The 124,922-nt window shown below is 38.7% G+C and overlaps 1 protein-coding gene across 2 annotated transcripts; it reads left to right on the forward strand.

The window, feature by feature from the left end:
* Positions 1-8,867: 8,867 nt before the first annotated feature.
* Positions 8,868-114,960, forward strand: CLUB (TRAPP II complex TRAPPC10/CLUB). Of its 2 annotated transcripts, none has more exons than XM_010280000.3 (21): positions 8,868-9,179; positions 12,729-12,958; positions 26,072-26,253; positions 26,573-26,756; positions 27,154-27,244; positions 41,515-41,678; positions 52,598-52,687; positions 52,796-52,957; positions 53,307-53,368; positions 53,559-53,649; positions 83,259-83,422; positions 83,541-83,751; positions 101,976-102,521; positions 102,619-102,831; positions 103,064-103,454; positions 103,554-103,644; positions 103,737-103,821; positions 111,441-111,630; positions 113,351-113,649; positions 114,081-114,171; positions 114,487-114,960. In XM_010280000.3, the coding sequence occupies exons 1-21, from the start codon at positions 9,116-9,118 to the stop codon at positions 114,660-114,662; spliced, it is 3,777 nt and encodes a 1,258-aa protein (XP_010278302.1). In that variant the 5' UTR covers positions 8,868-9,115; the 3' UTR covers positions 114,663-114,960. The 2 variants fall into 2 exon arrangements, with proteins under 2 accessions (XP_010278302.1, XP_010278301.1); XM_010279999.3 differs by having other exon boundaries at positions 8,982-9,179; positions 12,699-12,958.
* Positions 114,961-124,922: the final 9,962 nt, after the last annotated feature.

Raw genomic sequence — 124,922 nt, forward strand, 5'->3', positions numbered from 1 at the left:
TCCTTGTAGTTGGAAAAGCCGGTGTTCAAAACCGAGATATCACATATATATCCCATAACAGCATCCCATATTACCGATGTGGGACAAATGAATCTTAACATTCCACCACGCTCCGTAGTCCCAATGCCCACACGGGATGGCTTTGCACTAGTCCACCTAGTAAGGATGGCAATTTTCCCTGTCCCCGATGGGCACTCGGGCTCCCTGACCCTACGGGATCGGGGATGGGGCTACCCCTGAATCCCCGATTAGGGACGGGGACGGGAAATGCAATCCACGCCCCGACCCATCCCCAATTATTATATATATAATTATATATTATATATTATATATAATATATAATATTATAATAATTATTATTCATTTTTTAAAAGATTAAAACTTAAAAAACACTTAAGTAGTAAAAGGCTTGCCAGTTCGTCTTCGACAAAACCCTAGGTTTCTCTTCCTTCGTCAGTTTGTCTTCGTCGTCGATTCGTTGACCACCGACTGCCGTCGCTGACTATCGCCACTCGCCCATCGCCGTCGGACATCGAACAGAGGACAGAGAGACTCAAGTCTTGTCAGAGGACAGAGAAGAGATACTCAAAGAAGAGTTTCAGTTCTTTAATCTTCCTTTAACCTTCGCCATCGTCGTTGTCACCTCGCCCTTTAGATTCTCTCTCATCGCCGACCTCAGCTCTCGCAACGGTCCTCTCTTTCTCTCTCTCTCTAACTCTCATTCTCAGTCTCTCAGAGACTCAAACTTAGTCTCCAGTTCGTCGGGGATTCAGGTCTCCGATAGGGATGAATTCCCCGTCAGAGTCGGGGATGGAGGAGGGATTCCTTTTCCTACCAGGGATTGGGGACGGGGATGGGGGTGATTTGGGGGTCGGGGTCGGGGATGGGGGATGTAGTCCCCGCCCAAACCCGCTCCGTTGCCATTCCTACCACCTAGTCCCGGCCGATTATTGTAATACTGACGTCACCACCTGCATCACACGATTGCAACTGGGAGGCATAGTGTAGGCTTTGATACCATTTGTTACAAACCCAAATAGGGACGTAAAATAAATTCCGTCTACTTCGAGGGTGACGAACACCTCAAAGAGATAACTCTCAATTAACAAAGATAATTCTCATAATGTTCAATTAAGAGGGAAATTACAACTTAAATAGACTTGGATAATGACCGACTCCTAAAAACTTGGCTCCTAAAATTAAGTAACAACTTGACCCACTTACCCCAATCTCAATTTGACCACTCTTCACACAACTTCCCAACGTGACCCCACAATCCTAAACTCAACTTATGACTTTTAACAGACCCCAAGTAAATATTTATCCACAAAAAATTCAACAATCGTCCCTTATCCACCCCAATGACTCCCCTAACTTCTTTAATTAGTTTGGCCCATGGGCCCATTAATGGGACTATGACATAATGTTAAGAAAACAAAACTGACTTAAAACATGACCGTAGATTCCATTTGGCATATATTATAATGTGTGTATATAAGTACGCAAAAAGCTCCATATTGCAACATTAGCATAATGGCTTGGAAGGTTGTGGAACCAACCATAATGCTTCGTACCAGTCATAAATTAAAATCCAATGACTGATCCTAATTGAAACAGTGTTGCATAAATTCAGTTAAAGAGCCTAATAGCAGGGGGGTTTGCTCTCAACTTTCCAATGCAGGATGTTGAAACCAATCCTAGAGGATGCCAAAAGCAAACCAACACGAGGGTTTTGCTCTTAACTTGCAAGTGCAGGATGTTGAAAGCAAACAACTTGGATCTTCATGTAGAACAAGCACTAAGTTTTGGTATTTTTACAAAATACTAGAAAATACTTAGAAAGTACAAACTTGATTTGGGCAAATGTAAGCCTGCTAAAGACACAGGATTAAACACTGAATTAAACCCAAAGATGAAAAGTGCTTGAAACTAATAAATCCAAACTTATTAAACCAAAACCCTAACTTCTCAAAATTAATTAAGCACAAATAATTATCAAATAAACTCAATTTTAAACTAAAGCATTATGTGAAACCAAAACTCCTATTGAGTTTTCATAAGTTAAAAGAGTGAAAGAGATAATAGAACTTTGCAATTGTCAAAAGATGATATTGAGTACAATTTTGGCCTAAATTGCTGTTGAAACTTCTTGAAATGAAAGACAACAGACTAAATATGATAGAAAATGAAGAGCAAAAACTAAAAACCTACATTATTTATGTTCACATATTTTTTCAATCAAATCACCTAGAGGTGTAAATCGGGCCATGCTGGGCTGACACGACACAACCCGCATGCAGCCTATGCAAAGTGCAAGCCGTGCTGTGTCGGCTCGTGCTTCCCCCCCCCCCCACCACCAGGATATTTAGGGGGGTCGGCCTAGCACGACCCATAGCCCGTGCCCGCACGGGCCCATGCTACAAGCCGAGCCTTGGGCCAGGTTGGGCCAAGTCATGTTTTTAATTTTTTGAAAAAAATAATGAAATTTTAACATAAATTAAAAAATATATAAAATGAAAAAGATCTTAAAATTTTATTTTATATGAATTTTGATGTATACAATTGTTTATATATGCAATAATAAAATGAAATTATATAATAAAATTGAAAATAAAATTATATATTAATATATTATATAATTATTACATATAATACAATATATATATATGGGTCATGCTAAGCCAGGCCGTGGGCCGGGCCATGCTGGCACATAGGCTACAAGCGGCATGGCCTGCTCAACCAAGCTGGGCCGACTCAAGATTGTGCCAGACCATGCTGGACCGCAAGGGGCATGGCCCGATTTACACCTCTACAATCACCCCTAATTGTTGGGTTTTAAGAAAATAAATTAATAAACACAGTTGTAGTTAAGGAGTAAAGCGTATAAATGGTATAATAAATAGTGAGGGTAATTTTAGAAATAAAAATCAAGAGTTTCCAAGACAAAAACTAATGGACATTTAAACAACGATAAATCAAATAGAAATAATAGTGAGGGGTAATTTTGAAATTTAAAATTAGGGAGTTTTGATGGGACGATTACCATTCCCATTTTTATTAATGGTCAATAGACTAGCAAAGGGGCCCTTACGTGGCAGGGGCAAAACATTATGGTAACTGGCTTGTCAAACATAAATTATTATATAGGAAAAATTTTGTGAAAGATAAATTTTTTAATTAAAAGTTTATTGAAAAAAGGATATATATAAAATAAATAAAAATTTATGGATAATAATATATTTAATTTAATAAAATAAATAATCACGCCCATCAAGCAATAGAGTGAAAGAGGGAGAGATGGCTTTTCTCATTGTATTTTTGTTTAATATAGTGGAAAAATTGTAAATAGTTAAATAATAACTAGTTTAATTTAATAAATAAATAAATTTAGTAAAATAAAATGAGATAAATAGTAATATTGGGTCGCATATTGTATACAATAATTATATAATATATTAATATATATAATTTTATTATATTATTTCATTTTATTATTGCATATATAAACAATTGTACACATCAAAATTCATATAAAATAAAATTTTAAGATCTTTTTTATTTTTTTTGTCAATTTATTTTAATTTATGTTAAAATTTTCATTACTTTTTTCAATTTTTTTAAAAAACATGTCTTAACCCGGTCTGTGGCCTGGCTTGGCCTAAGACTTGGCCCACGGCACGGAACGGGCCCGCGTAGGCTCAGGCTGTACATTATATATAATAATTATATAATATATAATTTTATTTTCAATTTTATTATATTATTTCATTTTACTATTGCATATATAAACAATTGTGTACATCAAAATTCATATAAAATAAAATTTTAAGTTTTTAAAGTTTTATCTATTTTTAAATTTTGTTAATTATTTGCATTATTTTTTCCAAAACTTTTAAAAAACATGGATTAGCCCAGTTCATGGCCTGGCTAAGACTTAGCCCGCGGACCAGCCTGGCCCACAGCATGACATAGGCTTGTGTGGACTCGGGCCGAGAGCTGTATCGGTCCGATCTCCTAAAGTATCCTTGGGGAGGGAAGAACAACCCGCATGACACAACCCAACATGGCCTAGTTGTAAATAAAATGAGAGATAAAGATAATTTAAATATATATATATATATATGAAAAAGGTAGAAGTTTAGTGGTATCATTGTAAATAGTTAGTTGTGGCACCATTGTAAATAATTATATGTTTAGTATCAAATATGAAAAAGGAAAAGTAGAAAAGACAAGTTATGATTGTTTTTTGTTTTAAATGCGTTTTTATAGTTTAGACCACCCTAGAAATCTGAGCCCCACCGTATAGGTGGGATGAATCCTGACCATGAATCAATGCCAAATCCATTGCCAAGATACAATTTATAGGTGGGCTACTAGTAGACTAGGAAGGGGCTATGATTTTAGATTTATGAGGTGGACAACAGTCTACTTATCCCTTAATTAAATTTGTAATGGTAATGGTTAAAAGCTTGATGGTAAGTGGTAAGTGGCTTTTAGGTTATATATATAAATTACTAGTCGAGGGGCCCATATGATGTAGGGGCAAAACATGATGGTAAGTGGCTTGTCAAACCTAAATTATTATATAGGAAAAAAATTGAGAAAGATAATTTTTTAATTAAAAGTTTGTTGGAAAATATCTATTTAAAATAAATAAAAATTTTTGGATAATAATATATTTAATTTAATAAAATAAAATAATAAATAAATAAATTATCATAGCCATCCGGGAATAGAGTGAAAGAGGGAAAGATGTTTTTTGTTTTATATAGTAGAATAATTGTAAATAGTTAAATAATAATTAATTTAACTTAATAAATAAATAAATGAGATAAATAAAACTAAGTGATAAAGTAGACATATATAAATATATACACGATTCTATGTCTTACTTTGCTAGCAATAATAATTTGTTAGATTATTAAATTATTAGATAATTACATAATTTAGTAAAATAAGCAAATAAATAAATAAAACCTCATGTATTATCAACACCAGATTAGTAAAGGCTATCTCAAATTATTTAATTAATTAATTTAGCGTTGTTACTGGGTTGGGCTAAATTACTCGGCTACCAAGCCCATGAACAGGCTTAGCCCGGTTCGTGGCCCGACCTAACCAAAGGCTTCGCCTGTGGACCAGCCTGACCCATGGCACGACACGGACCCGTGCGGACTCAAGCTAAAACAAAATTTTAAGATCTTCTTTAATTTTTTTGTCTATTTTTTAATTCATGTTAAATTTTTCATTATTTTTTTCTTCAAAAATTTTAAAAAACATGGCTTAGCCCAGTTCGTGGCCCGACCTAGCCTAAGACTTGGCTTGTGGCATGACACAGGCCCGTGCGGGATCAGGCCGTATATTATATACAATAATTATATAATTTTATTTTCAATTTTATTATATTATTTCATTTTATTATTGCATATTAAACAATTGTACACATCAAAATTCATATAAAATAAAACTTTATGATCTTTTTTAATTTTTTATCTATTTCATTTTATTATTGCATATTAAACAATTGTATACACCAAATTCATATAAAATAAAAATTTAAGATCTTTTTTAATTTTTTGGCTATTTATTCTAATATATGTTAAAATTGTCATTAATTTTTTTAAATTTTTTAAAAAAGTGGCTTGTCCCGGTTAGTGGCCTGGCCTGGCCTGGCCTAAGACTTGGCCTGCAGCACAACACAGGCCTGCACGGGCCCGAGCCGTATATTATATACAATAATTTTACAATATTTAATTTTTCAATTTTATTATATTATTTCATTTTATTATTACATATATAAACAATTGTACACATCAAAAATCATATAAAATAAATTTTTAAGATATTTTTAAATATTTTATCTATTTTTTTTAATTTATGTTAACTTTTCATTATCTTTTTCAAAATTTTTTAAAAGCATGGATTAGCCCGGTTCATGTCACCAATGTAAATAATTACATGTTTAGTATCAAATATGAAAGAGGAAAAGTATAAAGGACAAGTTATGTTTGTTTTTTTTATTTATTCAATGGCATCATTATAATTAATTAAATTTATAATGGTAATGATTAAAGGCATGAAAAAGGAAAGATTATAAGATTATAAGATTTCATTTAGGCCCTATTCGCTTTTTGGTAAGTTACTTATCTAGGTAAATGCACTTATATGGGTAAGTGTTTCCCAAAAAAGGCTTGCCTGGGTAAGCACATTTACCCATGTTCTTTTATTTCCCATGTAAATAAGGCAATGACCATTTTAGCCATCAAAATCCATTATTAAAAGGGGTATTTTTGTCTCATTCAAGTGTTGACAATTTCCCCCCCAAGTGGAAAAGTTATTTACCCACCTAGGAGATGGGTATCACTTACCCGTAAGTAATACTCAGGAAAATAAACTTTCCCTGGTCCCCACATAAATATGAAAAAAGAATATGATTTTCTTGGTCAATGGGATTCCCCCTCTCTCTCTCATGATTTTCTTGGTCAAATGTAAGCAATGGTCATACAACCATTTGGAAAATGCAAGCAATCGACCAAAATCCTATTTGATTTTAACTAAAACCAACAATTGTAAATGACTAAAATGCTTGATATAGAGTTCAAACTACTGTTGACCCTCCTTTAACCTTTATTTCTTTTCACTTTTGAAACAAAAAAAAAAAATCTTGGAACCCTAACCTCTTCTTTTATTCTCTCATCATTGGCATTTTGATGTTCCTCCTTGTCATTGACATATTAATATGTTTCTACCATCTTGACTTGCACGATACATACGAGTCCGGATCTCCTGCACATCGATCCTGTAGATCTTCTTGTACATCAAATGAGAGGGTGCCATATCAGCACTGCAATATGGGCAAAACTTGCATGCGAAAGTGACAATAATGGATGTTTCAAAATGCCCTTTCATCATATTTTTAATATATTAAATTTTAAATCAAATAAAAATAGGAGATAAAGGTTTAAAGGCTTTCTTCTTGAGAATATTTAACACCATTGGCAGGGACAGACCAGCTAAATCACACTGGAAATATTACTGTAAAGCTTTGACTTTCGACTGAGGATCTCTCCACTTTTTTTATTATGCTCCCTTTATTCATGTTTAGGATGTGGAAATTATGAAAGGGGATGAATAATTTAGGTTTTGTAATATATCTGAATTAGCTAAAAAAATTGGGAGTTTCAGTGAGTATAAATATATTATTGTTGAACACTTTTCCATTGTTGATTATTGTTCAAGGTCTGAAAATTGTTTATGATTTCAAAAGTTAAATATGGGAAGAAAAATGGTTGGGATCATGGTAATGGGAACTTGAGGTGCGGATTTATCTCTACAAAAAATCTTCAAAGGGTATAATTTCGAACTTCAATGGTAGACCCAAATCTACTAGAAAAACCCATGTCCATGACGTAAAGCCAAGATCCAAATTCCTCAAGGAAGACTTGTCTTACAATAACAATGACTCGTTGCAGAAGGACGAGAAGTCTCCATGGGATTAGTAACCCTTGAAAGCTTTGTCACACATTCAGAATTGTAGATTCAGTTTCTCTCTAGTGCATTCAATCGAAGGGTTGCTACTAAATTTCAACAACATCAGTGTATGTGTTCACTAGAAGATAAGGGAGGTTGGGTTGCAGACACACATAGCTAGGGTTTTCGAAGGGACCATTTATTTTGAAGATACATTGACACACAAGGTTTTGTCTATGGTAGCCATAACGGGCCTCACCATTTGAACAAGTATTAAGCACAACATTTTTTGCTTCATGCTTTCGTTGGTGGTACACAGTGCTTAGGCATGAAGATTTCCACTGGTTTGTTTTAGATATGTTCAGTTCCTTGCAGGAAGTTTTGAATGAAAGAAGAAGAAGAAACCCTTATTTCCTATTCTTTATTGGTGTATGTTTCATCTCAAGCATTCCGTTCTAGATCAATGGTAAGCAATGTTCAGGCATGCAGTTTTCTATTGGTTTGTCTCATGCCCATTCATTGAGAAAAGCTTTCAACAAAAGAGGAAGAGAGAATTTTAGGCTATGTTTGGTTTGAAGGAAAATGTAGGGAAAGAAAGGGAAACCTTTACAAACCTTGTATTAGTTTCCCTGTCTTTCCCTTCCTTTCCCTACCTTTTCCTTCAAAACAAATATAACCTTAATGTAAATTTTAACAAGGAAAAAATAGAATGGGAGGACGTTTGGAACTGTTAATTCCGATCGCATATACAAGATTTGTTTATGCTACGGTACTAGCGTGGCACTCTCTGGAAGATGTACAGGGATCAAAGAAATTAATAAGAAAAATACGGTAAAATACAGCCCATGAAAGAAATTGACAAGGAAAACAACAAACCAGTGAGTTACGATGAAGATGTATTGAGCTGTGAGGGTTAGGGAAAACTTGAGGGTTATGCAAGATTTAAAAAAAACAAGAGCCAAAATGACCATAATCCTCCACTTGCTGATCACACCACACATTGCTGGTCATATATGTACAAGAGTTCGGATTTGCAAAACACAACAGGCCACATTCATCCAGACACATATATCGAACATTGGTTGTGCTGTGTTAACCGATATTTTTAACATGTGGCTAGATGAGTGTGGCCAGCAATGTATTGTGGTCAGTATATTTAAGTTATTTCCCAATGTGCAAGAAGGTGAACGTGGGCAGCAATGTGTTGTAGTCAGCAGATTTAACCAGCCATAAGCTTTGGATGATATGGCACTCCCTTAAAGGGCAAACTTTACAGGTGGTCTGTTAGAAAACGAAGTTCAATATAGGCAGTTCCTATTTGCCACGTCACCAATAATTTAGCCACGTCAGAAAGCAGTGACTTACCCGCGGGTGACCCAGTACCTTCTTGATCCTGTAACTCCAATTGCAAAGCCAAAGGCCCAAACGTAGCTGCCGTACAGTAAGATCGAGGAAGGAAAATTACGGCGGGGCCGAAGCACACTTTTCAACAAAGCACTCTCTTCCTCTCTGTCTGGCTCTGCTGGGCTTCTTCACAGAAAAGAAAACTCCATAGGGCATGGGCTTTTGTTTTTGCTCGTTCTGAGTAGCTATCTTTGCTCGAATTCTCGGATCTCTTCTCGCACATGGTTTTCAGGGACAGATCATGGCGAACTACTTAGTTCAGTTTCAGACGATCAAGAATGCGTGCGATCACTTGATTATTGCAGGTAAGACCTATTTCTTTCTCATTTATGAATATAATTCCTAAATTCCAATTATGGTTTCGAATTCGGTTTTTGTAGAATCTGCCGAGCTACATTTCCCCCCCTCCTAATTATTATCTCGGATCTTAATTTTCGAGATTGTTATCCTACAAATGGCATCAACTGCAGTTTGGTCCGACCTGGTAAATCCATGCTTTTAAATACACGTTTGGTAAAAAATCGTGTTTATGGCAATTACACTTCATTTACTACGATGTCAACTGTTCAGATTTGGGTTGGCATTGAAGAAGAAAATGCTGCCCTTTTTAACTAGTCATTGGCGTCGGATTGATTAAACTGGGTATAGGTTTTAGCCCCCTCCCTACAATTTGTAGCCCCTCTTTGGAAATGACGTGGATTAGATTTATTACTTAAGTTACTATCACCATGTTCTATCCGATTTTCAGTCGATTTCATCGGGTGTATGAAATTAGTGTCTGAAATCGTTCGTACAAACAAAACTCTCACTATGCCTTTTTGAGATGAGGTGAAATAGTAAGCAGAGTCGTCCTTGAATAAAAAGATAGGGTATAAGTTTTGTAAAGAAATGCATGAGAATGTTAATAATGAAGAGGGCACTAAGGTCTAAATGCTTATTACAATCTCTTTGATCCAGACGCAAAATATCCAAAGTAAGTTATCGTCTGTGTTATTGTGTTTATAAGAAAAAAGTAAAAAAAGGAAAGAAAAGAAGAAAGATCTCAGACCTGGTTATTTTTGCAATAAGGGACTATTGGTTTGAGAGTCAAGACACAAGATCTATATGTATCAGAAGTTTCATACTGCATCAACTTGTTATTTGTAACATGTAAAGGTACAAATTATATTCTGCTGCTACAAATTGCTAGGACTAATATCTTTTTTATACTTGGGGTTTTCACTGTATACAAGCATCAACTGTGCAACATCCAAATGGAAAGAAAACCTCTTGGCAACAAGAATGGGGGGAGGGGGTTGCTAATGCCCCAAACTCAGTCTTAAGGGAATTAACAATTAGATTTGGAATAGGACTCACTCAAGAATGATGGAGGAACTGAAAGATAGCTGACATTGGACTGGTGATGGACAATTTTGATACATAGCGAAGTAAGAATGTAAGATTGGGAAGACAATTTTGATAGTTTGATATTCAATTCTTTCTTTTCTGAAAATGGTAAAGTATATTTGTATTAAGATTCAAGTTTTGGTGCAACGGTTTGGTTGCTCCATTGCGACCTGGGTGACCAGGGTTCAAATCTTGGAAACAGCCTTTCTGTATGTGCAGGGGTAAGGCTGCATACATCTGTTCCCCAGACCCCGCATTGGCGGGAGCCTTGTGCAGTAGGCTGCCCTTTTTGTATTAGGATTCAAAAAAGTATAGAAGACCATGCACACTGAGGGGCTGTACAATGGGAATGTACAGAAGTTTGTTTTCATGACTGTGCAAAAAGATTCCCATAAGACACAAGAGTTATGAGGCACATCCCTGAAACTGTGATGCATGCTTAACCACGAGTGAATAGAACCCAATAGTTTCCTCTTGGGATTATCCATGCTACAGTAAGACCTGTTCATGGGCTGGGCTTCAGGTTCAGTCCATGAACATTTTACACTGCTACGGGCTCAGGCTTTGGGCTGGGCCTATTCAAAATTTGACAAAAGCTAAGCAAGGGCCCAGCCTATGAACAGGTCTAGCTGCAGCTACTGGTTTCAAAGATGTGAGAGTTACTCTCTCTCTTCCTATCTTCCTATCAGCCACAGAATTGCTAGGGTAATCTCCATACAGTCCAGCCTCTAGAATCTCAGGGAAGCAGAATTAAATCCCAACAAATCCAGAACCACTCCCCAGAATTCAGATGATACACAACAGTGAATGAAAGGTGATTGTGTGGCTCAGCTGCTTCATGGCATAAGACACAGGTCTTGTTGGCCACACTCACTCCCCTCAAAATCAGTTTTTCAATTAAGGGGCACATCTGATGGATAGCTGTTGGGGCCATGAAAGCAATTTTTGAAGGGGCTAGAGGCTGCAAAGTGATAGAGCTTGGGAAAGGACCTGAAGGAGGAGACATCAACCTGTTAAAGAATGATTTCACAGAGAGAACTGTATAGAAGTGCTCTGGGCCCATATTCTTTTGTCTTCATGGGCCGGCTTGGGCTCAATGGCTTGGATTTTTTTTGCATGAAAACCAAGAAAGGTCCAATTTCCCAATCGTTGAGAGATCTTCTTAGATCTAGTGTCCACACAGTATTATTGCCATGCATCTCATAACAATCCTTAACAGAAATCTTCTTGTCCAGAACAATTAAAAATAGGTATGGGAAAGACAGTTTCAATGGTCTGTCATCATACCAAGGATCTGACCAAAAGCTAACCCTTGAGCCATTCCCAATTTGATATTTAATTCCTTGGAGGAATTGCTGCTGGTGCTTTAATATACCCTTCCAAAGAGAACAACGGTAAGGAGCTGATGTAAAGTGGAACTAATCTGTACAGTTATTTTTTAGTTAATTATTTATTTATACTATGAATAAGCTTCCTAGTGGTAACAGCAGATGGTTATGTTATGCTATAAGATATTCCAGTGTTAGATCTATCAAATAAACACATTCCAGTGTTAGAAATATTAACATGACAAATGATTATCAAATACCAATAAAGAATTAACATGACAACAGACCAACAATAATTTTGTATAATTCACTGAAAAAAATTAATTGAAATTGTAATAGAGGATATTAATAGAGAAACAAGTCCAGTATTAACTCAACTCAACTCAACAAAGTCTTGTCCCAACCATATGGTGTTGACTAGATGAATCATGTTCCTCTATTCCACTCTCTTGAGTGCCATATTCATTGTGAAACTTGCAAATCATTTTCACTACTTCAATCCCATTCCCATTTTGGTCTGCCCCTAGCTCTTCTAGAGTCTTAAACTTGCAACAGGTCACTTCTTCTTACTAATGTTGTAGGGTCTTCTGTGCATGTGACCAAACCATCTTAGTCTAGCTTCCCTCATTTTGTCACTTATCAGAACTACTCTGAGATTCCTACAAATGCACTCGTTTATGATTCTATCTTTTCTACTTTTTTCCATCATCCATATTAACTGAAAAATTGACCAAAATATAGAAAACCCTTTAGTTTTTTCTGGCGTTGATCTCTGTCATTGTGGCAAATTATATAACTATATATTTATAGCCATCCATACAAGTTATATAGTGCAACTTGGATGGGCCTGGATTGAATTAGCATTTGCTAATTTTTGAAGGGCCTGAGGCCTTAGCCCTATATGGTGGAAGTTCTTAAAATGGGTGCCTGATTTGCACTCCTAACAAGTTATCTTTACAGTTCCCTACTGGGGGAAGTAAATATGGAAAATTTTAGAAATGATTTCAAATTCCAGTCCAGTGCTAGTGCCTTTAATTAAAATATTGAATTCTCTCATTTTAGTTTTCTGGTCTTTGCCTGTGGTTGTTGACCTTCCACCATATATTTCAGCTCATGTTCTATTTTATTCAATGCTTCCAGTTGAGGATGTAAGTGATTTATGGCCTATTGTGAAAGGTGGATTTGAGGCACGCTTGCCATTTAAAAGAGCTAGCTTAAATAACAAGACTCGTAATCCTGTGTATGTGGAAAAATTGCCTGCTGAATTCATATTAACAACAGATTCAAGACTTCGTAGCCGTTATCCACAGGAACAGTCAGTATTTTGGTTCCGAGAACCATATGCCACTGTGGTTCTTGTTACTTGTGAGGTATACTGTGAACTTGCTTAGCCTATTTACTGCTTTTTTGTTGTAGTTATTGTTGTGACTACCCAAGGTTGAGATACCTGAGATCTTGAACACTGTATAGTTTTGCTTTACCATTTTACCCATTTTTAGTTGTTGAAGATTTTCATGATATATTTATGTCAGAACTTTATTATTAATCTGCTTCTGTCATTACTTCAATTGTTTTTGTCTTATATGTGGGGTTTCACCCTATTATTATGTGATACTCAATATTGAAGTTTGGATGAATTGAAGTATTTGATGTTACAACATCCTTTATGTTTTTTAGTCATTCTTTCTTTGAAGTTAAATGATCTTTCTAGATGCCTAGGACTAGTTTTGACTTGATAGGAATTATTTTTCATTGAAAGATAAACAAGTTGGTGATTGGTAATTATCATCTCAATGTGGATATTTGTTTTTTTTTTGAAAAATGTAAAGCACGTTTATTAAAATAAACAGACGGAAGGCTAATGATACAGCAAACCACCCAGGCCAACCCCAAGCCAAATAGGCAGAGCCCCCAGACAGAAACAACTCTATCAAAACATAAGTACACAAGGCAAGGAGGCTGCAGAGTGGCCTGATAAGAGAATTCCCTAGATACAGAGGCTGAGGACCAACCCTGCCAACAGATGATTGATAAGTCCATCCACAGTCTTGGCTTTGGTAACCATATAATTGTATTAGTTATGAAGAAAAGAGAACTTATCATTTACCCCAAACCGGATATAGAGAAGAGTATAGAACAGTGCAAAAGCTGACAGTAGCAGTATTTTTTGTAGTACAGAGAAGAAAACTATTGCATTACATTGACACATGGCCCAGGTACACTCCAAAAAAGATTGCCCCTATTTACATCATTACTTGCAAGTGCATCTAATATTGTATTGGCCGATTGAGGTATCAGTAGCTGATCAAAACTGCAATAAATCTGTGTATTTAATCAAAGAAATCAAGAGAAACTGATTTACAACAATAAGAAGGAAGAAGAGAGATTGTATTTTATTAGATCTAAACATAATTAATGAGAAAATTACAAGGATGCCCCTAATAGGATGGCTGCAAGAGTAAACACATAAATAAAGGGCTTTAGGCCCATTAATATAAAATAAAAGAAAGCAAAGACAAGAACTAAAGGTCGACCCAACAGCTCAACAATATCCATTTGAAAAAGTAGTTCAAATTAGATGCCAAAAGATTTAGCTTCCCTAATCACTTATTGCAGTATCCAAGGACTCTCCATTTTGTTTTCTATCCAGATTAGGACCACTTTGCAGTCTTCTTCCACAAGCAGAAGGAGAGGTGAACACAGACACAGCAACATGTTCACACCAATATGCCTTTCAAAAAACAAGGAAAACAGATCAGGTCGTGACCCGCTCTGATATCTTGTCAGAGTTAGGTCAAGAAGAAGAAGAGGAGTTGATCAGGTGTGTCAAAACTGGCCCCCACACCCAGAAAGTTGGTCTTTATATTAAAAGATAAAAGGATTATTCTGTCCTTAAGATACAAACAGTGTACAACCAATATACAAGTAGTGTACAGTAAAGTACAGCAAATATACAAGGGAAAATGAAAAAAACTAACCAGCCCTAATTTGCTGAACATTGAAGCTGCACGGCCAGTGAAGAAGATTTTCCTTTTTCTTTCTCTCTAGTGGCTGTATTCCTTGAAGTTTCTTGCTTCTTGCATCACCCAGGCTTGCTACATCAACTGATCTTTGCTGTGCTTGGTTTGGATCTGTTCTAAGAAGGTTTCAATCCTTATCTTGGAGTGGAAACATGCTGCTGCTCTCTTGTTAGTCATTTTCCAGGACTGTTATAGGAGTTCATTTTGGAGTGGATTAAATCAGGGTCCAAGAAGATTTTGATTATTAGCTACTCCTTTAGTCCACCAGGTCTCAAATTAGTCTTTTTGACCAAGTTTGGCATTTCCTATTCTCTCCTTTTTTTTGGTTTCCTTATGCTTAAGTAGCTTTGTTCTTTTTCCTATTGTTACTTGATCAATATTGTTAACAGTTGATCAGTATTCTTAACTGTCAAGAGAGAAACTAATTATTCTATTGTTGCTGCTTGGTTTCCTTTTTAATGGTTGCGGGAAGAGCTGATATTCTTTCTATGAAGTTCAATGGATCTAACTATGCCTTGTGGAAGTTTCATTTCCAATTTCATGTTAAAGCCAAGGGACTTTGGGGCTATTTGGATGGCTCAACTATTAATAGTGTAAAAATTACCTCTTGGATCCTAGGTTTGGTTGAAGTTGACATTGCCATTCTGATGTGTGGATACAGGACTACTTATGAGATACCAATACCTGGAAAAAGTATATAAACAGTCCAATATCTCTTGGCAATATCAAATAAAAGTAGATATATGTTCTAGAGAGGAAGATTCAAGAGTATTATGCTGGATTCATTAATTTATGGACTAAATATGAACTAGTGCACATGGGAGAGGATCCTTCTACTTGTTGTGTCAAGTTCATGAAAACACATTTTGATAGAAGAAACTTTATGCATTTTCTAATGCATTTTAGGCCTGAATATGAAGTTGTTAGGTCTAATATTCTGACTAGGGAAACACTACCAGACTTGGATACTATTCTTGGGGAGCTTCTAAGAGAAGAAACTAGATTGACTACTCAGATTGCATTGGATGGAAAGAGGGACTCTCTAATTTGGATACTGTTTTTTCACCACCAAACCGAAAGGAAAGAAGTACAGTGTTATGAATGCAAAGGACTTGGACATATGGCTCCTATTGTAAGAAACAAGGACATATGGCTCCTATTGGAAGGCTAGATATTATTGGATGTGATGATCCATTTTTTGTCTACTAAATCTTCTCCATTTCTCTTACCCAAGACTTTGTACCCCAACTTACAACCAATTTGATCTCTGTTGGACAACTTGTTGAAGATGGTAAAATTGTTTTTTTTTTCTTCTAATGGTTGTTTGATACAGGATCAACGAATTGGGGAGGTCAAGGGGAAGGGGGCATAGACCGGGACAGTTGTTTCTCTGGAATTCAAGAAGAAGGCTCCCTCTACATCTTCTTCCATTTTACTTTCTACTACACCTTGTTTTGAAACTTCTAATTGTAATAATGCTTGGAATTTATGGCATAGACGTTTTGGACATCCTTATTCAAAGAAGTTGATTTTTTTTTGTTTACTTCTAGTAGCTTGCCATTTTTGGTTACTTTGCTTAAAGATGCCAACAAAGATTGCATTATTTGTTCCTTGTGAAAAGCCATGTCTTACCATTTCCCTCTTCATGTGAGCATGCTTCTTTGCCTTTTCAATTTATACACAGTGATGTTTGGTTGTCTCCAGTTGTTTTTGAGTTGGGTTACAAGCATTTTGTGACAAATGGATGATTGTACTCGCTTCACCTGGATTTACTTTCTTCATAAGAAATCCCAAGTTTTTTTCTTCTTTTAAAATTTTTGGGCCCAGGTCACTGCTCGGTTCAAAACTACTATTTGCATCCTATGTGTTGATTCAAGGGGAGAGTACTTTGGTGAATACTTCCAAGACTATTTGAAACAAAAAGGCTTCCAATCTCAAAAATCTTGTCTTGGCAATCCATAACAAAAAGGAGTCGCAGAAAGAAAGAATAGACACATTTTGAGTGTTGCGAGGACTCTTGCAAGATTCACATCTTCCTACATGGTTTTGGGTGGAAGTGGCCAACATTGCCGTGTATCTTATAAATCTTCTTCTCTCATCAGTTTTGAGTAATTCTTCTCCTTTGCAGTCTCTTTTTAACCATCCCTCAGACTTCTCTATGCTTCGTGTGTTTGGTTGCATTTGTTTTGTTCATCTTCTTCCATAAGAAAGCACCAAGCTCACAACCCAAGCTGCTTTGTGTGCCTTTATGGGTTATAGTCCATATCATAAGGGATTTCTTTTCTATGATCCTAAGGCCCATTGCATGTGCATTTCTTGTAATATCATTTTTCTTGAAAATATTTCCTATTTTGAACATATTGTTAAGTTGCCTGCTTCGCCTATTTCTTTGTTGCATAGCTTTGACTCTACAAATTCTATGAATGCATCTCCATCATTTTTAAAGCCTCTTCTAACATTTTTCCCGAAGTGGTCAGCTGTTCTAGCCCCTATACCTCTTCCTTCTTCATCACCAGACATTGGTCATCCCACTTCCAGTGACGTTGTAAGTCCCTTTGTTTCCCATCTGATTCCAATTTATCTCCTGCTCCTACTTTGTGTCATTCATCTAGAGTTTTCTAGACCCCCTGATTGCTATGCTTTTCCTTTAGACCATAGCTCATTGTTTATTGTGTTGTTGTCTACAAATATCCCTAAATCATACTAGCAAGCTGCTGTCCTTCCTCATTGGAGATGCCGTGGACACGAAACTTCAAGCCCTTTTTGAGAACGACACCTAGGAGCTTGTTTCTCCTCCAAATGTCTCTATCATCGGTAGCAGATGGGTGTACTCTATGAAGTTAAAATCAAATGGGAGTCTTGCCTGATATAAGGCTTACCTTGAAGAGTATGGATAAATTATGAAGAGACTTTTGTATTAGTAGCAAAGATGACAACAACCCGATTACTTTTGGCAATCTCTTCAATTCAGCAGTGGGTGCTTCATCAAATGGATGTGAAGAATGCCTTTCCACATGGGGAATTAAAGGAAGTTGTGTACATGAAACCTCCTCTTGGGTATTGTGATAACTCTCATTTTGTTTGTTGTCTCAAGAAATCCCTATATGCTTAAACAAACTCCAAGAGCCTGATTTGATAGATTCCGTTTTGTCATTATTGATGTTGGCTTTATACAAAGTTCTTCATATTACTTTCTTTTTACCTTGCATTGTTCTCACTGAGTGATTATACTCCTCTTGTATGTTGATGATATTATCATCCTGGAGGATGATTAGAAAGGAATCGTGCATTTGAAGCAATTGTTAAGTGAATCCTTCAAGATGAAGGGCTTGGGTCATTTAACCTATTTCTTGGGATTGGAGGCGACTTGTAACTCTCATGGTTACTTTGTTAACCAACATAAGTATGCAATAGATCTTATATTGATGGCTCATTTGACTGATTCAAAATTGGTTGGTACTCCCTTGGATCTTAATTTGAAGTTGAGTAAAGATGGTGGTCCTCTTCTTGAAGATCTCAGTTTCTATTGTCAACTTGTGTGTAGCCTTATTTACCTTACAGTGACTCCCATCGTTACCTCTTATGCAGTGCACGTTATGAGCCAATACATTTCATCCCCATCATCTCTCCATCTCTTTGCCTATGTTGATTTTGATTAGGATGGCTGTCCTGACACCAAGCGGTCCACCATTGCTTGGTGTATCTTCTTGGGTGACTCTTTTATTTCATGGAAATGTAAGAAACAATCTACCATCTCTAAATCTTCAACTGAAGCCAAGTATAGAGCCATGCCCTCAATTTGTAGTGAGATTGTGTGGCTCTAGGCCCTCATCCATGACCTTCATTTTGACTTGCTGCCTCCAGTTCCTTTCTTTGTTGACAATCTTTTTTTTTGATCAATAATTCTTTGTTGACAATCTTAAGGCTATCAAGATTGCATTCAACCTTGTTTTTTTTTTTTTTGATCAATAACAGAAATCTTTATTAATGAATAATACTTGTGAAAATTAATTACAGAAAATGGGGAGGTAAACTATCTTAACTCCCCAACATCAAAATGACAACAAAATACTATCAAGATTGCATTCAACCCTGTTTTCTATGACCAGACGGAGCATATTGAAGTGGATTTTCACTTTATTGGAGATTTCCTCCTTGCAGGCTGCATTTTCCTTTCTCACGTCTCTTCTAGGCTTCAACTAGCAGATCTGCTTACTAAGGCTATGGCACGAGCCCACCACACTTTTCTTATGGACAAATTGGTGCTTATTCCTCGGCATCAGTTTGAGGGGGAGTGTATAGAGACCTTGATAGTAGAGATAAAGGGGAGGGTTACATTTTCCCTTGTATATTTGTTCTACTTTACTGCATACTACTTGTATATTGACTGTATGCTTTTGTATCTTAAGGACAAAATAGTCCTTTTATCTTTTAATATGAAGACCAACTTTCTAGGTGTGGGGGTCAATTTTAACTTACCCAATCAACTCCTTTCTCTTCATCTAGGGTTAGATGGACGAGGGTGATGGTCGTAGAAGTTTTTTTTTTTCATGCTATTGCTAATGGTAGGAGGAGGAACTCTGTTTCAATGTTGGCAATAGAGGGTAGGTCAATTATACAACAGGAGGATATTGCAAAAGCTTTTTGTGGATCACTTTAAATCAATTTACAAAAGGCCTTTGAATGGTATGTAGAGGGTTTAGATTGGCCTGTTGTGGAAATGATTCATTGTCATATGCTGAAGAAGTGGTTTGCAATGGAGGGGATTAAGGCTGTGGTGTTTTCCATGGATAGATTTAAGGCACCAAGTCTTGATGGTTTCACTATGGCATTGGGGCATTCTATCAAAATTGTTGGGATGTTATAAAATATGATGTCTTTAGGATCTTCAAGAAATTCCAAAACTGTGGGAGCACTAGTCCAGGAATTGATGACTTTCATCGCTTTGATCCATGGGAAAGCTTGATGCTAGTCACCCAAGAAATTTTAGGCTAATTAGTTTGGTTACTAGCATGTATAAAATCTTGAGAATATGTGTTTATGTAAGGGCATTTATTGTTGGACAGTTTTGTATGCCCTTAGCTTCAATCTGATTTGATGTACTTTTGATATTTAGTGTAAATAAATAAAGTGCATGTTTGATTCATGTTGTTTGGTATAATTCTGTGTAAGACCCTAAAACTGGACACTTATTGAGACACGTGTTAGTTTTAAATGTTCACAGCCATTGGATAAGTCTGGGGAGATTTAGCCTGCCAAGGCTGATACTGGTGTGCCGCCAAGTGTTGGGATGGCCTGTCTCGGCCACCAGGGTAAGACCCAAGGCACATGCAGTATGGGATTACTCGAATCCTTGAACCGGACCAGATTTCCAGTATTGCCCTGGACCTTGGAGACAGATGGGCAAAACTGGAAAGTTACACCTGACCCCTAGACTCGATTATGACACTTCACTAGGTGTCGGACGGGGCTGTCTTTGATATGCCAATCAGTGAGATCTTTAGCGGGGGTCAAAACCTGGGTATGTTGGGGCAGTCTGAGAATTCATCTGAGTGGGTGATCATAGTGATAGGATCAGCCCCTTTGTTGGACAAAGGTAATGGTCGAGAATGCACTCTCTCTGATGGAAACCAAACTACCGGCAGTTGATTTCAATCGTTGGAATTTTGTTTTGCAAAATTATATATATATATATATATATTTGTACGGTTTCGAAATGTTTGCAAATGGTTTTAATTCCCGGGATCCATGTGAGTAGAGAGTGCAACACTGTTCCTTGCAGCCGAGGGAGAGGTCCTCTCTTGTTGGGCAGTGCTTGATCATTAAGGGCTGAGAGGTTAAGTGTAAGGCCATTTAGGATAATACCTGATGGGCTAATCTTGCACTTGCCCACAGTCCCTGGGTTTTTATAAGATGGCTTGGCACAGGGACCACTTAATTTAAGTGTTGGGCCCATAGGGTCCATATGATGGTCTCAAGGGGTTCACTGGGCTTCTCAGTGAATTCGGCTAGGCCTTGTAATAAAGGTTGGGCCGAACCCATGTGGCTGGTGTGTAGATCAATGCTTGGGTCCCACGCCATACAAAGAAGCCCAACTGGGCAGCAGATTGGAAACTAGTTAAGCACTGAACACTTAATGGGCCAAAAGCCCATTTCGAACTGGGCCGATATGATCACCCATTCATGGGGCGGATCTGAGATTAAAGTTAGCAAAAGGATTGGGCCTTTAACCTTATCCACTCTGGGAGACCAAATTCAAATCAGATTTGAATCTGGTAACCTTTTGATAAGATCAGGAGTGAGCTAACTTAATCTGCAGATAGGATTAAGATCATCCCCTATCCAAATACTGATTTGGATTGGGATAATTCCTCCTTAGGAGGTTTCTTAATCAAGAAGAAAAGAGGAGAAACCCTAAGAGATCAAGATAAGATTTCGAACCTAGGGTTTTGTGCAAGAAAAAAAAATCCTGCAAATTGAGATTGGATCTCATACACACTCCAGAGAGAAGAGAAGCAATTTCAGCCATCTTCATCTTAGGAGTTCTCCTCCAGCCGCCGCCATTCTTTCTTACAAGATTCGATCTTTGAAGAAGAAAGAAATCAAGAAATTGGTTCTTGACATCAGTTTTGCAGAAAAGACTGAAAAGATTTGGTGCTTAGATTTTCCAGAGGATTCTTGCGAAGGATTCAGTTTGTAGGATGCACTCTGCTGGTTTCGTTCCACATATTGCTGTGTCATCTTCAGCAGGAGCGGATCTTGGTGTTCTCTTTGGGCGTGAACACCAACTTTGGGAGATATTGCTTCTCTGGATCAGGTATAATTCCTCCCTTGTCTTTTGGTTCAGATCTGGTTCGGTTATGGTTCAAGTAGGATCATTGAATATTGTATTTTAAATTTAGGGAATACGATTCCCAGTTGGAAGAAGGTAGGAAAATTTTTGAAATTCGCCCATCCATTCCGCAATCTTTATGGCGTCCATACGATGGATCCTACCATTCTTTCATTTATGTCTATTCATCTTATTTGTATTGGGTTGCCTAACTATGGGCATTCTTGTGTTTTTACACATTACATAAATACAAGTTTGTGGTGTGAACAATAACTCACACCATTCATTCAGAATCTCCTTCTCTTCTCCTTCCTCCTCCTTTCTCTCCCTCATTCTATTTCTTCATTTTACAAGTTGGTATCCAAGAAACACAAGGTCTTGAGAAGGTTCTTGTTGTTGATCTTTGTTTTAGGGGGGCAGGTCTATTGGTGTCAAAGCATCGCTGATTGATGTCAGTAGTTCGTACATGTGGTGGTGGTTGTGCTTGGGTTTGATGTAGGTTGGTGCGCCCTGTTTTTAGGAGTATTTTGGTATACAGCTCATCGCTACTGGAAGATGTTGTGATATTTTCTTGGATTTTTTAGACAAAAATTAGTAGAGAATACAAATTTGATGTTGATGGCTTCTTTGCTCATCTGAAGTTGTTTCTCTCTATGAGATCTAGTGTATTTGGGTCGTCTTACATTTTTAGAGTGACGAGAAGTGACTCCATAATTTTCTGAACCCTTGATAATATTTGGGAGATTTTCTTTTCTCTTTATTTATTTTTTATTCTTTTATTTTTTTTGTTGACAACCTATGTTTTTGGCCTTCTCTACTTCTAATCTGAGCATAAACCTAGTTGTTTTGGGTTTGCTGTGTGCTAGTTAGTATTTGGAGTGCTTTTGGGTTGTCGAGCAAGTATCCTTAAGCTATGGACTTGCCCAAGGATGTGTAGATTCCTTCTAGTGTTTTTCGTGGAAGTGTTGATGTCTCTAGTGGAATGATAACCACTGTAAGACTTGATGGGACTTTCAGGTGATCTCAATTTTCTAAGCTTATCATTGGAGGAAGAGGCAAGCCGGGATTCCACACATAGCTTGTAACTACTTGTTACTTGGCTAGTGTGCTCTATGCATTATCCAAGTGGCTAGTGTGACGACCTGAAGTTTGCTAAGTGGGAGTAAGACAATTGTGATGTCTTGACTATTGTGCTCCATGCAGCCGCATATAGCCTGTAACTACATGTTTCTCTCCATTGCCAAAGACATTTGGGATATGGTTGTCACCTATTCCCAGGCAAAGAATACAACTAGAGTTTATCAGCTCTGAAGGTAGGCTTGCAATGTGCGTAAGGGGGAGATGACTGTGGCTATGTACTTCTCTTATTTGCAGTCACTTTTGTGAAGAAATTGATCATTTGGAGGGCCCTAGAATGGAAGGATCCTGAAGATGGTAGGCAATATTGGAAATATGGTGGAAAGAGTGCTCAAATGGAAAATTCTTTGTTAAATCATGTTATCTAGATCTCAGCATAAAAAGTTAAGATTCAGACCAGTTAGGTGTGTAGGGAAATCTGGTAGCCCCAAGGATTGAAGCTTTTGCGTGGCTGGTGGTAATGGGCAACCTCTTGACTGTGGATCACTTGAAATCAAGAGGTTTTAGTATGGCTAATAGGTGCTGTTTATGCAACGTGCAGGAGGAGAATGTCAGTCATTTGTTTTCCTGTTGCAAGATTGCTGGTTTCTTGTGGAGATTGTTCACTGCTATGTTTGGGGTCTCTGATTTTCATCCAAATTCAGCTGCAGAAGTTTTCTCTTCATTGCCAAAGTTGAGAGGTAGCAAGAAGGTGAAGGTGATTTAAAGTTACATTCCATTTGCAATATATTGGAATATTTGGAAGGGGAGGAATAGAAGAATTTTTGAAGATAAAACTTGTAGCTTGGACAGGATCGTAACTGCTGTCAGCAAATCTATAGCTGATTGGGTTATGGTGCTTCCAGAATTCAGACAAATTGGCAAGGAGAACCTGGGGAAAAAGTTAGGGGAAGTTTTGGGTTTTCAAATTTGTAATTTGGAAAACTTATTTTGATTCTTGGCAATTTCCTTTATTGTTGTAAGTGGGTGATGCCTTGTCACCTAATAGTTTGTATTCTTCTTTTATTTTAATGAAATTTTATTTTACCTATCAAAAAATATTGGAAATATGTTGAGAAGAATAGGGATTTTGATTTCCTGGCTAGGTTAAATGCAAAGTTTGATTTCACTAGGCAATATATAATTAGTGTTGACATTGTGTCCCTTGCAGCTACATACTCCTTGGTTTAGGGAGAGGAGAGTAGAAGAGAAGCTATGGTGTAGACCGTTGTTGTTGAGCCATGGGTTTTCATGTCATCTAAACCTAGGTAGAGTGCAAACAAACATGCTGCGAATGAAAAGACCGATGATCTGGTTTGTGAATATTGTGAAGCCTAAACACACCAAGGACAAGTGTTGGAAGCTGAATCTACATTTAAAACCTGAGAGATTTAAAATAGGGAAGAAGGGTAGTGCTCACTTGGCTACTTTTGGTGGTGATAGTTGATCCCTTGGTAACTTCTCCACACAATTATCCAATGTCATGGACAAACTTAGTAGCCTTTTGATTCATTTGATGTGATGGATAAACTTAGGAGCCTTTTGATTCATTTGGAGAAGAGTGGGTCATCTATTTCTACTTGTTCAATTAATCCTTCTAGTGCCTATGCTAAAATAGGTATGACACTTGTTTGTCATCCTTCTTCTCTTAGATCCTGGTTATTGATTCTGGAGCTAGTGCACACATGATTGGTATGCCTCCTACTTTACCCCATATAAGTTAACTTCAAGGAAAGGTAAGATTACTGTTGCTGATGGATATTCGACTTCAATCTCAAGTCTAGCTTAGCCATAATATTCCCCTAAGCTTTCTACCTCATGTACCTCCATTGCACAAATACCTTTGTTTGTAAGCTCCCTTACAAAATCCCATAATTGTTCTATAACTTTCCTTCCCTCATTGTATTTTTAGGACCTGAGCACGGGGAGGATGATTAGAAGTGGAAATGAAGTTGATGGAGTTTACCTTTTTGGTCATGCTTTTGAGCAAGGTTATTGTGCCAGATTGAGTATTGTCAAAATGAAAAATTGAGTCTTTTGAAATCACGGTATTGCTGTCTTGGACATGTGTCCTCTAGTTCCATAAAACTTTTGTTCCTAGTTTGTGCCAATTTATATTTGGTCTGAGTCTTCCATATGAAGTCTGTCATCTGTTAGAGCAGTATAGAACCACATGTTTTGCTAATAATATAAGAAGTAATGTTTTTTGGAAAAAGGTAACTATTATATTCAAAAGGGCAACTCATTTAATACATATTGATGTTTAGCGCCCATATTTTATTCCTTGCATGGGTGGATACAAGTATTTTATTCTTTTCATCGATGACTACTCTTGATACACTTGGTCACATCTGATGAAAAGTAGGGATAAAGTCCTTTCCATTATTTAGCACTTCTTTGGCATGGTGGAAACACATTTTGAGAAGAAGATCAAAATAATAAGATCAGACAATGCTAAGGAGTACTTTGAAAAGCATTTATGAACTTTTCTCAAGGAGAAAGGAATGATTCATTAAAGCTCTTGTACTGCACAACAGAATGGAGTTGCAAAAAGGAAAAATAAACATGTGGTTGAAATTGCTAAAGGCTTGCTCTTCCAAATGCGTGTTCCAACTTGTTTCTAGGGAGATGTAGTTGAAACAGTTGTGACAATTGGGAAATACTTTTGTATATAAATAATGTATGCAGTTATTGGAAGGTAAAAACATCATCATCATCATCAAAGCCTTATGCTTCATACTGTACATTGTAATCCGTGGTGTTGATCATGGGATGTCAAGCAATGGCATATATAGTAATTATTTTTAGTTTTATTATGGGTAGTTAGTTGAGCAATATGATGGTTATGTGAAAGGGAAAGCATGTGTAGTTGTGTGTAATGTGGGTGAGTATTGAGTGGTAGTGGGATTTGAATCCCAATACATTGCTCCTGAGTCTATTGTATCTATTTAAATGATGATTATGAATGAGATGGGGGGGGGGGTCTGAAGTTTTTGAGAATTTAATTCCACTAGGAATCTTGGAGGCAGGGCTCCCTCAAAGAAACACAAGTTTTGCCTTCTCCTTTTTTAACAAATTACTTTTTGTATCCAATTTCTACAAGAGGAATGATGAGACAAAAATTATCTGTTGGGTACTTGGAATACATGCCTATTTCTTGACTTGTCTCTATGGGTTCTATATCGTAGTTTTCAGAAAATGTGACTTGTTCCTCACATACCTTAGCACTTTAGCAGGACAACCTTTTTTTACTAAAAGGTGAAACATACTGTATATAATGATATCAGCATGCAAAAAGTTGCACACATACAAAAAGAGGAAAAAAAGGATAAACCTTAAACTAAAGTCAGATGCTAATGAACTTAAATAATTTCAATGTCCTTCTAATTTGTTTCCTTTCTGTGAGAAATAATAGTTCAAAATTTTGTTTCTTAGTGATCCTTTTTGTTCCTATTTCTGTTCTATTTCCAACTGATATTTGTGTCTTTCCATGGCATCTTTTTGTTCCTGGCCAGGATCTTGATGAATTCAAGAATATTCTAAAACCACGCTTGAAATTAATTGTTCAAAATGATGAGAAGGAATGGTTTATCGTTTTTGTCTCAAAAGCTTCCCCTAACAATGACCAGGCCACCAAGATGGCTAAAAAGATATATGCCAAACTGGAAGTTGATTTTAGCTCAAAGAAGAGAGAAAGGTAACTCTAACACTATTTCTATTACTGTACTCATTTTTCTTTTCTGGTTTTCTTTGATTAACAAGGATATGGTGTTGAGTTATTTTTTGAGCAATGTTGTCTTAATGTCATAATCCTTTTGTATAAGCATTTTCCACATGTCTTTTCTTAGAACAATGTATTGTTATATTGCATAAAGCTTTTACCCTTTTTTTAATTTTCGTGAAGCAGTGTTAATTTGTTATTGTGTTGGAAGTTGAAGTGCTTCTGAAGTTGTGAATTATATGCGTTTTTCTCTCTTTTTTCATCCCCCTTTCTGGTGTTCTGTACATTTACTCAGATGCTGCAAGTTAGATATACATGGACCTGAAGCAAACTTTTGGGAAGATTTGGAATCCAAGATAGTGGAGTCGATACGGAATACATTGGATAGGCGTGTTCAGTTCTATGAGGATGAGATCCGCAAGCTTAGTGAGCAGCGCTTAATGCCAGTGTGGAATTTCTGTAACTTCTTCATTTTAAAGGTTGTTTCTTAGAATTTCATTCTTACTGCCCTTATATTAAACTTGTAAAAGAGGGGGAGTGTGGCTGCAAGGACATAGATTCCAAATCAGGGGTGAGAACTGGGCCCATGATACTTGTGTGCTTTCTGTTTCCCCTGTGGGAAATCTGGATGGTGCATTTACAGAATTTGGTCTTAAGGGGTCCTTGTCTCTGGAAAGGAGCAAAGTTCCTATTTACATGGATTGGAAGGTGCCAACCTTCAACCCCTGCTCTCCACAAACGAAAACAGAGGACGAAAATATAAATAAAAGAGGAAAATGTCATACTACGATGACATCCATCTAATCCACATTTAGCAGTATTGTCATTTTGATATTTCCGCTGGCAGGTTTTGCTAATTTAATCTTCTGATATCAGGAAAGCTTGGCTTTCATGTTTGAGATGGCTCATCTTCATGAAGATTCATTGCGCGAGTATGATGAACTAGAGCTTTGTTATTTAGAAACAGGTTTGTAATATTTCTTAATATGTCTGTCAATGTCTTAGTGTGTGTGGGTCTCTTGTAGGGAGGTGTTTTTTGTTACTTTCCTTTTAACCTTTTGTAATTTCCTTGCATGCTTTTATAATTTTTTGGTCTCTAGGCAGTAGGCACACATGTAATCTTTTGTCATGCTTAACAACATATATTGATGGCTTGGCCTGTTTTCTTTCCTGTATTGATGGTTTAAAATGTCTGGAAATTTCCTAATATCACGACATATTTCCATTTCCATAGATATTGACACGAAATTTTACCGGAATCGACATATTTCCTAGTGTGCACTACCGGCACTGTGGACTACACGAGATAATATTATAACATAAGTTAGTGACAACATTGCAGATATGTTGAGTAGAAATTTTATTGCCTATCCAATGGACATACTTACCACTTTGAACCAGCTTGATATTCTTTTCAAACATGTAGTTAAATATTAATTTGTGTTTGTGTTATAAATTATTTGGTTGATTTATTAGAACCATTTGCAATTTCTATGAGTTCAGGTTTTGCTTGAATTCATTCTATCATGTAGTTTTGACTCTTAGGCTATGTTTGGTTTGAAGGAAAATGTAGGGAAAGGTAGGGAAACCTTTACAAACCTTGTATTGGTTTCCCTGTCTTTCCCTTCATTTCCCTACCTTTTCCTTCAAACCAACCATAGCCTTAAGGTTCATAGGAACCTGAGTCCTTTGGGTATTGGTGGAGTAATAAGAGATGGTGAAGGAGAGGTACCAGCTCGTGCCTCTCCTTGGGTAGTCTGTATTGTAATATCATATTGCTTTTTTTGAATAAAATATCACTCATTTATCAAAAAAAAAAAGAGATGGTGAAGGAAAGCTTGTGGCTTTATATTTTGGGCCTATAGGGGAGGGAGATTCTCTTAGGGTCTGTGAATGATTTGATTAACACTAGTTCAGTCCTAGGTCTGAGATAAGTAAGAAGGAAAGAAGAAGAAGAAGAGACAGAAGAAAGGGTTCGGTCTGAGTAAAGGAAAAGTCTCACTCTCTCAGCCGACCCACCTTATATTTATACTCTTTGTGTTAGATTGCAAAAGACAAATCTGTCCCTCATTAAGTATGGGGCACACAACTTAAACCCAGACAAAATAGACAACTCAACCTTAATTAAATAGACAAATGACTAAATTACCCTTGTACTGTTGATTCTAACATTCCTCCTTGAGCTGGAGAGTATATATTATATAGTCCTAGCTTGTTACATATGTAGTCCACTCTTCCCCGACTCAACCCTTTTATAAACAAATCTGCCCACTAGTTTCCTGAACTCACATGAGCTGTATTTATCACGCCATTGATCACCTTTTCTCTTACAAAGTGGTAGTCAACTTCAATATGCTTTGTTCTCTCGTGAAAGACTGGATTAGAAGAAATGTGGACTGCAGCTTGGTTTTACAGTCAGTGTTTTAAAAGGAGTGGGAGGCGTATGCTTGGAGGCACGCCTCCAGGCGAGGCGCTCCCAAAATGCCCTGAGGCGTATGCCAGAGGCGCTGATACCTCTGAGGCGTACGCCTCAGGTGCAAGAGGTGTGCTAGAGGCATACGCCTCTTGCGCCTCATGCACACCTGATATGAAAATATAGGAAAAAAAAGAAAAAAGAAAAAAGAAAAAAAGGAAAGGAAAGGAAAGGAAAAGAAATGAAAGGGAAAGAAAAGGAAAGGAAAGAGAAGAAAAAAAGAGAAAAGGAAAGAAAAGAAAAGGAAAGAAAAGAAAAGGAAAGGGAAGGGAAGAAAATATAAGGGGAAAGAAAATGGTGCCCCCTGCACCTTCGGCTGGGGGGCTCGCCCCCTAGACCCCCCGCCCCCTTTTCGACAAGACCCCCCCCTTTGAACTACTATTATGCATCTTTATTCTTCTTAATATAAAAGATTTTTATTAAAAAATAAAGAAAAAAATGAGATCCCCCTTCCTCTTCATCCTCCTACTAACTCCCTCCTCTTAAGAAGGCTTACACCTCCTTGTGTTCAGGAGGCTTACGCATCTTGCGTTCTGAATTACGCCTGATGCCTCTAGGTAGTGGAACGCCTCGCGTCACGCATCCGTGTTTTAAAACATTGATTACAGTACAACCTCAAGGGTCTATCAACTGAGAACCCCATCTCTTGCAAAAGATTTTTCAGCCACACTAGTTCACATGTAGTGTGAGCCATGGCCTTGTATTCGGCTTCAACACTGCTTCTGGCTACCATAGATTGTTTCTTGCTTTTCGAAGTTACTAGATTGCCACTAAGGAAGGTACAATACCCTATAGTGGATCTCCTGTCAAACACAAATCCAGTCCAATCTGCATCTGTGTACCCCTTTATCGCAAGAGTTCCTCCACTCTTGTATAACAGTCCACGACCTGGAGCTCCCTTCAAGTACCTAACAATTCATAGAATTGCCTCCCAATGTGGAACTTGAGGATGTTGCATAAAACAACTCACCATACTCACTATCAATGATATATCTGGCCGAGTAATAGTCAGGTAATTCAATTTACCCACCAACCTCCTGTACCTTTTAGGATAATCAAACTCTTCACCTACATCAATGCTCAACTTGACATTCGGTTCCATGGGTGTTTCAGCTGGTTTGACACCCAGCAACCCTATTTCTTCAAGTAAATCAACGACATACTTTCTTTTGCATAAGTTAATACCATGCCTTGACCTTGCAAGTTGCAACTTCTATTCCCAAGAAATATTTCAGTTTACCCAAATCTTTTGTGCGAAAGTGATCATGTAGAAAGTTCTCCAACTTGTCAATCCCATTGCTGTCACTCCCAGTTATGACAATATCATCCTCATACACCACTAACAAATTCTTCCTAGCTTCTAATTCATAATTGAACACAAAATGGTCTACTTGGCACTGTTTTATGCCAAAGTCCCTCACTACTACACTAAATCTGCCAAACCACGCACGTGGGAATTGTTTCCACCCATAAGTCACCTTCTTAAGTCTGCAAACTTTACCATCCTTGCCCTGAGCAACAAACCCTGGTGGTTGTTCCATATATATCTCCTCAACAAGATCACCATGTAAGAAGGCATTTTTGATGTCAAGTTGAAAGAGGGGCCAATCATACATAGCTGCTAAAGAAATCAATACCCAAACTGAACTAATTTTAGTCACAGGAGAAAATGTTTCCATATAATCAATACCATATAACTGAGAATAGCCTTTGTCCATTAACCTGGTTTTCAACCGTTCCACACTGCCATCTGGAAGATATTTTACTATGTATACCACTTACATCCAACAACACGCTTACCAGGAGGGAGAGGGGTAAGCTCCCACGTGTGATTGCGTGCCAATGTAGACAATTCCTCTTCCAGTGTAGGTTAATACTGAAAGGCATGAAACTTTTGGAAAATAAAGAACACCAAATTGGGTATGAATTTCAGCATTAAATTTTTGGAAAATAGAGAACAATTCACTTCTGTCTTTCATAAGATAAAGCCATGCCATCATTGGATAATCATCAACAAAAATTACAAAGTACTTGTAGCCATTATACAACACTACTTTATTTGGACCCCAAACATTTGAATGAACTAAAGAAAAGGGACTCAAAATACAACTATCAACTCTAGGACTAAAAGAGACTTTATGGTGTTTCCCAAGATGACACGACTCACAATCTAATGATGGAAGATGACTTAAAGACGGAACTAGTAACTTTAGGGCCTTGAGCGACGGATGACCTACTCTGCAGTGCCAATGGGGAGGAGTAAGAGAGGACTAAATTTTCTCATTGTTGCTGCTGAATTTTAACATTCGGAGTCAAAGGGTGATACACATTATGCTCATTATGGAGGTTTCTCATGCTTGCATAGTACTCTTCTAAACTTTGATCTCCCTGCTTCAGGTTAGAGTACTCCTGATAAAGTTGGTACACTCTAGTAATGTTATCTTGGCTCGAACAAGGTTTCTTAGCATGGTCAGATCTCCTTAGCTGTATCTAAGAACATAAAATTCACACTAATTTTAGGATCCATGCTCTTCCGCAACCAGGTCATAATCTGTGCATTCTCCTGTTCCCACTCACTAAACCTTGGTGAGTCACAAGAGGGTTTCTCCTCCCTCGCATGTTTCACCCTATTCTTGGCTCTCAAGAACACTTCCACTGATTTAGCACATAGTTCTCACCATTTAATTTGATAGAGGTCATTTGAACATTCAGGTAATCGGTGGAAATCATAACACCAGTCTTATTATCATTACCTTCTCTAGTTGATGCTATTATAACAAAATCACTACACACCAAAAAAAATCCAGCTACAATAGACAAAAGTTACCCTTCACTATTGAGCACTATACCACACATCACACAATAAACCACTGTTATGACATTGCTGCTGTCATAGGTTCAGCACCAGACAACCCTACTGTTACCACACGTACTCAGACATAAACAGAGAGAAAAACAGTCCATATGCATACCTATCAATCAACACTGCCATATGGATGAAATCCAATCCAAAAGAGAGAACAAATTACACTATCAGCTGATTAGAGAGTTTTGTTCACACCTGTCCACAACCAGCCCGCTTCGAGTCATCGATTAGAGGGTTTCTAGCAAAACCACCACAGCAACTGGAGGCATAGTTACCTCCAAGAAGGAAAAATGACCACTCCTTTTTAGTCCCTTATCGATCCTCCGATTTGTTTAGGAGTTATTTCAAAAGAAGTTCTGATATGGTGACCTAGGAAGGAAGAAGAGAAAAAAAAACTGAGTTCTAGACTGATTTTTTAGAGCTCTAATACCATGTGAATGGTTCGATTAACACTAGTTCAGCCTAGGTCTGAGATAAGTAAGAAGGAAAGAAGAAGAAGAAGAGAAAGAAGAGAGGAGAAGAAGAAAGGGTTCGGTCTGAGGAGAGGAAAAGTCTCACTCTTTTAGCCGACCCACCTTATATTTATACCCAGACAAAATAGACAACTCAACTACCCTTAAACCTAGACAAAATAGACAACTCAACCTTAATTAAATAGACAATTGACTAAACTACCCTTGTACTGTCAATTCTAACAGGGCCGAAGTTTTAGCTCTTTTCCAAAGGCTGAGATTATTGAAATTATTGGGTCTTAGCCAAGTGGAAGTGGAAGGTGATTCAAAGATGGTAATAGGATGGTTAATCAGGTTTTGTGGATATGGAATTACAGGCAGACCCTAAGGGAGACCAGAAGCCTTTCAAGAGAGATTGATGTTTCTTTTAAGTGGGTTAGGAGGTCAGCAAATAGTTTGGCTGATGGGACTGATCATTGAAGGAGATTCTAAGGTGGTAATAAATTGGTTAGGGAAGAAAGATGATAGATTGTGGACATACATTAATGAATGAAGACACTCCATGCGGTTAACTTAGGGTATGGAGGTGAGAGTGCAATGGGTAAAAAGATGTGCCAATTCATTTGCAGATGCACTTGCTAAACAAGGGGTGAGAAGGAATCAGTTACTTTGGGCTACATTGTAATGTTGTATCTTTTGGGGGAGAGTTAAGAGAGTTTACCTTCTCCCCACCTTTGTAATTGACTATTTCTTACCTTATTAATGAAAAGTTACTGTTATTGGTAAAAAAAGTTTGGTTGATGGTTATCCAGACAAGGGGTAAATAGAGTTGGATTGTTTTCGGCTGAACTATAATTCTGAAGCCTTTTGGGGTTCTAGTGCCCTATCAAAAAGGTTCAGCTATGGGGCTGAACCTCTGTAATGTTTTTATAGTTATTTTATTGAAAGTTACTGTTTCCTATCAAAAAGGTTTACAGGACAACTTCACAATGTATTATTTGTCTATAACTTTAGTTTCTTAGCTTTGTTTAAAGATTTGGAACAAAATAATAATTTAAAAAGGTGTGCCTACACTTCTTTTATCATTTAATAAAATGTCATTCTATATTTTTGCATATTTCACAAAGTTTCCACTTTCCACCATGTTTATAATTTTTACAATATTTCCTTACAATATTTTCGACATGTTTCCTATATTTGGATGACTGACATTTCCACTGACACCAACATTCGAAACTTGTGTGAGGGAGTATATTTTTCCTTTTATATGAGCTACATATATGGATTGCAGAGAAGTTCTGCCATTCTGGCACTCTCAAGGGCCTTGCACTTCATCATTAGGCTTTGAGAGATTAATTGTGGAAGGTGATTTTGGGCTTGTGATTTTGTTGGATGAGTCTTCAGATAACATGTGGGATTTGTTTAGAGATTACAGAGGTTTGGTCTCTAGTAGACTTAAATATCTCATTGGCTGGACATAGAGGCCAAGTAATGGTATGATGGACAGCCATGCTAAAGGTGGAGTTGGTAGATTGGTTCTGATTTGAGGAGTCATTTATTGATGTGTCAGGTTTTTCCTCTCTTTTCCTTCTTCCTCTGTATTTTATGGGTTTAAGGGCCCACCTTGTTGCACACAAGTCATGGCATCATTTGCATCCTTCTTTTCTGTTTTTGTAAATTTCTCTTTATCAATTAGAAGCAAAATGTCAAAACTTCTTAAGTGGAATTAACTAGCAATCTGGAATGTGTGGTAATAGTTATTGGTTGTTATTACTGTTTTTGCATTTCTTTGTTAACGTTATTCTATTTAGGGTAAAAGACATAAACATACCTTGAGTTTTCATAAATTGACTTAAATGTACCCTGAGTTTTTCAAAAAGAATCAAAGATACTTTTTTTTTTGAAAAATAAAGACTTAAAGATACCTTGTGACTCTTTTACCCTTCATTTTCTTTCAAATTTTCAAAATATACCCTGAATTTTTCAGATAGTGGATGATCGGTATATCATCCCCCTCTCTTAGTCTTGTGCACCTTACTTGTCTCTATAAAATTTTGGTTAGACAAATCCGTATGCCTACACCAAAGGGGTGAGAAATGCAGATAAACAACAATTTTGTGAGGTTTCTGCTTCAGAATTTAAATCCATTTTTCCTTTAATTTGGAGTTCCATAACTACTCCCAAAACCCAGAAAAGTAGTAAAAAGATAGAAGCGATGAAGGCAATCATGTCACGCTTGCTTCTACAGAGCCATCTCTCCCAAGACTAGTAAGTTCTTAGTTGAAAATTACACCTACAATAATTCAGATAATGCTAGAAAAGAAGAAAAGAGAGAAAGAGAAAGAAGAGAAATGAAGTTTCAGCAATAGGTTGTGGAAGTAGAAAAGAAGGGAAGAGAGAAAAGAAGAATTCGAACCTTTCTCTCTAGCCCTCTTTCATCACTTTTATTAATAATTCTAAGTCTGAGTACAATTACTTGGATGCCCTTAATGGGGTGGCTAACACTAAAGAAATAATTAAAGAAAATAAAAGAAGGCCCATAACTAAAAAATGTAACTTTTAATTTTTAAATACTACTTAAAAGAAATAAAGAACACTAAGGCCCATTCGGCCCATTCTCACTGCACTCCCCCTCAAGCTGAGCATAGATGTCAATCATGCCCAACTTGCTTACATAATGTTGAACCTTTGCCTTTGGGACTCCCTTAGTTAGAAAATCTGCTAGCTGCTCTTCTGATGCAATGAAAGGTAGGCTCTCCTGAAGCCACTCTCTCCCATATAAAGTGTCTGTCTACCTCAATGTGCTTAGTTCTATCATGCTGAACTGGGTTGTGAGCAATGCTAATAGCAGCTTGGTTATCACAATACAACATCAGTGGCTCGTCACATGAAACTCCCATCTCATTAAGGAGAGATCTAAGCCATAACAACTCAGAAACACTATGGGCCATAGCTCTATACTCTGCCTTAGCTGAAGATCTAGCAACCACTGATTGTTTTTTGCTTCTTCATGAAATGATATTTCCCGCTACCATAGCACAATATCCTAATGTGGATCTCCTGTCATCCACATTCCCTTCCCAATCAACATCTGTATATGCTTCTACCTTCATGTGTCTATGTTTAACAAATAATATACCCTTCCTAGGGGTTCCCTTAAGGTATCATAGCACCCTTTCTGAAGCAGCCATATGTGTGACTCTGGGAGCATGCATGAACTGGCTGATAACATTCACATCATATGAAATGTTTGGACGAGTCATACATAAATAAAGAAGTTTCCCCAGTAATCTCTGAAACACTCCCTTGTCAGCTAAAAGTTCTCCATCATTAGCTGAGAGTTTGTGATTCACATCAATAGGGGTAGAGGCAGGTTTAACACCAAGTTTTCTAGTCAGTAAGAAGGTCTAGCACATACTTCCGTTGAGAAATAAAGATACCTTCCTTGGACCTAACAACCTCAATGCCCATAAAATACCGCAACTCCCCTAAATCTTTAATTTCAAATTCAGAATTGAGAAACTTTTTGAGAGCACTAACTTCTTCTGTATCATTGCTAGTAACCACAATATCATCTACCTAAACTATAAGAAATGTCACCAAAGTGCCTTTTCTCTTAACAAAGAGGGTATGATCTGATTGAGTATGAGTATAACCAAGCAGAACAAGAGCAGCCCTAAACCTGTCAAACCAAGCATGTGGAGATTGTTTCAGGTCATAAAGTGATTTCTTTAATCTACACACCTTACCCTGCATTTCCTTGCCATATATACCAGGAGGAAGGGACATATATACCTTTTCAATGAGATCATCATTCGGGAATGCATTCTTAACATCAAATTGATATAGAGGCCAATCATAGCTCACTGCTAATGATAAAAGAACTCTCACCGAAGTCATCTTAGCAACTGGAGAAAAGGTCTCAATGTAATCTATCCCATATACCTGGGTATATCCCTTGGCAACAAGCCGAGCCTTATACCTCTCAATTAACCCATCTGCACAATACTTGATAGTGAAAACCCACTTGCACCCAATAGGTTCCCTCCCAACTAGCAAGTCAACAATATCCCAGGTATTGTTTTTATGAATGGCTTCTATTTCGGTACTCATAGCATCCCTTCAACCTGGTGTGGCTAAGGCTTCTGAAACAGACTTTGGGATGGATTGAGAGGAAATGGAGGCTAGAAAGGTTAGGGACAACAAGCTGTAGGAGAGGTGCTTGGAAATATAATGAGTTGTATATTTCCTCTTACCTTTTCTCAAAGCAATGGGTAGGTCAAGGTCTAGAAACGAGGGTGTTGGTGGAGGTGGTGATGGACATGTCCTCTCTTCAGTAATCGGGAGCGCTTGAGACTCAACTAGAGGTGTTGGATCAACCTGTGTTTGCCTTAGCCTTTAATGCTGGTACCACCTGTGGAGAATAGGATGAGTGGAAACAACTAGAGGACTAGCATGAGGAGGGGGAGGAGCAAAAGTGGAAGACCTCAAAGGTGAGGATCCCTCCAAGGGAATGGGGGTAACTGTGGAGGGCTCGACACAAGACTCAACTGGAGTTGGCAAAGGAAGGGATGAAGAAAACAACTCGAGAGATCTCTCCCCCTTAGAAGGATGGCTATAAAAAGGAACCGACTCTGCAAAGGTGACATCCATGGAAACAAACCAGGTGTCACTAATGGGACCAAAACAATACTCGAGAAACAAGTGCAACCAAAGACCCTTAGAGGAATAGAGAAAATCTCAACACCAGGAAAGAGGACTCTAAAAGGAGATTTTAACCCCAAGACTCGAGAAGGCATGCGGTTAATAAGGTAGGTAGCTGTTAAAACTGTATCACCGCAAAACTTCACAGGAACATGGGTACCAAAAAGAATGCTCATTGCAACTTCCACAATGTGTCTGTTTTTCCTCTTCGCTACTCCATTTTGTTGTGGAGTGTGGGCACAAGAACTCTGATGAATAACCCCAAGCGTCTCAAGATAGGAGGTAAGGTCCTTCTCAAAATATTCCTTAGCATTGTCTAACCGGAATATTTTGATGTGGGTATTTTGAGTATGTGTTCATGGAACTGTTGCACTAGTTTAGGCACTTCAGCCCGAGAGCGCATAAGGTAAATCCAAGTATGTCATGAAAAATCATCAATAAATAGGGTAAAATATTTATGCCTACCCATACATGGTAAATGGTAAGGCCCCCACACGTCAGAGTGAACAATATTAAAAGAAATAGTTGATCTTTTGTTACTTGAAGGATAAGTGCTCTTACAATGCTTTGAGAACTCACAAGACTCACAATGTAGACTTGATAGACTAATTCCTTTAAATAACTCGGGAAACAATTGACTCAATGAAGAAAAGGACAAATGACCCAAACGATTATGACATAACATAATAGGACTAGTGGACTCTAAAACAAATGCAGTTCTCTTAGGTTGTACTTGGCTCTGTTCAGGCATGTCTAACAGATAGATCCCATTTGCCTCATGGCCACTCCTAATCACCTTTTGAGATTCCATGTCCTGAAAAACACAATATGAAGGAAAAAAGGTCATGCTGCAATTCATGGATTTAATCAAATTACTAACTAAAAGCAAATTGGTATTAAGGTTAGGTGCATGATGAACAAATGGTAAGGTCAGGGCATTAGAGGTCTTAATGTCTCCCTTTCCCATGATAGGGGCTAGGGAGCCATCAACAAGGGATATCTTGTCCTGACTAGAAAGAATTTGGTAAGAGGTGAATAACTGTGAAACACTAGTTATATGGTCAGAAGCACTAGAATCAATTATCCAAGGGGTTTTATGAGTACTTAAGATAGAAGTATGATGTGCAGTGGCACGAATAACTAAGTGAGCAAATGTAGAGGAAGGAACAATCTCTGAAGGAGCTGTAGCAGTCGACTCCAAGTGATTGATGATTCGACCATACTTCTCATATTTAGCCTTGGCGGTTGCAAGCTGTTCTCCCACTAACTTCTTTCCACCCTGTCCTTGTTCACCTTGTGAAGAGGTGCCTACATTTTCATTTCCACCTTTTCTAGTTTCAACCCTTTTTCCACCATTTTCTTTCTTGAACCTGACAAGAACGAGCTTTGGATGCAGCTTCCAATATGTATCTTTAGTGTGTTTAGGCTTCTTGCAGTATTCGCAGATAACATCTTTCTTCCCAATGCTAACCTTCAGCTTCATCCCGGCATTAGCATAGTGATCAACCTATGACGCAATAGACTGAACCTGTCTTCTGCTCTCCTCATTGCTCACCATAGCATATGCCTGAGACAAAGTCACCTCATCCTTTTCTAAAACATTCTGCCTTACAATATCATAGTCCGAGTTGAGTCTGGTGGGGAACTTAAAGACCCAGTTTCTCTCCACCAACCTCCTATATGTTTCTTCATCCTTTGTGCAACCCCAAACAATAGTCTCCATCAGATCAATCTCTTGCCAAAGAGATTTCAGCATAGAGAAGTAGACTGCTAAGGGCTTCTCCCCTTGTCTAAGATTATTCACATCATGCTTCAATTTGTAGGCCTGAGCAACACTAAGCTTTTGGGAATAGGTCTCTGTGATGCTATCCCACATATCTTTTGCAGTTTCCATCCACAGGTAATCTTGACTAATGTGTGGTTGCATAGAATTCACTAACCATCCCACTACTGTGTAGTGTTTCTGCATCCACCTTTTATAGGTAGGATCATCCTCCTCTGGTTTCTTCTTGCTCCCAGTAATATAACCCCATTTTCCTTTACTACGCACATGTATCTTAATAGATTGAGACCAAGCTAAATAATTGGTCCTGTCTAGCTTCACAGTAGTCACAACCCCAAAAAGATTCTCCACTGACCCCCCCATGTCCAAACCTGGAATTTGTGGAATATTTGGTCTCTCCTCCAGTTTGCTCCATTGAGTAAACAAATGCAAACAAATATCAAATTAGGGCTTTACTAGGCTAGATTTACTGTTCTAAGCAAAGAACAACCTTTCAACCCCCCAAAATTAGGGTTTCACAGGGTCCTGAGGGATGGAGAGAAAGAGAGAAGCTTCAACTACCCCTTCCAGAGGTTACAGAATTCAATCCAACCAAAACTGCCCCTAATAGAAATCAAAAGGCTTACCTTTGATCCCCAAGCGCCTGGTTCAAACTGTCTCTACGACCTATAACAAGGTTTCTCCACTTATCTAGGGTTTTCGGGAAAAATCTCCAAGAACCTGCCCTGGACTTCAATTAAGGATGAAAAACCTCCACAAAACTCTCCAAAAACCTTCTTAACTAGGCTGCATAAGCAGCTGATTGATCAACCGATCAGTTCTCCATACACACTATATATGGGCAAAGAAAGGAGAAAAAAGTCGTAAGTGAGAAACTGCTCTGATACCAAGTTGAAAATTACACCTACAGTAATTCAGATAATGCAAGAAAAGAAGAAAAAAGAGAGAAAGAAGAAGAAAGAAGTTTCAGCAATAGGTTATGGAAGAAGAAAAGAAGAATTCAAACCTTTCTCTCTAGCCCCCATTCATCACTTTTATTAATAATTCTAAGTCTGAGTACAATCACTTGGATGCCCTTAATGGGGCGGCCAACACTAAAGAAATAATTAAAGAATACTAAGGCCCATTTGGCCCATTCTCACTACATTCTTATTTTGATTTTTTTTCATTAATTAGTTGAAGATTTGACGACATTATTTAATTACTCATTTCAAACTGCAATCTCGTTTTGTTTTTCAAATAATTTATTAAAACAATTTCTTATTAGTTTCACAAAAGTTGTACTTGGCACGGGTACGTTGTTTGGAACTTTTTTATAAAATAATGTCGTTTTGTACTCTCTTTCTAGGTAAACTCATTTGTTTCTGGAAACTTGTCTGCAAGGTAAGATTGGGTTTACCACTCAAGGTTCTGGTACTGTACCATGTAGATTGAACTTGGGATGAGGCTCCTCTTGTACATGATTAGTTTTCCATTTCAGATTAAAAGTAAAATGAATATTTACATCAAGTTGGAAACCTTCATGCTTCGAGAGAAAAGAAAATAAAGGGAAAAAAGATGGGGTGAGCAGAGAGATTGTTCTGATATAAATTCATATATATGCAGAGTTTATATTGTTTTTTTGTCACTCACTTAGTTAAAAACAATTGATACTACAAGTTAGATCAATAAAAGCATCTTCATTGCAAGGAATTGTGAGGCCACCCAGTGGAGGATAGAACCCAAACTCTTCCACAGCTTGGTGTAACAAGTCCTGGAATAGAGGATGGTTCAAGTAGGATATCATCACTAATTGCTCCTTGCTTCTATTTGTTAGGAATTGGGATTTAACCCAAAAGGGAAAAAAATAGGATTTAAAAAATTTTAAGTAGTTTACATGTGACATTTCATTGATGGAGGGTTTGTTTTGGTCCGTTGGGGTCAACATATAATATATATTTAAGTCTATTTGGAAAACTTGGGGTATGTTTAAGTCAATTTATGAAAACTCGAGGTATGTTTTAAGTCTTTTGCCCTTCTATTTATTGAGTAAAACACAAAAAACTTGGGTGGTGTTTGGAAAGTCTTTCTGTGTGGTCTTCTAGGCTTTGGCAAGAAAATTGGTCTTTCTTCTGTTTGGTAACCAAAAGCTGGTAAGACCAGAAGATGTGTGCATAGAAAAGACCTAAAAAGACCGAAAACGCTGAATTCCAGTAAGTTTCAAGTGAAGCTTTCTGGTCTTTCCATGTGATAAACATCCTCTAAATGCGTTTCTAAAAGCCTGGTAGACTGAGCCACTTGCCAAACAGTCTGTCTTTAAAGACAAGACCACCAAAAGCTCAATATATCTTTTGGCCATCTGGGCTGCTGGAAGATCTTTCTAAAAAGACTTGTCAAACAACACCTTGGTTAACAAATACTCAGGGCCCATTTGGCTTACAGCAGCAAATTTGGTCGAAGCTTTGGTAAAAAAAAGCCTTTTTTTTTGGTTTGCAGCAGCAAATTTGGGCTTTCTGGGTTTTTCACCAATCATTGCTTATAGACTGTCTGGGCGGTGCCAACCTTCCAAAGCTAAAAGCCACTATGAGAAATCCCTCCCAAATGGACACTTAATGTTGTTCTTATGTCAAACTGTATATAAAGTTATGAACTGCAGCTCAGCAATATTAGTAGTTGTAATTTTATTACGAATTACAAAATCCATCCAACTAGATTCTTCTATATGTGATTCATTGGTGAAATCCATTTGCTGTTCGGGCAATCAGACTTCAGACCTGATTTTAAGGACGTCCTTTCTTGTATCTTGTTACATTTTTGGCTTTTAATACCTTATATGCTGTTTTTTTTTGGTTTTGATGAATTATCATTATCATCCAATAGAAAAAAAGAAATACACAAGGAAAAAAAATAACCATGATTGTTCCTTGCAAGATCATGTCTATGGTTGTTATTGGCTCTTTATCTTAATCTCATAATGCAGTTAATGCGCCAACCATGAAACAAAGGGAATTTGGAGGAGTGGATCATGGAGATGATCAAGCATCACTTCTGAATCCTGGACACAAACCATTATCGCAGATTGTTCAAGATGATTCATTTAGAGAGTTTGAATTCAGGCAGTATCTGTTTTCCTGTCAGTCTAAGGTATGAAAATTAAATGCTAATTCTTGTATATTATTTGTTGAATGAATGTAAAATATGAACTGAGGTCAAAATTATTTCCTAAGAGACCAGAAAAAACCTCTGTTGTTTGTCTGAAACTCCACTGTACTGTTCCACAAGTTATCATCTCAAATTCCTTTTAAGGCTAGACAGCCTTGGTCTAAATTCGAGTTAGTTATTTTAGCTGATAGTAGATCCATGATTTGAACTTCCTGGCTGTAAATATTATTTGGTGGGTGGTTCCCCATAGGAATAGATTCTAAGACAGCAAATAAACATACGGTTGAAATGGGTTAGGTAGCCTATCAGTAGGGGTGCTTGGCACATTTATTTTTTGTAATTCTTTTTTAGCAAGCTAATAAAATTCTTGATTGTTATAATCAGAAAAGAAAATAAAGTTTTGAGAGGACATTGATTTTTAGAGAAGGATGGTGGCTGCCAAAGATGGGGAATCAACACTTGGGGGTGATTATATTGATGAATTCTGTTAGTGGCTGACACGTGTGGGCTTATGTTCTTTTATTTCTTATTTAGTTATTGGCCCCGTTTGTGCTTTTAGTTTATAACATGTTAGGTTTTTTTTGACCAATAACTGAAACTTTCATTAATTAAAGAAAGATAAGAGTAGTGCAATACACTTGGAGATAAAGCATCTTATCACCAAGATCAAGAATTAAAAATGAGCCTAAAACAATTGAAGTCTCCCAATTCCTTGATTTGCCAAAGCATCAGCCATGCTGTTTGCCGGTCCTTTGAACCAATGGCTTCACACATCCATTTCCCTAAATAGCCATCTTATCTTCTTTAATTCATTTTGGTACCATAAACCATTCTCATTATTTTGTACCCACTTAACTACCACTTGGAGTCACTTTCTAGAATCAGCTTTTGCACACCTAATTCCTTTGCTTTGACTACCTCTTCCACAACTTCCAATACTTCAGCCCTCAAAGAGTCTCTAGTGCCAATTGAACCCAAGAAGAGTGCCACCATGTGACCTAGCTCATATCCAAAGATGCCTCCTATAACATGTTAAGTTATTAATCAGGGGCACTTATATACATTCTTGTAACTTTATAGTCAGTTCTTAATAAAAGTTTTAGGGCTGGCTAGATCAAGGAAACTCTGCCACCCTTTTTCCTCCAGTTTCTCTTCTCTTTTTCTTCTCCAAACATTTACAGGAAAGCAAACATGGTATCAGAGCCAGTTTGACCAAGTGGATTAATGTTTGATTCTCACTGTCTCCATTATAATTAATTAAATTTCAGCACAAGGTATGAGTGGGCTTGTGCTTGAACATGTTTCAATCCCAATAGGCTTTTGCGTTAGGGGGCATTTTAGAGAATAAAAACCTATTCAGAGACATCATCTAAAGGCTTAAGCTTTTGGGTTGAACATCTCCTTAACATGGTATTAGAGGCAAAACTTTCAAATATGTCTACTGCTTGGATTGATCTTCTCTTTCCTTCTTTTCTCTCTCTTCATCTTCCTTGTATGTTCTTTATTGTTTGGTGTGAAGCAACAATTGATCAATATCTCTTGAAGGTCAGTCCTAGGTTTCTCCTTTGGGTGTAGGGACCAAGGGGGCCTTTTAGCTGTGATTTGTGCTCTACTAGAGATAGATTCAAGTTAGTAGACATTCATCTACTAGGGAGATCTGATTAAGATCAGATCTAGAAGAGGGACTGCATAGAGAAGTCCCAGTTTCAGCTTTGTTGCGGGGGTTAAGGTGCAACCAAAGAAGTTTAGTTGCATATAGAAATAGCTGAGATTTGTAGATGCTTTTGTATTGATTTATGTCATTTCCAACCTTGAAAAGCAAAAAGAGCTGAATTCCTTCTAGAGAAAGGAAAGAGGGTTCTTCCAACTTATGACAATGACCAACCGGACTCCCATTGGCTTGATTTAGGCAATTTTATTCCTGATGACCTTGTTGTTTCCCATTCTATTTTAGATTTTGGTCTTCCCATTGCTTCCTGTAAACCTACTCATTCTTTTACTACTCATCATCCAATTACAAATTATGTTTTCTTATTTTGCTTTGTCTCCTAGCTACTATTCCTTTATTTCTACCCTCTGTTCTATTAATGTCCCTACGAAGTATTCTGAAGTTGTGTCTGATCCAAAGTGGAGAGAGGCAATGAATGAAGAAAGGAAGGCTTCATTGAAAACCAAAACCTAAGAACTAGTGGATTAGAGGGAAAAAGTACCGTGGGATGTAAATGGGTGTTTCTAGCTGGTAGGCCACACTGTCAATCCGTCGTAGAACCTTGAAGGGCCCATAGGACTTAGGGCCCAGTTTCGGGGCAACTATACTAGGACTAGTAATAGCTGCTCGGAGAAGCTGCTGTTGCTGTTGTTGATCATGTTGTTGCTTCTGCTGCTGCAGTTGTTGCTGTTGTTGGTTGTCTGGCTGCTGTGGCTGAGGGTGTTGCTGCTGCTGTGGACCAAGAAGAGTCTGCTGCTGCTGCTGTTGTTTGCTGGACGGCTCCGTCAAGTCTGGTCGGAGGCTGTTTGTGGTTACAGCCCCTTCTGGATTCCTCTCCCTGTTAGAGAAATACGATTCCAGCAAGCGTCGCAGCTCCCGGACATCGTCTTTGACCTCACGAACCTCCTTGCTGGTTTCTACAAGCCTATGCTCCAGTTTGTGGACCCTGGATGATAGCTGCTGCAGATCTCCCATGACGACCGGCTCTGATACCAGGATGTTATGGGCCCGCGCGTAGGATCTCGTCACGGGTCGGTCCACGGGGAGAACCTCTTGCTTCCCCATAGATGGTTTGGTTTTAAGATACAAAGCAAGGCTGGTGGTAAATGGGTTTACACAAGAGGGAATTAATTATAGAGAGACATTTGCTCTAGTAGCAAAATTGAATACCATATGGGTCCTTTTTATCCTTGGATGCAAATTATTCTTTGGAGTTACATCAACTAGATGTAAAAATGTCTTATTGAATGGAGACTTGCATGAAGAAGTGTTTAAAAATTCCCCATTGGGCTATGATTTCCATCAGAAGGTGTGCAACCTGAAAAAAACCCTCTATGGGTTGAAACAGTTCCCACATGCCTGGTTTGAGAGACTTTGCAGAGCTATGAAAACTATGGGATATGCTTAGAGCAGTGCTGGTCATACCTTATTCATATGAAGGCAAGGCTAGATGCTCACAGTTCTCATAGTGTATATAGATGATATGGTGGTGACTGGGAATGATTCTAATGAGATAAAAAGGTAGAAGTTTTTAGTGTTTGAATTCGAAATCAAGGATCTTGAACCCTTAAAATATTTTCTTGGAATTGAGGCAGCAAAATTTAGTGAAGGCATACATATGTTAGAGAAAATATGCTTTAGACTTGTTGAAGGAGATGTGTCAGGGAGAAAACTAGCTGATACTCCCATAGAATAGAATCATGGATTGCATGAATAAGAAGGTGAGGATTATCATGACAATGGAGGATACTAGAGGTTAGTTGGCAAGTTAATATGCTTGTCTCTCACAAGATCAGGCATTGCTTATGTTGTCCATGTAGTAAGCCAATTTATGCATGCTCCTAAAGTTCCTCATATGAAGGCATCTGAGAGGATTCTTAGGTATTTGAAAACATGTTAAGTGAAGGGTATATCATTCAGAAAACATGATAAACTTGAGGTTGAAGCATTTACAAATGTAGATTGGGCAGACTCTTTAAGGGATAGAAAATCCACATTAGGTTATTAGGCATTTGTTGGAGAGAACCTAGCCACATGGAGGTGTAAAAAGTAAAATGTAGTTGCTATATCGAGTGTAGAAGTACAGACTTGTAGCAGAATTGTTGTGGCTCCAGATTCTATTGATTGAGTTGGGGTTGAAGATTTCTGGTCCTCTCAAACTAAATTTTGATAACAAAGCTGCTATCAAGTTTGCCAACAACCTAGCGCAACATGAAAGGACTAAGCATATTGAGGTGGACAAACACTTTGTATGGGAAAGAATTGTTTTAGGAGATCTATGCATCATTCCATACACTCCTTCAAAGTTGCAGTTGACTGACATTATCACTAAGGGGCTGACTTGTGAAGTTTCATGGACTACTTGGCAAGTTAGTCATGATAGATATCTATGCTCAGCTTGAGGAGTGTTAGTGACTCGCATGTGTGGGTGTGATGATTCGACCTGCCTGGGAATTCTGTCTTTTTGAGATCGGTTATGTAGAAAGCAGTAGAAAGGTGGAAGAAAGAGAGAGAGAGAAGGGAGAAAATCTGGTTCGAACTGGAAGTGTCAACCTGACCTTCTCCCAATCGGCCAGACAGTACTTATATTATTAAAAATAATTGAAAAGACATATGCGCCCTTATTTAAGTGAGGAGCACTAATTCCAACACAACATTACAGATCAGCACCATTAATCTAGGTATAAAGACAGAAATACCCCTACGCTAACACTCCCCCTCAAGCTGGTGAGTATATATCATATACTTCCAGCTTGTTACATATGTAGTCCACTCTTCCCCGACTCAAGCCTTTTGTAAATAAGTTAGCCCACTGGTTTCCGGTATTAACATGTGTAGTGTCTAGCTCTCCATTCAGCACCTTCTCCCTCACAAAGTGGCAGTCAACTTCAATGTGCTTGGTTCTTTCATGAAACACAGGATTAGAGGAAATATGAACCGCAACCTGATTATCACAATAGAGCTTCATTGGAGTGTTGATGTTGTACCCTACTTCGTGTAGAAGGTTCCTCAGCCACACTAATTCACAAGCGGTGTGCGCCATAGCCCTATATTCTGCTTCTGCACTACTTCTTGCCACAACCGTCTGCTTCTTACTTTTCCATGTCACCAGGTTACCTCCCAGGAAAGTGCAATAGCCTATAGTAGACCGCCGATCAGACATGAACCGGCCCAATCAGCATCAGAATACCCTTCTATTTCAAGTTTTCCGCCACTCTTGTATATCAGACCGCGACCCGGAGCCCCTTTTAAATATCTCACAATTCTCAGAACTGCATTCCAATGAGGAATCAGAGGTTTTTGCATGAATTGGCTTACCACACTAACTGCAAATGAGATGTCTGGTCTAGTAATGGTTAGGTAGTTCAGTTTATCTACAAGTCGTCGGTATCTGCCAGGGTCTTCAAACACTTCACCCATATCACTGCTCAGCCTGGTATTTGTGTCCATGGGTGTTTCAGTTGGTTTAGCACCCAACAAGCCTGTTTCTTCCAGCAAATCAAGCACATATTTCCTCTGGCACAGGTTAATACCATACTTGGATCTTGCTACCTCTATCCCCAAGAAATATTTCAGCTTACCAAGATCCTTTGTTTGAAAATGATCCTGCAGATAAGTCTTCAGCCTGTCAATACCAATGTTATCATTCCCAGTAATAACAATATCATCTACATACACCACCAACAGTATTTTTCCTCCCGGAGAGTCATGACTAAATACAGAATGGTCAACTTTGCACTGTTTCATACCAAACTTCTTTACCACCTCACTGAACCTACCAAACCATGCTCGAGGAGACTGTTTAAGCCCATATATAGCCTTCCTTAGTCTGCACACCTTACCATCCTCCCCCTGAGCAACAAACCCTAGAGGTTGCTCCATGTAGACCTCCTCGAGTAAGTCACCATGCAAAAAGGCATTCTTGATATCAAGCTGATATAGTGGCCACTCATACATGGCTGAAAGAGAGATCATAACACGAACTGACCCTATCTTAGCAACTGGTGAGAAGGTCTCTGTGTAGTCAATACCATAGGTTTGGGAGTACCCTTTTGCAACCAATCACGCTTTTAGGCGTTCAACACTACCATCAGGCAGATACTTAACCATATAAACCCATTTACAACCAACAGCTTGCTTCCCAGGAGGAAGAGCAGTGAGGTCTCAAGTATGATTATGATGAAGCGCAAAGAGTTCTTCCATGGCTCGATACCACCCTGAAGAGGCATGGGCTTCCTGGACATCCTTAGGGACAACAACTGATGATAACGAGGTGACAAACTGGCGATGGGAAGTGGAAATGTGAGTAAGTGAAACATAATTAGAAATAGGATGAAGGGTGCAAGTGCGTTTACCTTTCCACAAAGCAATGGGAAGATCAAGTTCAGATGTTGAGTGCGGGTCTGGTGCCGGATCTGTCGACGGAGATGTAGCTGGAGGAGTAGTAGCTGGTACGCGTGGGCGATGTGTATACACATGACGGATAGGTGGGCGTTCAACAGGTGGTGGCACTGGAGGCAAGGGTTTGGTCACGGCTGGAACAAAGGGAAGAGGGTTGGCAATGGGAAGTGGAAGTGGAGGTGGTGATGAGGAGGAAGAAGCATCACTGGACCCCAAAAAGAACGGAGTAGACTCAAAGAAGGTGACATCAGCACACACAAAGGACCGTCGAGAACCAGGATGGTAACACCTATACCCTTTCTGGGTCCGAGAATAGCCAAGGAAGATGCACTTGAGAGAACGGGCATCAAACTTGTCATTCCCGGGACCCAGATTATAGACGAAGCAAACACACCCAAATACCCTCGGCGTTAGAGGAAACGGAGACAAAGAGGGAAACAAGACCTGAAACGGAGAATGACCATCAAGGGTGAACGTGGGCATCCGATTAATCAGAAAGCAAGAGGTAAGCACTGCATCACTCCAAAAGGATTTGGGAACATGCATGTGATGCATGAGGGATCTTGCTGTTTCCATGAGATGGCGATTCTTTCTCTCAGCCACCCCGTTCTGCTGTGGGGTGTAGGTACATGAGGTCTGATGTATAATGCCGCGTTGGTCCAGGTATTCCTGAAATGATGAGGATAAATATTCGCGGCCATTATCAGAACGGAAAACTTTGATGTGGGTACCAAATTGGTTACGAATCTCAGCATAAAATTTCTGAAAAATGGTAAACAATTCACTTCTTTCTTTCATTAAATAGAGTCACGCCATCCTTGAAAAATCATCTACAAAAGGGAACACGATGGTGTTTCCCAAATTGACACGACTCACAATCCAAAATAGAAAGCTGACTCAAAGACGGGACCAAAGACTTCAAGACTTTTAGTGACGGATGACCAAATTGGCAGTGCCACTAGAGAGGAGAAAGAGATGATTGGAGAGCTGTTGAAGTTCTACCACCACCACCGTCAAGATAATACAGTCCACCAGTTTCATGCCCTCCACCAATCTTCATCCCCGTCTTGAGATCCTGAAAAACACACATACAAGGAAAAAAGGTAATGGAGCAGTTAAGTGATTTGGTCAGCTTACTAACAAACATAAGATTAAAAGGCAATTTAAGAACATACAAAACTGAGGAAAGGGATACATGGTCTAGGTCAACATTACCAACACCACAAATTGAGGATGTGGAACCATTAGCAAGGGTGACAGCTTGTGATGTTGGGCAATGAGATAAGGAAGAAAACACACCTGGAGTTCCAGTCATGTGATCGGAGGCTCTAGAGTCAATGATCCAGGGATTGGGTGTGGATGCCAGACAAGCCATACCTGAGTGAGCGAAAGTCGCCGTGTTCTGCTGTGATTGGATAAACCTCTCGTATTCATCACGGGGAACACTCGCCATCTCCTTCACGGGACCATCTGTGGATGTAGGAGGTATCTGATAAGATGAATGATTCTCCTGTCTAAAGCTGGAATTTGAGTCACTAGTAGCAGCATGATTGGCCCAGGTTGAGGGTGGACCATGTAGATCATAACAATAGTTAATGGTATGTCCATCCATACCACAATGAGTGCACTTCCTCGGGCCTGAGCCACGTCCTCTACCACGGGCTCCCCTTGAATCTCTGCCCCCAGTACGACCACCACCACGATTATAAATAGGCCCACCATTGCCACTTCGGCCATACACAGAACCACTACCACTACCATGGCCAGACTGAGCTCCCCTAGCTCCACCTCTAGCCCCACGGCCTCTCGATACAACAAAGGCAGATCTATCTGAGATATTAGAATTCTCAGTAGATCCGATAGAAATCCTCCGGAGTCGAGCAAATACCTCTTCTAAGGAAGGGAGAGCTGATCCTCCTAATATCTGAGCCCGTATTGGTTCATATTCAGACTTCGGTCCCACCAAAAATCTAGTCACATCAAGCTGTTCTCTTTGTTGTTGTTGAATCTGGACATCAGAAGTGAGAGGGTGATAGACATTCAACTCATTACGTATGTTTCTCATGTTGGCATAGTACTCTTCAAGACTTTGATTGCCCTGTTGCAGGTTAAAGTACTCTTGATACAGCTGATACACTCTGGTTGTATTGTCTTGACCCGAATACAATTTCTTCGCATGGTCCCACACCTCTTTGGCAGTGTCAAGAAACATGAAATTTACACTAATCCTTGGTTCCATACTATTCCACAACCCTGTGATGATCTGAGCATCCTCTTGCTCCCAGTCTTCATACTCGTGAGAGTTAGTGGGGGGTTTCTCCTCTCTTATGTGTTTTACCTTCTTCTTTGCCTTCAGAAAGACTTTGACGGATTTAGCACAAGGCACATAATTCTCTCCATTTAGTTTAATGGAGGTCATCTGAACATTCAGGTAGTCTGTAGGCACCATCACATTAGGTTTACAATCACTGTTATCTCCCATTCTGTTATCACCGATTCTGCACACTTGCTGAATTCTATTACCACTGAATTCTGCACACTGCACACAACTAGGTCACACCTGTCACACTGATTTCAGCACTTGTTGTTGCTGAAAAGTGTGTTCTTCACACCACAAACCCTACTCCTACGACCACCTGAAATCTCACCACTCTATGATCATAACTCTTCCTTCGAAATACACCAAAAACCAGCATAAACCCTAGCACACTACTGTCTGAAACCCTAGCACATGGTCTGAAACACACATCCTATTTGATCCATAACAGATATCATGCACTGAAATCTCTTACCTTATCACTGAAGTAACAACCCCACGAGCAGGAAATCAGTCCACACAAGACAGCCACTGCACCACACAGATTGGCCCTCTATTCTTCATCGATTAGGGGAGGGCGATCTTAGAAACCACAGCAACCGACCACACATGACCTGACTGGAGGCATAGAAACCTCCTAGGGGAGAGGGCGATCACTCCTTTTCAGCCCTTTCCCTTATCTCCAGTCGAATGCAGAAAAAAAAGGGAGAAACCCTAGATAGGGTGCACAGAGAATAGATATCTAGGCAGACAGAAATCTAGGCAGATTCAAGTAGCTCTGATACCATGTGATGATTCGGCCTGCCTTGGAATTCTGTCTTTCTGAGATCGGTTATGTAGAAAGCAGTAGAAAGGTGGAAGAAAGAGAGAAAGAGAGAAGGGAGAAAATCTGGTTCGAATTGGAAGTGTCAACCTGACCTTCTCCCAGTCGGCCAGACAGTACTTATATTATTAAAAATAATTGAAAAGACATATGTGCCCTTATTTAAGTGAGGAGCACTGATTCCAACACAACATTACAGATCAGCACCATTAATCTAGGTATAAAGATAGAAATACCCCTACGCTAACAGTGGGTTTATGTTCTTTTATTTCTCATTAAGTTTAGTTATTGGGCCCATTAGTATTTTTAGTTAATAACATGTAAAGTTATTAATCAGGGGCATTTATGTACATTCAATGGAGATTTATGATTAGTTCTTAATAAAAGCTTTAGGACTGGCTAAATCAAGGAAACTCTGCCGCCCTTTTTTTTCCAGTTTCTCTTCTCTTCTTCCTCTCCAAACTTGTACAGGAAAGCAAACAACTTCTTCTTGTGGTGTCTACTTTGTGAAGGTTATTATGAAGATTTATGATGATTGCTCTCCTTACATGGAATTTTAGGTGAAAATGAACTTATGATCAGATTTTGGGAAGTTGGTTGGTGTGTTGTTGGTAGGCCCATTGAAGGAGTTGGACAATTGGAGGTGGATGACTTTGTGTGTAGTGAATGATAGGGTTCTTGGGTTTGATCTTGGGTTAATTGGTGCCTCGTTTGAGTGGAATACATTAGTTGATGTCTTGGTACATCATTTGGACGGCTGACGTTAATTGACTAAGCTTAAGAGGCCATTTTGATGGTCTAGATATTAGGTATATTTGGTACATCACATTTATAACAAAGGTACACCGCTTAACTTGGATTTTTTTTAGAAATTTGGTACATTACTTGAATGACTGAGATTAGTTGAAATATTGTTACATTATTTCGATGACCAAAATTGATTAGTTGACCCTAAAAGGCCACTTTGATAGCCTAGATTTTTGTGTTGATTGGTACATTTTAGTGTTGGCCTAGATTAGTTGAATCTAGGTACATCATTTCAATGGTTGAGTTTAAAAGTGATTGCCTATATGTTTCTATTAATTTGATACATCATTTACATTGTATTTTTTTGAAAACTGGATGATTTTGTACATTGTTTACCATATCACTTCCATGGCTTAGATTACTTGAAACCATTGCACATAACTTTGATTTTCAAGAATAGTTGGCTGGTCTTGAGACATGTGTTCAATAGTCTAGATCTTTGGTCAGAAGATCATGACTAGAAATATCTCTTTTAGCAATATTAAATGGGTGAAGAGCAGTATTGTCATACTGCTATGAAGCAGGACAAGGGCATTTTAAGGTTTTAGTAATGTCTAACAATGCATGTGGCATGCACACGGGTGTACAGCATCAACTTTTTTTACAGAATGGTGATGGAAAGGGCTGTCATTATATGTATGTACAAGCTTGTTAAATGCCAACAATATCTTACAGGGGACCAAGTGTCACAGCCCCCAATGTAGAGGAGAGATCCTTGTAGTTTATTCCTTTCTCTTTGAAAATGAAAACAGGAAAAAGAAAAAGATTTGACTTAAACCTGAAGGAATGCATATTACATTTCAATATTGTTTATATTGAACCGTGTCATCTGTTGGAATTTGTAGCTATTATTCAAGCTGAACCGTCCTGTTGAAGTTGCATCAAGGGGCTATTCTTTCATTGTCAGCTTTTCAAAGGCATTGACACTTAATGAGGTGTGTGATAGTCTTTGGTTCATGTGTTCAGCTTATTGCTGTTATATTCTGCTTCAATCTTGAAATTTGTGGTTGTATTCTCATTCCTTGTTATTGAGTTCTCTGCAGAGTATATTACCCTTTTGTATGAGGGAAGTTTGGGTGATTACAGCATGTTTGACTTTAATCAGTGCAACTGTTTCTCATTATAATGATGGTCTTGTGGCACCTGATGTTGAAAAGGAGTTCTACCGCCTTCAGGGCGATTTATATTCACTAAGCCGTGTCAAGGTAAATGTTTTTGAGTTTCATTAGTACTTGGGGGATTGTGTATTTGGGTTTTGGTCCTGCATGACCTTACAATAGGCAAAAAAGAAATCTTTAACCGTTGTGGATAACCAAAATCCAAATGTTGATGAGAATAAATATCTTAAAATGATCAGCATTTTCAGAGGCACCACTTCTGATGTGCAGAATGCATTGGTGCAAAATTTTCCAATCAGTTGTTTGTCACTTGTCTGAACTCTGAAGGCGTTGTTCATTCTGTAATTCATGCCAAGAATGTCAGTTCACTTTTTCATCTAAATCAATATTGGTACAACTAAGATTGTTTACTGACGTTTCCATATGAATTACACAGTTTATGAGGCTTGCATATCTAATAGGATATGGAACAGAAATAGAACGGAGTCCTGCTAACAGGTACAAGTTCTTGCCGATCTGATGCACTTGAATGTTCTTATAACATCTCAACTAGATTTTTAATTAGGTTTAGTTTAATTACTAATGCAAATTTGTTTTATTGTGATGTACTGATGTTTACTGTCTAAGTGTACTATTTTGCTCCATAATACTGAACAACTTATTACTATTTTTCCACTCTTTTGGGCAGTGCTGCACTAAGCATGCTACCTTGGCCCAAACCAGCAGTTTGGCCTTTACTTCCACCAGATGCTGCTTCTGACGTTCTTGTAAAGGAGAAGGCAAGTCTATCTATATCCTAAAAAAAGAGGAATCATGTCAGGAAAAAATTTCTTTGCACACTGCACCCTTGTAGAGGATGGAATAATTTATCCAACCAATCAACTCTTATTGCTTTTGTACCTTAATAGTTATTGAATTTATGCTGTTTAGTCAGATTGGCACAGATACATATAAGCAAATGGTATATCAAGTTAACCTGATATTCTACATAAAAATATGTACTCATGTTCCACAAGGCATACTTGATTCAACCATGTTGATTGTGAGGACTTTTAAGTAATAACCATTATTAATCAGCCTGATCACTGGTATACTGTTAATCAGGCAATATTCATCCAAATACCATATTGCTATAAGTATGTGATTGATCAAATAAGGTTTTATTGCGATGTTAGTAAGCTTGTGCTTGTGTGGAATGAATATTTTTGGTAATAAAATAAAATTTATTAAAAGAAAAGGAATAACACAAGGTGACCAGAAGTCACCTGAGAGAAAAAAAGGAAATAAACTTATTTGCATCCACAACACCAACCCAAGGATCCAAACTAACAAGAAGAACCAACCAATTTATCGAAAACAAGGACCAACTACAAACCCAAACCCACCAAAACAAGAAAAAACTACAAATTCTCATCCATAGTTGTCAAGGTGACGCCTAGGCGGGCGCTTAGGTGACAAGGCACCCTTGGAGGCTCGCCTCGCTCAGTCTCCAAGCAGTTTTGCATACTGTGTAATGAAATACTTTTATATTATTATTTTTTTGAGGCTATAATTATAAAATAAACATTATTAAAGAAAAATAATCATTTTTGTGTTTATAAACTAATTTCTTTTTATTAATTTCTTATTTGTTAGGGTTTAATCAACACAAACATTGCTAACTGCTGTATTGAACTCTCAATGACTTCAAACTCTGAACCAATAAGTAAGGGAAGAACTTAAAATTTTGCCTAATCAACACATTTCTTCTTCCACATCATCATCATCATCATCATCTTCTTCTTCTTCTCCTTCCACCTTTTCTTTTCTTCTTTTCCTATAACAAAAATAGGGGTTCAGCCCATATATTTTTTGAATTTTCTTTCCTTTCTTCTTTTTCTTCTCATAAATATGTTGATTTTCTAGACATGAAGTTTATAATTTTCTTATGAAAATTATGGATAGTTATTAAAGAAAGTTGGTTATGGAACCTAGGGAACTACCCTAGGATATGTGATTTTTACTTAAAAAAATCCATCGCCTAGGCACCTTGAAAATTATGCTTTCATCAAACCCAAACAATGGTAAAAAATCCCAACAATTTTCAACTTCCACCCAACACACTCAAGTGAAACAAGTCCACAACAAAACAATTTTTGTCCAAAATTTTGAAAATTCAACATTCCATTTCACTTTCTACTGCTAGTGAAGTGAAAGATGAGGTAGAACTCAATATATTTAGAAATTCAAAATAAATAGCAAAAGGTTTATAAACATTTACATAGGGAGAAGAGAAAAAAATATTCTCAGTGTGTCTCAACCTCTTATAATAGGCTATTTTGGGACCTTGGGTTGAGGAGAGGGTTGTGGTATTGGAAAGTTATTGAAGGTGGTGAACTCTTTTCTTTGCTAGAGGAGATTACCCTTTGTAAAGAGACTGGGCTGAATGGGCCCTAGTATCTTTTCTTGTAGTATGTTTTATTTATTTGTTGGCTAATGGGCCTATCTTAATGGGCCCTATTATTTCTTTCGCTAGTTCTCTTTATGTTACTGCCTAGTTGGCCGCCCACTTAAGGGTATACTTGTAATTATGTTAAGATTGAAGTTTAGTAAAAGGATTAGAGAAGGGAGGGAAGAGATATTCGAACTCTTCTTCTTCTTCCTCCTCTTTTCTCCATCTTCCTTCTCTTGTACTGCTGTTATCTTCTTTTCTTCCTCTTTTTCTCAAATTTTTCCCAAGTTTACATCAGATTTAGAGGACTGATTTACAACTTGGTATCAGAGCAGGTTTCTTTCTTCATTCTTTTCTTCTTTCTCTTTTCCCATACACCCTTCGGTTAAGAGAGTGTATGGAGAGATAGGTTCTCTATAGTTCAAAGGATCTTTGTCCTAGTTGGTAGAGGGTTTGGAGAGTGTAAATCTGGCCGGATATTGCCAAGAAGTGGTGCTGTACTGTTTCTACCCAAAACCCTAGCCGATTAGAGATTTTTGAAGTTACAAGTAAAAGTGAAGCTTTGGGTGTGGTGCTCTGTGCTTGGGAGGTGTCTTTTGACTTCTAAAAGGGAGCGGTTCAGGTTTGGAAGAGATTGGGAAGCTCCGGTAGGAGCAGCTGCATCTTCTCTCTTTCTCCCCAACATCCGGATGCAGTGAAACCCTACTTTTCAAGCATCTGGGTACTGGTTTGACTTCAAGTAAGTTTATAAGGACCAAATTTCTGGTTTTTTGATTTTTGTTTGATTAATGGAGCAATATGGAAGTGAGTTCAAGCAGGTGCCGGTTTCTGGGCTTGGCTTGGTAGATTCCGTTTTGACTGGTGTGACCACAATCAAGCTAGATGGGACAAATTATCTTGCTTGGGCACAGTCTATAAGGATTTATGTCTGTAGTAGAGGAAAATTAGGGTACCTCACAGGCAGTAAAGTGAAACCCGAAGAGATAGACCCTAAATATGAGAAATAGATGCAGGAAAACTATACTGTCATAGGATGGTTAGTCTACTCTATGCAGCCTCATATAAGTCAGCACTATCTTTGGATGTCCTCTGCCAAGGAGATCTGGGACAATGTTACTAAAACTTACTCATAGAAGTTGAATGTGGCTAGAGTCTACAAGCTGAAAAGTGATGTGAAGAACCTAAGACAGGGGGAGAAGAGTGTGGCAATCTACTATTCTATACTGAAATCCTTATGGTAGGAAATTGATGTTATGGAGACAGTTGCATGGAAGACTAAGAATGACTCAGAAATGTTTAGGAAGTTGGTGGAAAGAAACAGGGTGTTTGAATTTCTTACTGGACTCAACCCTGAGTTTGACATCATTAGGAAGAATATTCTGGCCAAAGATGATGTTACTCTTGCTTAGGCATATGCTATGGTAGTAGTGAGGAGAGTAGGCGGCAGGTTCAGTTACAGAGTCCACCTACGGAACACTTTGCACATGCAGGAATAAAGCCGAAGGGTCCAACTGAGAAGAAGGAGCAGATATGTGAATATTGCAAGAAACCGAGGCATACGAAGGACACTTGCTGTGAGCTTCATCCTGATCTTCTTCCTGACCGATTTAAGAATAACAACAATTTTAAGAAGGGCAGTCAGACAGGAAAACCGAAGACAACTAATGTTGCCACAGTATCGGAAGGAGGAAGTAAGGAGAGTGAAGAGAAGTCCACCATTGAACAGTTGTGAAGGCAGACTTTGAAAGGTATGGTAGGCTATTAAGTCACTTGGAGGCTACTGTTTCTACATCTCACTCTTCAGGCAACACATCATCATCATCATCAGTATTTGCTCACTCAGGTATTCGTGCTTTTGCAAACCATGCTTTAGTTTCAGGTAATCATAAAATCCCTTGGATCATTGATTCTGGTTTAATAGACCATATGACCAGCTTGTCTAACCTTTTCTGTTCATACCACCTTCTCTTTGGTAAAGAGAAAATATCCCTTGTTGATGGGTCCCTTGCTCCCATTTTTGGCAAAGGGGATATAAAAACCTCTGACACCCTTTATTTATCCTCTGTCCTTCTTGTCCCTAAATTTAATACAAATCTTTTATCTGTTACTAGCCTGACTAAATCCATGAACTGTAGCATAACCTTCTTTCCCACTCATTGTGTTTTTCAGGACCTACAGTCTCAGAGGATGATTGAGAGTGGCCATGAGGCGAATGGAATATACTTGTTGGACACACCTGATAGTGCTCTTGGACCACTTCATGGAGATGCCTTGGAGTTGGTCTTGTTAGAGTCTGTTGACAAAATCATGTTACGTCACTTTCGGTTTGGTCATTTGTCTTTTTTTGCTTTGAGTCATTTATTTACAGATATGTTTAAGGGAGTGTCTTTATCAAGTCTTCATTGTGAGTCGTGTGAATTGGCAAAGCATTGTAGACTATCTTATTTAGTAAGCAATAAAAGATCTATTTCTCCTTTTCATATTGTTCACTCTGATGTGTGGGGGCCATATCATTTGCCTACTATGGGGGGTTTACAGGTACTTTATCGTTTTTATTGATGATTACTCTCGTTACACTTGGATTTATCTCATGAGATCTAGGGATGGAGTACCAACTATTGTGCAAAAATTTCATGAACTCATTCTTACCTAGTTTAACACCCAGATCAAAATATTCCGTTTTGATAATGCTAAGGAGTATTTTGAGAAAACCCTCTAAGCCTATCTTGAAACTTTTGGGGCTATTCATCAAAGTTCTTGTTCCTACACTCCACAACAGAATGGAGTGGCGGAAAGGAAGAACCGACATGTGGTTGAAGTTGCCAAATCCCTCATTTTTGCATCCCATGTTCCTACAAAATTTTGGGGAAATGCTGTCCTTACTGCTACTTTTTTGATTAACCGTATGCCTTCCCGGGTTCTTGGCTTTAAAACCCCCTTTAGCCTTCTCTTTTCGGATGAGGATCTCTTCTCTCTTCCTCTCCGTGTTTTTGCGTGCACTTGCTATGTGCATATTCACAGTCATCAAAGGCACAAATTTGAACCTAAGGCTTATAAATGTGTTTTTCTATGATATACCCCCACACAGAAGGGATATTGCTGTTTTGATCCAGTTAATGGCACTCGTTTTGTATCTAATGATGCCACATTTGCTGAGTCTACTCCTTTCTTTAGTATTCCTCCTGAGGGGGAGAAATCTGAGGAACCCTTTGCTATGTTTCTAGTAGTTCCTCTTCCTGTTTCTTTTGAGTCATCTCATGAGGTGCCCACTTCTCCCACTGGGCCTACCTCCAATATTCCTGTTCCTCCTCCTCCACCTCATCCTCCTGTAATTCCTCCTCATCCTGTTCTTCAAAGGTGGTACCAAAGTCTCAGATTCAGACATGGGCAAGTTGTTTTCACTCCTACAGAAGAGCCTCTTGCTCCTCCCATCATTACTGAGGTAATAGGTCAGCCTTCCTCTGACCCAACTACATCCTTCCCAAACCTTGATCTTCCTATTTCTCTCGCAAGGGAAAGCGGAAGTGTACAACCCATTGTATCTCCAAACACCTATCTTATAGCCTTCTATCTCCTACCTACTACACTTTTCTTGCTTCTGTTTCTTCCCAATGTGATACCCAGGTCTATACTAGAAGCCTTATCTAAACCTGAATGGAGGGATGTTATGATGGCGGAACTGGATGCTTTGCATAAGAACCATACTTGGGATATTATTGACTTGCCTGAAGGGAAGGAACCAGTGGATTGTAAATGGGTATTTGCCATTAAATATCACTCTGATGGCTTTGTTGAGAGGTTTAAGGCCAGGTTGGTTGCTAAAGGCTACACTCAGATGTATGGTATTGACTATCTTGAAACATTTGCTCCTATGGCTAAGATGACACCCAAGAGGTTAGTAAACTCAAAAAATTTCTTAACTCTGAATTTGAGATCAAGGATTTAGGAGATCTTCGATATTTTTTGGGCATTGAAGTTGCTAGGTCTAAAGATGGTATCTTTATTTCTCAGCGCAAATATGTCCTTGACCCTCCTTGTTGAGACTGACAAACTTGGTGTTAAACCAGCCTCCACTCCTATTGATCCTAATCACAAGCTTTCTGCTACAGATGGTGAACTTTTATCTGATAAGGGAGTGTTTCAGAGACTGCTTGGGAAGTTGTTATATCTTCGCGTGACTTGACTAGACATTTCCTATGCAGTGAGTGTTATTGGTCAATTTATGCATTCTCCTAGAAATACTCATTTAATTGCTGCAGAAAGAGTTTTGTGTTACTTGAAAGGTACTCCAAGGAAAGCTATTCTATTTGCCAAACATGGACACATGAAGCTGGAAGCATACACTGATGCTGATTGGGCAGGATGTATTGATGATAGGATATCCACCTCAGGTTATTGTGCTTTGGTGGCCATGAATATTGTTTCATGGAGGAGTAAGAAACAGTCTGTAGTTGCCAGATCCTCTACTAAAGCCGAATATAGGGCTATGGCACATGGTGTGTCATAATTACTGTGGCTACGATCCCTTTTAGAAGAATTGGGAGTTGACTATGAGAAGCCAATGATGCTCTACTGTGACAACCAAGCAGCTATCAATATTGCACATAATTCTGTTCAACATGATAGAACTAAACACATTGAGGTTGATAGACATTTTATACGGGAAAGAGTTTTCTCAGGAGAAGTTTATTTGCCATTCATCACCTCAGAAGAGCAGCTGGCTGATATTTTGACCAAGGGAGTTCTGAGAGGGAAGCTGACACACTATATAAGCAAGCTGGGCATGATTGACATCTATGCTCAACTTGAGGGGGAGTGTAAAGAGACTGGGCTAAATGGACCCTAGTATCTTTTTTTTTGTAGTATGTTTTATTTATTTGTTGGCTAATGGGCCTATCTTATTGGGCCTATTTTGACCAAGGGAGTTCCGAGAGGGAAGCTGACACACTATATAAGCAAGCTGGGCATGATTGACAGAGTGTAAAGAGACTGGGCTGTGACAACCAAGCAGCTATCAATATTGCACATAATCCTGTTCAACATGATAGAACTAAGCACATTGAGGTTGATAGACATTTTATACGGGAAAGAGTTTTCTCAGGAGAAGTTTGTTTGCCATTCATCACCTCAGAAGAGCAGCTGGCTGATATTTTGACCAAGGGAGAGTTGACTATGAGAAGCCAATGATGCTCTACTGTGACAACCAAGCTGCTATCAATATTGCACATAATCCTGTTCAACATGATAGAACTAAGCACATTGAGGTTGATAGACATTTTATACGGGAAAGAGTTTTCTCAGGAGAAGTTTGTTTGCCATTCATCACCTCAGAAGAGCAGCTGGCTGATATTTTGACCAAGGGAGTTCTGAGAGGGAAGCTGACACACCATATAAGCAAGCTGGGCATGATTGACATCTATGCTCAGCTTGAGGGGGAGTGTAAAGAGACTGGGCTGAATGGACCCTAGTATCTTTTTTTGTAGTATGTTTTATTTATTTGTTGGCTAATGGGCCTATCTTATTGGGCCTATTTTGACCAAGGGAGTTTCGAGAGGGAAGCTGACACACTATATAAGCAAGCTGGGCATGATTGACATCTATGCTCAGCTTGAGGGGGAGCGTAAAGAGACTGGGCTGAATGGGCCCTAGTATCTTTTCTTGTAGTATGTTTTATTTATTTGTTGGTTAATGGGCCTGCTATTTCTTTTGCTAGTTCTCTTTATGTTACTGCCTAGCTGGTTGCCCACTTAAGGGTATACTTGTAATTATGTTAAGATTGAAGTTTAGTAAAAGGGTTAGAGAAGGGAGGAAAGAGATATTCGAACTCTTCTTCTTTTTCCTCCTCTTTTCTCCATCTTCCTTCTCTTGTACTGCTGTTCTCTTCTTTTCTTCCTCTTTTTCTCAAATTTTTCCCAAGTTTACATCAGATTTAGAGGACTGATTTACAACTCCCTTGTCCATTCTAAACATAACTCTTGCATTTGGGCTCCTGGTTCTTTGCATTCTTTCTCTTGTGCATCTTATTTCAAGTTGCTGTCTAGAGGTTCTCTTCCTCAGTTCAGTTGGGTTTTCTAGTTAAGGCTATATGGGAAGGGCTGATCCCACCCAAAATCAAGGCTTTTTGTTGGCAAGTCTTTCATGAAAAGATTGACACATTATCTAATTCAGAAGAAGAGGCCTTCTTGGCACTTATTTGCTTCCATTGCAAGGTCAGTGGGGAATCTGCACTAAATTTGCTAATTTTTGTGTTTGGCGTTTGGGATTATTTCTTGTCACTCTATGGGTGCAGGTGGTCTCCACCATCAGACACTGGTAGCCTATTTATGGATGCTTTTTTTTTCTCCCCAGCAAGGAAAATAGGAAAGGTCTTACGGAGGTGTACTAGGGCTGCCAATGGGTTGGGTCCGACCCGACAGGCCCGAACCGATTGGACCGGTTCTGGTTTCAGGAACTGGAATGGACGGGTCAGTTCCGGGTCTTGATTATTATCGGTTTGGAACCGGTTCCACCCAGTCCCGAACCGATTCAGACCCGACGTGAGCTATATACACAATATATATAATATTAAATAAATTATATATAACATTTAATATATATTAAATGTATATTTATTTATTTATTATAATCGGGTCAGTTAGACCTGATCAGTTCGGCTTTGGGTCTAAAAATTACAGACCCTATCGGGTCTGGTTAGTTATGGGTCCTCAATATTTCATGTTGGGTTGGTTCTGGTTCGAGCTGGTCCCAGCTTAGACCCGACCCGTTGACAGCCCTACTGTGGTGTTATGGTCCATTTGGCAAGAGAGAAATGCAAGAATGTATTAAGGACAGTTTAGGAGGAAAGAAATGCTTGAATTTTCAAAGGGAGAGAAAGAACTCAAGAAGCAGTAATAGAGTGTATCACTACCAAGGTGACTCATTGGGCCAAGTCCTTGGAGAGCTTCTCAACTGTTTCAGTAGATGAAATTTTGAGTAAGTGGAGAGAGGTGGCAGGAACTTCTTCTAAAAAGAATCTGACTCACAATCTGGACTCCCCCAATGGAAGGATTCATCAAGCTCAACTTTGACAGTAGCAGCAGGGGAAATCCAGGACCCTCAGGGATCGGAGGCATTTTTGAGATGAGAGGGGTTATGGTTGCATTATTTTCAGCACCTATTGGAGTAGCAGATTCTCTAAGAGCAGAGGTCTTGGCTGTTATGAAAGGGTTACAAAGAGCAAGAATGATGAATGTGAACAAACTAATTATTGAGGGAGACTCAATGCTGGTGATGGAGTGGCTGCAAAGAGGGGAGGCGGCTCTTTGGCAATATAGAAATGGGCTGAAAAAGTTTCTATGGCTATCTAGAGAGATGGAAGTGAGATTTCGTTGGGTTCAAAGGACTGCTAATAGTATGGCTGATTGTAAGATTTCGCTGGGCACAATTGTAAGGAAAGTTGTATGGGGAGATTAAAGCTTTTTATCTCTTCCACTGATGCTTGTAACATGTACTCTTAATTTACATTAATAAAATGTTTAGTTATTGATAAAAAAATAGGGAGGAATGCAAGAATTTTTCAAGAGAAAAGCCTTTCAATGGAGACCATTATTGAAAATATCTCTATAAATTAAAGGTTGCTTATTGGGTGAAATCTTTGTATGCCTTCACACTTTTCTCTGCATTTCTCTATTGATGATATTCTAGGAGGTGGCAGGTGGTTGCCAATTCATATTTATTGAGCGGTCCTGTTTCCTTGATGTGGAGCCTTCCTATGGCTGATCAAATTTGTTGTAATATGTTATGTTATGTTATGTCACTAGCGTAGGGGCATTTCTGGCATTTCCCCTTTCTATTTGTTATAAACTGTTTCCCTAAGTATAAATACCAGCTTAGGTGCCGCCAGTTACAATTTTTGATATAGAACATTTCTTCCCTTCTTCCTCCTCTTCTCTTATCCTTTTCTTCTCTCTTTCTTCTCTCCTTTTTCTTTCTTTATTTTATTTTTACCTTGCTGGACTACATGGTATCAGAGCATTGATCTGGTCTTTACCTTCTCAGATCGTGTTCTTCATCTGAAGCTTACTTTTCGATTGGAAGAAGAAAAAACTTCAGACTGACCTAGTCTTTCAGTCTATTCTTTTTTTTTTTTTTTTCTTTTCTCTCTTGGTTGTTGCACGAAGAAGAGGATCTGTGTTGTTGTGGTGACAGCCGAATGCAGTGACCAACATTCTCTAGGGTTTGCACCTATTTTTATGGACTATGGGTCGTGGAATCATTACTGTATTCCAGGTATGTACCGTTACATTCATATTCTAAGTGTGGTGATAGCTGTGAATGTCACAGTTAGGAGTTGTTGGGGCTGGTTGTCTCCTTGCTATAAGCTTATGTCTATTCAGCTAGGGTTTACAGACCTACAGTTCTGTTGAACTTGTTTTTTGAAGCCTTTTTAAATCACAGTTGGTTGAAGTACTGTTGTCCTCGTTTGGTGTGCTGTTCACTGTTCGTGTGGTTTGTACTAGTAACAGTGCTGTAGAAGTACAGAACTCCATTTTCTCAGTCTTTTCCTTGGGGAAATCAGCAGTGAAACATTGGGTCTAATGACTACTGAAGATTCAGCAACCTCTGGTACTACTACTTCTCAAGGAAACCTTAATGGAGGGATGGGCAGCAATCACAGCATGGACTTTTCTATGACCTAACCCCCTTTGATGGACTAAATTATTTGGAATGCTCCAAAGGAATTAAACTGTATGTCACGGCTAGGGGGGAAGCTGGTTACATAAATGAGAAGGTTAAAGAACCAGAATCTGGTACAGCTTTACATGATAGATGGGACCAAGAAAACAGCAGGGTTATGTCATGGATTTTGGGTTCCATGCTGCCCCATCTAAAGAAAAACTTCATATGGGCTGATACAACTTGTGAGATTTGGGAACAAGTCAAGGCAACCTACTCACAACAAAGACATTATGCTAAGATTTACCAGCTCCAAGCAGAATCATCTACTTGTAAGCAAGGAGACTATAGCCTATCTACGTACTATTCAGCCCTTACCTCGTTATGGAAGGAGCTACAACATTATCAGACCATTGAGTGGAAGAATGATGAAGATGCTAAAGCCTACAAAAATCTTGTCTCCCAATAACGAGTGCTTGCTTTCTTGTTGAGGCTTCATCTAGTTTATGAACCACTTTGGGTGCAGATATTAGGAAGTAGTGGATTTCCCTCAGTACAGGAGGTATATGCCTTGGTTCAATCTGAAGAGAGTAGAAGAAATCTAATGAATGTTTCTGAAGGGGAGAATCAGGAAAAAATGATAAGGATAAAACTGTGGTGTACTCATTTCCAAAGGTCTAGACACACCCGAGAGACTTGTTGGGAAGCCCAAATGGGCAACCAAAAATCAAGATACATCAAAGAAGCCTACTCAAAAGAAACTTACCTCTGTAAATCTGACTACATGATATTCTCAATCAAATAACTTGACTACTAGGACTCCCCAAGAGCGTTATGTTGGTTCTGACCCTAAGGAAGACATCATTAAGTCCTTTAGAGATCACTTAGAACTGTATGCTAGGACTCTTGGGTAGATGATAGGTCTGCTCCTACCCCTTCTACTACCTCCTTTGCTTCTACATCAGGTAAAAGTGCTTCTGCATTCCATGTGTCTACCCTCTGTTCTAGATTCCCCTTGGATCTGTAAGTCAAATTTATTTCAGACCTACACCCTTCTCTCTGGTAGGGACAAAGTGAGACTAACTTATGGGTCCTTCTCCACTATTGCTGGTCAATGATCTGTATCCCTTCCGGGTGGACTTGTTTTACCCCATTCCCTTCATGTTCCTGAACTTCCTATTAATTTGTTGTCTATTAGTAGTATTACTCAATCCCTAAATTGTTGTGCAACTCTTTTTCCTTGTTCTTGTGTTTTTCAGGATTTGACCTCGGGAAGGATGATTGTTAAGGGAGATATGGTTGATGGCCTCTACATTTTGGAGAATAAAGTTGGTCCTACAATATCAGCTCCTATGAGTCTTATGAGTTTGTTAGTGAGTTAGTGTAGAAGCCAAGTGTGGTTATGGCATAATCGCCTCGGTCATTTGTCCTTTGATTCTTTGAAAGTTATGTTTCCTAAACTTTTTAAGTCTGTGTTTGTCACTGTATTGCAATGCCAAACATGTCAATGAAGCAAGCATTGTAGAACAAATTTTTCCTCTAGTAATAAAAGATCTGTTTTGCCTTTTCATGTTGTGTTTTCTAACGTTTGGGGTCTAGTGAACATATCCACTGAGGACAAATACAAGTACTTTGTCAGCTTCTTTGATGATTATTCCAAATACACTTGGATATATCCTATGCATTCTAGAGAAGAGGTATCCTGAATTATGAAAGATTTTCACCGCATGGTTTTTACTCGGTTCCATGTTAAATTAGAAATTTTCCAATTTGATAATTCGATGGAATACTTTCATCAGGATTTATTTGAATTTTTTACATCTCATGGATCTCTTCATTGAAGCTCTTGTGCCAAAACATTGCAATGGAATGGTGTTGCAGAAAGGAAGAGCTGACGTCTTATTGAAGTTGCCCGTAGTATGATATTACACTTGAATGTTCCTAAACGATTCTGGGTTGATGTTGTGATGGTTGCGGCTTATGTTATCAATCGCATGCCATCACATCTCTTACAATGCAAGGCCCCACATCAGCTCCTATTTTCCCAGCTTCTGTTTTCTATTCCTTTACATGTGTTTGGCTGTAAATGCTTTGTTCATGATTTGTCTTCAAACCGGGGTAAGTTGGACCCCAAGTCTATCTCATGTATTTTTTTGGATTACCCATACTTTGAGAAGGTTTAGAAATGCTTTAATCCTATCACACATAAGTACTTTGTATCGATTAATGTGTCCTTTTTTGAGTCTAATCCTTTCTTCCAGGCCTCTCCTCAAGGGTAGAATAGTGTGGAGGAGGAGAGGCAAATTCCTCAGGTTTCTCTCCCGTACTTTGTATCGATTAATATGTCCTTTTTTGAGTCTAATCCTTTCTTCCAAGCCTCTCCTCAAGGGTAGAATAGTGTGGAGGAGGAGAGGCAAATTCCTCAGGTTTCTCTCCCTTTTATTCTTGACTTTTCTCCTTTTCGTGTTTTTTTGAGGCGTCGTAAGGGACAACTAAGTTAAAAGGGTGTGGAGTAGCAGCCAGAAACTGTACATCCAACATGTACCTCTTCTAATCCTGACAGTGGGCCTTGGGCCTTAGCTCACTACCTAGCTGAAGTGAGAGACGTTCTTGCTTCTTTAAATGCCCACGTGGTCTGGATTCCGAGGGAGTTAAACTCTGAAGCTGATAGTCTATCTAAATCTGGTGCTCACAGGGATTTTCTTTTTAGTGATAGCTCTATGCCTTTGTAATTTTCTGAGAGTTTATCTGTCGTGTACATTGCCTCATGTATCTCTTCTTTTTGAATAAAGTTAACTTTTTCTCAAAAAAAAAAAAAAAAGAAACTGTACATCCAACATCATCTGGCTCCTTGGAGGCAAATCTAGGTATCATTGTTCCCCTTGATGTTACTGAACCAATTGCTATTGGTGATTCTACTAATGATCTTAATGTCCCAATTGCTCGTAGAAAGGGTATTAGATCGTGTAGTACTAAGCACCCTATTGCTCATTTCTCGTCCTGTGAAAACATCTCACCTCATTTCGTGCTTTTCTAACTGCCATTGATTGTGTCTCCATTCCTAAAAGTGTTGCAAAAGCCTTGTCTATACCTAAATGGACAAATGCAATGAAGGAAGAAATTTGTGTTCTACACAAAACAACACCTAGGAGTTGGTGGATCTTCCTGAAGGCAAAGAACCAGTGGGGTGTAAGTGGGTATTCATAGTCAGGCATAAGGTTGATGGAATAGTTGAGAGGTATAAGGCCGGGTTAGTTGCAAAAGGGTATTGTTAGACAGTTTTGTATGCCCTTAGCTTCAATCAGAATGATGTACTTTATGAGTTTATTGTAAATGAATAAAAGTGCATATTTGATTCATGTTCCCTTGGTATGTTTCTGTGTAATACCCTTAAACTGGACACTTAATGAGACTCGTGTTAGTTTAGAATGTTCACAGCCAGTGGGTCGGTCTGGGGAGACCTATCCTGACAAGGCTGACACTGTGGTGCCACCAAGTCGGTTGGGGTGGCATGTCTCAGCTGCCAGGGTGAGACCTTAGGCACATACAGTGTAGGATTAATTGAATCTTTGAACTGGACCAGATTTCTAGTATTGCCCTGGACCTTGGAGATTGATGGGCAAAATTGGAAAGTTACACCTGACCCCTAGACTCGATTATGATACTGCACTAGGTGTCGGATTGGGCTGTCTTTGATATACCAATCAGTGAGATCCTTAGTGGGGGTCAAAATCTGGGTATGTTGGGATAGTCCAAGAATTCATCTGAGTGGGTGATCATAGTGACAGGATCAGCCCCTTTGTCGGACAAAGGTAATGATCGGGGATGCACTCTCGCTGATGGAAACCAAGACTGCCGGTAGCCGATTTCAACCGTTGAGATTTGTTTTGCAAAGTATATTTTATATGAGATATAAAAGTATATATATTATGGTTTCTAAAATGTTTGCAAGAAGGTTTTAATTCTCGGGATCCATATAAGTGGAGAGTGCAACACTGTTCCTTGTAGCCGAGGGAGAGGTCCTCTCTTGTCGGGCAGTGTATGATCATTATGGGCTAAGAGGTTAAGTGTAAGACCATTGAGGATAATACCTGATGGGCTAATCTTGCATCTGCCCACAGTCCCTGGGTGTTACAAGGTGGCTTGGCCCAGGGACCACTTAGGGTAAGTGTTGGGCCCATAGAGCCCATTCGATGGGTTTCAGGGGGTGCACTGTCTTTAACAGTGTATTCGGCCAAGCCTTGTAACAAAGGCTGGGCCGAACCCATGTGGTTGATGTGCAGATCAATGCTTGGGTCCCACGCCATACAAGGAAGCTCAACTGGGCAGCAGTTAGGAAGGTTAAGTGAGCACATAAGCTTAATGGGCCTAAAGCCCATTTCGAACTGGGCTATTCATTTAGTTAATTAAAGGGGCGAATTCTGAGATGGATTAGCAGATAGGATAGGATCTTAATCTTATCCACTCAGAGAGTTCAGATCTGAATATGATGCAGATCTAGAAACCTCCTAATGAGATTAGGAGAAAGCTAATCTAATCTGCAGATAAGATAAGGGTTTATCCCTATCACCTGAAGAGAAGTCTTATCCAAATATGATTTGGATAAGCTGCTCCTAATTGGATTAGGAGCTAATCCTTTTAGGATAACAAAAGGAGGGGGCGGCAGCCTTTAGAAGACGCACAACATCAGATTTTCTTTAGTGCTGAAATCAAGAAGAGAGAATTCTGCACCCTGCGAATACTCTCTTGCTGCCTCCTTGTTCTTGCCGCCCTGTTTGTCAGTTCGATATCCAGTTGTGGGAGAAGTCAATATTGGATCTTGATATCAGTTCTTTGAGAAAGGATTGAAAGGAAGTTGTGCTCACGTACCATCCTGCTGATTCTTGCAAAGGACAAAGTTCTTGGAGAAGAACACTGCTGATTCTGCTCCATCCTGCACTGCGCCATCTTCAGTGGGAGCAGTTTTTGGATCATTCCTTGGGCGTGAACACCTCCATTGGGAGATACTACTTCTCTGTATCAGGTATAATTCTCCCCTACTCCTTTTGGTTCAGATCTGATTCAGTTTAAGGTTCAAGAATGATCCTTGAAAATATGATTTTCTAAATAGGGAATGCGATTCCCAGTTGAAGGGAGAGAATTTTTTTTTGAAATTCGCCCCTTATTCCGCAATCTTTGGGCGTCCATGGGATGGATCTCTCATCCCTTCAGGTATACACAAGTGTATGGGGTTGACTATGCAGAAACCTTTGCTCCAATTGCTAAAATGAACACTATTCAGAACATGCTATCTTTGGATGTTAACTTTGACTGGGAGCTTCATCAATTGGATATTAAAAATGCTTTTTTGAATGGGGATCTAGAAGAAGTATATATGATTCAACCTCTTGGGTTTGTAGCACAAGGGTGTGAAGGGAAAGTTTGCAAACTAAAAGATATCCTTATATGATTTGAAGAAATACCCTAGGGCTTAGTTCAACAAATTTCACTTGGCTCTTCAACAAATTGGGTTCAAGCAGTGCCGGTCTGGCCATACTCTATTTGTTAAAAGGAACCAAAAAATTGTTATGGTCTTGATTGTGTATGTAGATGACATAGAGACTCTTGGAAGAACACTCTCAAAGACGTTCTTGCACAAATGGCTTGTGCGCTTGTGGACACTCTAGTGATAGAGGAGACACAGAGTCATCAGAAGAAGAGTCAAGCCTAAATATCCTAACATCAGAAGAAAAGTTCTTCTTTGACATGATAGACAACATAGAAAATCCTATGAATCCTTAGAGGCTGACTTTAAGATAAATATTCTAGAATTATAGGAAGAACAAGAATTTAAAATAAACAAAACCCTACTAAGAATAGACTTTAACTCTTAAGTAAGTAGGAAAAGATGGTTATTCAAGCAATTTGACAAAAGGGAAAGAGATCAACTAAAGGAAGAATGGTATGAAGACATAAGGGAAAGACGAGAAAACCTATTATTTTGGGATTGGTTCTACAATCAATGATTATGGGAAATGTGCTCTGTTTTTATTTCCTTTTCTTCTTTGATTATGATAGAACCCTTTATTGGATTTTCTATCAAATCATCTTTCCCTATTTTTAAGGGTTCCATTGGTGAGTGTATGGCTTCTATGATTTTAGTAGAAAACTGCTGAATAAGAAAAATCTGTAAAAGAAAAAAAAAAATTCTTGAAGAAGAAAAGAAAGAGAGAAGAAAGATAAGAGAAGAGGTTTGAGAAAGAAAAGAGAGCAATAATCTGGCCACCCTCTTCATTGCTATTTATATTTTTAAAACAAAGAAGGGTACAAAGACCAATGTGCCCTTATAGGGCGGCTAACACCTAAAACTACATAAAACACTTAAAAGAACAATTGAAAAAGGACCCAACAAAGGTGTTGTGGTCCCCACTTCCTATCTAAACAATTATTAAACAATAAACACTACTAAAACTGCACAAATCTATCCAAAACCTCAGCACTCCCCTTCAAGTTGGGAGTAAATGTCACACATTCCCAACTTGCATAGATCATGTTCAAGCTTGTTCTTTGCAACCCCTTTGGTGAAGACATCGACTAATTGTAATTCAAAGGAGAGATAAGGCAAGCAAACTTCTCCGGTTGTCACCCTCTCTCTTATGAAGTGCCCATCAACCTTAACGTGTTTTGTCCTATCATGCTGAATTGGATTGTGGGCAATATTGATTGCAGCTTGGTCGTCACAATATAACATCACGAGTTCCTCAGCTTTTATCCCAATCTCACTTGGTAAGGATTTAACGCAAAGTAGTTTTGAAACCATGGGCCATAGATCTATATTCAGCCTCTGCACTTGACCTAGCCACAACTGACTGTTTTTTACTCTTCCATGAAACCAAATTTCCACCCACAAAGGTGCATAGCCTTGATGTAGATCTCCTGTCATATAAACAACTTACCCAATCTGCATCTATATAGGACTTTAGTTTCAAATTTTCATGGTCTAAGAAAAGAATCCCTCTACCAGGATGCTTCTTCAGGTATGCAAGTATCCTCTCAATGGCTTCCTAGTGCTGAACCTGAGGAGCATGCATGTATTGCCTCACAACACTAACAACATAGTGTTGAGAATGTAAGGGCATTTATGTCCTTTTGTCCTTTTTTGTATTTGGGCGCCTATTCAAGGGCCCATTTGTAATTTTCTTAAAATGTTAAGAAAGGCTCTTCAGGTGTGAACAACTATGTCCTTATAGGGCGGCAAAACATAAAACAACATATATAACACCCAAAAAACATAATAAAATTGGACTCACGTAACTATTGTGGTCCCCACCTCCTATCTAACAACTAACATAAAACATCTACTCAGAAAAACATCATAAAACTAATTAATCTTCAACACTCCCCCTCAAGTTGGGAGTAAATGTCACACATTCCCAACTTGCGTAGATCATGTTCAAGCTTGTTCCTTGCCACCCCTTTAGTGAGAACTTCAGCTAGTTGCAACTCTGAAGAGATATAAGGCAAACAAACTTCTCCGATTGTTACCCTTTCTCTTATAAAGTGTCTATCAACTTCAATGTGTTTTGTTCTATCATGCTGAATTGGATTGTGGGCAATATTGATCGCAGCTTGATTGTCACAGTATAACATCATAGGTTCCTCTGCTTTCACCCCAATCTCACTCAAAAGAGATCTAACCCAAAGAAGTTCTGAGACACCGTGAGCCATGGATCTATACTCAGCCTCTGCACTTGACCTTGCCACAACCGCTTGCTTCTTACTCTTCCAGGAGATCAAGTTTCCACCTACAAAGGTACACACTCCTGATGTAGACCTCCTGTCATCTAAGCATCCTGCCCAGTCTGCATCCATATAGGATTCTAGCTTCAGATTCTCATGATTTGAGAAAAGAATGCCTCTGCCAGGGTGTTTTTTCAGATATGCAAGTATTCTCTCAATAGCTTCCCAGTGCTGAATCCGAGGTGCATGCATGTACTGACTCACAACACTGACAACATAAGAAATATCTGGTCGTGTCATACACAAATACAGAAGTCGGCCCACCATTCTTTGATATCTCCCCACATCCTTTACCAATTCACCATCCACACCATTAATTCTGTGATTTGGATCAATAGGAGTGTCTGCTGGTTTGGTCCCCAACTTCCCAGTGTCTCGTAGTAGGTCAAGTACATACTTTCTCTGTGAAATGAAGATCCCATGCTTGGATCTTGCAACTTCAATCCCTAAGAAGTATTTGAGCTCACCAAGATCTTTGATCTCAAATTCTTGTTGCAATGACTTTTTGAGATCATTAATCTCCTCCAGACCATTTCCTATCACCACTATATCATCCACATACACAATCAGAATTGACACCAAAGCATCTCTCCTCTTCACAAAAAGGGTGTGATCAAACTGTGCTGGTGTGTATCCAAAACGAATGAATGCCCCTCTGAACCTGTCAAACCAAGCCCTAGGTGACTGTTTCAGTCCGTACAGAGATTTTCTGAGTCTGCACACCTTTCCTTTACCAACATTTTCATAAAGCTTGTTGGAATGTCCATTTATGCCTCCTCCTGTAAATCACCATTGAGGAAAGCATTTTTGACATCAAGCTGGAACAAGGGCCATGATTAGGTGGCTGTTAGAGATAAAAGAATATGAACTGAACTCATCTTAGCTACTAGTGCAAAGGTTTCCAGATAATCAACACCATAGGTCTGAGTATACCCTTTTGCTACCAACCTTGCCTTGTACCTCTCTATCTTGCCATCGGCCTTATATTTCACCGTGAATACCCATCGACATCCGACTGTCTCCTTGTTTGGGGGGAGATCAACTATTTCCCAAGTTTGGTTTTTGACCAAAGCATCTATTTCATCTTGCATGACTGTTTTCCAATCAGGTTTGGAGAGAGCCTCTATAACATTCCTGGGTATAGACACAGAATCCAGGAAAGAAAGAAAAGCACGGTAGGAGGGTGATAAGGCACTGTAGGAAAAATGGTGTGAAATGCAGTGGGCTCTACACTTTCTCTTCCCCTTAGGAAGTGCAATGGGAAGATCAAGGTCAGTGGAATCAGCTGCAACAATGGTGTTAGGGACAAAAACATTATCATCAGAAAACATAACAGGCTCAAGGGGAATACCTGGAACTGTATCTGCCGAGTCTGGAGTTTCAGAAGGACTGACAGAGAGTGGTGTTGGTCGAGGATGTGTGGAGTCAACCATCATCTGCCGGCGCTGATATTGCTGTGAGGCTGCTCGTAGTGGCTCAGGTAATGAAATTGGAGGTGCAGGTGCTGGCTGAACTGATGGTGCAGGTGGTGGCTAAACTGATGTAGATGCTGGCTGAACTGATGGAGGCACCACAGAAACAGGAAGAGGAACAGATTGTGAGTTCTCCTCCCCAAAACTCTCCCCCTGAGGAGAACCACTCGAGAAGAAGAATGTGGATTCAAAAAAGGTAACATCCATAGTGACAAATCTGCTCCTCGACATTGGGTCATAACAGCAAAACCCCTTTTGGTTCTGAGCATACCCAAGAAAAACACATTTCTTGGCTTTAGGATCCAATTTCTTGCGATGGGCCAAGAATGTGAACAAAAGAAACACAACCAAAAACCCTCAGAGGTATATGAAATATCTCTCCATCTAGAAAAAGGAGGCTAAATGGAACCTTAAACCCCAAAGTCCGTGAGGGAACACAGTTAATCACATGTACGACTGTAAGAATTGCATCACCCCAGAATTGCACAGGAACTGAAGCACACACCATAAGACTCCTTGCCACCTCCACAATGTGTCTGTTTTTCCTCTCAGCAACTCCATTCTGTCGCGGTGTATATGCACAACTGCTCTGATGAACTACACCATGTTCTAAGAGATACGTGGTTAGGTCTTTCTTACTCTCTGGCATTATCTGATCTAAAAACTTTAGTTCTCACTCCAAATTGTGTGAGAACCATCTGGTGGAATTGTCGTACTAAGTTAGGAACCTCATCACGTGATCTCATCAAATATATCCAAGAATATCGTGTATAATCATCCACAAACAAGAGAAAGTAACGGAATCCTCCCATGGAAGGGATTTGATATGGCCCCCATACATCAGTGTGAACAATATTAAAAGCAGAAGTACTTCTTTTATTACTTGGTTTAAAAGACTGTCTACAATGCTTTCCTAACTGACAACTCTCACACTCCAAAGTAGATAATTGAACATACTCAAACAATTTTGGGAAAAGACATTTCAAAGAACTAAAAGAAAGAAGTCCCAAGCGATTGTGGCAAAGCATAATCTGGTTTACTGACTCTGACCCACTGCTACTGTTGCTGCTAACATGATGGCCCTGATTTCTCGGAATCTCATCTAGAAGGTAGACTCCATTCACCTCACGACCACTCCCAATCATCTTCTTTGACTCCAGATCCTGCAAAACACAATTACCAGGAAGAAAGGTTACAGAACAATTCAAATTTTTTGTCAAAGAACTAACAGACAATAGGTTGGTATGAAGTCTAGGGACTTGTAAAACAGAGGACAAAGTTATATCATTGGTCACTCTAACTGTCCCCTTCCCAACAATGGGCATATGTGAACCATCTGCTGTAGAGACTCTATCTCTACCAGAGCACAACTGATAGGAACTGAAAATGGTAGGGGCATTAGTCATATGCTCAACTGCTCCTGAGTCTATAATCCAGGGAGGTCCCTCCTTACTCGAAGTGGATGCAAGATTCGCAGTTGCATATGAACTACCTGTATGTGCAAAGGAAGTGGTGTAGTTGGATCATGCATTCTGCTGTCCATCTGGAAGGTTAGAGCTGGGTGAACCTTTCTTACTCATAAGCTGTCCAAACCTCTCCAATTCTGTTTTCACTACTGCTATTGCAATGGATTCCCAATCAGTTTGGGAGAGAGGGGCCGAAGAGTCTCCTGTAGTGGCTACATTTGCATTTCCCTTCTTGCTTCTTATCCGAACAGGCATAAGATTTGGATGAAGCTTCCAACAAGTGTCCCTGTATGCTTAGGCTTCTTGCAATAATCACACACCAAGTCCTTCTTATCTTCCCTTATAGTCTCACTACTCCCCCTGTCTCCATTCGACTTAGGTTTTGTTGTACCAACCATGGCTGATTGGTCAATCCCAGGCTGTCTCAGCATTACATTCCTCCTACTCTCCTCTCCAGAGACAAAAGCATAGGCCTGAGAGAGTGTCACACCCTCCCTAGAAAGAATCTGCTACCTAGCAATGTCAAATTCAGGGTTCAGCCCTTCCAAGAACTCAAAAACCCTATTCCTCTCTACCAGTTTGTGATAAGTTGTTGCATCATTTACACTTTCCCATACCACGGTTTCTAAGTGATCTATTTCTTGCCATAGGGTTTTCAGCATGGAGAAATACACAGCAAGAGGTTTTTCTCCCTGTTTCATACTTGTCACCTGATTTCATAACTGATAGGCTCTGGTTTCATTTTGCTTCTGAGAGTAGGTTTAAGTCACTCCATCCCAAATCTCCTTAGTAGTATTTGCCCAAAGGAAATTTTTTGCAATATGAGGTAACATAGAATTACACAGCCAAGACATTACCATGTAGTTCTCTTGCACCCATCGGGAAGAGTCTGTATTAGGTTTCTTCTCCTCCCCAATGAGATACCCTAATTTTCCACGGGCACCAATAACCATCTTAGCTGATTGTGCCCACTCCAAATAATTTGTACCATCAAGTTTTACTGTAGTACTGATCCTAGACCCAAAAATATCACTACTACCTCCAATACCCAGTCCCACAGTACCAGTTGATTTCATCTCGGTATTCCAACTCTCCATTTTACTTCAAACAGTTCAACAGTAAGAAAAAAATAGATTGGAGACCTTCAAAAAATAATTTAATACCACACACACAGAAACCAACCCTTCCGGAAGAAGAAAACCTTAGCTAGAGGGAAATCTCTCTCCTCCCCACGCCTCCCAACAGAGAGAAAAGTGAATCGATCACTCCGGGAGGCCTAGAAAATTTCAAAAACCAAACTGCCCTCTTCAGAAAATCAAAAGAAAAATAACAATACCTGGGCGCCCAAGGTCAGATAAAAAACAAAGAGTCCAACTTTTCTGGGACTTTTCCCCGTACTCCAGTTCTTCATGATTTTGATGCCGAACAGTAGATCACCTTCCTGATGTTTAGATCCCACCAAAAACTCCAAGAACTAGGCAATCTATTGTAGATCGATCAGCCCTTTACTACTTCATGCAGTCGGCTGATCTAGGGCTGCATGAGAATGCTTCAACAAACCCTAGCCGATGCTCTGATACCAAGTAGAAATTTGCTGAATTAAAAAATATGAAAGAAAGTAGCTTCTTGAAGAGAGAAGGAGAAGAAGAGAAGAAGAGAAGTTGAAAGAAAAGAGAGCAATGATTTGGCCGCCCCCTTCACTTATTATTTATACTAAAATAATAGAATAGTACAAAGACAATTATGCCCTTATAGGGTGGCAAAACATAAAACAACATATATAACACTCAAAAAACATAATAAAATTTGGACTCACATAACTACTGTGGTCCCCACCTCCTATCTAACAACTAACATAAAACATCTACTCAGAAAAACATCATAAAACTAATTAATCTTCAACAAATACCATAGGTTTGTGTATACCCTTTTGCAACCAACCTTACCTTGTACATCTTTATACTGTCATCTGACCTGCACTTCACAGTGAACACCAATCCACATCCGACTGTCTCTTTCTTTGTAGGAAGATCAAGCATCTCCCATGTTTGGTTCTTAACCAAGGCTTCCATTTCTTCTTGCATAGCTATTTCCACTTAGGTTTGGAGAGAGCCTCGACATTCTTGGGTATAGACATAGAATCCAGGGAAGAAAGGAAAGCATGGTAGGAGGATGATATGGCATTGTAGGAAAGATGGTGTGAAATGCAATGGGCTGTATACTTTTTTTTCCCTTACGGAGTGCAATGGGAAAATAAAGGTCAATGGGATTGGCTGCAACAACAATATTAGGTACAAAAACATAATCATAAGGGAAAATAATAGGCTCAGGCTCAAGGGGAATACTTGGAACTGTATTGGCTGAACTTGGAATCTCAGATGGACTAACTCATAGTGGTGTAGATTCTTCTATTTGAGCTTGTGTGGAGTCAACCCTCTTCTTGCGGCGCTAATGGTAGTGGAATTGACAGAGTTGTTGATGGTGAAACTAATGGAGAAAGAGGAACAAATGAAACAGGAAGAGGAACAGATTGTGAATTCTCCCCAAACACTCCCCTTGAGGTGAACCACCCGAGAAGAAGAATGTAGACTCGAAAAAAGTAACATCCATATTGACAAATTTTCTCCCCGACACTAGATCATAACAACAATACCTCTTTTGGTTTTGAACATACCCAAGGAAAACACATTTTTTGGCCTTAGGGTCCAATTTTTGCGGTGAGGACCAAGAATGTGAACAAAGGAAACACACCCAAAAACTCTCAAAGGTGTATGAAATATCTCCCCATCTAGAAAAAGGAGACTGAATGGCACCTTAAACCCCAAAGTGCGTGAAGGGACATGGTTAATCAGATGCACAACTATGAGAACTGCATCCCCCCCAAAACGAATAGGAACTGAAGTACACACCATAAGACTTCTTGCCACCTCCACAATGTGTCTATTTTTCTTTTCTACTACCCCATTCTGTTGTAGTGTATATGCACAACTACTCTGATGAATCACACCGTGCTCCAAAAAATACGTGGCCAAGTTCTTCTCAAAGTATTCTTTAGCATTGTCTGATTTGAAGACCTTAGTCCTCACTCCAAATTGTGTGAGAACCATCTGGTAGAATTGTCGCACCAAAATCGGTACTTCATCATGTGATCTCATCAAATATATCCAAGAATACCGCATGTGATCATCCACAAACAAAAGGAAATAACAATAACCACAAATGGAAGAAATATGATAAGGTCCCCCCCATATATTAGTATGAACAATATCAAAAGCAAAAGAACTTTTATTACTTGGTTAAAAAGAATGTCTACAATGCTTTCCCAATTGACAACTTTCACACTCCAAAGTAGATAACTGAACATACTCAAACAACTTTGGAAACAAAAATCTTAATGAATTGAAAGAAAGATGACCCAAACGATTCTACCAGAGCATAATCTGACTCACTATCTCTGATCTACTAGTACTGCTGCTACTAACATGATGGTTCAGATGTCTCAGAATCTCATCCAAAAGGTAGACTCCATTCACCTCACGACCACTCCCAGACATCCTCTTTGATTTCAGATCCTACAAAACACAATTACTAGGAAGGAAAGTCACTAAATAGTTCAAATTTCTTGTTAGAGAACTCACAAAAAGAAGATTAGTATGGAGTTTAGGGACATGTAAGACAAAGGATCAAGTAATGTCATTGGTCACTCTAATTGTTCCTTTCCTAGCAAAGGGAATATGTGAACCATTTTCTGTAGAGACTTTGTCTCTACCAAAGCACAACTGGTAGGAACTGAGAAGGGTAGGTATATTGGTCATGTGCTCAGATGCTCCTGAGTCTATAATCCAGGGAGGTCCCTCCTTACCTGAGGTGGATGCATAATTTGCAACTGCATATGAACTGCTTGTATGAGCAAAAGAAGTATTGTGATTGGATCCTATTGCTACTTGTCTGAAGAACTAGAACTGGTTGAATCCTTCTTACTCATAAGCTGTCCATACTTTTCCAATTCAGTTCCAACTGCTGCTACTGCAATGGACTCACAATCAGCTTGGGTAAGAGGTCCCGAAGAGTCTTCTATAATTGCCACATTTGCATTTCCCTTCTTGTTCTTGACCCGAGATGGTGTGAGGTATGGGTGAAGCTTCCAACAAGTGTCTCTGGTATGCTTAGTCTTCTTGCAATAGTCATACACCAAGTCCTTCTTATCCTCCCTCCTAGTCTCACTACTCCCTTTGTCTCCATTTGGCTTAGGTTTGATTGTACTAATCATAGCCGACTGATAACTCCCAAGTTGTCTCAACATGACATTCCTCCTGCTCTCCTCTCCAGAAACAAAGGCATAAGCTTGCGAAAGAGTCACACTTCTTTAGAAAGGATGTGTTGCTTGGCAATGTCGAATTCAGGGTTTAGCCCAACCAAGAACTCAAAAACCTTATTCTTCTATACCAACTTCTGATAGGTTGCTGCATTCTTCGTACTCTCCCAGGCCACTATTTCTAAGTGATCTATCTCCTGCCAAAGTATTTTCAGCATGGAGAAATACATGTCTCCCTGTTTTGTACTAATCACCTAATTCCTTAACTGATAACTTGATAAGCTCTAGCTACATTTTGTTTTTGGGAATAGGTTTCAGTCATTCCATCCCAAATCTCCTTTGCAGTATTAGCCCACAAAATATTTTTACCAATGTGAGGTAACATAGAATTACACAGCCAAGCCATCACCATGTAATTCTCCTGTACCCACCGGGAGGAATTTGTATCAGGTTTCTAAAGGGAGGAGATATCCATCGTATGGACGTCTGAATCTTGCGGAATAGAATGGGCGAATTTCAAAAAAATTCTCTATCCTACTGGGAATCGTATTCCCTATTTTAGAAAAATCATATTTTTCAATGATCAATCTTGAACCATGAACCGAATCAGATCTGAACAAAAGCAGTAGGAAAGGGATATACCTGATACAGAGAAATAGTATCTCTCAATGGAGGTGTTCATGCCCAAGGAAGGAACCAAAAATTGCTCCCACTGAAGATGGCGCAGTGCAAGATGGAGCAGAATCAGCAGCGCTCTTCAAAAGAACCAGATCCTTCGCAAGAATCAGCTGGACGACACGTGAGCACTTCTTCCAATCAGCCCTTTCACAAAGGGCTGATATCAAGATCCAATCTTGATCACTCCTACTAACAAGCGGAGATCGAACTGGCAGATATGGCGGCGGCAGGAAGGAGGCGGCAAGAGAGGTTTAGCGCAGTGATGCTGAATTCTCTCTTCTGTGATTTCAGCTCTGAAGACAGAATGTGATGAGTGACTAAAGGCTGCCGCCCCCTCCTCCTTTTATAACCTTAAAGGGATCAGCTCCTAATCCCATTAAGAGTTGCTGATCCAAATCATATTTGGATCAGAATTCCCATTAAGTGATAAGGGTTAACCCTTATCTTATCTGCAGATTAGATCAGCCCCCTCCTAATCCTATTAGGAGGTTTCCAGATCTGAATCACATTCAGATATGGACTCTCTGAGTGGATAGGGTTAAGGCCCAATCCTATCTGTTAATCTAATCTTAGAATTCACCCCTCATTTAATTGATCAAATCAGCCCAGTTCGAAATGGGCTTTAGGCCCAATAAGGTTATGTGCTCACTTAGCCTTCCAAACTACTGCCCAGTTGGGCTTCCTTGTATGGCGTGGGACCCAAACATTGATCTACACATCATCCACATGGGTTCAGCTCAGCCTTTGTTACACTGTTATGGACAGTGCACCCCCTGAAACCCATCACATGGGCTCTATGGGCCCAACACTTACCCTAAGTGGCCCCTGGGCCAAGCCACCTTGTAACACCCAGGGACTGTGGGCAGATGCAAGATTAGCCCATCAGGTATTACCCTCAATGGCCTTACACTTAACCTCTCAGCCCATAATGATCAAACACTGCCTGACAAGAGAGGACCTCTCCCTCGGCTGCAAGGAACAGTGCTGCACTCTCTACTCACATGGATCCCGGGAATTAAAACCTTTTTGCAAATGTTTGGAAACCATAACATATATATGTATATCAATATATAAATATATTTTGCAAAACAAAATTTCAACGATTGAAATCGGCTGCCGGCAGTCTTGGTTTCTATCAGAGAGAGTGCATCCCCGATCATTACCTTTGTCTGACAAGGGGCTGATCCTGTCACTATGATCACCCACTCAGATGAATTCTCAGACTGTCCCAACATATCCAGGTTTTGACCCCCGCTAAGGATCTCACTGATTGGCATATCAAAGACAGCCCAATCCGACACCTAGTGCAGTATCATAATCGAGTCTAGGGGTCAGGTGTAACTTTCCAGTTTTGCCCATTAATCTCCAAGGTCCAGGGCAATACTGGAAATCTGGTCCGGTTCAAAGATTCAATTAATCCTACACTGCTTATGCCTTGGGTCTCACCCTGGCGGCTGAGACAGGCCACCCCAACATTTGGCAGCACACCTGTGTTAGCCTTGGCAGGATAAATCTCCCCAGACTTATCCAACGGCTGTGAACATTCTAAACTAACACGAGTTTACAATAAATTCATAATGTACATCATTCTGATTGGAGCTAAGGGCATACAACTGTCTAACAGTTTCTTCTCCTCCTCCCAGTGATGTACCCCAATTTTCCACGAGCACCAATGGCCATTTTGGCTGATTGTGCCCACTCTAAATAATTTGTACCATCCAATTTCATTGTGGTAATAATTCGAGACCCAAAAATATCACTAGTACCTCTAGCACCTAGATCCATGTTCAGTACTCCAACCCTCCATTTCAATTTCAAACAATTCAAAAACAGGAAATTACTAGGTAGAAGGCCTCCAAGATCAAATCAATCTCACACACAAGGGTAGCTGACCTTTCCAGAAGAAGAAAACTGAAAATCTTATATGGAGAGAAATCTCTCTTCTCCTACCATCTCCCACCGAAGAGAAGAATGAATTGATCACTCTAGAAGGCCTAAAAACTCCCAGAAACTTAACCACCCCCTATAAAAAACCCAGAGAAGTCCAACAAGGTCCAAGTGCCCAAGATCAAATCAAAATTGAAGAGTCCAACTTAAGTAGGACTGTTCCCCACACTTCTGTGATTTTGATGCCAAAACATAGATCACCTTCTTGATGACTGAAAAACACAAAAAAAATCCAAGAACTGGGCAGTCTGAAGTAGATTGATCAGCCCTTTATCTCCTCATGCAATTGGCTGATCTTGGACTGCATGGAAGAACTCCAAGAAACCCTAACTTTGCTTTGATACCAAGTAGAAAACTGCTGAATCAGAAAAATCTGTAAAAGAAAAAAAAATATTTTTTGAAGAAAAGAAAGAGAGAAGAGAAGAGGTTTGAGAAAGAAAAGAGAGCAATAATCTGGCCGCCCTTTTCATTGGTATTTTTATTTTTAAAATAAAGAAGGGTACAAAGACCAATGTGCCCTTATAGGGCGGCTAACACCTAAAACTACATAAAACACTTAAAAGAGCAACTGAAAAAAGACCCAACAAAGGTGCTGTGGTCCCCACTTCCTATCTAAACAATAATTAAACAAAAAACACTACCAAAACTGCACAAATCTGTCTAAAACCTCAACAATTTTCTCTGAGGTAGTCGATCTCCATGTTTTTGTTAATTTTTGTGGCGTTAACCTCTAAATCATTGTCTGGAACTTTAAGGTATCTAGGAGATGCTCAACTTGAGCCTCACCCAAGTTGCATCCCTGTCCTTAATCTGTCTCTCCTCCCACAGACATATAATTGAATTTCGAACCATTGGGACCAGAATATTTTTTTAGGTCTCTCTTTTCTTTATGTTGCCTTTCACTATTCTTAGGCAAACTTGATTGTTTCCTTATTCTAAATTGTGCATTAGCATCTGGGTAAGTCTAAATATAATGCCAATTGTTGTTATCATAGCTTAATAGTCTTGAATGGATAAGTTTCATCTACATCGTCATAGGTAATTGTTCTAGTCCTGCATTAGAGGTATACTGATGAGGTTACTAGCAATACATGATCACAGCCAAACTTAACCTGTTATATAACTGAATTCAACTCGTTCTTAAACCCAACTATTTGGGTTCAGCTACAGGAATCCTGTCCTGTCCTTGTGCTCTATCAAGATTCAAGAGCCATGTTTTCTGTCTAAATGTGACTCTTGTATCATTCCACCTGGGTGCCAATGCAGCACGTCATCATCTGCAGAATGCCCTAGCACTGCAGAAAATGATTCAGGATTGTTATTCATATTGGATTGGCTAAAGGCTTTTATGTCTGCTTCCAACCTGACACAACTGTCCTCCCTTATCTGGGCTTGTGACCTACAGTTTATGACAAGCTACCACTAGCAAGTTTAACATGTTATAAGTTCAAAATTTGTTGTCCTAATTTCATTTTCTGCTGTAGTATGGACTTACCTACATTTTTGAATAATATATTTTCTGTTCATGTTTATCTCTTAATTAAAGCTGCTACCTGTATCTTTCACCAAAGAAACCGATATTTTCTGTTGGGTTTCTATGTGGTTGTACTATCTCAGTTGGAGTCTCACATTTTTAGCTGTGCAGGTGATTCTTCAAGCAAATCTCAGGGTAAAGCCCTTTGGTATTCAGAGAAAACCATTGCCTCTGGAACCTTCTGTACTTCTAAGGGAGGCTAATCGGCGGAGGGCTTCTCTTTCTGCTGGAAATATGTTTGAAATGTCTGATGGTCGGCTAAGTTTTTCTGATGGGTAATGAAGTAGACATGTAGTACTATCATCTGCCTTTTTTTACCTGTTATTGATCTTTGTTCCTGTATTCATTGTATTGTAAATTTTCTTAGCCCTCATTTGGTTGGTATATTGACAGCTCAGGTTTAGATGCACCTTTGAAGATGTCCCCAAAGAAAGTACAGGTGGGTTCTATGTCACGAACCAACTCTTCTCCAGGAAACTTCGAGAGCTCACTTGATCGGCCTATGAGACTTGCAGAAATTCATGTTGCTGCTGAGCATGCTCTGCAGCAAACAATTTCTGATTCTGATCTGTGGAAGTCTTTATCATCTATAGAGGAGTTTGAGGTCAGAATCCTCTACTATCAGCTATATATTTAACCTCCTTTAGTTTTTTTCCCTTTTTCCTTTGTTCTGTTTTTATTTTAACATTTAAGACTTAAGAGTGATATTTTGGTTTCTAACTTCTCTCTCTCTTTTTTTTCATCAGAAAAGGAAATTTATGAATTTATAATTTAAGATGCAACAGGTTGGAACACCAGCTACCCAATTGTACAAGGACCAGAAAGCAATGCCCAAAGTAACAAAAAGAATTACATTACTGCCCAAAACAATTGTTGTCTGTGAACTCCCTGTTTTGCTATCTGCCATCCCATTTGCAGTCCTTACCCAGCTGAAGGTGATGTTTAACTTTCTTGAGAGGCTTTCTGTTTTCCTGAAAGCCTGCCTGTAAATATAACCAATTTTAAGTCCCCTTCTACTTCCAATTGCTGGAACTTGGACTGCTTTGCAATTATTAAACCCTGCAGGGCCATCAATTCAGCTTTCAGTGAGTTTCCAACCCCTATAGGTCCTGAATACAAGGTCACCAACCTGCCTAAAGAATCTCTAAACACACTTCCAATACCTTCCATCCCTTGATTGGCCATTTAGCTCCCATCAAAGTTTGGTTTTATTTTATTTCTTGGTGGGCGTTTCCATTCCGTGATCTTTTTGAGCAAAGAATTACTCAGATGAGAAATTGGAATCGTATTTTCCTAACATTAACGAGACTTCTCCTCGTTCCCTAGTCTGAGCTGATCCTCCAGGGATTGTCTCATCCTCATTGGTGGAATTCATGGGCTCTTCGACAGGGATCTGATCGCCGGGGGGTCATCGTGGATTGGCTAGTGCATGATGGAGTAATAAAAGGATTTTCCAATGAAGAAATGATCTGGGAGCTACACAAAAACCAGCACCACGTCAGGAAAATACAATTCCGGTTTCTCTTCTCCCTTTCTCACTCCCCATCGAACAGAAACAATGACCCAATATCAACTTTTCACCTTTGTCTCACCTCTTGACACAGTCAACACAGCAGCAGTAATCAGGGGCGACAAAACCTGATTCCTCCCTTAATGTTTTAACGAATCAAGGGCAAAGGGATATGAGAATGACTTAACTGAATGAGGATATACAAGAAAAAGGTTAGAAAAGTGGCTTCATCGCCATCGGGTGTTTCTTTGTTCTTTGCCTGAGAAGATGATGAACAGAGAGGCTACAGATGTTGAATGACTGAGATGAGGGGGGAGAAACGAGAAATGAGGTGAGAAGAATTAATGAACCGGGCCTCAGAAAATAGGTGCAAACTTAGGTGTTTAAGAGAGGGCAAAATGGACGTTTCAGCCATTCTGTTAATATTTTAACGGTAATGGTAATTTTCCAAAACAGAAGGGGTAGCATTAGACAATAATCAAACAGTAGGGGTGTACTTAGTCAATTAGTTAAACCATAAGGGTAGTTTAAGAAATTTACCCATTAAAAAAAAGGGAGGTACATGAGAAGATGTACCTTGTAATCCTTTTTTTTTCTTTTTTTTTTTTTTCATTCCATCATCTCCCTAACCTTTTCCTTAGAGGATTGTGCCACTTCTGTCCACGTTCTTATTATGTCATTCACTGAGAAGGTTTCTCAAGTTCTCATAGCCCTGAAAAATCTAATTTTTAACCAATTTTCTAGCATTTTACTTAGTCAATGTTTATACTAGTTAATGTTGTAGTTTTCTTTACATTTACATTCTACCATTTTAAAAGTTGTGTACCCTCTTTTGAACGATCTGGTGAAATTATTTACTTCAAGTTGTAGGCTGAAAAGATTAACTGTTGGTTCCAACTTTCTGGTGTATAACCTGAATAGGAATTCTCAAATTTTCACAAAATTGAAAAAGTTCTAAATCTAGGTTTTAACACCAGCTTCAGTCTTGACCTCCTCATATATATCTTTATTAAAGTTAAAAAAGTTATCATCCCTTCAGAAATTATTTTGGTAGTATGAAGAGAAAGAACCACAGAATTTTTCAATAGCAGCCTCTCCAGTAGAGACATTTGTAACTGAATCCCCCCCCCAATTTTTCCCACCTCTAAATTCATAATAAATGGTGCCCTACATTTTAGATTTGTTCTTGGATTTTTAGCAAGAGAGCAGTCACCTCATCAATTTCTCATTTGCACAGGTTCCTTTTGAACTTTGGGGTTACTACCACCACATTGTCCATCAATTCAAAATAATGAGCAACTGTTTCCCCTTGTCTTCTGCCATTGCAAAAGGGGAACAAGATAAAGTACTGAGAGTGCAGATGTCACACCAGACATATGAATTCTTGAACCATTGTCCATCTTCTAGCAAATACCTTATAAAAGAGTTCAAGCTTTTTTTCTTGATCAATAACAATATTCTTTATCAAAGAGAAGAATATATACAGATTATACATGAAGGAAGGTAAGATCAATCATATGGATGGCCGAACCATGCTAGATGGTTGGGTGAAATTTCAAAAATTTCTTTCTGCCTTTCGGGAATCGCGTTCCCTAGTTTCAGAAAAATTGCATTTTTCTAGGATCGTTCTTGCACCGAAACCAGATCAGATTTGAAACCAAAAGAAGGGAGATGTATACCTGATATGGATTCCACAGATGTAGCTCCCAAAGTAGTAGTTCACGCCCAAACTGAATCCCAAAACCAGCTTCCACTGAAGATGGCGTAGCTTTGAATGAAGCCGGTTCAGCAACACAGTTTTCAGCAAAACTGCAATCCAACTGTATGGATTGAACAAGGAAGATGAGCACGGTTTTTCTCTACAATTTTCTCGCAAAATTCAGAGAGGCAAGAGCAAAGAGAAAGAACTAAGAACAAAGTTATCTGGAGCACTTCGATTTTCTTCTCTCTTAATCCTTAGGGAACACCTCTCCTAATCAAATTAAGAGGTTTGTAATCCAAATCTCTATTTGGATTTGGACTCTATCTTAAGATAGGTCTTATCCTTTCATGAGAATGGGTGCTCCAAACCCAGATCTAGACCCATATTCGCCCATGTCACATGATTGCTTAAGCAGTCATGTGACATCTTGATTAATCTCATTAATCATGGGCTTTAGGCCCATTAAGCAAGTGGCTCATGTCCCAAGATAGTTTCTGGCCCATTTAGGTTCAATTTGTATGGCATGGGACCCCAACAATGACCTCACATAAGCCTACATGGGTTCGGCCCAACCTCTGAGAAAAGGCCTGGCCGAATTCACTGCTAAATGCAGTGAACCCTTGAGTTCATCAGTATGGGCTCAAAGTAGGCCCAACATTTACAGTTAAATGATCCCTGAGTCCAGCTATCCTATGAAGGCCCAAGGATAATGGACTTAAGTAAGATATAGCCCATTAGGTAAACAACCCTTAACGGTCTCTTACACTTAACCTCTCAGCCCACAATGATCAAACACTACCCGACAGGGAAGGACCTCTCCCCTGACTGCAAGGTGCAATGTTGCACTCTCTACTCGGATGGGTCATAGGAATTAAAACCTTTTGCAAACATTTTTTTTGGAACATAATATATATATATATATATATATATATATCATATAAATATATTTTGCAAAACAAATCTCAAACACGGTTGAAATCGACTGCTGGCAGTTATGGTTTCCATCAGAGAGAGTGCAGTCCCAATCATTCACTTTGTCCGATAGAGGGGCTGATCCTATCACTATGATCACCCACTCAAGTGAATTCTCAGACTGCCCCAACATACCCAGGTTTTGACCCCCAAAGGATCTCATTGATTGGCCATGTGTAATTTTCCAGTTTTGCCCATCAGTATCCAAGGTCCAGGGCATAACTAGAAAATGGTTTGGGTTCAGTGCTTTAAGCAAACACACACTACATGTGCTTTGGGTCTAATCCTAGCAGCCGAGACAGGCTGCCCCAACTTCTTTGGTAGCACATTAGTGTCAGCCTTGGTAGGATAAACTCCCCAAGTCTATCCAACGACTGAGAACATTCTAAACTAACACGAGTCTCATAAGTGTCCAGTTTAAGGGGTAATTAAACAGAAACACATCAATGATAACATGAAACAATTATGTACTTTTATTCGTTTACAATAAATGTATCAGTACATCAATCTGATTGGAGCTAAGGGAATACACTGTCTAACAATACAATCATAGGTTAGGGAGTCCTTTCCCTGTTTATCTAGTCCATCAGTCATTGCATTTAATCCTCTTTTCACCCATTGAATTTGTACTTGTATATTCCTTGTCAGCCATTTGAACTTTCTGATTTCATTATAGTAACCCCATGGAGTTGTTTCATTTTTATGTAGCCAACTAAAAATCACTTTGGAATCCCCTTCAATAATTATTTTTTCCAATTGCGACTCTTTTTCCCACTATACTTCCCATAATACTGCCATCTATTTTGCTCTTAGTGAGTCTCCTACTTCAATGGAACCTGAAAACAAAGCAATGATATGACCTTCATTCCTAAGCACACCTCCAATTCCTGAGGGTTTTGGATCCTCCCAAACAATCGGAGGAATTTTCGCTCTGGTAAAACTCCACATAATTCTTCTCTATTTCTTTGGCCATGTAAAGGTTGATGAATAGAAGATATTACTCATGGTGGCAAGGAGATTCCACTTGCACCCAAATAGAGAGAGGAACCAATCCCAAATGCCAAAAGAGATGAAGCTTTTTGAAATCCCTTTCCATAGAAAGCAACCATAAGAGATGGAAACTTCGCTTGGATTCCACCCAAAGTCCCTAGAACAATATTTCACTTTGAAAACCTGTCTCCATAGGTTACTAGGCTCAGTGTTAAGCTGCCAATGCCATTTTCCAAGGAGGGACTTGTTGAAGAAAGGCCTCTTCTGGCATTTCTCTTGTAGTTCTTTTTTCAAAGCCTTATCTCAAAGTCCTTCCAGCTTGAAATCATAGTTGTCATGGCGACGCCTAGGTGACAAGGCGCCCTTTGAGGCTCGCCTCACCTAATCGCCTAACAGTTTTCTACTTCCTACTATAAAAAACTTTTTTATTCATTCTTTTTTGAGATTATAATTATAAATAGACATTATTAAACTAAAATAATCATTTTGTGTTTATGTACTAATTTCTTTTTATTATTTTCTTATTTATTAGGGTTTAATCAACACAAACATTGCTAAATGCTGTATTGAACCCTCAAAGACTTAAAAACCTGAACCAATAAGTAAGGAAGAACTAAAAAATTTATCTAATCAGCACATTTTCCTCTTCCATATACTTCTTCTTCTACTACTACTACTACCAATACTTTTTATTTTCTTCTTTTCCTATACCAAAAATAATGGTTCAGCCCCTATATTTTTTGAATTTTATTTTCCTTCTTCCTTTTCTTCTCATGAATATGTTGATTTTCTATACTTCAATATGAAATTTATACTTTTCTTATGAAAATCATGAATATTTATTAAAGAAATATGGTTATGGTACCTAGGGAACTACCCTAGGATCTATGTTTTTAACATAAAAAATCCATCACCTAGGCGACTAGGCGCCCCCTAGTCGCCTAGCCTCGCCTTGGCGCCTTGAAAACTATGATTGAAACCTTTGAAAGTGAAATTGCAAGAGATAAAGCTAATTTTCATTGTAAACCCCAAATCACCATGGAATATCTGACTACTTTTGATTTTTGTTTATCTCATACATGTAAATTGCTCAAATATCAACTCCCAAATCTGAATTCTTTGATGGAAAATTCTGTCGGTGATGCCAATCCAACTGGCCAAATCAATTCCTCTAGTGGAAATCACACCGTTCCCTTTCTTTGCACCTTTTTAGAATTCAGTTTTGGATTAATTGGGCACCAAAATAGGGCAAATTGATCTCTCCTTTATATGTCCAATGGATGAACAATCTTAGAGAAGTTGGTTCCCCAAGCATTATCATTGGCTATTAAAGAAGGTGATTAACAAGGAAGGGCCATTGCAAAGGACATAGCTTTGCACTCTGAGAAAGATGTTTTCATAGTATTAGATGGGGTAAAGGATGGTAGTGGAATTGTTCTAGCTGATCAGAGACTGTCAGTTGAAGAGGTGATGGTTCAACATCATTTGATAAGTGATAATGGGGTGTGGGAGGAAAGGATAAAAAGAGTTGAGATGGAATAAAATGTTGATAAGGAAGGATGTGTATTTCACTGCCTCAAAGAGTAAGGTCCTCTCCTATGAATCTATCAGTAGGGAGCTGGACTAGGAATTAGGGGGAGTTGCAAGTAACGCAAACTCTAAGAAGGCATGCAAAGAAGAAGTTTTGAGGAATTCAGTCTTCATAGGAAAACTGGGGATGGATTTAGGTAGGAGAAGAAGTGAAGGCGTTTTGAAGATGCCCAACACTGAGAACCTCACTGCAGGGGAGTTGAGAAAATCAAGAGGATCTAGCAATGGGAAGCTTGTTTACATAAAGTTTTTCATCATCTCAAGGAAGGACTGGTCGAAGATGGCCCTTGCTACAAATTTAAGAGAATCTACAAGAGGAAGGGATCTAAAGTCAAAGCTAGAGTTCAGAACTGTTTGAAGGATAGAGGCGAAATATCGTTAGGGGATAGGGAGGAAAGAAATAGGATAAAGCTCACTAAAAGGAATGAAGAGGAAGAGAGTGAAGACGGGAAGAAGGATGTGGAGACGATTGCTGATAGAGGGGGGAAGGATGAGAGAAAAGGAATTTAATTTTTTTTTGGAAGCCGAAGTTCATGTTGAGGTCAAGGAGGAAAGTAGAGAGGGGGAGAGGGAGATAGTGGAGAATAGAGCTGAAGAGCCCCCCAAGGAAAATATCACTGAGAAGGGGGGGGGGAGTGGGCATTGATCAACTAGTGGACAGAAAGTTGGGAAGTCTCTTAGCGTTTTCTTTTAAAGGGGAGAATCGATGGTGAGGAAGACAATTGAAGACTTTGAACAAAACAAGAGGGAGGAAAACAACAAAAGGAAAGCAGTTGGGGAAGGGGGTGAGATATGGGAGGAAGGTGAAGAGAAGGAAATAGAATTTGTTAATGAAGAGTGAAGGGAGGTTGTTGGTAATGATGCAGGTGTGAGGGAGAGGGTTGAGAGCTTGTTGTATTTGTGTGTGTGTGTGTGTGTTGATGCTTGGACTTAGCCTAGTTTTTCCAAGAGGTTGATTCAAGATATGCTTTTTCAATTCTTTTTGGTTTTTTGGGGTGAATGGGGTTGTAAGTTGTATGCGGGTCAACTTTGTTTTGGGCTTTGGGTGCCTTATTTCTCCTTAGCTTTGATTGGAGGTGTTGCCTTAAAACCTGTATAAGTTGTATTTGCTTTTTTCTTTTTAATGGATTTTCTTTTTTACCATAAAAAAATTGATCTCTTCTTTAGGGCTGGTTGAATCCTCTTGACCTCTCTAATATCTTATATATTAAGAGAAACAGAGAAGGGGGATGTGAGATCCTATTAGGGTTTCCTAGGAGATATTCTATCTCTCTGCTTTAGGGATTGAGTGGAGGAGAAATGGGGTGGGTGGTAGGTGGAAGGGTCTGCAGGTTTCAAGTTAATGAAGAAGCTACAATTTTTAAGAGAGGAATTAAAAGGGTGGAACAAGGAGGTTTTTTGAGACTTGCATAGTAGAAAGAAGGAAGTGCTTGAGAAAATGGGGAGGCTGGATAGGCTGGAGGAAGAGGGGAATACCTCTAGGGACATGAGGGTGGAGAGAGAGAAGGTGAAGGGTGACTTGGAAAGATTAATAAAGAGGGAGGAGGTGAGATGGAGGCAGAAGTCTAGAGCAGTTTGGTTGAGGGCTGGTGACAAGAATACTGCATTTTTTCATGCTTTTGCTAGTGCCAAGCGCAGATGTAACACTATTTCCAGAATTAAAGTGGGGGACAAAGTGGTGGATGGGTGGCCTGGTATTCAAGAAAAAGTGGTGGAATTCTACAAAGGATTGTACTCTGCTAGACAGTGAAGTTGGGTGGTGTTAGGGGGGCTGGAGCCAAGAAAATTGAGTGAGTTTGCTTCTCATTGGCTCGAGAGTAGCTTTGAGGTGGCAGAAGTGAAGGGGGCTCTGAAAAGAAATTCAGGAGACAAAGCCTCGGCCCCGAATGGGTTTAATTTTGCCTTTAATTAAACATTGTTGGTCTCTGCTAGAAAACGAGTTCATGTCAATGTTTAAAGAGCTGTTTGACTCTAAGTACCTTGTGAAGGGATGAGAGATCCATCATATGGATGGCTGAACCCTGCAGGAAGGTTGGGCGAAATTTCAAAAAATTTCTCTCTCCCACGTGGGAATCACATTCCCTATTTTAGAAAACTGCATTTTCAAGGATCAATCTTGAACCTAAACCAGACTAGATCTGAAACCAAAAAGGGAGTGGAGGGTTATACCTGATACGAAGTAACAATAACCTCCAATGAAGGTGTTCACGCCCAAGGAAAGATCCAAAGACTGCTTCCACCAAAGTTGACACGGTGCAGGATGAAGCAGAATCAGTAGGATGGCTCTTCAGCAAGAACCTGATTCTTCAGCAAGAATCTGATGGAGGGCTAGTGAGCACGACTTCTGATTACCTTTTCTGCCAAAAGGTAATATCAAGAACAATTCTTGATCGCTCCCATAGGTGGAGATCGAACTGGTATGGCGGCAAGAGCAGGAAAGAGAAGAAGACAGGAGCAGTCAAACTGCAGGTTCTTCTCTCTTTGTAATCTCTGAACTGAGAATTGTGTTTTGGAGGTTCTCCTTGCTCCTCTATTTATAGCCTTTAAGAGAGCATCTCGTAATCCCATTAGGAGTTTCCTAATCCAAATCTTGTATTTGGATCTGGACTCTCTTTAAGAGATAAGGATAACCCCTTATCTACAGATAAAGATCAGCCCTTCTAATCTAATTAGGAGTTTCCTGATCCAAATCTTTATTTGGATCTGGACTCTCTGAGTGGATAGGAACAATTCCTTATCCTCTGCTGATCTAAATCCCAGAACCGCCCTCTTTTAATTAATCTCATTAAGCCAGTTCGAATTGGGCTTTAGGCCCATTAAGTCCATCTGCTCACTTACCCTCCAAACTGCTGCCTAGTTGGATATCCTTGTATGGCGTGGGACCCAAACATTGATCTACACATCAGCCACATGGGTTCAACCCATCCTCTGTTAGAAGGCCTGGCCGAATTCATTGTAGGAGACAATGAACCACTGAGTCCATCACCATGGGCTCTTAATGGGCCCAACATTTACACTAAATGGTCCCTGGGTCAAGCCACCTTATAAAAACCCAAGGACTGTGGGCAGATGCAAGATTAGCCCATCAGGTATTACCCTCAATGGTCTTACACTTAACCTCTCAGCCCATAATGATCAAACACTGCCCGACAAGAGAGGACCTCTCCCTCGGCTGCAAGGTACAGTGCTGCACTCTCTGCTCACTTTGATCTCGGGAATTAAAACCTTTTGCAAACATTTTGAAACCATAATATGTATATCTCTATATAAATATATTTTGCAAAACAAATTTCAACGGTTGAAATTGACTGCCGGCAGTTTTGGTTTTCATCAAAGAGAGTGCATCCCCGACCATTCACTTTGTCCGACAAAGGGGCTGATCCTGTCACTATGATCACTCACTCAGATGAATTTTCAGACTGTCCCAACATACCCAGGTTTTGACCCCCTCTAAGGATCTCACTGATTGGCATGTCAAAGACAACCCAATCTAACACCTAGTGTAGTATCATAATCGAGTCTAGGGGTCAGGTGTAACATTCCAGTTTTGCCCATCTATCTCTAAGGTCTAGGGCAATACTGGAGTTCTGGTCCGGTTCAGGGTTTCAAGAAAACCCACACTTCATGTACCTCAGGTCTCATCCTGGCAGCTGAGACAAGCCACCCCAACCAACTTGGCGGCACATCAGTGTCAGCCTTGGCAGGATAAATCTCCCCAGATTTATCCAACGGTTGTGAAGATTCTAAACTAATACGAGTTTCATAAGTGTCCAGTTTAAGGGTATTACACAGAAACACACCATAATAACTTGAATCAAATATGTACTGTATTCATTTACAATAAATGTCATAATGTACATCATTCTGATTAGAGCTAAGGGCATACACTATCTAACACCTTGATAAGATGACAAATGTCTCGTTTATTTCTTTGGTTCCTAAAAGGGGTGGGGCCTTGGACATTACAGACTTCAAATCCATAAATTTAATCGGCAGTCCACATAAATTAATGGCAAAAGTCTTATCTAGGAGGTTGAAGGGAGTGCTACATGAAGCAGTGGGAGTCTCAAATGGCTTTTGTGGAGGGAAGACAAATTCTGGATAGAGTTCTTGTAGCAAGCAAATGTATTGACTCTAGGATCAGGTCTGGTAGGCTGGGGCTGGTGTGTAAAATCGACATTGAGAAGGCATATGATCATGTGGAGTGGGGTTTCTTGGAGGAAATTCAAAGACTGATGGGTTTCGGGGAAAAATGGAGGAGCTGGATTTATGCTTGTGTGTCTTCGGTTTCTTTCTCAGTTTTATTGAAGGGAGTTTCTTCAGAGTTTTTTCAAGCATCCAGGGGTCTGTGGCTGGGAGATCCCCTGTCCCCTCTTCTGTTTGTATTGGTAATGGAGGTTCTTAACTTGCTGCTTGCTAAAGGGGTTCAGTATGGATTTATTGAGGGATTCAAAGCTGGGTCTGATGGTCCATGTGTATGATAGGCCCCCAATTAACCTTACGTATGCTAGGAAAAGGGAAAGGGCAGCAATCGGTTAAGGGGGGAAATAATTGAACACATGGGGCTTGCCAGCTGGGCATTTATAGAGGAAGTCAGAAGGGAATAAGAAGAGTCTTGGGGCATTTATAGCTATGTCAGTTATGAATAAGAAGAGTGTTGGACATTTATAACTAGGCCAACTGGGCATTTATGGGGGGGGGGGGAGTCAGTTATGCTGTCAGAAGAATATAAGAAGGGTCTTTGGGGGATGGGGGAGGACAGGCTTTGGTTAAGTGAAGAATACTGTGAGTGTTTGGGAGAGCCGGCGGTCTCTCGAAGAACCGACCAACTATTACTGTTCTTCCTTTCTTCTGAATGAATACCAGTTTCCTTGTTGATATTCGAGTTGTGTGGATTCTGCTGCGAGTCTGAGATTGTGTGTAAAGTTTCTGGGACCTAACAGTATATTGCACCTGCAAAATGCTGATGACACACTGATTTTCCTAGATGCTTCTATTGACAAAGTCCTTAGCCTGAGAGCAATTCTGGCTAACTTTGAGATGTTGACAGGTTTAAAGGTGAATCTAGCAAAGAGCACTATCATTGGGGTAGGGGAAGTGGAGAGAGAAGTGCTGTTGAACTGTGCTGCAGTGTTCGAATATCAAGTTGGGGAGCTGCCATTTCAGTATTTGGGGATGCCGGTTGGTGCCAAACCCTCCGCTTTATCTATTTGGAGGCCAATCATTGAGAGAGTGGGGAGGAAGCTGGATAGGTGGAAGGCTAAGTTCTTATCCTTGGGGGGCAGAATTACCTTGGTTAGAAGCGTTCTGTCTAGCTTGCCAACATATTATATTTCTCTCTTGAGAATTCCAGCTGAGGTGACTAAGAAAATTGAAAGGCTGCAAAGGGAGTTTCTTTGGGAAGGAGTGGGTGGTCCTGAGAAATTTCACTTGGTGAGCTGGGACTTGGTTTGCAGACCAAAGAAGAGTTGGGGTTTGGGAATTAGAAGGCTGAAAGTGTTTAATAGGACTTTGCTAGGTAAGTGGTTGTGGAGATTTGGATTAGAAAAGGAGAAGAATTCTCTATGGAGGGAGGGTGGTGGCTGGTAAGTATGGGTGGTTGGCTTCGGGTGGGAGTCTAGAGAGGTTTCAGCATCTTTTGGGGTGAGTGTCTGGACAGGTATCATGAAGTTTAACCAAGATTTCAGAGATCTCACCTGTTTCTTTGTCGGGGATGGATCCAGAATTAAATTTTGGGTGGACAACTGGTGTGGAGTGGGAAGGTTGTGTGAGGTTTGTCCCAAACTATACAGGCTGGTTGACCATGATGTTTCAATCAGTCATTGCTATGAGAAGGTTTCTAGTTCTTCAAGGGTTGTGTGAGGTTTGGTGCCCGAAGTTTAGGAGACCTCTATGGGATAGGGAGGTGGAAGAATGTTTAAAGCTTCTGGAAGTCTTGGAGGATTCAAAGGTTTTTAGTTCTTCAAGGGACGAACTGTGGACTGTGGTGGAAGGAGTGTAAGAATGAGAAGTTCATAGTGAAGTCATTCTATCTAGCTCTGATTAAAAACCAGCTGGGGGAAGAGCGTTGTAAGGGTGTGTGGGGTAATCCTGTTCCACCTAAGGTGGAGGCATTTGTGTGGTTGGTGGCTATGGATAGCGTTCTTACCACTGATCATCTGAAGTCAGGAGGCTTTCACATGGCAAACATTTGCCATATGTGCAAAGAAAGTGAGGAAACAGTACTTTATTTGTTCTTCTTGTTCTCAATGGCTAAGACGTGCTGGAGTTATTATTCAGATCTGTTTGGCATGCAGCTGTTCCTCCCCGAGTCTCCGGCAGAAATCTTTTCCAAACGGCCTTCCTACAAGGGCAGCAAAAAAGCCAGAATTGTGTGGAGCTGCATTCCTTTTGCTGTGTGTTTGTCAATTTGGAGAGAAAGAAACAGAAGAGTATTCGAGGATAGTCAACGAGAGTTAGAGAGGGTGGTGGATTGGAAGGGCTATTTCTGGCTGGGTGCTCATCCCTTCAGATTTTGCTCAAAACTCTATCAGATTTTGGGTCCTCCTTTTGGAGTACTCTTGAGATCCAAGAATGTAACCTGATTTAGCTTTTTGTAATGTCTGATGGTGTAATCTCTACACCTTGATATAATCTGTGGTTTTTTTAATAAATCTTTCTTTTATGTTACCATAAAAAAAAATACACTCTCTAATCTGTGGTCAGGATTAGAAAGACTCCCTAAAACTGCAAAGAGTTCTAATTACACATTTGCAGTTAAGTCCTTAAGTTCCAACGCACAATAGTGTTTGAATTTGGTTGAGAAACCACACAATGAGTCATTATCTCAACCAACCACAAGGATTCTTCCCATATTCATCCTGGAGGCTTTTTGGGCCGAATACTAGAGTCCTAGTGCAACTACAGTCCTCCCTAGGAGTCCCAGTTCAACTAGAATTCTCCCACACTCATCATGGTGTTACCAAGGAACTTGTATAGGAGCCCTAGTGTCTGGGATTCCTTTGCCAGAGTCCTAGTCTGACTATGACTCCTAGCTAGAGTCCTGATTTGAGTCAACTACTTGGCAACGACACTCTCCTCTTGTTTGTGGGTACAAATTCCTTATTGCACATTCATAGAATTATAGAACCATTCACAGGCATCCAACATATAGAGTCAGGGAGAGTTTGTAGATGGGAAGCAAATTATCGATGGCGTTCTAGTGGCAGATGAACTCATCGACTCCGAAAGGAGAAGTGGGGAGGAGGGGGTATTGCTCAAAGTGGACATGGAAAAGGCGACGACCATGTAAATTGGGAGTTTTTGGAGTACATGCTAAAAAGGTTCAACTTTGGGAGGAGGTGGAGGAATTGGATAAAGGTGTGTTTGTAACAACAGCCAGCTTCTCTATATTGGTAAACAGTGTTTCAGCAGGCAGATTCTAGAGCTTGAGGGGTTTAAGGCAAGGGGACCCCCTCTATCCCTTGCTATTTATTTGTGTGTTGGAATCCCTAAATATGATGGTGAATAAGACAGTGGAAGGAGGATTACTTGAAGGCTTCAAGGTGGGTCAAGAAGTGAAGGTAGCACTGATGCAGTATGCTGATGATACTCTCTTCTTTGTCAACACAGCAGAAAATCAAGTGGAAAAAATCAGAATGATTTTGATTTGGTTTGAAGTGGTCTCTGGTCTAAAAGTCAATATGCATAAAAGTGAGCTAATGGCAGTGGGGAACAGTCCAAACTTGGAAGTATTGACCAATATTGTAGGCTGCAAGGTTGGAAAATTGCCAACAAAGTACTTGGGGATGCCACTTGGGGAAAAGTGTACTTCTAAGAAGAGTTGGGACTCAGTGATGGTGTAAGGTAGGGAAACTTACACTATTAAAAAGTGTTTTGTCTTCTCTTCTTACCTACTTGTTGTTTCTCTTCTTTATTCCAGCTAGTGCGGCTAAGAAGTTGGAGAAGACAATGAGAGATTTTCTTTGGCAGGGATAGAAGGATGAGTTTAAATTCCATTTAGTCAGTTGGAGCAAAGCTTGTAAATCTAGAAAGGTGGGAGGCTTGGGTTTAAGGAATGTGAGAAAGTTTAATTTGGCTTGTCTTGGGAAATGGTATTGGAGGTGGAATGAGCAAACCACAAGTCAATGGAGAAAAGTAGTAGAGGCTAAGTATGGTTCAGGGAACTCAAATTGGGACCCTGGGGAATCAAATTTAACTTATGGATGTGCTGTTTGGAAGGGTATTCAGAAATCAGAGGAGGCTTTCAGACAAGGTTTAAGCAGGGGTGGCCGAACCGTGGGGCAATCCTATTGGTGGTGTATGTAACAGTGCCAAGTTGATCATTCAATCTTCAGTCATGATTCTCAGGCAGGAAAAATCCTATTGGTGGTGTATGTAAATGATATTGTTATTACCGAGAATGATAAAATGGGCATTGACAGGTTGAAGACTTATCTGTAGCAACATTTTCAAACAAAGGACCTTGGTAAATTGAAATATTTCTTGGGGATAGAAGTAGCAAAGTCTAAGCATGGTATTGATTTGTGTCAAAGGAAATATGTGCTTGACTTGTTGGAAGAAACAGGTTTGTTAAGTGCTAAACCAGTTGAAACACCTATGGAAACAAACATTAAGCTGAGTAGTGATATGGGTGAAGTGTTTGAAGACCCTAGCAGATACCAGCGACTTATAGGTAAACTGAACTGCCTAACCATTACTCAGCCAGATATTTCATTTGCAGTTAGTGTGGTAAGTTAGTTCATGCAGAAACCTCTGGTTCCTCATTGGGATGCGGTTTTAAGAATTGTGAGGTATTTAAAGGGGGCTTCTGGTCGTGGTTTGATATACAAAAGTGGTGGAAAACTTGAAATAGAAGGATATACTTATGTTGATTGGGCCGGTTCTATGTCTGATAGGAGATCTACCACAGGCTATTGCACTTTTCTTGGGGGTAATCTGGTGACATGGAAAAGTAAGAAGCAGACAGTTGTGGCGAGAAGCAGTGCGGAGGTAGAATATAAAGCTATGGCACATACTACTTGTGAACTAGTGTGGCTAAGAAACCTTCTACAGGAGATAGGATACAATGTTAACACTCCAATGAAGTTCTACTGTGACAGTCAGGCTGTAGTTCATATTTCTTCTAATCCGGTGTTTCATGAAGGAACTAAGCACATAGAGGTTGACTGTCACTTTGTGAGAGAGAAGGTGCTGAGTGGAGTGATAGACACTGCATATCTTAACACAGGGAACCAGTGGGCAGACTTATTTACTAAAGGGTTGAGTCGGGGAAGAGTGGACTACATATGTTACAAGTTGGGACTATATGATATATATACACCAGCTTGAGGGGGAGTGTTAGTGTCAAATATGTAGGGGTATTTCTGTCTTTATACTTATGTTGAGGTTGTTGATGTGTAATATTATGTTAGAACTAGTGTCCCTCACTTAAGTAGGGGCACATGTGTCTTTTCTATTATGTTAGTAATATAAAGCACATCTGGCCGAATGGGAGAGGTAATTTTTCTCTCATTCGAACCAGACTTTTCTTCTCCTTTCTCTCTCTCTCTTTCTTTCTTCTTTCTTCTTTTTTCTTCTTGGCTGTTATCAGACTACAGAACTCAAGGGCAGGGCGAATCATAATAGTTTTCTTGGCAGAGCAAGTGATGAATTCTGCTTATTAACCTTCTGCCATTTTGTATGTTGCATTTGTGTTTTTGTTTTGTTTTATTTTGTTTTTTTTTTTTTTTTTTTTTTTTTGTCATCAGGGAGGAAATAAGCAACAGAGTTTTCAAGGACAAAAATCAATCAAAGGATGCACTCAACGAGAACATTGCCATTCAAGGTTGCTCATTGGGTGAAAACTTAGGAAGCGTTATGGCTATTTTCCACCAACAGTATCATATGGAATTGGCAAATAGTGGCTGATTCTTCATCAAATAGAATGATAACCATAAAAAATTGACCCCTCCATCCAAACTTGATCAAGATGAATTTTGAAGACCAGCCTGGGAATTCCAGGGGCATCTTGCATAGGAATGTTTTGAAGACACTGAATGCAATGTATTAGCAATGTTTTCAGGTCCCATTGGAGTGGACAACTCCACTAAGGCAGAATTAATGGCTGTTTTACAAGGCTTAAGGTTGGTAAAGTCATCATACTATACAAATACAGTGGTGGGAAGGGACTCTAAAATGGTGGTGGGATGGTGGAAAAAAGTGTTGGACCATAGGCATATACAATTATAAATTATATAATAAGGAGATAGAAAAAAGGTTGGCTAAGGAGATAAATTTAACTTTTCACATGGACACATGGCAAATGGATTGGTGGACAGGTTGGCAAGACAAGGAACAAGCAGAGAGGGTCTATATTGGGGACAGGGGAGGTGACTTTGGGGAAATTTTGTAACACCAAAGCGACCCGTTTCTGATAAAGAAATAAAAGATCAAGTTTTTAATTCCCAACCCTCTTAACTGTTTTTGGCAAGCAGATTAGATGCCTGCCAACAAGATGAAACTTGTGTTCATCTCAGTGTTTTCAACTTGCTGTGAAAATAGAGAGGGAGGGATATCAATTTGAGAATAGAGGTAGGTGGAGAGAGAGTGTGACATGGTGATGACAATGGGCAGCTGAATGGATGAATGCTACTGTAGCTGTCATTGTGGAGGGAGAGAGAGTGGGGTAAAGTAGACCAACCTGTTATGCCTCTTTACCAGCTGGTGATTGAGGTATTTCTAATAAGTTGTTGCCAGCCGCCTTTGTCTTCTTTTTCTTCCATAATCTGTTTTTTTCTTTTTGACAAGTATTTGCTTTCTAGTGCATGTAATAAAGACATATGCTTGTGCTCCTTAATCTAGGACCTTCAGATCATAAAATGACAGTTGAATTCTAACATTTGCCACATATTTGTGGGTTGAACCATTTGACCTGGACAGTTGAACCATCTAACCCTAACCCAGAGGGGATAACAGGTTGATCTCCAGGTTGGGTTTGAAACACTGTTTCATCTTTCCATCCCCTCCAAAGAAAACCTCTTGTAGAGAGGGTTTTGATGAAGCTGGTGGGTATAATCTATTAATAGCTATCTATGGACAAGGATTTCAGGGAAGTCAATATAGCCTATTTTTCCCCTCTATTTTTTTTTTTTGAATTTTGACTTGGATCGTCATTTCAATTCTGGTCTTCATTTGTACAGAAGCATGCTTGTACACACATATATACGTTTTGCATAGTATATCACTTTCCTTTTCAAAGAAAAAACAAAATGCTCTGAAATTACTTCAGGTTCAGAAATGAAATTTTTGATATTTTAAGCCATTGCATGAAACTATTTGAAGGAACTCTTAATTTGCATCTAGTTACCATAAGTCTTTCCACAATACTCTGGTTCCTGCTTTTATGTTCACCATTTAAGCCTTTTTAGCCAACCAGTGGCACTCTGCATACATGTTAAACCTTATCTCTTGGCTATTATACATAATGCATTTGAATTAGATATGCATTTTTTCTTGTTTAGTGTAACTCTGCTCTATTTGCACCGTCTTAAGTAAGAATTTCTGTAACTGAGGGGCCATTTGGCAAGTCTTTTTGGGAAGATCTTCTTGTAGCTCTGACAGTCAAAAGACGCATTGAGCTTTTGCATTAAGATCTGAGCAGTCTGAAGCCTATTTGGTTAAGGTGTGTCTTTCCGCGCAAAGATGAACAGAAAAAAATGCAAAAGCTCTATTTGGAGCTTCCCGAAAATCGCCTGTTTTCGGCTTCTCACGTCTTTTCGGCGCGTTGGCTTTTGGTGGCTAGATCTACCGCGAACCAAATGGGAAAAGACCACATCACGGTCTGCCGAGCTTGTAAGTTGTAAATAGCCGACAGACCGCACGGAAAGGCACACCAAACGGAACCTGAGTTAACTATTTGAAGTCTTTTCTTTGTTCATTGCAAATGGGGAATCTCCATGTCTTTTCCTTGTAATTTGCTAGTTTGTTGTATACATTTCTTTGAAAGTGTGTTATTGTATGTTTTGGAGATTGCATCTTTTAAGCCTCTCTCTCTCTCTCATGCTTTTAGTTGTGTTCTTGCCAGCAAAAATATTTGGAGCTGACAAAAGGTGCTGCTGATAACTATCATCGTTCTTGGTGGAAAAGACATGGAGTTGTGCTTGATGGTGAGATTGCAGCTGTTTGCTATAGACATGGAAACTTTGATCTAGCTGCAAAGTCGTATGAAAAAGTTTGTGCCCTCTATGCTGGTGAAGGGTGGCATGATCTATTGGCTGAAGTTCTACCCAACCTGGCTGAGTGTCAAAAGATACTTAACGATCAAGCTGGGTATCTCTCTTCTTGTGTAAGATTGCTATCACTGGATAAAGGTTTATTCTCAATTAAGGAACGCCAAGCTTTTCAGTCAGAGCTTGTTCGACTTGCACACAGTGAAATGAAGGATCCTGTTCCCCTAGATGTATCATCATTAATAACATTTTCTGGAAATCCTGGTCCGCCACTTGAATTATGTGATGGAGACCCAGGCACACTATCTGTAACAGTCTGGAGTGGCTTTCCAGATGATATAACTCTTGAGTCACTTAGTCTCACTCTCACAGCTACATATAGTGCTGATGAAGGTGTTAAGGTATACTTTTGGATTAACAGTAATTATCATTTGAGAAAAGAACGTATTTGTTTCCTCCTTTTTCCTCAGTTTGTCAATATCTGTTGTGGTGTTTCAGGGAATAAGGAGCTCAGCTGCTACCATACTAAAGCCTGGTAGGAACACCATCACCCTTGCTCTACCCCCACAAAAACCTGGATCTTATGTCTTAGGGGTTCTCACTGGACAGATTGGGCACCTAAGATTTAGATCTCATAGTTTTTCTAAAGGTGGACCTGCAGACAGTGATGATTTTATGAGTTACGAAAAGCCAGCAAGACCTATCTTAAAGGTAGTTTGTCTAATTTTACATAGGAATAAGAAAATGGTAATGGAAGAATTTTAGTTATAGGGAAGAAATAATTTGCTTCCAGCATGAGGTTTTACCTGTTCCTCTCAGTGCTTTGGATATATTAGATTTATCCATGTCATTCTTTATTGTATCTTTTATCATGACGTGCTGAGCCAAATTATTTTATTTGTTTGAGAATCTGATGAAGTTCCCCACCCCCTCTTTTTCCTAGGTGTTTAATCCAAGACCTCTAGTTGATATTTCTGCAGCTATTTCGTCTGCTTTGCTAATGAATGAGCCTCAGTGGGTTGGACTGTTTGTGAAGCCTATTAACTACTCCCTCAAGGATGCAGTCTTGCATATAGATACTGGTCCAGGCCTAAAGATTGAAGAGTCACATGTTATTGAGATGGAGAGCTACACTAAGATTTTTCAGGACTCTTCTTCCATGGGGATCTCTCATGATTCCAGAAAGGAATCTTCTACAGTTTATGAAGACTTTAAGCAATTAAAACTCCAAGATGGGAAAATAGAGTTGCCGGACTGGGCGAGCAATATAACTTCTGTTCTGTGGTTTCCTGTCTGTGCTATTGATAACAGGCTTGCAAGAGGGACATCTTCAGGTCAGTGCATTGCTTCCAATTTACTGTAGTTCTAATATGCATATTGTTTGTGACATCCAACTCTTGATTCATTTATGCTGTTGTTTGTTTTATGAACAGTCATTCCTTATCCACAGAGTAATCTAGATGGAATGAGGACAATAGCTCTGAAATTAGAATTTGGGACATCTCGCAACCAGACATTTGAAAGGCAATAACTTTTCCATGTTCTCCTAACTTCTAAATGCAGTTTCCATTAAGTAATTTATCCAAATGTTCTGAAATAAGTGAGCTTGATTACAGGACAGTTGCTGTCCATTTCACAGATCCTTTCCATGTAAGCACACGTATAGCAGATAAATGCAATGATGGAACATTGCTTTTGCAGGTATTTATATGTTCAAATATTAAAAATCTTTGCCTTTATGTATGCTGCTGCTATTTATTTATTTATTTTGTTAGGTTGCACATTTTCTTAAGGATTTTTTAATGTCAATTTGCAGTTTTAATTTTTTTTAATTTGTTTCATGAGGAATTATCTAGATGAACAAATACTTGAATAGAAGATGAAGAATGCAAATTTAATAGAGATGGTCATGGGCCAGAATTTCCAGCCCTACAACACAATATCAAGTATGTGTCGTAATTCTGTTGTTAGTGCTGCAAGGGAATTTAGTCCTTTTATGTCTCACTATGTACAACCGCTGTTACAGTAAGAAAAATAATATCCTGGGTGCCACCAGCCTAGCTTTTTGAGCATCAGAATTCACTTGAAACACAGCTGCAGCAGTCCTAGGTTAGTTCGAGATCTGTTCAAGAGAAGAAAAGAAAAAGAAGGGAGAGGAGAAGAAGGAATTAGAGAAAGAGAGAGCAGAATGAATTGGTTCTGCCGTTCCCTTCATTGGCTTTTATATTACTTGAGAAAAAGAAGACACAATGACAAAAATACCCCTGTCAACTGTGACAGAGAAAAAATAAGTACAGCACTCTGAAACAAAACAAATAAGGATGGGGAGCATATTTCTGCACCTAACAAACATATAGAACCAACCAGGTATCTCTGTCTACATCTCTACACTTCCCCTCAGTTGGGAATAGATATTGAGCATTCCCAACTTGCATAAATCTGTTTCGATCATGACTTTAGGGACTGCTTTGGTGAAGAGATCAGCAAGCTGCATATCAAAGGCAATATATGGCAAGCACATTTCTTGGGAGGGTACTCTCTCCCTAATAAAGTGTCAATCCAGCTCAATGTGTCATGTTGTATTGGGTTATGAACAATATTAATAGCAGCTTGATTGTCACAATACAGCATTAAGGGCTTCTCATGCTCAATTCCAAGTTCTTCAAGTAAGGATCTCAGCCATAGAACTTCTTCTGCCACTCCATGAGCCATAGATTTGTATTCTGCTTTAGCAATTGAACGAGCTACTACATTTTGTTTCTTACTTCACCATGAAACTAGATTTCCTCTAACAAAGGCACAGTACCCAGAGGTAGATCTCCTATCATCTACACATCCAGCCCAATCCGCATCAGTGTACACCTCAATCTTCATTTGACCATTATTCTTGAAGAGTATTCCACAACCTAGACACCTCTTGAGATATGCTAGGATCTACTCAATGGCCAACAAATGAGTGGTTCTTGGAGAGTGCATATACTGACTAACAATACTGACAACATAAGAAATGTCAAGCCGAGTCAGACAAAGATACAAAAGTTTCCCAACCAGCCATTGATACATGGTCTTGTCATCAAGAGGTTCACCTTATTCTGCACTTAACTTATGATGCAATTCAATGGGAGTATCTGCAAGTTTAACTCCCAAATTTCCTATTTCCTCCAAAAGGTCAAGGACGTGTTTCCTCTAAGAAATGAAAATACCACATTTAGATCTAGCCACCTCAATCCCTAGAAAATATCGAAGATGACTCAAATCTTTCACCTCAAACTCTTTGTGAAGTAATTGCTTAAGGGAATTAATCTCATCAGCATCACTGCTTGTTACCACAATATCATCTACATATATAGCAAGGAGTGTTAGAGAGGAACCACCCCTCTTGATGAAAAGTGTGTGGTCTGAGTGAGCTTGCATATACCCAAATTTTTCTAGAGCAAGTCTAAACCTGTCAAACCAAGCCCTTGGACATTGAAAGTGGGTTGATTTGCCTAAAGGGAAGGATCCAGTAGGCTGTAAGTGGGTTTTTACCATCAAATATCATGTTGATGGCACCATTGAAAGGTACAAGGCTAGGCTGGTTGCAAAAGGCTATACACAGACATATGGGATTGATTATCTGGAGACCTTTGCCCCTGTTGCCAAGATGACTTTTGTGAGAGTTCTGCCATCTTTGGCTGCACACTCAGACTGGCCACTTTATCAACTGGATATAAAGAATGCATTTCTGAATGGAGAGTTACATGAGGAGGTCTATATGTCTCTTCCTCCAGGGATGTATGAAACAGATATGAAAGGAAAGGTCTACAGGCTAAAGAAATCTCTTTATGGACTCAAACAGTCCCCTAGAGCATCGTTTGAAAGGTTTAGGGCTGCCCTTGTTAGCTTTGGCTATGTATAGACATAGTCTGATCATACCCTCTTTGTGAAGAGGAGAGGATCCTTGGCCGTTTACCTGATTGTGTATGTTGATGATATTGTTGTGACTGGTAATGATGTCTCAGGGATTAATGATCTCAAATCTTTCCTTCATACAGAGTTTGAGATCAAGGATCTGGGGGAATTGAGATACTTTCTTGGCATAGAAGTTGCTAGATCCAAGGATGGGATCCTTATCTCTCAGAGAAAGTATGTTCTTGATTTGCTCTCTAAAACAGGGAAGATGGGTGCTAGACCAGTTGCTACTCTTATCAATATGAGCCATAAACTCTCTGCTTCAGATGGAATATTGTTAGAAGATAAGGGAGTCTTCCAGAGGCTACTTGGAAAACTTCTTTATCTATCTACGACTCGGCCAGACATTGCATATGTTGTCAGTTGCATTAGTCAGTTCATGCATGCTCCCAGAGATACTCACATGGCAGCAGCAGAGCAGATTCTATGTTATTTGAAGGGCTCCCTTGGAAAGGGAATTCTATTTGCTAAGCATGGCCATGTGAAACTTGAAGCCTACATAGATGCTAACTGGGCCGGAAACATTGATGACAGAAGATCTACCTCTGGGTATTGTAGCTTGGTGGAAGGTAATATTGTCTCTTGGAGAAGCAAGAAACAATCAATTGTTGTTCGATCTTCAGCTGAAGCATAATACAGAGCCATGACTCATGGAGTTTCTGAACTATTGTGGCTTAGATCCTTGATGGAGGAACTAGGTATTGAGCATGATAAGCTAATGATGTTATACTGTGATAATCAGGCTGCCATCAACATTTCTCACAACCCAGTGCAACATGACAGAACTAAGCATATTGAAGTTGACAAACACTTCATTCGAGAAAGAGTGGCTTCTGGAGAAGTGTGTCTACCTTTCATCACCTCTGAAGGATAGTTAGCTGATTTCCTCACCAAGGGCATTCCCAAGGCTAAACTTCAGCATGATATTGGCAAGCTTGGCATGATTGACATCTATGCTCAGCTTGAGGGGGAGTGTAGAGAAGATGGGCCGAATGGCCCATAGGCTGTTTATCCTTTTTTTATCTTTTATGTTCTTTGCTGTAATGGGCCTTAATCTGGGCTTTATTCTTTCTTATGTTATGTCTTTTTAATTTTCTGCCCAACTAGGGGCTTCTCTGTAAATTGCTAAAGTTTAACTTAATGAAATAGAATCGAGGGAGTAAGAGAAGAGATTATGTTTGAAAATCTCTCTCTGAACCCAAGTTACCGCCACCTTCTTCTTCTTCTTCTTCTCTCCTCTTGAACTCTGATTTTTGCTACTTTCTTTTGAATTTTTTGCAACTTTCTAAACAGTCCTTTCTTCTCAAAAGGCTGTTTTTCTTCTAGTTCTCTTTGCTCAATGTGTTATATGTGAAGAAGTGTTTCTTGGTGATTGATTGATTGATGTATAGCCACTGTTGGTGCAAATATTAGTGGTTTTTCAAGTCGACAAGGATTTAGTAGTCTTCTCATGACAGTTTTCCTTTTATGGCCATAGAGATGTTATTGATTTAGAGTGTTTCTCTACTGTTTGTTCGAAAGTCGGTATAATCATTTCCTTTTTTCAGCCTTGTGTTTGGGCTCGAGATACTGTTACAACTTTGTTTTGGGGGTTTGAATTGCTGTTTTTCTATTAGAAGGGGACGCTATAAGGTGTAGAAGTTCTTCCTCATGGTCACTGAGGATTCGGTTACTTCTGGAATCACCCCTCTTGATGGATTGAACTACTTAGTCTAAGTTTGGGATGCTTATTTTTAACTGCTTATTTCAATAAGCACTTATTTTGGGCCGGGACCACACCAATAAGCACTTACATGTGTTTGGGAAATAAGCCTGAATAAGTGCTTATTCTTGAAAACAAGCACTTATTCAAGAAGCCCAAATTTTGAGCTTATTTTTAAGTTCCAGCTCATCTTGGTCCACCATGTCATATTAAAAATACCCATACTACCCCTGCTTGAAGTAAATGCTTTTTCACCAAACACTCATGAGTGCTTATTAGGATAAACACTTTTAAGAACTTATCCAATAAGCACTTATTTATCTAATAGGCACTCCCAAAGATGGGCTTAGAATGTTCCTAGAGTGAAATTATTCATTGTAGGAAGAGGGAAGGCCAGGTATGTCAATGGTAGAGTTAAGGAACTTAGGACTGGTACTACAAAGCTTGATAGATGGGACCAAGAAAACATTATGGTTATATCCTGGATTCTTTCTTCCATGCAGCCACATCTGAAGAAGAACTTCATGTGGGCTAATACTGCTTATGAGATTCAGGAACAAGTGAAGGCAACCTATGCAGAACAGAGGCATTATGCAAGGATGTACCAACTGCAGGCTGAGTCCTCAACTTGTAATCAAGGGGAAAGGAGTCTTTTTGCTTGCTATTCAGCCCTCGCTTCTTGGTGGAAAGAATTAGACAACCATTAGAGTATTGACTGAAGGATGAGGATGATCCCAAAGCTTTATAGGAAACTGGTGTCTTGGAAGAAGAGTGAGACTATTAAGAAGCCAGAGGGTGATGGAAAGAATAAGTTGTGGTGTACACATTGTCATTGCCTTAGACATACTTGTGAGACTTGTTGGGATTTAGTAGGAAGGACACAAGAAGTACAATTCAAGAGTCCACAAGAAGCACACTAAAGAAACCCACCAAGAAACAAACCCACAAGAAGTACAATTCAGCTAATGTGGCATCTCAAGAGTCCTGGCCTAATAGTATTATCACTGGTTCGTCTCAGGACCATTCTACCAATTTTGATCCAAAGGAGGATACTATAAACTCTTTTACAGATTGTTTGGAGTTGTATGGTAAAGCACTTCGTCAAATGGAAGGGGTAGCCTCTACTCCACCTACCTCATTTGCATCTACATCAAGTAATAATGCCGCTTTCCATGTGTTCACCCATGCTACTGAATTTCCTTAGATCATCGACTCAGGGGCTTCTAACCACATGATTGCTAATTCCAACCTTTTTCCATTCTTATGGTCTCCCATTTGGTAAAGATAAAGTTAGGCTAGCAGATGGTTCTTTCTCAACCATTAGTAGCCAGAGATCTCTCTCTCTTTCATGGCCCAACTCTTATTAATTTTCTTCATGTTCCTAAACTTCCTAGGGGAACAACATAGACACGAGGGTTTTTGTTGAATTCATGAGAAAGTGGGAGCTTGTTTATCTTCCTTCTTTGGGAAATAATGTAATTGGATAGGTTTGTGGTGTCAACACAATGGGAAGAAAACTTTCCGTGCTTGTCTCTGAAAGCTCCGCCTATATCTTTATCAGATCATACACCAATTTGTCTTGATATTGGTGAAATTCCTCTCCTGTCCATTTTGTTTTGAAAATAGATGGCTAGAGGAACCAGGATTTATGGAGTTACTAGCTGGTGGGAAAAAATGCAGTTTGAGGGATTGGCCAGCCATGTTTTGAGCAAAAATTTGAATAGAATATGGAGGAAGTATTTAAAGGAGGGGAAAATAAAGAAAAACGGAGTTTGGACTGATTGAAGAGGAAGGTAGAATTAAGGAATGCATAGTGGACTTTTATTCAAACCTGTACAGAGAGAAGTGGAAGTGTAGGCTAAAACTGTATGGGTTAGAGTTTTAAGGGGATTACAGATGAACAAGCAAGGGATTTGGAGGGATATTTTTGAGGAGGGGGGTAAAGCAGTGGATCTGGATGGTTTTTTTATCAATAAAAAGAATTCATTAATGATTCATTAATTTAGTACAGACATCAAAGCATTTTTCCAACTAAAATTACATCATATTACAACTTTTCCCAAAATAGAAGAGGCCTATTTTGCTAATGCATCTGCCATCCTGTTGGCAGTCCTTCTTACCCTATCTCCAACCATTCTAAAACCCTACTCTTTTTTTAGTGAACACTTGCATGGATGCATGGTCAACAGAGCGACAATCTCTAGTTAAAGTTGAGGAGTGCTCTTGGAAAAAAAAAATCTATGAAACTAATCATCAAATACAAGGAAAATTAGAAAAAAAAAGGTTCAAAAATCACTGAATAAAAAAATCTCCTTAATGATTCTCTATATGGACCAAAAGACAGATGCCTTTTATCAGATTATATTTTGTGTCTTTTTGATAGATGGCTTTTACCAGATTCATCATCCATGGTTGTATTATTTTTGTACTCGGATGGTTGATTTTATTCTGTTATATTTACAATGAGCCCTTTTTTAATGGATCATTTTAACAAAACCCATAGGAGAGAAATAAATGCCATGGCAGTGGCTGTAAAGGTGGTGATGGGTATCAGGGTTCAGCCTAAGGGTAACTGTTTTAAGATAGAATCTAAGGCAAGAGTTTCTATTATTTTATGAAAAGATTTTAAAATCCAGGACACTTACCAATATAATCAGTTCATGGTGGGTTGCATCTGACAAATCTTTGACATGGCAGTATTTGATTCGACTCGAAGGAAAATTCCTCCAGTCCAAATGCAGATGATCCGGACTGCTTAGCTGTAACCTAGGTGGTGGTACACCCAAATTAATTGACTTAGTCAAATACTTCAGACCAAATCAATCATATATGACTTGCATCCTATACCCATATTTTATGCTATTTATATTGTTATTTTATGTTATTTATATTGTGACTTAAAATGTTTAATTTTATATGACCATAATATTTATAATCATATACGTTATTCAGTTTGCTCCTAAGCATGTGTAATGATATAGAAAGGGTGGCTAAATATTGGAGGATCAGATTACACTTACGTATTTTGATATTTAATTTCTTATATGCTGTAACTTTATTGCTGTTTATACAAACTTACACAAAATAAGCATGATTTGTACTGCTTAAGCTTTAAAATTTGGGTTTATTATTCATTGCTTCAATATTTAAATTTTTTTGTGGCTTCCATTAAGGTATCATGCCACTTATTGGTTAGTTCTCCATACAGTAAAAGCACTTTAAATGTACATATCTAATGTTTCATGTCTTTTATTGTATGCTTAATTTCGTGTCTTTTATTGTATGCTTCATTTCATGTTTTAGCATGGATATATGGTTTCATTTTTCTATTCAAGTTTGCTGATAGTACATTATTTATATATTATCTACTCACTAAGTAACCGTCTTGAATACATTGGATCTAAGCAATTCTTTTTCTTTTCTTTTTGGTAAAAGAAGTTGGATGTTAGCTTTACAATTTATATGAATTATCCATTTGGTATGGGGTTTTCCAGGATATGTGAAATTATTGATGCGACTTCGGGCACTTAATTCATCCAATGTGTCAAGATGGCTTATTTCAACTTGCATCTTCTTGAATGTTCATAATTGACTTTATTAGGGCAGTTTGAAGCTGTTCTCATTACTAATGATTGCTGAATTCTCATTGGTTCTATGCTATTGCAAGGTGATACTACACTCCCAGGTGAGGGCCACATTGACCATTTATGATGCTTGGCTAGATCTACAACCTGGATTTATTCATGTGGGTCAAGGTGATGGGAGACCAACTTCAAGCTTCTTTCCACTTGTCATCTCTCCATCATCAAGAGCTGGAATTCTGTTTGGGATACGCTTAGGGAGTGGAAAAACTGGAGGTAATCCACATATATTTCTATTCAAACCTGTCGAGTGATTTTGGGTTTTCGCATCTTTCTTTCTCTCTAACTTCCTCTAGAAGTTTTGATTCTAGCATAGATAGACATTGTTGACTAAAACATCAAATTAAATCAGCAAGGGTTTGTTATTGATCCCATGTACATTCTTTCATTAATTCTTCCAATGCCAAGAGTTTTCTATTTCTATAGTTTTTGTAATTTTGTGCCAAATATTCTAAAAATACCTTCATTTAGGTAACCTCCATGAGTTCTGATTACTTGTTCTACCAAATTTCATTCTAAAACTCTACCTAGAATTCTAATTTTTAGAATTTGGGTTTTCTTTGGGAAGCATATTTTTTGTCCTTGTGTGCATGTGCATATACCTGGAACCTTGTTGAACTTGGTTTGTCCCTACATATCTCTATTCTAAGCCTTCATCCAAAATATCATCTGTTCCAACCCTATACTTATTTTGTTCACTTAGAACCCTTTCATAACTTCAGGAAAAATCTGTATTCTTTCGATAAGCCCAAAGAGCCTTTCTAACCCAATTTTTTCTACCTGTTAGCATGAATTGATGCCCAAGTCCTGTTAAACCTTTTAACCAGTTCTATAAAATCCATCTTGAGTTGAATCTTCCTTACACCAATTGGAATCAGAGTAGTTAATCTTGCATCAATCAGTTGTAAAAACCATATTCAGTACCTTTTTTCAACAGTTCTACACCTTTTTTTTTCCATTAATTATATTTTTGATTTCCTTTTCTATAGCTAGCAATGGAAAGTCTTGTGGACTTTCTGACTTGGTATGTTCATGTCAGCTTCATTGAATCCTACATTCCTGTAATCTGTGCCTGTGCCTATGCCTATTCATCTGACCGATCAACTAACTAAGAACTGGTATCCATGTTTGGCTATTAGTCCAGTTGCAACCTTTGGTATTTTGACTACATAGGTTTCTTCATTGTCCTGCTAATTTGGAAATTGTTTTGTCAACCATTGTTAAATGCTAATTGAGCTATGGAATTTGAGTTCTTTAGTTTTAATCCCTGGTATTCTGACTGCATGTTGACCTAGGGAGTCACCATAATAATATATATGAAAGAGATTTTCTGCAAATGAAGTGTGAACTTTTGTTTGAAAATACATATTAGAGATTGTACATGTAAAAAAAGAAGGCCATTACCTAATGTTGGTCCCAGTTATCTTGGATCTTGGGAGGGGTGGCCTGGACATGGGTCTAACATATTATTGATTAATAAATGTAATATAGTAAATTATTTGACTGCAGGTAGCCATATTCTTGCTGTCATATGTTTGGAAATCTGAAAGTCCAATACCTTAAATCCATATTCCATATACATACTGAAACTGGCATGCCTTAATTGAACAAGGAAATCAATGATGAACTTTATGATTTTATTTGTGGGGGAAGGCATTGAAGTTGATGTTTTTCCCATTCCTCAATATGGGAAAGATGTCTTGAATACAGAATAGTTTAGTTCTAAAATTTTCCCCGAGTAACAACAGGTTAAGGTGAGAATTCAGTCTCATCTACTTAAATTAATGCAGGGGCTTTACCATGGTGAAGAGAATTGTTAGTTAAATTTCTAGTATATTTGTTTCTAAATACTTGAAACTGCAGGATTCTCATAGTTGAAATGGACTTATATGTTGTTGGACATCCCAATAAATGCAACCACTACTTGTTTTCACAGATGAAGCAGAGACATCACATGCAGATAGTATATTAAACATTAGATATGGTATCTCTGGTGATAGAACCCATGGGGCACATACACCTGTGGCTGCGGAACCCACTGGATCTCAAGGTGACAAGCATGATTTGCTCTTCAGGAGTGCACTTGTTCTTGAAAGACCTGTGCTTGATCCCTGTCTGGCAGTTGGTTTCCTGCCGCTTCCTTCTGGTGGATTAAGAGTTGGGCAGTTGATTAGCATGCAATGGAGAGTTGAAAGATTGAAGGATTTTGAGGAGAATTCCATTTCCCATGATAGTGTAAGTCATCAAAAGCCTTTCTTCTTGATGGCATCTCAAATCAACCAGTTCCTTCTTAATAGTGGAAAAGAATAGCGTATCCCATTTTATCCTATTTCTATTATGATTTTCTGGGCTTTATATGGCTATTATTTTTCTGATTATATTGTATAGGATACTGCAATTTTAATGTGAAATGCCTTAAAAGAGAATGCTAGTGTAATTTACTTATTCTTTTAGGTAAAGTTGCTAGGGGATTTGGCTACCAGAAAACTTGGGGTAGTAGCATTCCATTATTTAGTTACTGAACTTAAAACAAAGAAAATAATGTATTAGAATATGTTTTTGTTCCCAAGGCATACTTTTCTACCTCAGAGATGTGTAGCTTTTAGAAAATTATTGGTTACGTGACTGTTAACATGCTGCAAATTATACTTATTCTTGTACAACAGGATGAGGTGTTATATGAAATCAATGCGAATCCAGATAACTGGATGATTGCTGGGAGGAAAAGAGGGCATGTGTCACTATCTACAAAGCGAGGTTTGTATACTATTTGGTGTACATGTTCATTGGTATGTACAAGGAAAAATAACTGGAAGCTCACAAGCTATCAAAAATGGTCCAATAGGTTTTACTGCTGTGGGTCCTTTAGGTCTCTATTTGATTGTGCTGATCTAGACAACTAAAAATAAATTGTAGAGGTCGTGGGACCCATGGTTTTGGAACCTATGGTTTCATCTAACAAGTGGGATGCATGCTACCTGGTCTTGTTTTATATTTTCAACCTGATTTTAACAGTTCTAAACATTTTGGAAGCAGATTTAAGCAGTTTTATACATTTTTTGCTTGTCACAGGTTCAAGGATTATTATCTCGATTATATGTGTGCCACTGGTAGCAGGATACGTTCGTCCTCCTCAACTTGGACTGCCCAATGTTGGTGAGGCAAATATAGCTTCCAATCCTGAAGGGCCCCACCTTGTTTGTGTCTTGCCTCCAGCTCTGAGCTCTTCATTTTGTGTTCCAGTATGATTCCCATCTCTCCATAGGAAAATTATCTCCTTGAGGTCTTCTACCAACCCTGATCTTGTAATTGGATTTGTTTTTAACCACTTACAAATCCATGTTGCCTAGCCATGTAAATTCAATATCTACTCTTGGTAATTAACCTGCAATGTGTACATTTTTTTTTATTTTTTTGTTTTTCCCTTTTGTTAAATGAGAAAAGAAAAGGATAGTGGAATTTGGTTGTCGGAGAAAATTAGCTGTCACAGATTGATAAGAAAAAGGGAAAAAGAAAATTTGATGATGAAATTCTCAATTTCTTTCAGTTTCGTTCTCTCTTTTGTCAAACTGGTGGAAAATGCAACTACGTACCTGTTCATTTGCTCTAAAGTCTGACATCTATTAAGAGGTATATCGGTATTGGTGAACTTTTTTTTCCTCTGAATTCTGAATTCTGAAAATTGTCAAATGTCCACTTTAACCCTATATCTAAGAATTTTTTGTTTTTTATGTAATTCAATAAAAAATAATATTAAAAATTAGTATAATGATTAATAATTATTGTTAATTAATACAATTAATTATTAATTAATATATTAGTTAATAATTAATTAACAAATAATAATTATTAATTATTAATAAATTTTTGTAATTCATTAATAATTAATTATTATTATTAAATAATTATCATTATTAATTATAAATAATTAATAATTAATAATTAAGAATGATTATTGTTATTACTATTATTATTATTAATTCATTATCACTAATTATTAATTATTATTATTTTTAATTACTATTAATTAATAATAAGAATAATTATTAATTATTATTATCACTAATTATTACTAATTAATAATTAAAAATTACTAATTCATTAATAATTAATAATAATTATTCTTATTAATTTATTATTATTACTATTATTCGTCATTAACAATTATTATCATTGCTAACTATTACTAATTAATAATTAATAAATATTAATTATTATTACTAATTAATTATTTAAAATTATTATTACTAATTAATATTTAATAATTATTATTTATTACTAATTATTATTTCATTGTTAAGTAATTATTTGTATCATTATTATTACATAAATAATTAATTATTCTAATTAATAATAATAATAATTATTATTATTATTAATTAATTTCAATTATTGTTAATTTATGCATTACTGATTATTAATATTATTAAAAATTGTATAATACTATATAATATTATTATTGATTATTAATTGTCAATAATATTAAGTACTAATTAGTCATTAATGAATTGATATTAATATTATTATTATATATTATTTATTAGGACATAATTATTCATCCATTAATTATTAATATTATCCTTTAAGTATCAATAGTCATACTTTGCATTTAACACTCTGTTACGTTCAGTGGTAAGAGCAATCGAACAGTCACAAAATCGTTGAACGTGTACAGTGACCATTCAGAGATACCGTTCAACGATACCAAACGTGCCCTAGGTCACGCATGTTAGAATTTCTCCAACATGGGCAGCATGGTTTTGTTATCTAGGGATGCTCATAGATAACCGAAAAGTTGAACTGAACCAAAAAAATCGAACTGAAAATGCATTTAAATATAAAAGATAACTGAAATCGGCCAACCAGTTTACCATTAGGTTTTTGTTTTGGGAATTGCAAAAATCAGTGGTATCGGTTTGGTTTCAAAAAAGAGTCCATGTTTCAGTTAATCAAACCGTGAGCATCCTATTGTTGTCCACCATCGCTAGAAGCCTTAGAGTTTTTCCCCCAATTTTCTTTTGTAGGCAATTAAGGCTGAATAAAAAAGTGGCAACAGAACAACCCCCCCCCCCTCTCCCCTTTCTCTCTCTAAAAGTGATATCGTGCCACTTGAGAGTCCCCTTGTTATTTGTAAATGTCTGTATTACTTGTCTCAATTTGCTTTATGATTGGGTTCCAAACTTCCCATGATCAATTATGACTTTTTTTTATTTATTTGCTACGAGTACCACCATCCATGATTTATTTAAATTTGAAAAAATGAAAATTAGAAAATCAAAGAAGCAGAGACAAATGAGGAAGACAATCCAACAGAAGCTCGCTATAAGGCGAGAAGTATTCAAACAAGTCTTAGGGAAAAAAAATGAAAAAAAAAATCAATAGAAATTTTCTTTTCAAAAATTCTTTTCTTACCCTAATTAAGCTAAAAAGGCTGTTTAAGATTTGAACGTTATGCAGATCCGCCATTTTGAAAGTTCCTTCTTCGAAAGGAATAGAAAAGAGAGATGAGGATATGTTGATTAGATCTATTCATGGGCCAGGTAGCCCTACAGGCCGGCCCAGCCCAGCCCGATCTAAGTCAGGTTTGGGCAGGATTTTAGGCTTGCAGGTTTGGGCTTGGGCCTAAAATATTGGGCCCGACCTTTTTTGGGTCAGTTTTGGGCTGTCTTAAAAAAATTGGCCCAAGCCCGACTTGATAATGTATTATATAATAAAAATATATTTTATATAATAAAAAAGCATATATATAATATATTTTTCTTCTCTTTTTTCAAGTAATAATGAGATCTTTCATTATTTTTTTAGATTTTGAGTTCTTTTAATATAAATAAAATAATTTTTAATTGAATTAAAAAATTAAAAAAAAAAACTTTTTTTCCAAATTTATGGCTAGGCTTGGGCTTGAGCTCAAAACCTAGGCCCGATGGTCGGTTTGAAGGGGTGAGCACAATTTGGTTAAAACCAAAAAACCGAACCAAACTTTTGGTTTTGGTTGAATTGGTTCGGCTTATTCGGTTGTTTGGTTGGGTTCGGTTTCTCTATTTTTCGGTTTTCAGTTTTCGGTTACTATGTTTGCTAAATCGGTTAACCAAATTAACCGATTTAGTTTTATTATATATTATTAATAATATTTATAAATATACAGTATACATCGAACTCGAATTTGGCTATATGCCAAATTTCCTTATTAAGATATAACGTAAAAGACTCAAAATTTCTTATGAGTCACAAAACAGGAAAGAGTACTCTGACTCTTCGTATTCTTCCACACTCCATGTCCTGAGTCTCCTGACGTACACAGACCACAGTCCACACGAAGTCGGCTTCGCTGCTTCGGGCCTTCAGCAATCAGCAGTTCAGACTTCGGTGCTCATAGTTACAGAGTACAGAGACTCTTCGGCAGTTCGCAATTCTCCAGTTCAGTTCTTCTTCTTTATTGGCTCACCGGTGCTAGGTAACTCTGAAACCTTCTTCTTCTTCTTCTTCTTCTTCTCTGTCGAGTCTCGACTTCTCTTGGTTATAGCATCCATTTTTATTTTCTACATCAGAAATCTTCTCCGTCAGAATAGAGACTCTTCTCCGTTTTTATTTTCTTACAGCTACAGAGTATAGAGACTCTTCTCCATCAGAACATCCTCCAAGGTTGGGGACTTGATCCCTCTTTTTCTTTTGATAAACTGAGACTTGCTCTCTCTCTCTCTCTCTCTCTCTCTCTCTCTCTCTCTCTCTCTCTCTCTTTCTCTTGTTTGTTTCATCTTTGTTGTATCATTTCCTTGTCATTGATGTGCTACTGTTGGAAAATGGGGTCACTGTAACTTTGGAGGAGAAACTCTGAGGCGCGTCTGAAGACATTGTCTTTATATTTGCCCCCACTCAGTTTCACCGAGTTTGTTGTTGGGTTATAGGCAAATCCGTTCCCAAGATACAACAGAGCCTTGGGTGAGAATTTGCAACCAGCAAAGTTGAAGAATTTTTGAAGAAACCTTATGCGAGACTGTAGTAGACCAGACTGAGAGAGAGAGAGAAAGTGGATTTCGAAATTGTGTTTTTGAAGTCTGATTCATGCTCCTTAAATAGTTTATGAAGATGTATGAAGAAAAGGTAGGTGTTGGTTTAGAGAAGGCACCTTGAACAGTCACAATTTCAAACATTATGACTGCTTAAAAAGTTGTTAGCAGTTAATGACTGTTAACTTTGAATTGTGCCTCTTGATCACACCCGATCGAATCGTGATCGTTGATCTCATCAACAATGATAAATGGTCAGCATCGCACCAAAACCAAAGCCGCCTTTCACGATCAACGGTGATCAATGGTGCGCCTCTAAAGCGCCTCATTGCGTCGCACAGACATGCACACACGCGTGCATGCACGTTGCACGGTATCAAACCCCCATACTCTCCTCTACTGTTTCTAAGGAGTGTAAATCAGCTCCTATTAAAATACTGAAAACAAAACTTATAATTTTCCAATGTGGGACAAGTTCAAAATTGGGTTTTGTAAGAGAAAAGCTAATTTTTCAATCAAGTGTGCAGGTGCAATTTCTCATGTAATTGACCAATCAAACCCATTGGATTTAATCTCTTATGAGATTAAAATCCAACAATCCCCCAAATTGATTAATCAATTACATAGTTCTCTCTCAATCCAAACTACTATGACATAGTTATCTATACAAAAGGTGTTTATCAACTTAAACCTTTTGTTAGTATAGATATCTTAGAGCCTTGTCGAAGTTATTGGTGGTAAGACCTTAAACCAATTACTCTCAAAACAGACCGGAGACACTCATACACACAAAAATGTCCAGTCTCTGCAAGAGTTTCAAGTTTTGCTCAACACTGTTATAGCCATGTGTTTTTTTTCCTGGTTTCATGAACAACCCTGAGAGCAAACCCAAACTCTCATGAGAAGCGGCACCACTTCTATGTTCACATAGGTGAAGCTCCACTATGTGTTCCGTTATTTGACACATTTCATAACTTCATTAAGAGTTTAACTCAACCTCTTTATCATAACGGGCATCATTGTTTATATTGTGATGGGAAATTTCTCAATGTCAGTGTTAACAATCACATTCCTATAACTTGTTGTTACCCATTAAACTCAATACTAATAGTTTTTCAGTTTAGGTTGGGTTACCATTACAGGTGACTAAGTAAATGGTTTTAATCCCATCTCTTTGATTGTCATTCTTACTAATTCTCTGGCCAAGCCCTTGGTAAGAGGATCAGCCAAGTTTTTACTTGACCTCACATAGGTTATAGTGATGATTCCATCTTGAATCAATTGCCTAATAAATTCATGTCTCAGACTTATATGTTTAAACTTACCATTGTAGGTACCACTGTAGGCTCTTGACAGATTTGTCTCACTATCATAGTAAATGGAAATTGGAGGCATAGGACTAGGCCAAAGTTTTATATCCAATAATAAATTTCTAATCCATTTAGCCTCTTTTCTAGTAGCCGCTAAGGCTATGAATTCGGATTCCATGGTTGAGTGAGATATACAAGTTTGTCTCTTGGATGCCTAAGAGATCGCACCCCCACCAAGGACGAAAATACATCTAGAGGTAGACTTGTTATCTTCATTACCGGCAATCCAACTTGCATTAGTGTACCATTCTAGTACAGCTGGATAATCACAGTAAAACAAGCCAAGTTCCAAGGTTCTCTTGAGATACCCAAGAACTCTCCCAATTTCCATCCAGTTCTCCGTACCGGGATTACTTGTAAACCGACTGAGTTTACTTACTGCAAATGAAATATCAGGTCTGGTATAAAGCATAGCATACATCAAGCTTCCAACTACACTAGCATACTCAAGTATGCAATTTCTCTACCAATACTTTCTACTAGTTTTATACTAGAATCATATGGCGTGCTATATTCTTTAAACCCTAAATGCTTAAATTTCTCAAGTAATTTCTCAATATAATGTGATTGGCTTAATGCATAACCCCTACTATGTTTTTTAACTTTTATTCCCAAGATGGTATCTACTTCTCCTAAATCTTTCATTTTGAAGACAGAGGATAAGTAGTTTTTAATTTCATTTATGTCAACTATATTTGTACCCACAATAAGCATATCATCAACATAAAGACATACAATTACTTCATAATTTTCAATGAATTTTGAGTAAATGCATCTATCAACACTATTATGTTTAAAACCAAAAGCTAGAATGCAAGAATCAAATTTCGCATGCCACTGTTTAGGTGTTTGTTTTAATCCATATAGTGATTTAACTAGTTTACAGACTATGGGGTTCCATATAAACCTTTTTATTTAAATTACCATTTAAAAAAGCAGTTTTAACATCCATTTGATGAACAAATAAGTGATAAATGAATGCTAATGCTATGAGTGTTCTAATAGAAGTTGTTCTAGCCACTGGTGCATAGGTGTCAAAGTAATCAATCCCTTCCTTTTGACTAAATCCTTTGGCTACCAATCTAGCCTTAAAAGTTTGTACAGTTCCATCAGTGTTGTATTTTCTTCTAAACACCCATTTACATTTTATTGATTTTGATCCTGGAGGCAAGTCTATTAGTACCCATGTGTTATTTGACATTATTGAATCCATTTTATCATTTATGGATTCCTTCCAAAAAGCAGCATCTCTAGAGGTCATGGCCTCACTGTAGGTTTTTGGATCATTTTCAATGTTCAGGACAATGGGTATCTTATTTAAAATCTTCTTTCTATCAGTCTCAACCAAAATACAATTGACTAAGTGGAGATAAAATCTGAACCTAAGTGTTTCTCTGTTCTTTGTCTTTGACTTCTTCTAAGTCCTATTGTAGGTGTTACAGTTTTGGCATTTCTTCTTTCAGTCTCATTATTATCAACAGGTATTGAGATCTGAGTTTCTCTTTCAGGTTCTCTGTCATTTTCTGTAGACTCAGAACATAGTTTATTTTCAAAGAATTCAGCATCTCTAGTTTCAATTATTATGTTGGATTCTAAGTCTAGAAGCCTATAGGCATTGCTATGTTCTGCATATCCAACAAACATATTTCTCTTAGCTCTAAGTCCTAGCTTGGTTCTTTTATGATCTGGAACTCTATAATATGCTAAGCACCCCCACAATTTTAGATATGTTAAATTATGTTTTTTTCCTGTCCATAATTCATATGGGCATTTGTTATTAACTTTAGAAACAATTCTGTTATGTAAATGGCATGCTGTTAGGAGTGCTTCCCCCCACAGGTTTAAGGGTGCATTAGCTTTTAACAACATGCAGTTTATCATTTCTGCAAGTGTTCTATTTTTCCTTTCGATCAGACTATTCTATTGAGAGGTATAGGGAGCATAACGCTAATGTATTATTCCAAATTCTTCACAAAAAGAACTAAACTCATTTTTAAAATATTCAGCACCCCTATCACTTCTAAGGATTTTAATTTTCTTTTCTATTTGATTTTCAACTTCAGTCTTGTACAGTTTAAACATGTCAAAGGCTTCATCCTTACTTCTCATAAGGTAGACATAGGTGTACCTAAAAATGTCATCTATAAATGTTATGAAGTATCTCTTACCTTATCTAGTTAATACACTATTGAGTTCACAGATGTCATAATGAATTAGTTCTAGAAGTTGAGAATTTCTCTCAACACTAGGGAAATGTTTCTTAGCCATTTTAGATTTTATACATATTTCATATTTTTCAGTTGATTCATTACTGTAAGCAATTATATCAAGTTTGTTCATGTTCTTTATGGATTTAAAATTCAAGTGTGCTAATCTATCATGCCATAAAGAGAAAGAATCAATAATATAAGCAGAAACTTTTCCTTCATTAATACTTAATTTGAACATACCATTACAGCCATATCCCTTTCCAACAAACATCCCATTCTTGGATATGATTAGTTTGTCATATTCAAACACAACTTTGAATCCCCTCTTACAGACAAGATTTACTGAGACAAAGTTCTTTCTAATCTCAGGAACATGGAGAACATTCAGGAGAGTCAGTGTCTTTTCAGATGTGAAGTTCAACTCTATGTTGCCTCTTCCAACAACTTTGGCACATGTTTGGTTTTTCATCTGTACCTCCTGGCCATCAGCCACTTCTTCATATGTCTTGAACAAGGATTTGTCCTTGCAAACATGGACTGTGGCGCCTGAATCAAATCACCATCTAGAAGATGATTTTGCCATGTTGACTTCAGTAATCATGGCCATTAGATTGTCTTCTACCATGTTTGCAGACTTGGTTCCGCCTTTCCAATGTCGGCAGACTCGGGCATAATGCCCCTTCTTTCCACAAACATAATAGGATCATTTCTTATTGTTTCTTTTCTTGAAGTTCTCATCCTTCCTCTTTACTTGTAATGCAGGGTTAGTCTTCTTCGATCCGTTTTCCACAAAATGGACCTTAGAATTCAGCATACCAACTAGGGTCTTATCCTTACTGTTTCTAATCTGAGATTCTTCTTCAATACGAAGGTGTTGCTGAATTTGCTCCAAGTTAAGTTCTTCAACCTTGTGCAGAAGGTTCTTCCTGTAATCCTTCCAAGAGGGTGGAAGTTTGGCAATGATTGCTCCCACTTGGAAAGATTCAGAAAGGATGATGTCAAGGGATCGAATTTTGTTGACTATCACCTGTAGTTCATGAACTTTTTCCAGTATGGGTTTATGATCGTTCATGGTGAAGTCAAAGTATTTTGCAATAAGATATTTATTTGTGCCTGCTTCTTGCACATTGAATTTGAATTCCAGGGCTTTCCAGATTTATTTTGGAGATATAAGTTCATTGTAGAAGTTGTAGAGCTGGTATGATAAGGCATTCAGTATGTGTCATTGGCACAGAAGTGAGTCATCTTCTCGTTTTGCTCTTTCCTTCTTTAGTTTTTCTAATTCTTTGTCAGTGGGTTCAGGAAGTGATTGCAGATTCGGGTCCAGCAGATAGTATAATTTTAGTGTGGTCGAAAAGATCTTGGTTCATCATCTTGATCGAAGTCATGCTTGCTTCCGCCTCCATTGTAGAATAACGTTCTAAAATTGTTGGAAAATGGGGTCACTGTAACTTTGGAGGAGAAGCTCTAAGGCGCGTCTAAAGACACTGTCTTTAGAACGTTATTTGCCCTCACTCAGTTTCACCGAGTTTGTTGTTGGGTTATAGGAAAATCAGTTTCTAGGATACAACAGAGCCTTGGACGAGAATCTACAACCAGCAAAGTTGAAGAATCTCCGAAGAAACCTTCTATGAGACTGTAGCAGACCGGACTGAGAGAGAGAAAGTGGATTTCGAAATTGTGTGTTTTTGAAGTCTGATTCGTGCTCCTTAAATAGTTTATGAAGAAGTATGAAGAAAATGTAGGTGTTGATTTAGAGAAGGCACCTTGAACAGTCACAATTTCAAACATTGTGACTATTTAAAAAGTAGTTAACAGTTAATGACTGTTAATTTTGAATTGTGCCTCTTGATCACAGCCGATCGAATCGTAACCGTTGATCTCATCAACGGTGATCAACGGTCAGCATCGCACCAAAACCAAAGCCGCCCTTCACGATCAACGGTGATCAACGGTGCGCTTCTAAAGCGTCTCATTGCGCCGCACACACGTGTGCACGTGTGTTGCACGGTATCAAACCCCCATACTCTCCTCTACTATTTTTAAGGAGTGTAAATCAACTCCTATTAAAATACTGAAAACAAAGCTTATAATTTTCCAATGTAGGACAAGTTCAAGAGAAAAACTAATTTTTCAATCAAGTGTGCAGGTGCAATTTCTCATGTAATTGACCAATCAAACCCATTGGATTTAATCTCTTATGAGATTAAAATCCAACAGCTATTGCCTACCTCACAAAGATAAGCACTATTATCTTCCCCACCTTGAAGGAGATTAAACCATTGAAATCCTCTTAAAAACTTTGTTAAGAGTCTGCTTTTTTTCCTTTATTTTTCTATTGAGGATAGGGAATAAACTTTGTTAAACTTAACAAGAGCAGGTTTTGCAATTTTCTATCAGTTTTTACAATTTTCGATTTTAATCGAAAAACCAAATTAACCAAAAAAAACCAGTTCGGTTTGTTCGGTTTAACTTAAATTCGATTTTGGTTCGGTTGCCACATTTCATAGTTTGGTTTCTAAAAATTCGGTTTGTTTGGCTCGGTTTTAAACCGAACAAACCGTTTGCTCATCCCTATCGGGCCGTGATTGAGCTTAGGCCTGAACATATTTTGTTAATGTAGAGGCAAAGTCCGGCCCGGACCGGCTCATAAACTAGTCTAGTATTGATTGAACCGCCACCTCTTCCCATTTTCAACTTTGCAGAGGAACAGAATTTGGTCCACTAGCACTCCCACGTCTCTCTCTCTCTCTCTCTCTCTCTCACACACACACACACACCACTGAAGGGGAACTTGATCAAACAAGTCTTTTAGCTCTCTCATTTTTCTTTCTTTCTCTTCTGCCGTCATTTTCTTTCTTCTCTACCCTAACCCAGGACCTGAACCAGTAATGGCATTTTGTAACCATCCCTAGGTAATG

Source organism: Nelumbo nucifera, chromosome 1, assembly GCF_055504915.1.
Source record: "Nelumbo nucifera cultivar China Antique chromosome 1, China Antique-T2T, whole genome shotgun sequence".
NCBI lineage: Eukaryota > Viridiplantae > Streptophyta > Magnoliopsida > Proteales > Nelumbonaceae > Nelumbo > Nelumbo nucifera.

Bases quoted from the DNA above. Each gene is read 5' to 3' on its own strand.
- CLUB (XM_010279999.3), top strand. From the start codon at position 9,116: ATGGCGAACTACTTAGTTCAGTTTCAGACGATCAAGAATGCGTGCGAT. The intron at 102,832-103,063 runs GTAGTTTGTCTA...TCTTTTTCCTAG, and splicing joins CAGCAAGACCTATCTTAAAG to GTGTTTAATCCAAGACCTCT. The intron at 114,172-114,486 runs GTTTGTATACTA...TGCTTGTCACAG, and splicing joins GTCACTATCTACAAAGCGAG to GTTCAAGGATTATTATCTCG.